The 110,297-nt window shown below is 39.1% G+C and overlaps 9 protein-coding genes across 13 annotated transcripts; 4 read left to right on the top strand and 5 right to left on the bottom strand.

The window, feature by feature from the left end:
- Positions 1–3,977: 3,977 nt before the first annotated feature.
- LOC121654916 lies at positions 3,978–8,950 on the bottom strand. The gene is made up of 3 exons (XM_042009285.1): positions 8,091–8,950; positions 4,855–5,001; positions 3,978–4,497 (listed from the first exon to the last, which is right to left on the bottom strand). The coding sequence occupies exons 1-3, from the start codon at positions 8,923–8,925 to the stop codon at positions 4,145–4,147; spliced, it is 1,335 nt and encodes a 444-aa protein (XP_041865219.1). The 5' UTR covers positions 8,926–8,950; the 3' UTR covers positions 3,978–4,144.
- A 1,369-nt stretch (positions 8,951–10,319) lies between these two features.
- ccdc61 (coiled-coil domain containing 61) lies at positions 10,320–16,663 on the top strand. 4 transcript variants are annotated; one of them, XR_006013048.1, is made up of 13 exons: positions 10,321–10,585; positions 11,963–12,120; positions 12,226–12,308; positions 12,786–12,946; positions 13,089–13,241; positions 13,325–13,532; positions 13,621–13,721; positions 13,845–14,065; positions 14,144–14,222; positions 14,314–14,511; positions 14,592–14,625; positions 15,270–15,394; positions 15,485–15,560. XR_006013048.1 is itself a non-coding variant. In XM_042009327.1 (13 exons), exons 2-13 carry the CDS (start codon positions 11,973–11,975, stop codon positions 15,577–15,579), a joined length of 1,548 nt encoding a protein of 515 aa, XP_041865261.1. In that variant the 5' UTR covers positions 10,321–10,585; positions 11,963–11,972; the 3' UTR covers positions 15,580–16,663. The 4 variants fall into 4 exon arrangements, 3 of the variants coding, with proteins under 3 accessions (XP_041865263.1, XP_041865261.1, XP_041865262.1); XM_042009327.1 differs by having other exon boundaries at positions 15,328–15,394; positions 15,485–16,663; XM_042009328.1 differs by having other exon boundaries at positions 10,322–10,585; positions 13,621–13,703; positions 15,328–15,394; positions 15,485–16,663.
- A 983-nt stretch (positions 16,664–17,646) lies between these two features.
- Positions 17,647–40,899, bottom strand: LOC121654153 (transcriptional regulator ATRX-like). Its single transcript, XM_042008119.1, has 34 exons — positions 40,748–40,899; positions 39,167–39,273; positions 39,021–39,076; positions 35,605–35,633; positions 35,263–35,384; positions 34,730–34,846; positions 34,412–34,521; positions 33,426–33,493; positions 31,541–33,324; positions 30,819–30,879; positions 26,538–26,692; positions 26,229–26,381; positions 26,045–26,150; positions 24,557–24,647; positions 24,231–24,416; positions 23,904–24,048; positions 23,539–23,648; positions 23,218–23,361; positions 22,964–23,141; positions 22,737–22,874; positions 21,221–21,396; positions 21,004–21,121; positions 20,708–20,838; positions 20,545–20,618; positions 20,107–20,198; positions 19,878–20,034; positions 19,710–19,801; positions 19,527–19,632; positions 19,242–19,419; positions 18,931–19,122; positions 18,690–18,833; positions 18,501–18,572; positions 18,192–18,416; positions 17,647–18,102 (listed from the first exon to the last, which is right to left on the bottom strand). The coding sequence occupies exons 1-34, from the start codon at positions 40,759–40,761 to the stop codon at positions 18,001–18,003; spliced, it is 5,733 nt and encodes a 1,910-aa protein (XP_041864053.1). The 5' UTR covers positions 40,762–40,899; the 3' UTR covers positions 17,647–18,000.
- Positions 40,900–42,205: 1,306 nt separating this feature from the next.
- On the top strand, positions 42,206–58,197 carry pls3 (plastin 3 (T isoform)). Its single transcript, XM_042008521.1, has 16 exons — positions 42,206–42,288; positions 46,968–47,072; positions 47,225–47,376; positions 50,992–51,121; positions 51,296–51,428; positions 52,345–52,426; positions 52,604–52,769; positions 52,876–53,018; positions 53,392–53,487; positions 53,574–53,769; positions 54,072–54,150; positions 54,275–54,392; positions 54,482–54,612; positions 56,667–56,790; positions 56,880–57,004; positions 57,092–58,197. Exons 2-16 carry the CDS (start codon positions 47,012–47,014, stop codon positions 57,222–57,224), a joined length of 1,869 nt encoding a protein of 622 aa, XP_041864455.1. The 5' UTR covers positions 42,206–42,288; positions 46,968–47,011; the 3' UTR covers positions 57,225–58,197.
- Positions 58,198–64,026: 5,829 nt separating this feature from the next.
- On the top strand, positions 64,027–69,169 carry cnga2b (cyclic nucleotide gated channel subunit alpha 2b). The gene is made up of 6 exons (XM_042008790.1): positions 64,027–64,127; positions 64,209–64,319; positions 64,657–64,833; positions 65,169–65,276; positions 65,414–65,520; positions 67,770–69,169. Exons 1-6 carry the CDS (start codon positions 64,027–64,029, stop codon positions 69,167–69,169), a joined length of 2,004 nt encoding a protein of 667 aa, XP_041864724.1.
- A 3,166-nt stretch (positions 69,170–72,335) lies between these two features.
- rraga (Ras-related GTP binding A) lies at positions 72,336–75,658 on the bottom strand. 2 transcript variants are annotated; one of them, XM_042009258.1, is made up of 10 exons: positions 75,553–75,658; positions 75,066–75,171; positions 74,739–74,838; positions 74,587–74,653; positions 74,264–74,486; positions 73,507–73,602; positions 73,301–73,423; positions 73,108–73,199; positions 72,915–73,030; positions 72,336–72,833 (listed from the first exon to the last, which is right to left on the bottom strand). In XM_042009258.1, the coding sequence occupies exons 2-10, from the start codon at positions 75,090–75,092 to the stop codon at positions 72,730–72,732; spliced, it is 948 nt and encodes a 315-aa protein (XP_041865192.1). In that variant the 5' UTR covers positions 75,093–75,171; positions 75,553–75,658; the 3' UTR covers positions 72,336–72,729. The 2 variants fall into 2 exon arrangements, with proteins under 2 accessions (XP_041865192.1, XP_041865191.1); XM_042009257.1 differs by having other exon boundaries at positions 75,466–75,616.
- A 1,325-nt stretch (positions 75,659–76,983) lies between these two features.
- Positions 76,984–80,705, bottom strand: LOC121654523 (charged multivesicular body protein 1b). Its single transcript, XM_042008705.1, has 8 exons — positions 80,518–80,705; positions 78,834–78,931; positions 78,603–78,749; positions 78,433–78,501; positions 78,231–78,338; positions 78,099–78,142; positions 77,874–77,946; positions 76,984–77,669 (listed from the first exon to the last, which is right to left on the bottom strand). Exons 1-8 carry the CDS (start codon positions 80,531–80,533, stop codon positions 77,625–77,627), a joined length of 600 nt encoding a protein of 199 aa, XP_041864639.1. The 5' UTR covers positions 80,534–80,705; the 3' UTR covers positions 76,984–77,624.
- A 277-nt stretch (positions 80,706–80,982) lies between these two features.
- LOC121654522 lies at positions 80,983–85,841 on the top strand. Its single transcript, XM_042008704.1, has 2 exons — positions 80,983–81,373; positions 83,461–85,841. Exon 2 carries the CDS (start codon positions 83,470–83,472, stop codon positions 85,768–85,770), a length of 2,301 nt encoding a protein of 766 aa, XP_041864638.1. The 5' UTR covers positions 80,983–81,373; positions 83,461–83,469; the 3' UTR covers positions 85,771–85,841.
- A 6,538-nt stretch (positions 85,842–92,379) lies between these two features.
- brwd3 (bromodomain and WD repeat domain containing 3) lies at positions 92,380–109,358 on the bottom strand. Its single transcript, XM_042008558.1, has 40 exons — positions 109,248–109,358; positions 109,021–109,079; positions 108,899–108,928; positions 108,658–108,717; positions 107,426–107,576; positions 107,190–107,288; positions 106,906–107,066; positions 106,597–106,818; positions 106,332–106,432; positions 106,169–106,239; positions 105,793–105,893; positions 105,646–105,686; positions 105,458–105,562; positions 105,205–105,355; positions 104,972–105,106; positions 104,750–104,878; positions 104,414–104,639; positions 104,169–104,318; positions 103,503–103,683; positions 102,536–102,629; positions 102,277–102,444; positions 102,056–102,129; positions 101,782–101,977; positions 101,577–101,687; positions 101,382–101,489; positions 100,248–100,372; positions 100,061–100,143; positions 99,865–99,976; positions 99,680–99,741; positions 98,111–98,266; positions 97,900–98,020; positions 97,684–97,809; positions 97,501–97,576; positions 97,365–97,415; positions 97,144–97,278; positions 96,889–97,041; positions 96,617–96,786; positions 96,295–96,383; positions 95,207–95,341; positions 92,380–95,114 (listed from the first exon to the last, which is right to left on the bottom strand). The coding sequence occupies exons 1-40, from the start codon at positions 109,279–109,281 to the stop codon at positions 94,321–94,323; spliced, it is 5,346 nt and encodes a 1,781-aa protein (XP_041864492.1). The 5' UTR covers positions 109,282–109,358; the 3' UTR covers positions 92,380–94,320.
- Positions 109,359–110,297: the final 939 nt, after the last annotated feature.

Genomic DNA, 110,297 nt, shown 5'->3' with positions numbered 1-110,297 from the left:
CTTACAGACACTTCGGCCTCTGCTGTGGAGCTTTGCAGCACCTTCAGGGATACTTTTGGTCTCTTTGTTACCTTTCTGATTACTCCCTTTCTTGCCTGCTCCACAGGCTTTGGTTTGGTTCCCTTTCTTAGCAGGTTTCTTGTGGACTCTTAATCCCTTTTATTTAAAAAAAATAGTAATTTAATGATTTTGCAGCATTCTTTATGAAAAATAACCTTAAGATATCAGCAGGACATTCAGTTCTTTTCATATCCCTAATCAGTCATTTTCCTTAACATTGTTTCCAGTCTGTCTTAAGAGTTCTTTGGTCTTCATGCTTGTTTTGTGGCACAGCAGACTCTGGATGGGCCCTTTCTAAAAAGATGTACATGAACTGAGACACAAATTACACTCAATGGCACTTCTGAAGGAAACTGGCAGCATTATATCTTTATTTAAGCCCACAAAACAAAGACAGAGAAAAGAAAGAACTGTCTTTCAGCTTTTTTTTATTGACACTTTCTTAGAGTTTTCCAAAGCAGTTGTATTATCTTAAATCCACTTCATGTATTTGGGCTACTGGGTATTTTTGTGTCCTAAAACACATCAAAGTTATATTACAGTTTGCAATACAATCAAAGAGCAAAAATGCTTAAGGGATAAATACTTTTTGGAAGGTGCTGTTGATCTGTCACTAACACTATATCGTTACAGTATTATCAAATATCCTTCAACTGGGGTTGTGAGCCAAATTTCCCAAAAAACAATCAGTCATGGAAACTATTCACCAAATAATGTAAATGCATAAAATCAGTTCGTTTCTGCAGTATTGTAACTATCCACATTTTCAGTTTTGTCATTCTTATCTCCTTTTTCAAGTATATTCCCTTCATTCTAACAGTACAACATTGTTAGAAGATGTGGTGCATATACAGGTAACTATGCATGTGGAGGGAGGGCTTGATGATACATTTATAAGGAAACTCATCCAGCTGTTATGGTACACTGTTTAAGACATTTAGTTAAAATCTTTTTTTTTTAAAAAACACATACTAGGCTATTAAACTGGATAATCAGACATATTTACCTCTTGTGTAAGCCAATAAAGCCAAGGGATGAGGTGAGCTACTTGCTTTTTTTCAACACAAGCTGCTGGGCTTGTTCTTGGAAAGTGGGGCATCAGGAACTGCAGCCACCATCTTTTCCAACATGTCATTACCAGACTGAGGCTGTTCTTGAGTTAGCAGCTAATCTTCTGGGTCTGTGTTTTGAAGGACAGATCATTCAGTACTGCATGGTATAATTTTATTGGATTTCTCCCAAAAAAAATACCAGTTTTAAATCTCCTGGTGACAAAAACTGTTTCATTAGAGTAGCTACCCGTCATGCAGACTTTTATTTTGTGGCACTGCTCACCGCTCTTCACCAAAAAATGGGGCAGCTACAAATAGTTGTGTGTTATAAACTTCAATATGAACTCTCCCTAGAGACAAGCAAAAAAAAGAACATACAGGGTAAAAGAAACTGTAGTGTAGATGAACCATGGTTAGATGTAGAGCAAGCACTGTGTGAGGATCTAGTTATCTCTGACCTGCCATTCATCAGCTCAGCCATCAAACCACATAAATGTTTTAAAAGCATTAACATCAGTTCCTCTTTAATGGCTTGGTGGGAATTCCTTAAGAGAGCCAAGTCTTCACTTATTCCATGTAAGCTTACACCCACCTGGAACAACCCTGACATCCTGTAAAAAAGAAAGATGATTAACTTCATTCAATGGAAAAATAAAGGAATAAAACAGAACATAAAATAGAAAATGGAAACTTCTTGTCATTTAGGATTTAGCATTTAGGGTAGGAGGATGGGGGGAATAATAGATGGTGCCCTGGTTCCCCGGGTGTGCGGCTGGAACGTTGGGGTGGGTGCTGGCCCACGCCAGGTGGCTGTTTGGGGTGGCCTGGTCCTCCTGGGCATGGTGGGGGCTCTCTGTCTGGGGGATGGCTGCTTCTGGGCTCTTGGGGCCCTTCGCTCTGGCCGCCCTGGATGGCCAGTGCCTGGCTGGGTCAGAAGCTGCCGATCTTGGCCCACCAGGGCTTGTGCCCCGTGACCGCGGGGGGCTCTAGCTGGTCCCTGTTTAGGGGTAGCAGTTGGTTGTCTGGTTGTTAGGTTGGATTGAAGGGTCGTTGCTTCTTTCTACTGTATCTTTGTCTCCTCTTCCTTTTTTCCACTTTCCTTTTTACTTCTCTCCATTACTGTCCTTTTTTTTCTGTCCCATCCAGTCAGGTCCAGCAAGATTACATAAATTCCATAATTACAAATAAATAAGATAAAACAATATATTTAAACAAATAAAGAAATTTAAAAAATGAGATTATGAAGGGGCCTTGTAGTGGAATTTTTATTATCAAAGATCACACACTAAGTGAGAATCAAACAAAGTATTTGATTAAGAGCTGATCAGCAATGAGAGTCACACAGTCAAACAGCTTTGGCTGAGCGAGTCCGCAGAGATACACATGGGCTTGGTTAATATAGACTCGCATGAAATGATATCATCAAGGTCGTTGAAGCAAATCCTCAGTACACTGTCTTCAGACCCTGCTCGAACTGGTACAAAGTTTCTGAAGAATGTTAACAGCGGTGTGATAAGAATGAAGAGCTCATTACCAAAATATTTTCTGGGTACAGGTCATTCTGCTTAGTGAAAGATAAATCATGGTTTTAATAATACAAAGTGCAAGGTTAGAATAGAATAGAATAGAATAGAAATACTTTATCAATCCCTTCAGAGAGCCCTCAGGGAAATTTGGGATTACATGATTCATCTGAGTATCACACAAATATGTAAAGGTTATGTGTATAATGTATAATTTTGTATAATGTATAATTTTCCCATTACAATCCACCCCTTTGATTAAAATAAAACATATTAATCACACATGAAAGAAAATTTACTCAAACAACACCAAATCACCAGCATCATCACATGGAGATGTATCCGCTGGAACATAATGATGAACATGGAAAGTGAACCTTTGTGGCATGTGGCACCAGTCCACAAACAAAGCAGCTATCATTTGTCAGTTTATGAGCTGACATGTTTGTAACTTGCCACCAAAGATTATCAGTGTGGTCATGATGATCAAGGGTGTGGTCATCTCGGCGGTGCCTCCTTAAGGAGGGTGCTTCTGTCCCCTGCAGTCGTCTTGCGGGTTGGGACGGAGCTGGGGTACGTTGTTTTGGGCGAGGGCCGGTGGGATCCAGGTACCAGAGGAGGAGGGTGATGAGGATGAGGAGGATGGTGCACGCCCATCCCATCACTGCAGCCTGGGTGCACTTCATGTTGCCATGTGGAGGGTAGACTACCTCACACGGGGCTGACCTCAGGGATTGTTCTGCCTTGTGGTTGAGAGGTCAGCTGGAGCTGGGGTTGGTGTACCTTGGAACCTCCTACAGTGGGATGCGTGAATCCACGTGGACCTTTCAGCGACCTTCACTGCTGTGTGAGTGACCAACAGGACCTGGAAGGGACCCAGCCACCTTTTAGACTGCCAGTGCTTTTTCCTTGCCTCCCGGACCAAGACCCAGTCTCCCTGAACCAAGGAGTGGAGCAGATCTGATGCTGGGCGTGGCAGGGCCTCCTTCACCACACTGTGCACCTGTGAGAGAGCTTTGGACAGATTTTGACAATAAGCAAGCATGTTACCTTCACAGTATGTGGTAGACACGGAGAGTCCTGGGGGATCCAGACTAGTGTGAGGAGGTCTGCCAAACAGAATCTCAAATGGGCTGAGGTTCGTTTGGGAACGTTTCCTCATCCTCATGTGCATAAGAACGAGTAGGAGGGCTTTAGGCCAGGACAATCCTGTTTCTCCACAACATTTAGCCAACTTACCTTTCACGTTCTATTGCTCCGCCTGATTGTGGACGATAAGCACAATGAGTCTTAAGTTGGAACCCCAACAGTCCACTTACCTCTTTCAGGGCTGCATTGACAAAGTGTGAACCATTGTCAGACTGGAATTCCCCATCTTGGAATGATTTCAGTCACCAGAGCCTTAGCCACGACTGAACTTGTGGCATGCTTAGCTGGAAAAGCTTCAACCCATTTTGACCACATGTCTACTATGACTAGACAATATTTCTTACCTTCTGCAGGTGTTAACTAAATGAAATCCATCATCACGTGATCAAAAGGCTGATTAGGCGGTGTATGACTAGCTGGAGGGCAGGCAAGAGGGCGGGCTGTATTGTAGCCTGCACAGATCAAACATTTTTTGCAGTAATTTTCAGCCACCACAGTGAAGCCTTTTGTGAACCAAAGAGATGTTATAGAAGATACCATCCCTCCTTTTGACACATGGTCCATCCCATGTGACAACTTAGCAAACCATGGGAAGAAATGACGAGGAAGGCAAGGTTTACCATGAACAGAGCGCCATATACCTGCAGAGTCAGGGGTGCAGGAGTTAGCCTTCCAGATGGAGCGTTCCTCTGGAGTAGAAGAGACTGGATGTCCTGTAGTGAGCAAGGAGGAGAGTGAAGTGTCTTTAGTGTGAGCCTGACACTTCACGACAGCGACCTCTGAAGGAAGAAGAATAGCATCAAGGAGAGCAGCAACCTGTGTGGAGTTCAGAATAGGCTTACCATCAGATTTGAGGAAGTTATGGTGACGCCACAGCGCACCAAAGTCATGAACCACACCAAAAGCGTAACGTGAATCAGTGTACACAGTCAGGGACCTACCCTGTGCGAGTTTACAGGCCTCAGTAAGAGCGACAAGTTCAGCTGTCTGAGCAGAGAAATGTGAAGGAAGAGAGCCAGAGAGGAGAACCTGATGCTCATCACAGACAGCAAAACCTACTCTGTTCTTACCAGAAGAGTCTCTGGAGGAGGAGCCATCACAAAAAAGAACAAGGTCAGAGTTATGAAGAGGCTCATCAGATAAATCTGGTCTTGGAGTGCAGGCTTCAGACAGAACAGTCTCACAGTAATGAGGAACACCATCCTCCGCTGTAGGAAGAAGAGTGGCAGGGTTAAGTGAGGTACAACGTTTCACAGTGATGTTAGGCATGTCAAGAAGAACCGTGGTGTATCGCAGCCATCAAGCTGCAAAATGATGGCTACGGAATGAGGAACAAAAACAGTTAGCTCACTGTAACCCACAATGTCACGCGATGTGAGTACAGCCTTCTCACATGCAGCCACAGATCGCAGACAGCCAGGAAGGCCTGCAGCAACAGAGCTGAGCTTGGAAGAGTAATAGGCCACTGGGCGCTTGTGAGAGCCGTGCTGTTGGAGGAGAACCGAAGACATGAAACCATGTTTTTCATCAACAAACTGAAAGAAAGGTTTGAACGGGTCGGGCAGAGCCAGAGCTGGAGCAGAACACAGTGCTTGTTTCACAGAAAGAAAAGCCTGCTTAGCCTGTGGGGTCCACAGGAAAGGCTCATGGCCAGACAGACCTTTACCATGTATGCAGGCGGCCAGAGGGGCCTCAAGCTCAGAGAAATGAGGGATGAAGGCCCGACAGTACCCTACCATACCAAGAAAGGACATCAGCTGTTTCTTGGTGACAGGTTTTGGTGCTTTCGGATTGGCCTCAATCTGTTTAGGAGCCAGGGCCTTGGTGGTGGCAGAAATGTGATGTCCCAGGAACTGCAGTTTGTGTAAACTGGCTTTATGACCCTCAGAATGAAGATGGAGGAGGAGGGCCAGTGTGGCCTCCTTACACGAGGAGGCAGAGGGACAGCAGAGAAGAAGTTCATTGACGTAACTTAACAAGACCACGCCCTGTGGAAGCTGCAGAGAAGAAAGAGAATCTCTTAGAACCTCATTGCAGATTGTGGGGGACTCACACCAAACCAAAACTGACTGTCTGGATGAACAGGAACTGATGTAAAAGCATTAGCTAGATCTACCACAGAGAAATGTGTAGCAGTTGGAGGAATCTGTGACAAGATGGTGTGGGGGTTGGGCACCGTAGGGGTACTTGGGACAACTGCTTTGTTCACAGCTTGGAGATCTTGGACAAAACGCCAGTCGGGTTTGGTTGGAGGTTCACGTGGGAAAATTGGAGTGCGAATAGGTGAATTTGGACAAGGAACAACAATATCACTCCTAAGATGTGAATTGAAGACAGGTGTAATACCCTCCAAAGCCTCAGGTTTGAGAGGATATTGCTTCTGGCAGGGGCAGTAGTCAGATTTTGGAGTAATAATGACTACTGGGGGCAGTTCTTAACCAGGCCCACATCATGGGGAGAAGTGGCCCACAAATCAGAGGGAACCTGAGAGAGAGCTGGAGGGACAGGTGGCAATGGTGAGTCAGCAGAGAAACATGTCAGAAAGTCATCATCAACTACCAAATGAACACTTTTCTGGCAGTGAATTACAGAGAACATGCTCTGCTTAAACACACCCTGCCTTGGGGAAAACAAAACTGCTGAGTCATGAGTGGATTGCCACTGAGACTCACTGAGAGCAGAAGCTACAAAGGGGCCCAAATCTATCCACTCAGCTGAGGGCGACTTGGAAAGAGACACATGTGGGGATGTGTAAAGTTTAAACAAGTTGGTCAGAGGTTAGTGAAACAGACAAAGCACACATACTTTCATTCCAAAACATACATGTCACAGTCAGTCTGTCAGAGCAGTCCCTAAAAAAGATTTTTTTATACTGCTGGTCAGGACCATCAGGACAGAAGTAGGATGTGCAATATAAATCCCTTTCCCCCATCACATCCGCCCCTGGGGAGACTCTGGCTCTGCAGAGGGACAGCCAATGTGAAGAAAGAGGGGAGCTTCCCATTTTCCACTGATAAGCATAGCAGGGAGCTCTTGGGCTATATTTAACCATCATAAAATCTTTTTCCTCAGAGTCAGAAGATGAATGCCCAGTTTGCACATCAGATCACGGCCCAGTAGATTCACTGGACAAACTTTGGATAAAAGAAAGGAATGTGTAAATGGATGCTCACCTTGTAACGAGCAGGTTAAAGGCACCGTGAATTTTCCTTTATCATGATGGCCTCCGGCAGAAATGGAGATGACAGTCTTACCACTGAATGGTGGAGTGGGATTTAGGGTGTCTGCCTTAAGAACTGAATGGGTTGCACCACTGTCAACCATAAAAGAAACTGGTTGATTTTTCACAGACAATGTAAACAAAGGAAAACGCTTAAAAGCTGTAGCAGTTAAATGAGTGTATGTGTGTGTGTGTGTGTCTCACTTCCCTTAACAGATGCTGCAGCAAAAGCTGTGGTGGGTGGAGGAAAAAGCTCCTCTGGAGTCCTGCCTCCCGGGTCTGCCCCTCAGTCAGCCTGCTGGTTTCCCTGTTGGTGGGTGGGCCCATGACCACGAGGGCAGTCATTTCTCCAATGTCCGTATTGGCCACAGCGATGACACGCCCCATCCCGTTGTTGGCTGCCGCCTCTCCCTAGTCTTCCTCTGCCTCTTCCTCTGCCCCTCCCATCTCTGTTGAATTGTGGTTGATTCTGGGAGGTGAACAGAGTCAGAGCTGTTGACATCTGTCTGTCTTTCTTGGATTCAGCTTTTCTCTTGTTCCCATCCACAACATCTTGTGCGTGTTTGGCCTGTCGTTGGAGCGCAGCCAATCTGGTCTCGTATCTCATCCCCACATACTGTCTTTTCACCACCTCCAACATATCTCTGTTCATCCCCTCAATGATTGTCTGACAGAGAAGGCGTTCCCATGGCCCTGGAGCATTCCCCAGGTCTCCTGTAGGGCACTCCAAGCCTGAATGTCTGGTGAAAACAGTCTCACAGCGGTGCAGGAAAGCCTCCATGCGCTCATCTGGGCCCTGTACCAGATTTCTCAGGGCAGCCAGACTCCCTCGATTAGGGAACTCAGTCTTTATGCCATTGCAGAGTGTGGTGATGGCATCTCTGTAGGCTCGATTTGTGTCATGATCCCAGTCTGGATTTTTTAGGCCGGTGTTATCAGGGGGAAGGTGGGGACGGACCTTAGCCAGATCACTGGCAGTGAGCACTTTAGCAAGAATTTTTCTCACTTCAAGTCCAGTGGGACGGTGTTCACGACAGAAAGCTCTCCATTCCTCGCTAGCTTTCTCACCATCTTCAGGGGGGTCAGGAAGATTTTTGGCATGTTCCATGATTTCAGAGGGGGACCAAGGGCGGTAAACCAGTATGGGGCTGGTGGGTCCTGATACTTCCACCATGGGGGCAGTATTTTGTCCCAAAAATAGGCCCTTCACAGTCTGCCAAAGTCTGTAGAGTGGGGAAGTTGATGACACCTCCGGTCCATAGGTCTTCCCGGACTTGGTGTGTGGAGGACTGGCCATGTCTGCTGATGGTCTTTCAGTTCCCCCTGTAGCCTGGCCATGGGTGGAGTCAGCAGGACCCGATGTCTCATCCCTCTGTCTGTCCTCTGAACGATGCTGCTCCTGCTGCTGAGGCTGCTGCTGTAACGCCGGGGGGCAGGAGTCCAGATCTGGATCCACCTTCAGCACCTGTAATCGTCCCTGCAGTGAACGATATGGAGAGGGTCGTGAATGCCCTGAATGATTATATGGTGGAGGTGCACAAAGCAGGGATGCATTATCCCTCCTGTTTCCTATATCTCCAGTCATATCTAATCCTCCACCCATTTCTTTTGTGTTTGCTTTTCTGTCTCTACATTCACTCTCATTTTTCCACATTTTAATACATTTCTTATGCAGTTCCCACTTTTCCACATCTACTGCCTTAATTTTCTTTTTTTTCTTTTTCTCATCCCAGTCCTTCTGCGCTGCCTCATTCAACTTATCTAATTCTTTTTTACTCAAACTCCCGTTCTCTGGAAAGCCATATTTCTCTGTCCAGTAAGTCATGCAGTCCGTGCAGTCAGGTCCATATTTCTTTTTCATATCTCTTAAAATTGGGGAGTCCCATTCACCCTCCTTCTCCTTACCAGCTGTGTTTCCCATTATGCAACTAGGACGTCTCCTGATGGTTTTTCTAACTTCGAGTAGCCCACACTCAGGCACAAAAATTACTAAAAAGCTTCTTGTTTCCACCGAAGTTTTCACTTCAGTGCCGGACTAACCTACCCTACCTCAGTAGAATAGTGACCTACCCTGCTTTCACAGAATAGTGAAAACCTATCCTGTCTTCACAAGATAGTGGGATTCCTACCCTATTTTTATAGGATAGTGAGAAAAGGGTGGTAAATGGGAGTCCGATATGAAAACTTCTCACCGTGTGTGATTCGGGTGCTGCTCCACACGCAGACTTCGTTCTGGATATCAGTGGTGCCTGAACGGAGTCCCTCCGCCGTCCCCTGAAGGTTAAGGCTGACCCAGGGGCTGAAGTATCCTTCAGGATGATCAATCACGGGTTCTGGTCCTCCGGTCAGTCACTCAAGATATCCTGCCAGACAACGTCAAGATTTGTAGTGGAATTTTTATTATCAAAGATCACACACTAAGTGAGAATCAAACAAAGTATTTGATTAAGAGCTGATCAGCAATGAGAGTCACACAGTCAAACAGCTTTGGCTGAGCGAGTCCGCAGAGATACACATGGGCTTGGTTAATATAGACTCGCATGAAATGATATCATCAAGGTCGTTGAAGCAAATCCTCAGTACACTGTCTTCAGACCCTGCTCGAACTGGTACAAAGTTTCTGAAGAATGTTAACAGCGGTGTGATAAGAATGAGCTCATTACTAAAATATTTTCTGGGTACAGGTCGTTCTGCTTAGTGAAAGATAAATCATGGTTTTAATAATGCAAAGTGCAAGGTTTCACTATTCATCTGAGTATCACACAAATATGTAAAGGTTATGTGTATAATGTATAATTTTCCCATTACAGCCTTATACCCAAAAAGCTCCTCTTGGCAAAGCAAATTTGTTCGACACACCACAGCAGCCAGACCATCATTCTGTTTGCTACAATGCTGACAGGACAAGTTAAAATAGAAAAAAGAAACTGTGTTAAATAAATACAGAGAGGTACACTCTATAGTAGCACGATAAAAATCAACTGAGACCACAAAAACAACATTAATTATGAGAAATTATTAATTATATGAACCCAAAGACCCAACACAGCTGTCAGGGTTATTCTACAGGCCTGGCCAAATAAAATTCTAAGATTTGTTTTCATTGAAATGAAGTTGAGATTCATCCAGATAACATCGAAACAGTCCAACAAAGTCTACAATGAAACAAATAATATATAACAAATATAGCAAACAAATTATATATTTGTCTTAATGTTTACACTGAGGCCACCCTGAGGAAACTCCATCATGTATTGGTGTTGTGATGGTAGTGTCAGTTCAGGACCTTTGGAGGGCAGCGATCCGCCTGAGAGCCATCGAGCCGCCGTCAAACTGAGACAGAGGAAGAGCTGCAGCGGCAGACCCAAATGAAGAAGAAGAATTTAACGGTTCCCGGTTGTTGAACCGCTCCAGTCTCAACGGTGCCGGTGTTTTACAAATAGTTTGGGACTCAAGAGCATCACCAGTCAGTAGACTAGCTTCTTCATGTAATCTACTCTGCCAACTGCCTGCGATGTTTATCCACCAAGAAGCTATGTGTTGACAGCTAACCACATTCAGGTCCATCACTGCAACTAAAGGTAAAGTTAACATAGGTTTGTTTAGGGTTTTCCCCTCACAGAATAGCGTAACACGGCTTAAGAAACAAATAGCTTCTTTAGCTAGTGTGAGTCATTTGAAATAACTTGCGCTAACGACTGTATGCTAGCTAACCGTAGCTAACGTTGGTCAGTTAACGTAGCGAATATGGTAACTCGCTAGATGATCTTTTAACAGAGACTCTGAAAATAAACGCATTATAAGCTGCTTTTATCTGTTCATTAGTCTGTCTTAAAAAACATTGTTTCTATTTAATAAACAGCTTACGTTTTAATCAAATGGAAGGGTAAAATTGCAGCAAAAGATAGGTTTACACAGATTTTAAGTCACCATCACTGCACGAGAGAAAGTGAAGTCAGAGTTAAAATTACCAGCGTTTTAACCCAGTACTGGAGACACAGTTAAAACTTGCTTCTTAAAGCGTTTCTTTGCAAATGTTTAAACCATTCACAAGTCCTTTATCTATATCACTTATTAAATGTAACTTTTTACTGAGTAAAAACTGAAACACTTTGAAATTGACCATGTCGGCTAGCGCCCCTTGCGGTGTATTTGGATAATAACAGATTGTGGGAAGTGAGGCGAAGCAAAATTAAAGATGCATAAAAGTAGTGGATAAGATTAAAATGATCATTTCAGTGCACGTTGCAGTTAGCCTAAACCAGAGAGACAGTTTACGTATATATATATATATATATATATATATATATACACATATATTTTCTATAGTAGTTGGGTTTTGATCCTGTCATGCATATTTGCACAAAACTGCATGAATATATATAGATAGCACCTTTTTCTTTTTTTTTCTTTTTTAAAAAAGGTAACACTAACTCAGTCTGCTCTTAAATTTCCCCGGACACTGTTTCTATCTTTTTATACATTTGTTCAATTTGCACATAGAGCTAATTGGCCAATTACATGGCAGTAACTCCAGATGATTTAGACATATAGACACGGTCAACACGACTTATTGAAGTTCAAACTGTGCATCAGGATAGGGAAGAAAGGGGAGTTAAAGGGCTTTGAACATGGCATGGTTGTTGGTGCCAGACAGGCTAGTCTGAGTGTTTGAGGATCTACTGGGATATTCATGCACAACCATTCTAAGGTTTACAGAGAATGGTCAGAGAAAAGACAATATTCAGTGAGCAACATTTGATTGGAATAAAATTCCTTGTTTATGTCAAAAGTCACCTGCTGTATTTGACATACATTAATATACATTAAACATTACAATTTCCCTCTGGGTTAAAGAACTTTATACTTCATAAGTGTTACACAAAAGCATTAAAACTAAAATTCAGCTGTGTTTTTAGCACTTAATTCAGTAGAAGTGTCTCATTTATCCTACTCAGGCCCAGAGCAATGGAAGAGGGCTCTGAGGTAATGGAGGATATTGTGTTTCGAGGAGTGGAGTTTTCTGTGAAGATAGAGCTGGACAAGCACATGCTGATAGTGGAGATCTCAGACTCATTGACAGCCGATCAGTGGCGGGGCGAATTTGATCCAGCATGTAAGTGGTGTATATAAATCTGAAAATAAATGTTACCTCAGCAGGCACAGATTGGCTCTGTTGTGTTTTTTAATTACTATTTGTTTTGTTTTTTTTTTGTTTCAGATATTGAAGATCTCACTCGCAAAACTGGCAACTTCAAGCAGTTCCCAATTTTCTGTAGCATGTTGGAATCGGCTGTTAGAAAGGTAGTGTGATATTTCACAAATATGCACTGAAATAAAAATTTAGAGGTAGGATAATTGTGCACAAAGTCAACAAGAAAATCTGAACAGACATATTTGCTTGAGGCTGTGTGAGCTGAGGAGGAGACTCAGTCATTCCAGTTCAGTGTTTCCACTTGAGTGAAAAATGCAGAGTTATCCTGAGTTGTCTTATTCTTGGTTGCCTTGTAATTCTTGTATATGCACAGGGGCCAAAAGGACAGGGCCAGGAAGGAAATGTTGTTTCGTTTTTTGTTTTTTTGTTTTGTTTTTCCCTATAAAGTTAAAGATGAAAACATCTGTTCTGTCTGTTGAGGCATTTGGTACTAAAGTTATATATCTATGAATCCAAAAGGCCACTGTTAACATAATATTTTCATACTTTTAAATGAAGTTGATTGCCTTAAAAACGTTGCCATGTTCATCCTAATATTGCATATCTAACTAGACTTTTCTCCACAGACAAGTGATTCTGTTACGCTTGACCTCTTGACATACGCTGACCTAGAGCTGCTTCGCAACAGAAAAGCAGGAGTGGTCAGCCGTCCTCGTAGCTATCAGCAGTCATCTGCACTCACTGCCAAAAGATATCTCATCCTCATATATACTGTGGAGTTTGACAGGTTTGTATTTATCTGCTGTAAAGTTCATGTTTATCTGGATGACCAGTTTATGGCTTCTTTGGGCATATATTTAATTTCTAAGGATTACATTATTGTCTCTTGTAAAAGTTGTTTTGATTAGCTGACTGTTTTGTATGTTTAGGATACACTACCCTTTACCACTGCCATATGTGGGAAAGCCTGACCCAGCTACCCTGCAGAAAGAGATCAGAGCCCTCAGGGCTGAGCTCAGTGGTCTCACCTCTCATGGAGGTAACCAGTCTGCAGATGTAGAAATACAGCGGTTACGAGCAGAGTAGGTTGCATTTAATTTCTCTTACTGTGACTATGATGAAAGGATTTGGGGCATTCTTTTGATAGTAGTCACTTATTTTAAAGGCTGGCTGCTGTGAAAGAAGAAAAGGAAGCCATGGCCAAGACTTTGGAGCGATTGCAGGTTAGTGGAAGTGGCTCAATGCCCAACAGAGAGGACTGGAGGATCAAAGATGTGGTGAGGACACTGGAGGAGCAGCTTGTCAAGGAAAGAGCCAAAAGTCAACGGTCAACAAGCAAGAAGTGCCAGGAGCAGCGACTCCTAGTAGAGCAGGTAAAAGTACTCTGGAAAACATTTCTGTTCCCTTTCTTGCTCAGCAGGTTTTAACCTCTTCTGGTTTTTTTTTTTCTTTCCTGTCTAGCTGGAGGAGTTGAGAGCATCAGAGTGTGCTCTTCGTATTCGTGTCAAAAGTCTCACCAATGAACTGGCGTTACTACGGAGAGGGTTAGACAATCTCAGCGTGTACTATGTCTTTACTTTCTCTCTTTAAATCATTCATTCATTTACCTCAATTGTACCCTGAACAGTTGACATGTGGCTGTTATTCCCACACTGAGCCCATATGCTCTTTTGGTGTATCTGCAGCAGAGTGACTCCTGTCCCTCATCACATAAGCTCCCGAGTTGATGGGGAAATCTATCGCTCTGTTTCACGTGAGAGAAGATCTGGCTACGGGACTGCAAGGGCTCGCTCAGGGTCTAGAGAGCGGACAGAAGAGAGAGGGCATAGGTCAGTGGAAAGGGGAAGGAGAGCGGACTCTTCAGGACCACATGCTCGCATACCCAGGCTGTCACCTTCCCCCACAGGTACTAATTTTGCTCAAGATAATTGCTAAATGTTAAGTATGTGTTACAATCTCAGTGTTCACACCGACTGTCTTATAGGGTCCCGAGTGCCTCGCTTTGACCCAACTGCTTACATCCAAGACAGGCAGCGCAGGCAGCGAGAGGCAGATCTCAAAAAGTTGGCTCCCATTATTTTTTCTACTAATAGCGCACAAGTATTTATTTTAAGCTGCTTAATTCAACACCCTTTACCCTGATTTCTGTGTCAGACAGAGAAAGGTGCGAAGGGACATACTGGCATCACCCATCATCCCTGAGAGGGGTCGCTCTCGTTCCAGAGAGGCCTATCCACAGGTGGCCCGGTCTGGTAGCAGAGGCAGGAGTCTGTCTATAGAGCGCAGAGGCAGCAGGAACTCCTCTGAGAGCTCATTAGTGGATATGGATGAAATGGCCAAAACTCTGTATAGGTAAGGGAATTCATCTGGTTAGGTTATGTGAAGAATCTTGTCTTTGTCATAACTTTTATAGTTCATTTTTCTTTGTGCAGAGGAAGAAAACAGACTTATAATGGACCTAGTGTGGTGAGTATTTATGTTTTCATCGTTTATTTATTAACTCTTTCCATGTAAATAAATATGGAACAACAAGAACCAACAATGTGCAACTGACTCCGGGTTTGTCCACTTTCTATGCTAACATGTATCCATGGCGATCGCTAGAGGGCAGTTCTGAACACTGTCAGGGATGGATTGAGGATGCTTTCAGGACACATTTATTGAAACTGGTTTTGCAGTCTGAAAACAAGGAACAGCTGCTGACTAATTTTAATTATGTGAGCAATATGTAAGAGTATACTGAAGATATTATTGTCTGGGCTAAAAGTTTTACTGAGCTGGATCACTGGGACCTAGGTCAATTTTAAAAAAAAAAATCAGATTTTTGTCAGGAATTAGAGATTGTACTGGTACAAGGAGGTTTATATGTGAGTAATATACAAACAATAAATACAGTGCAGAAAAAGAAGTTTAAAGTATCCTATAAGTCTATATTTCTGCCTACTCCATTTCAAATATGTGAAGAGAAGGAAATGGCAAGATGTAAATGTCAGAGCATGTTTGAAATAAAAAAAAATCTAAATATGGACTACCACAACAGTTACATACAGTACTGCCCCATATTTGTCATCTTTCTATATTTTTTTATTTTTCAATTGTGGTTTTGACAGTAAGAAAATTAAGAATACTGCTGGCTTTATACTTACGTATACAAATAATCTGTTCAAGTCTAGAGGAGGCCTTCTCAGCAGAAAGCCATTATGCAGTACTCCAACTCACAGAATTAAAGACAGAGGTAACTTATTAATATCTTGTAACATTTTTATTTTAAATAAAGACAAATCTGGCCACCACACAACTAACTTTTCATGTTCACATACCACAGAGAGCTCTATAGACACAGGCGCTGAGCTGTCAGAGATTGATGTCAGGCTGCAGGCACTTCAGGAATACATGAGGAACTTGGACACAGGACACTAACCTGCAGCTCACGCTCACACCTGGACATGTTACCTAACACCTGCTTCGCATGGACGCAGTTGGAGGACACCTGTGTGCAGACTGAGGAGCACATCCTAAGCCAAACATGAGCTAAAGGTTTATCAGATCATGTGTTCAAGTAAGAGACTTTAAGTCACCGTGGGGGCTCAGATCTCCAGGGCTGCAGGGCACTGCAGCCGTCACTGTGAAGGTCATTGGACTACTTGTGGAGTCTGTTTTTTTTTTTTTTTTTTATACCCTAACTTTTTATCAATTAACTTAAATATAATTAAGTGGCTTCATTCTTTTAACTCAGGCCAATTATTGCACATATCTGCGTAAATTTGGCCATACTGTGAATGCTAAATATTTTATTCTCAATCATATAATCTTTCCTTTCTCTCAAATTTAAAGATCTTGAAAAGATCTTCCTTGCTGACAATACTTAGACTGCATATCTATGTTAACTTCTGGAAACACTGTGTAGGCTGTCACTCAGTGATTATTATCTGTTATCCGATCTTTTAAAAAGTCTTATCTTTACAGATCCCAGGATGTTATACAACTTGGAATGAATATAACTGCATGATAATGAATCCATATTTACTTTAGGCTATTAAACCTTTGATGGACTCTCACCCAGTGCATGCAGGGAAGCTCCCCATCTCCTGTCTCTTTGGAAGAAGTAAACCAGTAGTTAAGATTCCTTTTTGCATTTATGTCACCAGAAGTTCAACTGCTGTTCCTGCCAAAGCTAAATTTTCAATCTTTTTTATTTTTTCCTTAAGTTTAAACATTATCAATGCATTTTAACCATTTTGGTTGATCTACATGTGCATTAAAATGAACCATTTTTTAATATCCTTTTGACACGGCTCCAAACTTTGTGTAAGGAACTAATTCCTTTTTAGAAAAAATAACTTGCAGCACTGTGGATCTTGGTATATGTGACTTAAATCCTTCATGACCACTGCTGACTGTTTCATGATAAAAAGCCAAATTTTTATGAATCTGTTTTGTGTGTACTGACTGTTACTGTCATTTTCCTGTCTGCCTTTTATACCGTCTAAAATACAGTTTATAGGAAACATTTCCTGTGAGTGATTTTCTTCATGCACTGCTCTCACTTGTACCGCTGATGAAGACCCTGAGGGGAAACCTTAAGGATTTTCTAGCACTGCAGCTGGTGTAGTTTTCCTAATTAACTAATTAAGCTGAGGGTATAGTGTCTTTGTGTTTGGGAAACCACACTATCTAAACAGCTGCTGTGTTCCTAGTGGGATACTCATGAGGGAATCACTAACCTTCTGGTGATTTAGACCATGAAGGGCTGCAGCACATTAACCAACAGCCCAAGTACAGAAGCCTTTGTCTAATATTTTTCAAATTAATTTACAAAAAACATTAAATTTCAGAGAAAAATATTCTTGAGAATATTCTTGTAGAATGTGCAGGCATAGATGAAAATAATAAGCCTGTCTTATCTTCTTTCTACATTGTAAATGTGTTTACACTTTCACTACAACATCATTCCTGCCAAGCCATGCTTCCACTTTCCCCACAATACTTTGTCTACTCAGATTTCAATTTAAAGGTGCAATTTGTTACAAAATCCAAGGTCAGTGGTATAGAAATTTAATGTAATTAGAACTGTTTCTATTTGTATCTAATCATTTTATCATGTTTAATTCTCTTAGAATGAGTCATTTATATCTATTTGCACCACCATCTTTACTATGGTGTCTTTGAATGGACAAACTGTGTGAAGTGAGAACCCTGTGAATTTTACAACTGCAGTACCAGCTTTGTTTAATAGCTAGAGCACCACTTTTGATTAGTAACAACTTATTCTGTACCAAACAGTACCAAAGGTTACTGCTGAACCTGAGGCCACTGGATCCATTAGCAGGTGAAAACATTTGTCTGCAAGAAATTTAGCCGCTGACTACAAGCGTCCAGCCGTGCTCATTTCTGTGCCCACCATTACCAGTAGATGTCAGTAATTATTACACTGTACCTTAAGGCATGACCCTCCTAGGCAAAAAGTAAAATAACCATTTTTTTTAATTAGTTGGTTTATTTAGAAAAAAAGCCATATAAAATGTTAATACAAAAACATTTAAGATTTTTTAGGCATCTATAGATTACTTTCAGGGTAACAAGCAGCAATTACAAAAGTAGTTTTTCAAACAGCCAGTACATTTCCTACGTCGGTAAAAGTGCACAGCAATAATACACTAAACTAAAAGTTGGAAACACCATGATAACTTGCTGCTGTGATGTACTAAAGCTGTAAAGGTTAAACTGACTCTTTTTATGTCATGGAAACATTCAGAGATTATTAAAGCCGCTGTAACATGCTACAATGAAATGAAAATGATTAAATAACATGACAGAGCAAAGACATCACTACTCTTCACGCTAAGGCAGGGATGTCTGTCCCGGCTGGGTTACAGTTGTCACGGCTGTGTGGATCCCTTGATTTCGTCGACTGTTCAGTATGTCCTCAATTCTGAACGTCAGCTACAGGGGGGACACAACTGATAAGTAAACTATTCACACAAATATCTACAGACAAATATACGCACACACATTTATATCTATAAACTTACTGATCGTTGCTGTGCAAGAGCATCTCGATAAAAGGCTTGTGTAATTTCCTGCCTTTTGTCATCATATTCTTTCCAGGCCCTTGCTTTAAAATCAACCTCAGCCTTCTGCAAGACGGGATACTGCTGCCTCAGCCATAACTTGTAGTCCTCGATCGTGTGAGACCTCATCTTCTGCAACGCAAGGAAGGTCATCGATACGTTTGCTCTGCTTTTGTTGAGCAGCTCCTGCAAAGAAAGATGTACATTTTTAAATGTGATCCAAACATCACCAGTAAATCAAAGAAAAGATTTAATAAATCCTTTTTATACCAGTAGCTGCTCATTGGTCTTCTGGTGCAACATGTCCTGGCTAGAGCTGACTGGGTGGGTGGCTTTGTTTGACTGGGAAAAAACAAAAATATTTTAAGTGCAAATATTATAATGCAAACTAGCTGCACTCTTGATGACAAGCTTACACTAAAGACATCTCTGCTCGTTATAATTAATGTGTATCTTCACCTCGGCTTCGTACTCGGCCCACGCATCTTTGCGTTCTGCCTCACTGAGCTCCTCCTCTTGTTTGTGGTCCAGCAGGGATTCGTGCTCGTGGTAAGACACTATCTGATCTTTGCAGGTTTCTAACAGCTGTGCCAGGAAAGTATCCTGAGAAACATACACAAAGTTATTAAATGTGGCAAATTCTTATATTTCTGGGGCCTTGAACTAGACACTTTAATTTTAAAAAAAAGTTGGAATTTACCTTAGGTATAAGAGAGAGGGGTCTCTTGCTTTTCTTAGAGTTTGGGTCATCAAGCAGGTCTGGCTCAAATGTGTAGAGCTCAGTCAGTTCAAAAAGAGTGAAATGCCTCTCAATCTGCTGCTGATCAACAACTCGGTATGAAAGAGACTGCTTGGTCACCTGCCGATCATAGATCTTCTCCTCCATGGTGCCCTGGAGATGAAAAGTAAGTAAAGTTATTCATGCACAAATGAGCGATCACATTTGACTTCCAAAGTAAAGACATGTCTTCTAATATTTATCATTTAAAGGCTGAAGGCTTTTTTGTTCACCTGAGCCAAGAAGCGGTAAATAAACACGTGCTTGAGCTGACCGAAGCGGTACACTCTGTAAATGCTCTGTATGTCATAAGAGGGATTCCATGAGGCATCAAAGATGATGACTCTGTTAGCAGCCACAAGGTTGATGCCGAGCGATCCCGCTCTCGTTGAGATGAGAAACAATCGGCCGCTAAAAACAAAAAGCGGGAAAATAAAATTAGAAGACATTTAACAGTCGGACGTTTTGCCCACGTGTTACTCAAGTGTTTTCAGTGTGAAAGATGTGACAGAGCGCACCGGGTGTTGTGGGGATTACTGAATTCATCGGTCCATTTCTTCCTCAGCAGAGCACTGGTGGAACCGTCAAGACGATAATAATCTACATTTTTAATCCAGCTTCCCACTGTTAGAACAAAACGGTTTAAAAATCAAAAGCAGTGCTACTAAGAAAATATCTTTTTTTTCATGGCCAAAAAATACCTTTGACTGATGATGGTTCTCTGGCACGGTGAGAGGCCTCAAGGAACGCCTCAATTAGGTCCAACGAGATCAAAGACTGACTGAACACAAGCCTAAAAATGAAAAAATACATCTTGTAATGACATCCAGACAAACACTTAACACTGTGTATAACTTAAAGAAACATACACTTTATCATCCAGGTCTTCTGCCAGTTTGAGGATCTCAAACAAGAGCACCATCTTCCCAGAGTGCTCCTGGATTTTGGCATCTCTCTCAGAGAGCAGATTCTTGTACCAGCAATCATTTGGACTTTGAGGCTTCAAGCTGCAGTCTGCTTTCTCTCCTAGGAAAACATACAATGTTAATAAGCTACAGAACTGGAGCAATATTGACATAAACAGTTGTACAGAAATACCTTCTATTACTGAGGCATCTTTGGAAGCATCATGAATCATTGTACTGTTTGTGATGTCGTTTGCTTCCATTTCTTGAGCTTCTTCTAGTCCACTGTAGCAGCAAAAATAAATGATAAAAAACACTGTTGTTTATGTAAAATAGAGAAATTACAAAGTAGCCCAAAAAAAAAAATAATTACATACATATTTGTTTTTACATCTCATAAATGAGTTAATGGACTTTTTGCTTCCAATTTAAAGAATAAGAATTAAATAAATAAATTACTTTAAATAAGTATATATGCTTAGATTACTCCTGTTTTCTTGTCTCAGCAATAATTCTACAATTAGCCTTTATTCAACAGATTCAGAGACATTCAAAGCCACTAAAATATGAGTATTATTACAGCCAGTAGAAGTGCTAATAACACAGAGCAAAAGAAAGGACAATAATTTACCTCTCAGCCATGATAGTTTCTACATGTCTCAACTGACCCACTCCCTTCAGCTGATTCCTTTTATCAGAAAGTTTCTGACAAAATAAAAACACAGCTGTTAATTAAGATGTTTGATCACCCAAATTAGAAATGTGCTCAATATGCATGAGTATGATTTTAGTACCTTGTTTTCTTTGCTGACTTGACTGAGATGAAGGCACCATGGATGAGTCCAAATTCGACCAAGTATCTGAAAGTCTTTGAACAGGTTTGCTCCCAGCCTATGCTTTGTTTTGTTGGTCACGGCGCTCTCATCTGGAAAAAAAAACAACAAAACACAGGCGCATGTGTGGTTAAACATCTGGGAGATCTTTGAAGAAAGAGTAGGCAAAAGACATTAACACGGTTACTGTAAAACCCTTCGCTCTTGGATAGCTCAGCTCTACCTCGCCAGACATTTAGACAAAAACTGGTTCTTACTTGTGACATGGTCGAGGTAATAGCGATATAACTTGTACTGAAGTGGAGAAATCCTCACAGCCAGCACATACTCGTGCTTGGGGGGCAGAAATTGGGTCAGCTCTGAGTAATCTCTTCTCTGGGAATAAGATGAACAAAGTGAAGAAAGTGGGATATAAAAAGGACTCAGATAGCAAACTACTGGCTAGAATTTCTCTTTTTTTTTTCTTCTTCAAACCTGCACACATCCAGACAACATTTCATGAAGCACATGTGCTCGCTTCTTCATGATCCTGACATCTCTTGGGGTAGAGTCAGCACATTGGCCGTTCTGTATGGGGTTGATGAAGCGGTTTCGGAATTCACTCAGAGAGCCCAGAAGATTCTTCTTGATAAAACTGACCATGCAGTGGTCTGTGGGAACAAAACAAGCTCTATTAATATGAGAACACTGTAATCTGTCATATCACTACGCCCAGACTTAAGTCAGCTCACTTAGTCCTAAAAGTTCAATTTTGGTTTATCATTAATCATTATCAATATGCAGATATATTCTTAAAGTCAGCTTCGTGGTTCATAAATGATTCTCTCAATAGCCCCATTCACTTTTTCCTGAAAAGTACAAACATTACAGCAAGTAACAAATACAAAATGAGATTATAATAATAATCAGAATCAACGTGTTTTAAACAACGTATCTCTGATGTCCACACATTTAAAGGGTGGCCTGGACGATACTCTCTAGTCCTACATCCATGTAGGTCATGGCTATCCAGTGTTGGTCCTTGAGTGCTGCTGTTCTGCAGGTTTTAGATGTTTCCCTGCTGCAACAAACTTGATTCAAATAAACTGATTCTCCAACAGCTTGTTGTCATATTCTGCAAAAGCCTCCTGATGTACTATTCACTTGAATCAGTTGTGTTCAAGCAGGGAAACGTCTATAACAGTGGTGGAGAATCTTGGTCCTCCAGAGCCACACTCCTGCAGGTTTTAGATGTTTCCCTGCTCCAGCACACCTGATTCAATTTAATGAATCACTGTGAAAAACCTGTTGGAGCTGTTAAGCTGTTGGATCCATTTGATCTAAATCAGGTGGTGACGTTTTTATTATTATAATACTCTAATGACGAATGAGGTCAATTTCCTCACTCGCAGAATGTGCTGACTGATGGTGGCAAAGTTTGTCAGATCATGCTGTGTTAATGTTTGTGTTGATGACTTTTTGAAGATTTTCTGAGATTTTTATCAAGCTGTTTTCAAGGTTGTGCTGCTTGAGAGATTCATCCTCAAACACTGGACGTTGTTCCACATTTGTTATGATGAGTATCCACGGCAACGGAAAAGTTGTTTACCAGCTGGATCAACTGATTGAGCTCTCCAAAAGAATAAACAGTAAAATAACAAAAAGGACAGGAGAGAGGAGAAAATTCAAACAATTTCTCTCTTTTGTTCTCATGGGAAATGTGAGGTTGTGAGTTAAAAAAATGGACAGAATGCTAACAATGACACGGAAGAAATATAGAAGGTGGTGTAGATCTTCATTATCATTCATATTTTTATTCATTTTTTCTTTAAGTGCATCTTTAATTTCTTTCTCTATTTTATTACCTATATTATTATCTCTTCAATGACCCTGGGTCAACGTATTACAAACACACAATGTCACATTTAAATTTTTTTTTTAATGTCCTATGTCTTTAGATTTGTTTTTTCATGTCCTGTCTTTGTCCTAAATCCTGTTTTTTAAAACTTACACTCAACAAGGTTGTTTTGAAGTGGTGTGCCAGTTAGAACCACTCTTCTTTGGGTCTTGATGGCATTCATTGCTTTGGAGATATTGGAGCCTTCATTGCGGAGGATGTGGCCTTCATCACAAACCACAAAATCTGGACCTGAAAAGAACAAAAATAAACATTTTAATGAGCAACTGAATGACATATAAGATATTATAATAAGGTCATGCTTTTGAACGTTTCTGAACCTGGATCGACTAACGCGCTCTTCAACTCCTTCTTCCACTCCTCGTTGCTGATTTTATGTCCTAGAGACAGGATGCGGTACATTTCATACCCCATTATCATAACACCTCCATCCTTCTGCCATCTCTGCAGGGCTATGAGGCGTTCAAAGACTTGTTTTTTTGTAGCCAGTTCTGTAACCTGGAACACATTTTTATGTTTAATCTATTACATGTGGACAATACACTGAGACATTTTGAATTAAGTATTTTCATACCTTAATTTTAGCTTCCCCCAAGTTGACTTGCCATTTCTTAAACTCACTGACCCAGTTGAGGATGGTATTAAGTGGACAAACAACCAAAGCTGTTCTGAATTTTAGGTTTGGTGAGAGCAGCACAGTGTTAAGGAGCGCCACCATCTTTAAAAAGAAAAAAAAAACTGAGTATGAGAGCATGAATCGAGCAGAAAATAACACTGAGTTCAGGACTTAGGGACTTTTTGCAAGTGGCAATAATAACTGTAAAACATTGGCATTTATATGCCTGGGATGAGCCCAAAGAAATAAGAATACTGGAAGTAAACGCATTTTTATCACCTGCAGAGTCTTCCCCAGACCCATACAGTGTGCCAGTATACAGCCTGATCCAGGAGAAGAGTTGGCCTTCTTCACAGACTCACAACAACTGTCCCACATAAACTGGACACCTAAAGAAAGCAAAAAGAATACTATAAGAAAAAATCTGCAGGTCTTTCATGAAGTTTCTTAAGACATAATTAATTATGTGTAATAAAAATAAATTCTTTGTGCATTTGAATGCATCTGAAACTATTACACAAGATGAAACAAGTCACATCTAAGTGTATCAGTGCAACCAGCAACTGTTTTCACTAAGCCTGTATTGTTTATAGAAACAAAACAACGTCCTCCTCAGTGTAACTGACAGGAGGACACAAACTAACCGTCCACTTGGTGAGGCTTCAGTCTTGTAACCAGGTTACTGTGCACCTGAACGAGAGGCTCCTTAGTCTCTTCATTTTGATCCAAGACCAGCTTGGTTGTGATGGGACACATCACTTGAGACAGCTCATCTGGTATTTCAATGATCTAAAAAACATTGGAAAGTTTGTCTTTTTCTTGCTTGGAAAAAAGACAACAATATTTCCAGAAAAGAATAAAGCCTGTAACAGAACTGCAACACAGTTTACAGTCATTTATATATAGCATCTCATGGTTAGCGTTGGATCACTGCAAAGGTAACGTGAGGTTTGATGGGACGTTTGCTGTACCTCTCTCCTGTCCTCCATCTGTTGCTCCCTGTCTGCCAAACGTTTGCGTCTCTCCTCCTCCATCCTAAGGGCTTCTTGAGTCTCAGCACAGAGGTTCACATCATCAATGATTTTGCGGATCTTTTTGCGCCCTTTAGGGGTGCCTTTACTTTCACTGGTCCCTTCATTTGCACCCTCTTGATCACTCTGCCAAATTTAGAAAAGCCCATAAAGTAAAAAGACAAATAGATACAGAAGAATATGTTTTCCAGACTCAAGTTTCTTGTATCACAGATGAGTAGAAACACATAAAAAAAAATGGATGGAGATATAAGATCAGCTGCTACCTTATCGCTGCTGGAGTCAGATAACCAAATGCAGGGCACTTGTTTCTTCAGTTCATAAGTTAAATTAGTTTCTTCTTCGTTTGTGTCCAATCTGATGATGAAAAAAGAAAAAAGGAGACTGTACTAAAGTATTTACTGTACATACCAACTGTTTAAAGATGTGCATAAATCATTTTAAAGGTATGACACAAATTTTCCCACTGCAGGATTAATACTTTTTAGTCTTTTTTTAATTTCTTTTTGTCTTTATATATACAATTTGTCTTTTTATTCTCACATCAAACAGGTCTCCAGAGTGACATACTTTCTTCTCTAACATGATCAAAATTTGGAGCATCCTTTACTCAAGTATAATTTACAAACTGGTCCAAACATTTATCACATCAAGGCTGGACTACTTCCGTTCCATGTTGACTAAGTGTTCAAATCACTCCTTTAAAACCTTGTACTTTTAACTGAAAACACCAGAACCAGAGTATTGATGGGTATGGATAAGAGAGATCAGGTTTTTTTGATTTAAAGATCCAATAAGCTGCCTATAAATTTAGAAGTGAATTTAAAATCCTTCTAATTTCATACAAAGAATTAAATAGTCCAGCTTGGTAATATGTAAAATATCTTACAGTCACTACAAACCACAGGACGTCTTGGCTCTCAGTCTCACTGGTTCAGTTTTTTATTATAGAATTAAAATAGAAGGCCTTACTGGTTGAAGTAGCACCTGTGGGTATAAAACGCTTCTTTCTATTTGGCTCATTGATCTTTTGTATTTTGCTTTGATGTTTTTTTGTTTTTTTTTTTTATTTTCATTATTTTTTGTGATAATTGTATTTTTAACCCTCTTTATTTGCTTTTTGCTGTTCTTATTTATCCTTATGATCAAGTTTTTTAATTTAAATCTATATATCTTTGCTCTGTTAAGTGCTTTGGTTAGTATGTATGCTTTAAAATGGCCTTTTAAATAAAGTTGAGTTAAAACATACATCTCTGAATGACCTTTTCTTGAATTTAGTCATCTTTCTGTGCAGTACTTGTTTAATATGATCTATCATGTAAATTTTGAACTCATTTTTACTTTTTCCAGTTGCTTACGTTAGCATTTCCTTGCAGTTTGCAAAACTTGATCTTTTATATTTCTTTGCTTGTGTCTTTATAACCTTGTCCTTTGTTCTTTAAAGCACTTTGTGTTGCACTTCTGCTTGAAAAGTGATATACTGGATATAAACAAAGCTGAATTTAAACAATCTGAACCATTACAAATAAATAGCATCTTCAGCTTGAGCTGTGTTTAAATGACCTTGGCTCCTGATGACAGAAACTTTAGCAAAGGTAGACTATAAATACCTGTACAATCTAAACATACATGGAGTGGCTTCAACCCGAGACCTCCAGCAGCATGTGCAAGCATACACTCGGGTCTTAGTGGGTCAAAAGGTAATAAGAGGAGTAATGTGGCTCCTACATAAGGTTCATATGCTTTCAATGTACCTGTCAAGATCATCTTCATCAGCCTCATCCTCTGTCTGACTGAGCTCCACGCTCATCCCCGTATCTTCATGTGAGTCACTAGTGTTATCAGTGATTTCACTATCAGCTTGACAGAAAACAAAATCATACATTAGGGTGGAGTTCATGTCCCCTTTTCAGGTTTTAATGTCACAGGTGCGCTTACAGTTAAGGCGTTTTCTCCTGGCTCTTCTCTTGCTCTCCTCCTTTCCTATTTCACTCTCAGCCTTTTCACCTGATGTTCCTTCATCTAAAGTGAGTTTGTGTCGGAGAAGATGGTGCCTGGACTTGGGGTCATCAGATATGGTGTCAGAGGATTCTAAAGCCAAAGAGAAGCAGCAGAGAAGTATACTATAAACATTTCCCCTCTACAAAATCCAAACTCACACAACAGCCACCTGCCACTCAGAAGGCTTTGTACTAAATGTGTAAAATTTTTTATTTTTGAGTAACAGCACACAAGAGAATGACTTACCATTTGAATTCGTCCCATTCTCCTGATTGCCTTGTTTGGCTTCGTTGTTATCCTCTGACTCAGAGTCATCCTCCTGCGTCTCCTCATCCGAAGAAATATCATCAGCCGAGGAGTAGTCAGCTTTAATTTGGGCCAATAGCATTTTCTTAGCGATTCTTTCAAAAGTAGAAAAGAAGGGAAAAGCACCTGAAGTTCATTTATTGATCAATAACAAGATCTTATGCTGAATATTTTGCTAGATATCAAAAAGTTAATACAACTACATCATTACACATCGGTCAGGTGCAAGTTAACAGTGTAAAGAAAAAAAAAAACTAACTGTAGATTGATTTGCATATGTTTAGTGTTGTAGCATTTGTCACTTCGAAATATTAAGATAAATATGTAAACTCACAAAGCCAGCTTTAGTAACTGCTACTGCACTGGTAGCAGTACATACTAGCAGTACATGCATAAATTATAAAAATGAGACAGAGACGTTCTTAAAAGTAAGAATTTATTACAACAAATGAGTATTGTCCACAGAAAAAAAAACAAACAAATAAAAAAGCTTATTCTTCTTTGGGAAACAGGGGGCAATGGTTCTTTGTCCTTTTAATGCTTTTTTCTTTGTATAATACAAGTTTTTTTGTTTTAGTGTTAATTTTTGCCTGTATTTGTTTTCCCATGTGAAAATCAAAATCAGCAGCATCTTAGCTTACAATCTTTTGAGCTAAGCATATGGTAACAAACATTATATATATATATATATATATATATATATATATATATATATATATATATATATATATATATATATATATATATATATATACATACACACACACACGCATACGTACATTACATATGACAATAATAACATGCTGCCCAAAAACAGTAGAAATTCTTCATACAAGTATTTACTTAAAATGACTTAAATTCTTTCAACTGCAGTGGAGAATAACATTAAAAAATAATTAGAAATTAAGAAAAAATGTTACAGTTTCACAATAAATATGACTTTACAAATGTAAAAAGCTTAAAGGTACAGTGTGTAAAGATGGGTATAGAAATGAGCGGAAAGTGGTCACCAGCAGCCAAAATTCTTGCAGACAAATATGTTTTCATCTGCAAGTAGATCCGGTGGTCTGAGGAGCAGCAATGACAGCACTACAGATAACTACTTCAAAATGTTATACATGTGTACTGTCTTCTTCAGTGTGCCTTTTAAAGCATTACTTATTTCAAACAGCACGATAGCACTTATCAAACAAAGCCGGTATTGCAATTTTTAAACTCAGAGGGTTCAAGAGTTGTTTGTCCATTCAGAGACACCATTGTAAAAATAGTGGCACAAATATGGCCGCTTCCATGCACATGGACCCACAGAAAATAGATATAAATGGCTCGTTTTAAGAGAATGAAAACATAGCAGTTATTTTAGTAAAGTGATTAGATACCAATAAAAAAAACAGCTTTTAATTACGTATTACATTTTTCATTGTCATTGAGCTTTGATTTTTTTACACACTGCACCTTTAAGGTTTTAATACCATAGGGTGTTTTTTTATTAGTCAAAAATATGTACAATTAGTAAAAAATATGCACATGTAATCTCTCATATCTGAGAGAACAGCACGTCACAACATGGATCTGACAAGCACAGGTCTCATCGCGATCTGAAAACGGGTTATTAATGCAGTTCTATGGACATTACTGCCATTTTCACAGATTTGAAGTCCAGTTTGTTGTAAAAGATGTATTACAGTAGGGCAAGGACAGGCGCTGGGAGGCGTTTTGATTTGTTTCAACTTAGAAAAATAGATGCAACAGGAAGGGCAAACACTAAAGAAAGTAAACACACATGACTCTGGCATGATTACCACCGATTATCACAAGCTGTGATACTGAAAGAATATAAACGTCATTTTCAGGTTTTAGCCCATTTACCACTGAGCAATGAAAACAATGAAAACTTTACATTTCTGCTGACCATTTTTTCTCAACATGTGCACTACCACTACAGCTAAAACATACGAAAGGAGAGAAAAAAAACTACAAGTGCTGATGGGAGCCTAAAATATCCAAGATTAAGCGTTTGTTGCCTAATAGCACTGCTTTCACGGTTGTGTTGTCAGAAAATCCGACCTGGAAAAAACATGAGAAACAAACATGGATGTCGTTAAAGCATTATGTAAATTTGGTCGCTTGCATTTTAACAGTTGTTTCACAGCCCACTCTCAATTCCCAGATATACAAGGTTGCCGTTCAGTTTTCAAAGCGTTGACCTGGAAAAATTGCTTCCATTTTTATTACTTTACGCCTGTCGCAAGCCAGCTTGTATGATACTGTTGTGCCATCACAGCTTCGGGGTTTAAATTCGCAAGTTTAAAAATGATATAAAAAATATTATCATTAGTTTAAATGGTCAGCAGTAATGTATAGTCTGTGTAAAGAAAGTGGGGCAAAACATGAAAAACACTGGTATGGTTTCACTGAACCACAAGTTCACAGGATATGTTTCGCTTAAGGTAAGAGTTGACTAAATGAATAAATGTAAATCAAAGCGTCCAAATTATCTTGATATACAAAGACATTGTCTCTAGACAGTAGCTCTCAGAGCACACATGCACTAGTGCAACCGGACAGTCTCTAAAAGTAAATCCATTCATAGGTTGTAACTGCACCAACAACTGCAGCCTTCCCAGGCTGAGTGGACAAACTGCCCACGTGGACACATAAGTAAACAACTGGCTGGTTTTCTTTTTTTTTTACTAGGGAAAAACAGAAATACTATAAAGAATAATTTCTGAAGACACAAACAGTTTTCTTTATGGCTTAAAGGTTGTTTTTGACATTTTGCATGGAGAGGTCTGTGCAGGTTAAAATTTATCGCACTAAGCCCTTTATTATACGTTCATTTTTGTTACTTAAGGCCCAAGTAATAACGTAGATCACCTCCACCGTTTTATGGTGTCAGACACTTAAATACATCAACTACAGGCTGCTTGAATGGCTGGATATTTCAAGAAATATAGGAGTTGGACACATGAAAGAAGATCTGTGAAAACATCACAGAGGAGCAAAGGGAACAGAAACTTCATAAACGACAACTAAGCACTCTATGGACACTAACACTGCACGACCCAAAACTAGTGCTGCATGTCTGTAGGGGGGCATTTCCCTTTTAGCTTTTATATTGCCATTATGTTCAAATATACTTTATCAATCAATATTACAATAATATCAATAAAACTTACATAAAGACCTAATCAGAAGAATACTTAGAATGGAGCAGCATCTGGATTTAGTTCTTCTATCTGAGGCTTCGCACCTTCACAACTGGCTGTTAACTTTGTAGTTCACCAACAAAAAGGGAGAATTCTAAAAGCAATTGTAATGTTGAGTAAAATAAATCTAAAGTGCATTAACGGAGCCATGTACTTTGTTTGATATTTTATTAAATAAATTAAAAAAAAACATCAATCCTTTGCCATCTTATTAACATTAGGGCAAAATTCAACTATCATACCAGAAGTGTGACACATAAAAAAGGTGAAGCATAAGATTTTCACATGTCTACAACTTTTCAAGCTTAACTGTCCTTCTGTAAAACACAAATACTGATTTCCATAAATGATCATTTATAAACTGAAGACCAAATTACCTCAAATTTGTCTTTTGTTTTCTAATCTAAATGTGCAGGCAGGTTTCAAACTTTATACTTCACCTGTAAATAAAAGATACTCCCATAACTTAAGTTAAGCTTAATGGTGGGAAAAAAAAAAAAGGTCTTGGGTGTATTCTGTAAAACACAGAACAATTTACCTTCTACATATTAGAGAAGATTCACAGGAAACAAACCTGTGCTGCATTAAAAGATAAAACTGTAAGGCAAAGTACGTTTCATTCATTGTTCAAGTTTATGCTTTAGGGCAGAATTTTCTCCAAGGTCTCCTATTATGATTCAGCCAAGTATTACAGAACACACAGTCTTAAGGATTTAGGACCTATAGCATTTACATTGTATATTTCATAAATAACACAGCCAAGCTGGGTATTTGGCTCATCAGTCACAAAGCTGCTGTACGCAAAGTTTAGCCTGACTGACTGTGTATTTAAAATGTGTATTTGACTCTTGGGGCTCTGCAGCTACGTTTTGGTCTCGTCTGAAAAGACCGCAAATGAGTTCTAATAACACACGTTTTGCGAGATTTTACACACAGTTTAGGATTTGAAGTTGCATCCTTTCTTCTACGCCTATGGAGTACAAACTCTACATCCGGGCTTTTTGATCCGTACCTATTTTCTGGATCATCATCTTCTTCAGCTGCCCACGAGGGCCCAGACTGCTCATCATCTCCTACAAAAAAAAAAAAAACATATCAATTAAAAAGGCACTTCTTTAAAACTAGTAATTACTGCTGCTTTAGCTAAATCTATCCACCATGTAAAGGACTTTTCTGTGGATGAAAGGTGCATCAGAGCACTGAGATCCATACAACCTTTTGACAAGCATTTTGACTTTTCAAAGAGTCATCAGAGACAGAATTGTCTAATTAGGCCTAAGTGAGGCATTTTGGATTGTCACACATCTATACATTTCTATTTTTTTCTGCTTCTGATAATTTAATCTTGAAAAGAGAACTTGCCAACAAGCACTTAGGCAGACAATAGGCAGCTTTATGTCTACTAGCTTTCCAAAACTAATAAAGCAGGGGTGTTCAGATCCGGTCTTCGAGGGCCAACGTTCTGCAGGTTTTAGAGGTTTTCATGCTCCAATACAGTAGCTTCAAATTAAATGGCTCTCATCAACAGCTTGTTGCCATGTTCTGCCCAAGCATGTTGACCCATCAATCTGATGGTGCAGCAGGAAACATCCAAGACCTGCAGGACAGCGGCCCTCAACGAGGATTGACTTTGGACACCCCTGTAATGATGGATGTAAGTGATTTACCTCTAATCATCACTGAGAAGACATACTGTACTTCAGGATTGGTTATTCAGAATGATGTGAGACTCACCTGATGATTGGTGGAAAGCTGCTACTCCAAGTGAGGCCACATCTTCTGTGATTGGTTTCATCTTCTGATCACTTCCATCACTTGCAGAGTCATCATCTTGATCATCATCACTTAATGAGGATGATTCAGAGGCATCCTGGTGAGACTTTGTTGTGGACTTCCTAGCTTGCATTCTTCTCTGCTTACCAGCCACACCCTCCTCTTCTCTTTTGACAAGGTGTGGCTTCCCGATGGACCGCACTGTGTGTAAGTGTTGTATTTTCTGCTCAGAGTCTTGATCCTCACTAGAGGAGTCTGTTCCACTTTCCTGTCGAGCTTTGACTCCTCTGTTGCTTGATTCGGATTCAGAGGAGCGGTCCAGCATCTTGCGTTTTCGCCGCATCTTCTCTGGTGACATCGGGCTGTTCTTAGTGAGCCAAAAAAGACATTTCTTAGCCACCTTGTTTGTTGACGCCTTATCCCCTTCATCATCACTCTGAGGTTCATCTGAGCTTTGTGTCAAAGCTGCTCGCTCAAGCAGAGCAGCGGGGACTTCATCGGAGTCAGAGTCATCTCTTGCTCTGCTCAAACTTTGTTCTTCGGTGTTTGTGACTGGCACATCGTTGGGGGTCTCCTCAGGGTCAGAGTCACTATCACTATCTCCTGCTGAAAGAGACGTTTTGGTTTTAACATCACTTGGTCTACGCAGAGGAGTTGTCTTCACACGAGGAGACCGTCTGGTACCTTTTCCCTCTGGTAAGAGAGGACCACTAGAGTTGTCATTGCTCATCTCACTGTCAGCTTTAACACACACATCACTCCGTTCTTCATCCTCTGATACATGTTTTTCCTTTGACTTCTTCTCCTTCTCCTGGACACCCTCTTCAGTCTTTTGGACTTCAGGTGAAGGCTCATGCTCCATGGCTACTGGTGTGAGTTTTACTACCAATTTTTTACTCATCTCAACCTGACTTTCAGAAGGCTTCAGGTTCATATTCCCTGTTCTCTGTTGAGCTCCATGTGAATCTGAATCCATGTCCTGCCCAGAGCAGTCATGCTGGCCTCTCCGTTCTGAGTATCCCTTGGAATCAGAATCATTATCTTCAAAGTGCTCAGCTGCCTGTTTCTGCAAGTCATCCAAACACCTTGCATCAGAGATATCCAGCTCAATCTCTGCGTCTGTTAGAAGACTATCAAAGTCACTGTTGAGGATCTTTTCCCAGTTGTTCGACAGATCCACATCACTGAATTCTTCCTTAAGGCTATCCTCAAATGCTGCAAGAGATTTCCGTAAGCCTTTAACTACACCCAAAAAAGAGTTCAGATACAACACGCGAACACTAGGCGTCTGTTTGTTTGTTGTGACACCATGAATAAAATTGATAAACGTTTGGTTTAGGGCATTTGTTGAGTCCACTAAATGTTTGGCCTTTTTGGTAATGTCCTTGGAAACTCGCAGAGTATTGTAGTTAAAGACCACATTCCCATCCATACCACTGTGATCCCATTTATCCGAAGGAATGTTCTGTGGCGAATGTGGCAACATGTGGTACAGTTCAGATTTCCCTGGCTCTACCCGATTCTTCCTCCTCTGTTGGTGCCACAGACGCTCTATGTTCTCAAGGACACTGTTGCACGCCACCACCAAGTCAAAAAGAGGCTCAGGGCTGCACACGTAGCAGTACCATTTGCTCTCCAAAATCCCAGACAGCTCTTTCCTTCCCAGATTTCTTAGAATACATTTCTTGCAGAAAGCATTGCTACAGAAGTCGCAACAGATTAAGTTGCCTCCTTCAGCACACCACCTGCAAGAGGAAAAAATGAGAGGTGGTAAATAGAGGACACAGTATGTTTTAAAATAAAAACTTTTGGATTTTATCTTAAATAGTTAACAAAAAAATCATGCCTGCACTGCTCATCCATCCCATCTCCATCCTTGCTGATATCATCACTTGAGTAATATTTGTAGCAAGCCTGTTAAAACAAGGAGAACATAAAGAATCATGAAAAAGTTGGCACAAATAACAATTCCCAGTTACACAGAAATTCAACCTTTGGCAAAAACTTTGTAAAAGTGCCATACAATTCTGTTTTTCAGAGGTATAAAATACACTTGCGTTCAGATTCGTATTGCTGCAGCACTTCTCCACTTCACTTAAAACATTGATTTCAATATAGTGACACCACAAACAACAGTCGTCCTGGCCTGCTTTCCATTTATCTGGCAGCATCTAAACATGTCAACGTCATATATAAATAAGTGTACTGATGCTTTTCAGAAAACTACTGCATAGGCTCAGTCTTTCTAGGTTTAACATTTATGTGTCATTTTCAATACACTGCACTCACACGTAGTAGTGAGTCTGATTTTCACATATGATCAAATTCTCATTTTAACAAATAACAGAATTTTAAAGTATATTAACAAAAGAAAATCAATAAAACATAACAATAAATGCTGGAAAAATTCATGAAATGTGTTATATTGCCTCTTCAAAGCCAAGATGAATAAAAATCACTCTTTACAGTAGTTGTTTTTTCAGTCAGAATTAGTTTAGTAGCTCCATCCACGTGAAAATAAAATAAAAAATTAGCAATTGAATATGTGTGTAATCTGACTGTTACAGATGTGTAAAATGTTAAATATTTTTGTAGTTATGTTAAATTAGGCATTCAACACTGAAAACTACACATTAAAAGGATGAGAGGGTGCAGGAATAAATGCAACTAAATACATGGAAGTGGATGACACAGGGTTTGCCATTTAGATTATTTTATTAAAAACAAAAAGAAAAAAATGGTCTACTAAAAGCTGTCTCCTCTACTAAACTACTGAAATAGTTTAGTAGAGGATTTGATATTCGTTTCTTTTGTGTCAATACTCAGACTCACCTTGCAAATGAGCACTTTAAGAACTGGATGTCGATACAGGGAATCTTTCCGGTAGTGGTTAACTTGCCGGCCACATGCGGTGCAGCACACAATTGCCACATGTTCGCCTCCTGGGAAACAAAACTACACTGTTAGTAACAACGTTACAAACATGAATCTCTGCACAACGTAATGTGCACTTCCATTCTGTTTTAAGAAGTGGATTATTTTTCAATCACAGCAGATGAGTAAATTATTATTTTTTCATGAATTGTTAAAGTGATCACTGGTAACGTAAACTGCTGTATAATATAAAATTTAATTTCTTTGGTGACTGACCTCCACGTCTCTTTGAAAACTCTTTCCGCAGTACGTTGGGTTTCCGGCTGCGAAACTCCGGACCTCTGAAATCATCTCTGCCATTGTCAACCGGTTCAGGTCTGACCAGCACCGTGCCTGTGCAAAAACAACAGCAAAAAAATTAAATCCAAGATATAAAATCTTAATTATTTGATATATAATGTAAAATTATAGCCATACACGGAGGAACACCTAAATACTTTATATGTATACCAGATATTTAAGTATGGAATACCAGATTCAAAATGACTAAGCTGTGTCAATCTCAAAGAAGTGTCTAGTTTTAAAATTAAACAGAAGAACATTAAGCTACTTCTGGAACTAAAGACAACTGCAAAGACAAGTACAAATATATTTGGTCTAAGGTTAGGTCCAAAACTTTGTACAACATGGTACTGAAATATTTCAGACACCAGTCAACTGCCAATATTTTATCAAAATAAGTCCTGAAAAGCTTAACATGCTCATGATGGATGTTTGCAAGACAGCAGCGGAGGACTTCTAATACTTACCTTTAGGCAATCTAGTGACATCAAGATGGCCGTTTGCACTGATGGGTAAATCCAGGTCCTCACTTGCATTTGAGTCGCCAGATTCATCCAGTCCAGAGTGTTTTATGACAACTAAAGGTTTCCTGTTATATCAGTGAGTTTAAAAACAAACATAAGTCAGAAAGATCTGCAACTTTTATGGCAGGATGGCAACATACTTGAAAAGTGCAATAAAAGGAAGGATGACAACAAACTTTACTATGAGTGGATATACAATAGTTTCAGCAAATTTCAGATCTTGTACTAAAATTTTCAGCTATTCAGGTATCAGATCGGATCTGAAGTTAATGAGAATGAACTTACCTCCTTGAGTATCTAGAATCCAGACCGGCCTGCAAAACAAGACAGTTCATTTATTTCTCAAGGCCAATTCATGCTCTCTGCATCTACAAAGTTTCAGCAGATTTTGTTTAGAAAATATAACATGAAGAAAGACAATGGTGTTTATCAGTCACATAAAATATTCAAAAGTAGACAGGAATATAACTGTCTAGTAATACTGATTAGGAAGGAAGTCTGTCACCATCGACAGCATAAGCGAGGCCTGCTACTTAAAGAATTCTTAATAGAGAAGAATCCACGTGGCCGGAGATGGCAGCAGTACAGCATGTTGCATCCTCTCCCCAACACAACTACAGGTGAAACTCAAAAAATCTGAATATTGTGCAAAACCTTATTTCAGTAATCCAACTTAAAAAGGGAAACTATTATATAGACACATTACATTTAAAGTTAGATATTTCAAGCATTTGTTATAATTTGGATGATTATGGCTTGCAGCTTATAAAAACCCAAAAATCAATATCTGAGAAAATTAGATAACATAAAATACATTTTTAAAAAAAGGATTTTGTAATGTAGAAAAAGAAAAAGAAATGTTTACCATCTGAAGAGGACAGCCATGCATAAGAACTTAGTATTTTGGTTGCATGAATTACTGACTCAATGCAGCGTGGCATGGATGTTATCGGCCTGTGGCACTGCTGTTGTAATGGAAGACAAGGACGCTTCAATAGCGACCTTCAACTCTTCTGCATTGCTCTGTCTCGTGTGTCTCATCTTTCTCTCTACAATGCCCCATAGATTTTCTATGGGGTTCAGGTCAGGAGAGTTTGCTGGCCAATCAAGCACAGTAATCCCTTGGTCATTGAAACAGGTTTTGGTTCTTTTGGCAGTGTGGGCAGGTGTCAAGTCGTACTGGAAACTAAAGTCAGGGTCTCCAAAAAGCTTTTCTGCTGAAGGAAGCATGAAGGGCTCTAAAATCTTCTGGTAAACGGCTGCGTTGGCTCTGGATTTAATAAAGAAAAGTGGACCAACACCAGCAGATGACATTGCTCCCCAAATCAACACAGACTGTGGAAACTTCACACTGCACTCTAAGGCCCTGATCTATTAACGCTTTGCGTGTACTAAAACAGGTGCAGACGGCTTTGCTCCGCTAAAATCGGCCCAAGCTTATCTATCAAAGCCGCAAACATGGAACTGCGTCAGTTATCCTGGCAAAACTGCGCCGCTCTCCACTTTGCGTTTCTGAAGCTACTGCATATGCATTATGGGCGTTCCGGCCAGAAAGTGCACATTAGTGGGAGGAGACTATGCAAATAAATCTGGTTTGCGCAGCAGTGGGATTCATGTAGCCCGCAAATAGTTTGCGGTGTTTATGTTTGCTCTAAAAATAGCGTTTCTGAAAAGCAGGTGCTAATTGGCACAACAGTATACGCGCAATGGCTGCAGTAATAATTTTAAGGAGGAGGCACAGACACCATGAAAGGCGACTAAGATAATGCATTTTTTTCTATTATATTAATATATTTAGAATGCCAGAGAAGAGGATTGTGGAGACGATCCAGCGTTGCAATATTAGAATTGCTGGATAAGTTTAAAGACTTTATCATGCCTGTCTTTTATTATTATTATTATTATTATTATTATTATTATTATTTCTTTATAGCTTTTAAACCTTTATTATTTCTTATTTGTTCCTTGCATGTTTTTATATGTACAATACCTTGGTTCCTAAAGGTTGTTGTTAGTGTGCCTTATAAATAAATTGAACTTGAATATGAAATTGCAGCATTTCTGGTGACATTTAGATTTTTTTCCTCGACTTCCGCAATATTTTTATTTGTCTCCTTTATTTGTCTCAACTTCTATCGGATAAAAGTTAATTTTGCGTTTGCGGTTTCCTTGCTCTCCAGAACCTTACATGACAGAGCAAACAGCGCCGCTAAATCCTCATTTAAATACTGCTGTTTGCTCCGCAAATGATAACAGGAGCAGTCTTAATAGATCAGGCGCTAATCGTAGAAACATAACCAGAGCAAAACTGCGCAGCAAATGTTAAATAGCGCAGCAGTTTTGCCCTCGTCATAACTCAGCCCCTAAGTGTCTTGGATTGTTGCCTTGCCATTCTTCCTCCAGGCTCTGGTACCATGTCTTCCAAATGAGATGCAAAATTTGCTCCTTAACAGACCAGCTCATTTTTTCTTTAGCCCAGGTAGGACGCTTCTGACGTGTTTTGTTCAGGAGCGGCTTGACAAGAGGAATATGGCATTTAAGGTCCATGTCCAGGATCCGTCTGTCTGTGTTAGCGCTCGAAGCACTAACTACAGCCCCAGTCTACTCCTTGTGAAGCTCCCCCACATTTTTGAATGCCGTTTTCCTGATGATCGTCTCCAGGCTGCAGTCATTCCTGATGGTTGTGCACCTTTTTCTTCCACACTTTTCCCTTCCACTCATCTTTTTATTGGTGTGCTTTGTTGCAGCACTTTGAAAACATCCAAGTTCTTTTGCAATTACCTTTTGAGGCTTTCCCTCCCTGTAGAGGACGTCAATGATGGTTATGCGCACAACTGTCAGGTCAGCAACCTTCCCCTACTAATATAGTCTAAGAAACCATTTAAATACTCAGGAGTCCGTAGCTAGTGTTTTGGATTAATTAGCTGATTAGAGTATGGCACTTAGAGGCTACAACATCAAACCTTTTCACACTAGTCTAATTTTCTGAGATTTTGATTTATAGGTTTTCTTAAGCTGTAAGCCATAATCAATTATAACAAATAAATTCTTGAAATATCTCACATGCTTATAATGAGTCTATATATTAGTTTGCACTTTTTATTTGAATTACTGAAATAAATTAAGTTCGAGCAATATTCTAAGTTTTTGAGTTTCACCTGTATCTGGCAATTTGGAAAACGAGTCCTTTTAAGCCAAATTTTATTGCACTTTTGTTCATATAGAGGTACTTTTAATCTAAAAGTTTGCAATACACCAGTCTTAAATCATCGAATTGCGTACGTAGCAATGCTACTAATTGTAATTAACAATTAAAATGTGCCCGGCACTAAGACTTAAGAAACTAAACTATAAAAAATTATACATTTGTGTTTTAGTTTTTGTAGGATTTTTTTGTAAGATATAAGATTAATTTTAAGGTTAATATCTGATTAATTTGGATCTTGCACCTAAATTATATTTGGTACAAGTAATTTTTTGCTGTGTACACCACTGCACCTATATCGAGTCCTGCTATAGAGGACTATGAAATTCAGGTAAGTGCTAAAATGCAGGAGATGGCAACAAACATGTCTTGTGTTTTAACAACATGGGCCACTTAAAAATATGTCTCATGGTGAGATTGTGTCTATTAAGAGCAATTACTGCCAGAAGAGGGAACTATAAATATTTATGTTTATAAAATGTTTCCTGCAAGTTACCTCTGCCACAGAATGGCCTGCTGAATTTCCCCCAGAACAGCTCCTGTTTGTCTGACCTGTAAACAGAAGATCTGTTAAATATTTATTAAGCATATAAATGTAATTTAAAAATTTTTAATTAACCCAATTAGGCTAAAAGTATGTACCATCACCATCCTCACAAGTTGGTGCTCCACTGTTGCCCTCAACATTGGAATGAGCCAAGTACTCGTGAAGCTTGTTGACCAGTACATTCAGCTTGCTGGTAGAGGTGCTACAGTCAACACAAAACAAAATGGTTATATCAAGCAGACAATAACTGGAAACTAGTGTAACTGTATGTAGCTCTTTTCAGCAACCATGACTCAACCTTTGTTGACCAATATTAAATGACAAAGCCGGGCAATGTAGTTTGTTTTGTTTTTTTAAGTAAACCACCTGAAGTCTTAGTATCCTTCAGTTTGGTGTGCATTATTGAATTGGTAAATGTTGCATTCAGTCCATATTTGTCAATTCTGAAGGTTTAAAGTATGCAAACAATCCCTCGACCAGGGCTACTCAGTTTGGTCCTACGTGGGCCACAGTTCTGCAGGTTTTCAATGAGCCCCTGCTCCAACAAACCTGACTTAATTTAAATGGAACCAACACAACGCTGCTGTCGGGCAAAAACCTCCTATGTCCAAGATTCGTGATTTTTGTTTTCCTTCATAAATTACTACTATTGGACACCCTTTATGTCTGTCTGTTGTTTTACAAATATTTAACCAAAGATATATGATTAAAACACAATACAAAGTTTGATGACATTATGTCCAGTTATTACAAAACCATACAGTTTTTTTTTCCCTTCATTTTTTGAAAAATGACATGTTTGGAGATAGGTTTGCGCCCGACAGCAGCGATAAGTTCTGTGTAATGAATCGTTAATTTAAGTGTGGTGTGTTGGAGTAGGGACATGTTGAAAACCTGCAAGACTGCAACCCTCATAGGACCAAAATGGGTAGCCCTGCCCTAGACCAATGAAAAAGTCATTACAGAGAATAAAGATAGAGGCCTATCATTAGTTCCAATACTACTTCTTTCCTCATTGCCAACAAACAGGTACATAATTTACTGGTCAAACTGCATACTAATAATGCAACAATAATAATAATAATAATAATAACAATAATAATAATATAATTAAAAAGCCCTTCAATAGCACAATAGAAAGGTTCCTTCCATACCAACCTAATATCGTGGTGTTATAGAAATATAGATAAATACTTTTGATTATACTACTCAATATTGCGTTGTGTAGACATTGTAGCCATTCATCTAATTAACCAATAATTCTGAAGAGGATATCTTAAGGAAAACATATACAAATAATTCATATTTAAATCATTCTAATATAGCAATCTAATGGCAAAAGATATAATGCTAAACATGAGTACTTAACAAATTTAATGCGGTATATATTATGAATTAAATATGTTACGTGCAGCTCAGCCAAAGTTTAATATATCCATACTTTTTACAGCAACCAGTCGTTCCAGTAGGTTACAGGATATATTTACATATTGTACATGAACCACTATGCAACGTTGTCGCTATAGTTATTATGTAGCTTCGTCAAACTTGCATCGATCATCACGGTCTCCTAATTAGCTTAGCTGTTAGCTGATTTCGCTAGCAAAGCGCTAAGCTAACTTTCCGTTAGACTTGCTGCTAACGTCAGTAAATCGTATTTAATCCACAGCTTTTACCTTAACACGGACATGTCACAAAGCAGGTGAACAACCAAAGACGTTTACGTTTTTAGACTTGCATTATACTTAAATTTTATGGCAAAAAAATATGGCGCTCAATCTCAATGCGCAGAGCAGAAGGAGAAAAAAAACAGAAGTCTTGCTCTGAAGTGTTTAACGCTTAGCCTGTTGGGAATTATCGCCACCTTCTGCCCTGGAGGGTGTATAATACTGTAAATTACATGATGATGCTCATGATAGTGTCTGATTGTCATTGGCCTTAGGCTTTTGAAAACGTCTGTTTGATTTTTTTAAATTTACTAATCAAAAACTATTCCCCCACCTCATACATTTTTATTGTGTGCCAAACTGTTGGCACACAATAAAAATGTTTTGTTCATGTGCACAACCCACATACTCAACTCTGTTGCTCATCCCACAATTGCATTTTCATTACAAATGTGGCATCATTTATATGGGAAACAAACAGACTTTTCAGTGTTAAAAGACTTATTGCCAAGAAGCATTGTTACAATGAAGAAATTATTTATCAAAAACACATTTTCTCACTTTTCATGCCAGGTGTAGGCTGCTGGTTGGTGGATGTGTGGGTGAGGCCAGATTTGTATTACAAAAACTAGTAAAAATCCCATTCGGTGAATAAGGGAGAAGAGCTATATCCATATTCTAAATATGTCCTGTACAATGTTAACATATGAGAGGATTCTTCTTGACAAAAATCTTTAAACTAGTTTTTAGAGTTTTTATACATGCCAGAGCAGGACTTACATGTCACATGCAAAAGTTAACAAGGATTTTCCCCACAATCTCATCCCATCAAATAGCAAAATCCACATTGTTCATGTTCATTCTGGTCAGCCACAATCTGTAAGGTGGTATTTTTTAACTTAATTCTGTTCTGTTGCTGATAGATCATAATGTTGTAATAAGAAACTGCTCATTAAAGTGCTTGATAATGTAGGTGTGTTCTTAATAAGTTATAATGTAATACGTTTCACATTTTTTTTTAAAACAAAAAAAAAAGAATGATAATAATAATCGTGTTGTAATGATATGCTCCATGTTTTTTACAATAAAACTATCACGTTTTAATGTGATATGGTCCAATTCTTTTTCCCCCTTGGGTGGCATCTCTATTGTAAGAAAACATACAAATTGTCTAACTTAGAGTTATTCAGGCAGAGATGGTGTTTTACATACTCAAAGCAGAAAACCCCACAAAACAAATCACTGATTTTGTTCATGATATGCCTTTTATCAGATACTTCTCCTCCATATTTTTTGCATACAAACACAACGTGAAACAGTATACAACAAGTTAAGTGATGCAAATAAAACGGCAGGAATTAACAACATTTAAAAAAAAAAAAAAAAAAGGCATTTTAGTGCTTGGCATTAATAACACTCCATAGCGTCCACGCCTGGTGATGACGTCACCCACAGGGCGGGGCCAACATTCCTGCCGTCTACTTTTGTCTCTACGTGGAGGAGGCAGGACTCCAAACTGGACGCAGTCTGGAATTTCAGGCGCACCGACAGTAAGTACCAATTTCCTGGCAACTTCTTGGCCAAAAACATTTTACAGCTTGAGTTTGTCTCTGCTGCGCTAACTAAAACAAACATCTTGTCCTAATCTTTACTCTCTGTTATAGCCGACATCCTATTTTGAGAGGGGTGGATTCTCAAGAGTAAACAGGGATGGATAGTTTCCTGTCTGTAAAACTTGCATGTCTTTCGCTAGCCGGGTAGCTTTAGCATACATCAAATACTAAAAAAAAATTCTAGAATGCACCCTTTGGTTTATTTATTCGTAACCAGATAACTTTTATAGGACAAAATTCTATAAACAATAAAATAAAATAAGGAACAAGTAGTAAGCAAGAATGATTTGTTTTCAAAAACATTCAAAAGGCATTATTTATGACTTAGGAAACATGTGTTCATAGTTGTGGTTGATTGGGCAGAATATAACAAAGCAGCCCAGGCAGTCTCACCAGAGGAAACCGTTTAGGTGGAGCCTTTACCTTTAGTTTTTATTATTATTATTATTATTATTATTATTTCTTATTTCAGCTTTCCAGTATAAAAAAATATGCTTACTAAAAAAATCTTGTTCTGATGTGGTCTGCTGTATGCTGGTGAATAGTACTCAGAAATGGTCGGTGTAAACTTGTTTACTGCATTGAGTGATAAACCAGATTTTTCCTGGAGTCGTTCTGGGACTAAAGCATACTTGCGTCTGGAGCAAGGTTGAACAGCAAGGCTTTTTGAAACCATTAAAAAAAATCAACATAACTTTAAATTATATCATGACTTGAGACAAGTACTCTGTTATAAATACAGTTAAAGAGGTAGATTTCACATCTTTTAGTCAGCAGGACTTTTGAATGGATTCTATGGATGATTATATATGCTATAACATACTTAATGTATTGTGTCAGAAAGTGTTTATTTTTATCCATTTACTTTGGGGAAATGAAAAAAGCTGCAAGTTATTTTAACTGTTTGTCATTAAAATGGCCTGTGTGGTCTAATTGTCCATGAATGGGCATGTGTGGTATGTATGCTATGCTTCACAATAGCTGATGTAAGATGTAAGTTTCCCATACTCTTGCAGTGGAATGACCTGAGCACCCACTGTAGGCATTTCAAACAGACGTTATGTCTCTGATGTTATCACTGTAAAGACAAACCAGACAATCAGGAAGGAAGATGGTTTGTTTCCACCCTCACTCCAACCTGCTGTGAATGAACAGGTTGTCCCACTTTGTGCATGTCATGATTTAAAACAGGTGACTTTACCTGTTAGGAAACACAGTGAAACAGATCAACTTAACCAAGTTTTTGCTCATTTTTTAGGATAAAGATATTTTATACATATCAGCAGTGTTTATTATTAAGTATAAAAACATTTTTTTTTAACTAAAGCTATACACCCTCCTAATTTTCTGCTTTTGAAGCTGCACATAATGATAGTTACTCTTGAAATGCTAATTTTTTTCTGCACCATTTTATGCCTTCCAAATTTCTGGCATTGAATTTGAACACAGTGGCAAACCAAAGATTCAATAAGTTACTAATATTTTCAGGGTCAGGTCTCACATATTTAACAGCAAATACATGAAGTGTCCTGGCGCTTGCATGTGGCCACAAGAATCTCTTTTGTGCGTTGCCCTACACTTTGTTGTGCTGTCTGATTATGCTGTATTTAGGGGATAATGTTTTACAAAGCTTTTGTTGAGTAATGGCAAACATTTGAGGGAGTGGCCTCTTGCCAGGGGCAGAAACAAGCCAACCCAACTGATTCACCAACACGTCTGTAACCTGTCTGACATTCTTAAGTGGTGGTTAGTATGGATTTATGTGTTGACACGTTTACTGGCACAGGGCGTTATCATCTGCCTCGTACTTTCATTTCAAAACATATATATTCAAGTAAGAAAGTAAAATGATTAGCTTGACAGTTAGGAAACCTAACAAGAAACAGTGTCATTGGAATATTTCCATGATAATTCACCATATATGTTTGCTTTGTATGTTGTATAATACTCCTAAACCTAGCCTTGGTTGTTGTGCTTGCAGCTGCATATGCTGTCACAGTTGTGTAAACTGTACACAGTATTTGTTTTCGTCACCTCCTCCTTACCTGTCAGTGTGCCTGTGCTTATCTTGACTGCCCAAAAAGGAAATAAACGGCTTGTGTTGCAGACCGTTTGGCGCTAGTGACTCATTTTACTTAAAATCTGCAGCCGATTGCGACCCAGTAAAATGTCCGTGTTCTTGCAGACTGTGTTGGGTGTGTACATATGAACTTGACCACACATGGGAAGGGTGCCCACTCTATTTGTGTGCCTCACATTTCCCATGTAACTGGATGAAACACAGGCGGGGTGGGGTGCGTCGGCCCTTCACATTTAACTCAGCCATCTGGGACCAGCCCTCTGCTTTTAATTGGCTCCATTGAATCCATCAAAGGCGATTGTAAACGGCATTGATGTGCTGTTTTTAACTCAACAATTAAAGCTGCTGCTTGGAGTCACAGCCATGTTTATGGATGATAGAGTTGTAAAGTAAGCTGGGGAACTTCTGAAATGTAACACAAATTATCTTCAAGAGAAGAGAAAGCAGTTGCTAGAAACATGTGATCTGAATGACTGAAAACAAGTGGATATATCGTCTTTTCCTAACTCATAATCTTACAATTTGGGCATCCTATTCTCGATATTTTTGTGTCTGTAAATTGGCACAGTGTCATCCTGCTCTAGTGAACTTGTTTTGTACCCAAGCATCGATGTTTTAATAATGCACTTGAAGCCTAACAGAGGTATTGACATGCTTTTAGGTAATCCATTTAGGAGGATGACGTTGCGCTTAGTCAGATGAGTTTTTTTATTCCTCCAACTGAACACAACGTGCAGCTGTCAGAGACAGCAACTGTGTAGAGCTTGACACTCCTAACTTTTTCTCCAGCGTAACCCGGGATTTATTGCTGTGGTGTGTGAGGGTTGATTACAATCCCCCTATTCTTCTGTTCCACCACCGACACGGCTCACATTTGTCTGCTGCCATCTGTGCCTTTGCTCCATGTACTTAACCCCTCTTCTGTTTCCACACTGCCTTCGTTCAGGGTGTGACTAGGGCTGGCAAGTGAGGTAATGTTTGTCGGCCCTTATTGTAGCTGGGCCGACTTCAGCAGCCACATTTCACATCCTTTAGGAGAAAAGTTAAAAATAGCAGCGCTGGAATCATCATTTTCCGAATCGTTTAGTCAGGAGTTTGGTCTGGTCCGATTTAGTGTCGCTATGTAAAGGAAAAACACTGTGTTCCCTCTGATTCATGGTGAGGCATTGGAAGTTATCTCTGTTCATGTTTTTTTGCTGATAAAGTTGCTAATCTCTTGTTGTGTTACATAAAATGAGTTTGAACTTTGATGGGAGACTGATTTGGTTATTCAGGGAAATGTATTTTTTCAGTTCATCCCATTGCTTTGTCTGTAAGAATAGCTTTAAAGGAAATGAGTCACGACTCAAACACCACGTGTACTGTTGAATCATCTTATTCAGCTACTACTAACTGTTTCATTCATTACTGAGGGTACTCGGCTACTGGACTTTGTTCATTGTCTTCTTAGATGCTTGTGATTTGACCTTTGCAACTAAGAGAAAAAGTTTGGGAATATTGTCTCTAATGTCAAATATGGTTATTAGCCATATGACTAAGTTGAAGTTTGACTGTTCCCAAATATTTTAATATTATTATTATTAGATCCAGACATTGGTGCAGAATTTTCTAATAAAAAATCTGTACTTTAAATTGGGTAAGTAAGACTTTTCATTCTGGAAAAATCCTCATAAATCTCACTTTGTTTCTGAGCCCTTATGTGGGAGAGGAATGCCATCATACCAGTTTATCCTTGCAGAGCGAGGAAGCACACCCTGCTAACCTCTCTGTAAGTGAAGCCCGATCTGCCCAGGCCTCATGCATTCCTCCAACACTACAGAACGGGAAGGAGAATTCCTTATTTTCAGTGATTTCCAGACGCTTGCTTTGCCTCAGAGGAGTTTAAGAACACAGAGGTTTTTGTCTAGCAAAATGCCCAGTTTTGTTGGCCTAAGAATTTGCATGTTTGAGCAAATCTCTTCTGTGGTTACGGATACTTTACTCATGAAAGTCACAAGTTGATGATATGTTGGTTTTAAAAAAAAAGTTATTTCCATGTATTATAGGAAAAAAACTGAATTTATTTAGACTCTCAAATGAAACCGGAAGAAATGTAAAATGATTAGATCCACCTAAAATTGTTAGTAAGCAAATATAAAATCATTCCCAGACTGTTTTGTTCTAAGCACCTCCGGACGCTTTACAACAGAATGGGCCTGTTGCTTTACAATGGAGCTAACAGGAAATTACTTTAAGGGAAAGAAACATGCTTGGAAAAGGAAAAGGGATAAACCGAACAGTTGGGTGGAGCGTTTAGATAATATGGCACTTTTTAAAACTTAAGAGGATCGGAGAGAGTTTAGTCCCACCTGGAGAGGAAAGCTCAGTTCTGTGTATAGATTCGAGTTGTGGCTTTGCACTTCTGCTTGTTTAGGACAGAGGAGGCTGCAGCAGGACCTGAGGTGATGTTTTAGAAGCTGATGAAGATGCAGTTTGTGTAATCTTGTTTTTTTTATTCTGTTTGAAGACTCGGCTCATCACTCTGCTCTCTCCACAGTCACAACTTTCTCTGACTGACCACATCAGGTCAATCATAGAAAAATGACAGGAAAAATAACAAAAGAGGAGGAGGAGGAGATGAGAGAAATTTTTGGGAAAATTGGTGAGTAAAAGACATATTAGTATGTTACTGATAAGATAATTTCATCAATATCAGCCATATTTGCAGCTTGTAAAAACTTTGTTTTTAACTACTTCTTTATTTTACGAATCGGGACTTTGTAAAGAAATCTCCCTCTGCTTTTGTTTCTGCAGATCTGGACGGCAACGGATTCATTTCGGATTACGAACTTGGTGAGCTCCTTAAAGAGGCTGGCCACGCCCTCCCCGGATACATGGTCCGAGAGATCCTCCAGAAACTTGATCGCAACAAGGACAATCAGATCAGCTTTGATGAGTTTTTGTCGGTATGTTAAGCAAAGCCCAGTTGATGCCTGACAAGTTTCTACCTTCTCTTCACAGCTTTTCTTATTTTGAGCTAGGCTTTGTGCCCGGCACTGCCTGAAAGCATTTCTGCCATCTCAGTGGAACCTCTATGCAAAACAACCTTCAGCAGCTAGATGACAGAGTTAAAAGGGCTTGACAAACCAAATATGCACACAAAAACTCGCCAACATGCACTGGAATGTGGAAGTGAGGTCAGCAAAGTGATGGGAGTTCCTGTATTTCTTGTCAGGAGTGATGAAGGAGAACTTATTCACATGGTGGCTTTTGGTACAGGCCGGCCTTATGAGTCAAAATCTCAAAATAAGAAGGCCTAACCAATACGGGCCTCAGTTTGGTTCTTATGGTATGAAGGTTGCCTGTTTAAAATGTGTTTTTCCCTTCAATACTGCACAAAAAAACTCAGTTAATGTGCTGAACAAAAAGAGGCTGTACACCACCTGGCATGTGTACAACAACACTTCACATTTTCATCCTCTGTTAAATGTTCGGGAATATCCTCCCTGCAGCCCATTCATACTTTTGAAATACACGAAACAGGTCACGATTGTTCGGTTGATTGTTGTTACATCTGTCACTTGAATTACATAAGATAAACCAGGTGGCATTTGGAAGTATTTGTGGTAAAGAATAATGCTGTACATTGCCTGAATAGCTCATTGTGGTCACACCAACGCCTCTGAGGCTGAGGGCACTGATAACCTCAGCTGCAGGAAGTATCAGACATATTGCCATACAATTCATATTATTTTGTGCATTACTGATAAGAAACATGCAGCACAGTCAGTTAGACATCCATATGGTCCCATTACGTTTTGTTTAGACTGATATAATGTTGGGATGTGACGTTAGTCTGGAGGATAACAGCTGTAATAACTGACTGTTAAGCTTAATGACACACTGGCTCTCAGACTGTAATAATCACATTACATCTGTAGTGGATGCTCAGTCTCACTGCGGTTCGGTTGCTATCATTAGCCCATCAACCTGCTTACCTTGCTTGGTTTATAATCGTGTCTTCTCAGACTTTGACCTGGCAGGTTTTTTTTTCATGTTTTCATGCCAGTGAAGAGAAATTCCAGCAAAGTTGATGTGTCTGCAGAGTGACCTCGGCTACCACGTAGCTACAGGGAGTCCAATAAGTCAACAAGGATAAAAGACGATTCAGGTTTTTGTAAAAAAGTACAAATCTAACTGAAAGCGTGATATCTTTTGATTTAATCAGCTGATTATTATTACTTCTTTTAAGTGAAAGTTTTTAAAAAGAAATGAAGTATAAGCACCAAGAATCATTCCTTGTAGCAAAACTCGTTAATAATAGTTATAATGATCTTGATGTGATTTTTATTAAAATTTTTTTTTTACTTGTTTGATTTACCCAAATAATCAAGTATAACTCAATATGACTTTTATGTGTATAGGTTTATTTTAAGTATTACTGTCGTTTTTGTTGATGCTGCCATAGATGTAACTAAACGACCAGTCGGTTCTTATAGCTGTTACTTTGCTCTGGCAGAATTAATTGACCGCTTCTTCTATTTAAACAAATTCCTGAAAGGCTGGGTTCCTCAGTCATGACCAGTTACCTGAAATGGGGCTAGTTTTAAACTGTATTACTGCATTTTTATGTGTTTGCTCTGAATCACATGTTTCATGATCTGATTGGTTGTAGGTTTGTCCAATCGCATCAAGTGTGTATATTAAATTAATAGATGGACGCAGCTGTAGTTTGGTTCTTTAGAAGCCAAAAGTGATGCGTAAGAGATGGATCTGAGCAAAAATCTGAGCACACTGTGCGTGTCTGATTTATGTGTCAGTCAAGTATAAATCATGATTCATGATGTCAAGTCTCAATGTAGTTTAAACTGCTTAAAGGCAAAATAAGTAGCATTGACACCTAGTGTGTCAAATCAGAACTGCAGTCGAAAGAGAAAAACATGGAGAGTGCCCCCCCGGAGAGTTTTGTGTAGGTTGACGTTTTGTGAGAGGACGGTTCTTTTATACAGTCTATGAAGGATGGAGAACATAGCGCCAGAAAACATCATGATGAGGAGCGGAAATGATTCACACACACAGTAAATTGCTATGCTTTGCAATGCTAGCTGCTAATTTCATGCGCTAATTTACGTTAGCATAAAATAGAGTGTAAACAAAAGCTACATTAATCAAAAGTCTCACTTAATAAATTAATTTGATAGTAATTTAATAAGTTTATAAGGACAAACACAGAATTCACTTGGCCCAAACATTATTACATTTGTTGTTGTAAACTAACAGGCCACCAATTTACTCCACTAATACATCCATACAGTCACACAAATTAATTTAATGAGTGCCGAGAAATAAATTAGACTAAAATCTTTGTAAATCAAGATAAACGTTTCAGTTAATTTAAGCAAAATTCCTGTGCTTACCTGTCTAGGAGAAACTTTGCCAGCTCTGACTTCTCTACCTTGCAAAAGATTTTCCAATATTGATCCTCATTTTATTCCGATTTTGGTCGTTTCCTTTTTTAGCAGGATGCCGAGGCTTTTGGGGTTTTTCTGAAACTATTTCTGGTCCGCTTCTTTTACTAGCTTCCATACCTGCACGCTGATGCTCTTTTGCAGACATAAAATACCAAACGCTGCCTTGTTGTTGTTAGGCAACCGTGGGGAGTTGCATATGATTGGATAAGGAACCAGGAAGTAGGAAAGAGCAACACATTGCACCAAAGTTATTCTGGCACTGAACTCTTATTTTGAAGGAGAAAAACTTGACAAAGACACTGTTGATGTAGGAGACAGATTGTTTATAGGGAAGCTTCCTTTTATCCCTCGCAGCAAATGAGAACATTTTAAATTATTTTTAAGGAAAGCCTTTAATAGTATAAAAATTCTAGCCCAAGTTGTCATGAGTAGGATATGGAAGCCATTATTGCTGTTTATGTAACAGACTTGAAGGATATTCAACTACAGCCAGTTCAATCTGTTGGTGCATTTTTTTTAGATTATTTATATTTTTATCTACAACAGTGACATTTAACTTCATCACTTTTGATTGATGGCCAGTTGTTATTGTGTCCTACTCTGATATCAGCTGTGAATTTGGTTAATTTGTTGTATATGTTGTCAGAAATGGGGTTCTGAGTTTAAAGTAATATCCAAGCAGCTACATGTTGGGAATCTTTAGGGCAGTAAATTGTTTACCCCCACAAAGTGACTTATATTATGTAGTGACAAGTTTAATGAATGAGACTTGTCAATAAAAGGCTGTCTAAGTGTAGTACAGCATGTACAGACTAAAAATGCAACATTTTGCAGTTTGTAATGGTAAAAGTTGCAGAGTTGTTTTATTAACATTGCATCAGATAGAAGTCATGTAGATAAAATATGTCAGTCCGTTCAACAACATTCTTTGTAGATGTTCTGATTAGAGGTATTGTGATTATTTACCTACAACAAAATCACATATCAAATCCTACTCTTCACGTAGCAGATAAAAATATTTCATAATGATTTTATGGGGTTTTTTTGTTTGATTTTTTTTTTTAGGCCAGGTGGTTATGGGTCTTTGAATATTCTTTGGTATTGTTTCAGATTGTCAAGGAGCTGAAGGGCAGTCAAATAGCAAAAACTTTCCGTAAGGCCATCAACAGAAAAGAAGGCATCCTGGCCATTGGAGGGACGTCCGAGCTGTCAAGCGAAGGCACACAACACTCGTACTCTGGTACATGACACTGCCAATGTTTGTTGTAAGCTGTTGACTTTGTACCCTGCAGTTCAGCAACAGATGAAGAAACCCAGGGTGGACAATGTGATCTACTGAAATGAGTCATAATGAGTGATGTTGTGTCATTAAATGGCTGTTTTGCTTTTAACCAATGACTGTGTATCTGTACAGAGGAAGAGCGATACGCTTTTGTGAACTGGATCAACACTGCTTTGGAAAAAGACCCAGATTGCCAACATGTCCTGCCCATGGATCCCAACACAGACTCTCTCTTCACATCTGTGGGAGATGGGATAGTGCTCTGGTGAGAGTTTTACTCCCTCAACATCTGAACTAAAATGATGACTACTAGTATCCCACTGCACTTCTTTAGATTTTTCTTGAATTGTCATTATAATCTAAAAGAGAGGACTTTTAAGTCTTATAACCAAGTTGCAAACACTGTTATGAATGTTATTTATATTGAGCCACATGGCAACTGGGAGCATTATCATACCAGTTTAGACCAACATATGGAGCTCCAAAGAGGCCAAATTATTTGTGCTTGATTTTGCAAGCAAACTGTTAAACTCTTAAAATGCCTTGATTTTGTGAATAGTTTAATATATACCAAACGGGTGCAACCTAACATGTGATCTGTGTATTTTGCTAGTCTGTTCATTAGCACGATAATAAGTCTAGCTAGCCAAAGTTTGTGAAATTTTGATGGAGATGTGGGAAATGAGCCAAAGAAGAGGCTACGAAAATTAGGTGTGGGCCCTAATTAATTTTGTAATTAGGGACACACATAAATATGCTTTTATATTCATCTTGTTGACTGCAGAAATAACTTCAGCTGACAGTAGGTGCTAATATATCTGGTATATCTTTGATTATATATGAAAACTTAGATTACATTCAGTGTTGTTAAGCACCAACCCAACCCTCCTTTTTTTTCTTTAATACAAACAAAATGTTAAATGAAATTTAAATTATTTTCAAACCTCTTAATGATTTTCTATACGGTTTTATTTCAAGCCAGTGTGATGAAGACTTCTTAAAATAATCTAAAACGGTTTAGTTATTTTACATAATCCATATTTTTTTGTTAAAGAAAAAATTAATAAAAATAGCAGTATTTTTTTCCCCCTTGTTAACAAGCCCTGATCATTTGACAGCAACAGATATTTTATAACATACATACTACTTCAAATTAAGGTTAATGTTTTGTTTTTATACAGCAAAATGATCAACCTCTCAGTGCCAGACACCATTGATGAGCGGACCATTAATAAGAAGAAGCTGACGCCATTTACAATACAGGTTTGTCTAAATTAGTTTTTTGGAAATGCCATGTTCATATTATCTATTTTTTTCTGGAGAGGTATTTGATGATATGTTCCGAGCAGGCCACATGGCAACTGGGAGCATTATCATACCGGTTTTAGACCAATATATGGAGCTCCAAAGAGGCCAAATTATTTGTAATTGATTTTACAGGAGAATCTGAACCTGGCTCTGAACTCTGCATCAGCCATCGGTTGCCATGTGGTGAACATTGGCGCTTTAGACCTGAAAGAAGGGAAACCCCATCTGGTGCTCGGGCTGCTTTGGCAGATAATCAAGATCGGTCTTTTTGCTGATATCGAACTCAGCAGAAATGAAGGTATTGAGTTTAGTTGCTATTACATGAACATGTAATTGAGTCCTATCACTAGATCTCGCTGGTTTCTTGTCAAGTAGCTTAACTGACCATGAACACCCCTAAACAGCGCTGGCAGCATTGCTGAGAGACGGGGAAACCCTGGAAGACCTGATGAAGCTGTCACCAGAAGAACTGCTGCTACGCTGGGCAAACTTTCACCTGGAAAATGCTGGCTGGCAGAAGATCAACAACTTCAGCTCGGATATCAAGGTACGTCCTGATGCAGAGTCCAGTTCTTGTTTTAAACACTGCAGTAAAGCTGGAAAACAATCAGAATTTTAAAGAATTTAAACTAATGTTATCGGCCAGATCAACCATGTTTATATAATGTCACAGCATCAGTCAAATATCTGCCCGAACTGCTCCAAAAATAGGAAAGAATGGGTCATGTTTCTAACACAACACTTTCAAATTATTAGTTTAGAGATTCTGTTTAGTTGGCAATGTGCTAATACTACAAGATGTCAGATGTTAGAACCTCTCGTAGAGCTAGCTTTAAAAAATCATTAATTGCTGAGTTGTTATTATTATTAATCCAACAACTGGAAGCTAAATTTATTTATTTTCTTTGTTTAATTCTCAGGACTCGAGGGCCTACTTCCACCTTCTGAATCAAATCTCTCCAAAAGGCACAGAGGAGGATCAGCCACGTATTGACATCAATATGTCAGGTTTCAGTGTGAGTACTCAGCACTCACAGCTGAGCATCTTCATGGCACAGCGCCTCTGACCCGAGCATCTGTGTGTGTGTGTGTGTTTTTTCAGGAGAAGGACGACATGAAGAGAGCAGAAGCCATGCTGCAGCAAGCCGACAGGCTCGGCTGTCGGCAGTTTGTCACCCCAGCTGACGTCATCAGTGGAAATCCCAAACTTAATCTTGCCTTTGTGGCCAATCTGTTTAACAAATATCCGGCGCTGACCAAACCTGAGAATCAGGACATTGACTGGGGGCTGTTGGAGGGTAGAATTTTTATTTTAATCGTTCACATCATGACATTTATAATGTTAACATGGACAAAATTAGTTTCAGGTTGTAGCTGAAGTGAACAGAGTAGTGTGTTATAATTACACATTTCCACACATAACTATTATACCTGCAGGTTTATTGTAGCATAGAAATAATTTCTTTTTCTTTCTTCTTTTTTTTTTTTAATAGAAATCATTTCTAATGTGATCGTGCAGCTTTGGCTCCTACAAGCCAAGGATCATATATTTACGAATATTACTGAATTCCTCTAAATCCCACAATCCTTTGTTGATTAGGTGAGACAAGAGAAGAGAGGACATTTAGAAACTGGATGAACTCTCTTGGCGTGAACCCTCATGTGAATCATCTGTATGGGTATGTACCACTACCAAAACTGGATCACAGCTTGTCTCAAATCACACTGGCATCTCTGAGGTTTTCAGAGCTGCTGGATATGTTGAAATGTTGAAGTCAAGCAAAATGTTCAATATTCTTTTAGAGATCTACAGGATGCCCTGGTCATCCTCCAACTGTATGAGAAGATTAAAGTGCCTGTTGACTGGAACAACAAGGTCAACAAGCCACCTTATCCTAAACTGGGAACCAACATGAAGAAGGTACATTGGTTTTTTTCATTTTTCATTCACAAGAAAAAACATTTTGGATTTAATATGATGGTTTTTTTCTTTCTTTTCCCCTTTCCCAGTTGGAGAATTGTAACTATGCAGTGGAACTGGGCAAATCAGCCAAGTTCTCTCTCGTTGGCATTGGCGGGCAGGACCTGAATGATGGCAACGCTACCCTGACCCTGGCACTGGTGTGGCAGCTGATGAGGAGGTGAAACATCACTACAACATTATTATTTAACCCTCTGATCCATGAATTATTTAAAAAAAATTGCCACATTATTTCAAATACAATATTACTGTATGTAATAATACTTCTACACACATGTACAGTGATGCTTTTCTTTATTTCTAAGCATAAAATGAAGTTTTGATCTATTCTGTAAGAATATTTTTAAATATGTTGTCATATAAATATTCTAAAAAATATAGCAGTATTATTTCTTGTCCTGGTTAATCACAGAGGCAAGCTTGGTAATTACAATGTATGATACATGTGTGTGTATGTGTATACATATATATATATATATAAAGTAGCCAATTTGTAAACATACCATCCTCACCCATTAATATACTAGAAAACAGCATTTAAATAGGTGTCCACTCTAGTGGATATTATGCATCAAAGGCTCAAAGAAAAAATTTAACACATCTCTGAAGTCTGAATACTGACTTTTTAGTCCAGTAGAAATCCTTGCCTAGACAAACTAATAAATATTGTAGTATCATCACAATTAATTAATATTTACAGGAAATCTTTTGTAGCTCAGATCCAGATCTTTAAAACAATCATCAGGAAAAAGCTTTAGGTTAATTATTTCCTGATTTAGGGTACATAGGCATTTCCTTTAGCTGATATCTCATAAAATGTTCCTGTTAACTCACTGCTATTTCTTCTCGGCAATTCATGCAAAGCAGAGGCGACTCAGCCCTGCATCGCTGTGTGCTCACGCACATCAAACTAGCACCATGAAGTCGGCTGAGTGACGACAGCATCGTTGTTTAGTGGAGAGTTCCCATAATGCTAGCTTGATTTGTGTAAGTACACACCAAAAGGTGGGCCTGTTTCAACCTCTGTGACTGCCTCTTGTACCGGCTCAGAGGCACATCAGCAGCAGATCAGCTTAAGCGCATGATGTGATTAGGAACAAAGGCGCATCAGTCCCAGATTGAAAAGGCATATGTAAAAAGGCTCTAAACACAGCTTTTTAATGTGTTTTTCTAAGAGAATAGTAGGTGTTGCTTTTACAAGTTTTAAAGTGTAATCTTGAAACCTGATCTTGTGGAACAGGTTAGGTTTCCTGCATGAGTTGCCATGGCGATAAACCCCAATGAGACATGAACCAGCTTTGTGAACAGAAAACCCCAGAATTGTTCATTCTGCTTTTTAGTGCAGACTCTAGTTAACATGATTGTGAACTGGTATGTTTCTCTTTTTCAGCCTGAGTGTTGGTGATCGTAGTGAGTCAAATACACCAACAGTCTGCCGTCTTGAATACATTTAGATAAATCTGTTCTCTGATTTCAAGATTGTGTAGATTCTCCTCATGTTGTCAAAGTCATAACATAGACCTTGTGTGATCTTTAAAATTTCCTGTAGTTTCAGGCACCAGAGTATTAGTATCAGATACTTTGGATCCTATGAGGCAGGACCTTAGTAGACTACACTTGTTTTTCTAGAACATGCTGCAGACATTTGATCTAAATGAGATCTGCAGAGTTCAGTGGCCAAGACAGCACTTTCAGCGCTCATTGTGGCTGCGTACAGGCTGGGCACATTATCCTCCTGAAAGATACTATTTGCAGCAATGTAGATCGTACATGTCAAAGTAGCATCCACATGAATATGGTTTACCAACAGATATGTAACATTTAAAAACAAGTTTACCAAAGTGCTTTACAATCTATTACAATAAAAATTTCCAGTTAAAAACAATGCAATAAGAAAGATGAAGATAATGTACAAATAACATAGTGGAATATACAAAGATTAAAAAGCAATAACAATTACTGCAGCACAATGCAAATAGCCTATTTATAGGCTTTCCATTGTCCCTCTTTCCATCGATCGATTTTTGGTAACTTTTCATTGAGTGTTTTCTCATAAATCATAACACATTTCCGTTCATTAATTTTGCCAAGGCTGCTTTTTAAAATATTTATTAGGTCACTTTCTTTTAACCTGTCTCGCTCTTGTTTTTGATCTTTGAACTTGATCTTTCTGTTCATGTTCATAATAAACATGCTGTGTCTTCATTCTTTCAGATACACATTGAATGTACTGGAGGACCTGGGTGATGGAGAGAAAGTAAACGATGACATCATTGTGAAATGGGTAAACAAAACTTTGGCAGAAGCTGGAAAATCAACCAAAATCTCAAGTTTTAAGGTAAACCTTTTGGCTTACACTAAAATGGGACAGAGAAGATGTGGTTTATATGGGTGGTCTGTGTATTACATCCTTTGTGTGTCAATCAGGACAAAGAGATCAGCAGCAGTTTGGCGGTTTTGGAACTGATAGACGCCATCCAGCCTGGCAGCATCAGCTATGAGCTTATCAAAACCGGCAGCCTCTCTGAAGTTGACAAGCTGGAGAATGCCAAGTAAGAGAAAGAGAGGCAGCCAACTCCCATTACGTTTGGTGTTTATATGCAAACAGTTTTACATGAGTAATTCTGCATCCTTCCTAGATACGCCGTCTCTATGGCGAGGAAGATCGGCGCTCGTGTCTACGCTCTCCCAGAGGACCTTGTGGAGGTCAAACCCAAAATGGTGATGACAGTCTTTGCCTGTTTGATGGGTCGGGGGATGAAGCGCGCCTAAGCTGGAATCATTGTGACACTTACCCATCCCACAAGGCATCAGCATTTTTAAAGCGCCCCCCCAACTGAAGGAACATTTTTTTTCTCTCATCTTGAATGAGTCAGAATCAAACATTTGCATGTACCCTGCCTTTTTTCATTGACAGAAGTATTTTCTGAAGGATCGCGTATTGTCCTCCTGTTGAAGGTGAGGCTACAATACTAAAATGTTTAGAGATTCATTAACCTCTTACTCTCAATATGGAAAACTCAATAAAAGGAGGCTGTTTTTAAAAGGGAGCATGCATATTTTCAGCTGCAAGGTTGTTTACATATTTTTTTACTGAGACTGATAAGTAAGTTATCGCCTTGACTAAGCAACAGACATTCCTGAATACCATCCTTATGAATATATGCTTGAGAAGGCCAACAATAAAAACATAAGTCCAGAGAGGATGGATGTTTAAGTGCAGTGCACGTTAAAAAAGAAAAAAACCTGAACATCTCTTACTTATTGAAGTAAAAGCATGTCTTAGTAACTGGCACAGTGGATGTCGACATATCTGTATACAGAAGCCATAAAGCGGCCATGTTATGGTGATGATCAGCAAGATGTACCGTCTGTGTTCTTGTGCTCGTCACTTGTTTGTTTCTTGGGATCATTATGTCATGTTCTGTAAATGCTGTTTTAAGGGATGTCTGGTCTGTGTTATATTGGGCCTTTTTTTTCTATGTGTCTGTTATGTTGGATGAGGAGCAGGCTCATTAGACTCTGCTGGCTTCTGCTGTGCCTTCTAGTCTCAAAAACGAGTTTGTATTTCTGCTTTGAGGTTTTCCTTTCTTCTCTCATATTCAACATTACCAAATATAAACAATAATTTCATTCCAGATAGCTCCATGATATTCTTTGACAATGGCCAAATTGTATTTGGTCTCGTGTTCATGTCTACTCGTAAGTGCTTTATATGTAACAATAAATATGACTTTGAAAACAGGATGTTTGGTCTTTGCTGTATTGGAAAAAGCATTTTCCATGGATAAATTTGACCTCATTGTTTTTATTATGTTATTTCTAAAAGGGTGTTTTATTCACAGCATCAGCTGTTTACATGCAAAACACTATTTCTGTAGTAACCTGGATAAGACTAAAAAGTTGCAGCCATGTAAACATCATTTTCTGGCCACCCCAACCTGATTAAGGTCATATTGTGAGTAGGTAATAACAGAATAATTGAAAGCTTTGTGGACAGTCTTGATCTTCTTTCTATTATGTAGACATGTATACATTTTTAATGGAAAGTCACATCTTGTAGGAGTTTCCTCCACATCTTGCAACACACAGAGCTGCTTTATAATGCTTGCTATGGCTCTTTAGAGGCCAGTTCTGCCTATTATGAGCTAATTTGGGTGTTTTTAAAAGCACTAGTTGATTTGCTTAGAATGTGTTGTTTGTATCTCAGATGACCTGAAACAAATGAATACGTTTTGAAACATTTACTGGAATTTGAATATCTGAATGTCACACACCATCATTTTAATACTGTCTCATTTTGATCAAGGTCAGTAGTCAGAACATTGGCACAAACTTAAAGGGTCTTTTCAGTCATGTTATCAGCATAATGATACGATTGGGGGGAAAAAGTTGCATCAGTGATTACCCACACAGCTTTACTACATTCACAAACATGGAAATTCATTCAAAGGAACTGGAATACTTTCTCTGAATTGTTTGAAAGTAGTTTTGAAGTAATATGTGATCATTTGACAAATATTCAGAGTTAGGGAATTCAAGAGGTGCAAAACAACAAAAATGGCAACAGAGAATGCAAAAGCATGTCAGAAAACAACATTTTATGAAGTCCAGAAACACATGGCCAAAATATATTTAGTACAATGTAAAATTCAAGATTCAAGATGTCTATTTGTCTTATCCTCCATTATATGTGTAAAATATGCAGTGAAATGTAAACTGAATCACTACCAGACTGTAATATAAGTGTAAGAATAGCTAAGTAACAAGTAGTAATTATAAAGGATTGAAATAGGAATAAAATAAGAGTAAGGATACTAGCAAAATAGAAACAGATAAGTTCAGAAGAATTTACAGAAATATTTACAGACTGTTCAAAAGTATAGAAATATAGCAAATAAAACTTAAGCTGCATAAATGACATCGTGAAAGTGATAAAACAGTGCATATATATCTAGCATCGCTAAATTTTAAGCTGACTTAAATTTTCTGTCTATGCCTTCCAAGTGAACTGGTGACAGAAAGTTTGGTTTGGTGAATAAAAACTAATATCGCTTCCATTATTAAAGACATCATTAGACGTGGACAAGCAAATCATGGAAATCTACAGGTTTAGAAAGATTTAATATGGTAACAAATTAAGTTTCTTGACTTAAAAGAAAAAGCTACAGAAAAAGAAACGGATAAATTCAATGTGAAAAGAGATGGACGTACCAGAAAAAAGGAGGGATCATTACAGACAGAGAAACTCTAAACTGATGTGTCACTAACAGATGAAACAAAAGAGACGTAAGTCAGTCATATAAATTGCTGCATAACTGAACAAACATGAGGTTTCGGTGAGTGATTATGTCACAGGTTAATAATATCCATTTGTAGCGATACCAAGAGAAAGTACAGCAAAATAATTCATTATTAAATCGTGATTTTAAGATAGCATCTCATTATTTTACCTTGAAAGGATCTTTTTTTCACCACAGTAGCAGAAATGGTTTTCTTAGTTTAGTCCTCTTTAATTTATAAAGCATAAAAACACAACAGCACATGTGTGACACTGACATGCAAACATGGTAATACAGTACAGAAGATCCACATCAATTCAGATTTTAAGCTCTAAATGAAAAAAAAAGAAAAATCAAAATCAGGAAAGTAAAAACTTCCCACAATTAAAAGTGAAAATGCGTCAAACTGTAATATCAATGGAAACACATTTATTTGAATGCAGTACAAATATTTGCTCATCAATAAATTACATAAACACAGATTTAATCTCCACATCACTAGCTGTAAAAAATCTCAATCTAGTCATCAGTATCATAGGATATATCTGAAAACCAGATGTAATGAATAATAATTAGTCATTTATGTATGCATTTATGGGGAAAATAGAGCAAAATATTCTAATGCAATACTCATTTAGATCAAAATGCATCAAATGGGGCCATTAAAGTTTAAAATAATGTGGGGGAGGGAAGCATCAGAAACAACTTTAGTACCACTTTTATGATTCAACTGTTTACCTTGTTTTCCTTTTACTACTTCTCCTTTCTCTTATCTTAGTTCTATTACTGTTGTTCTTCCCTCTTTCTCACCATAAAACCCACACCTGTTCTGCAAAGCACCTGTGAAGAAGACAAATGTTGTGTTTGTGATCTCTTGTTAACAGACACAAATTTCTTCACAGTTGATCAACATCTTCGTACATCAGAGCGCAGCAGTGACAGATTGCAGGTTTCTGTTCACTGGCTTAAATCTGAGTTAGATGTGAAGTCCTCTGGGCCTCACTTTCAGTAAGTACCCTGCTTGTCAAAAGCTCTGATTAAAGCTATAACTGCCAGGCTCTGCTTGGGAGCACCACGATGAGAAGGTTTTCTCTTTTAGCCTTCATCATCTGCACTTTAAAGCTCCATTTCCTTCAGCTAGTGCAACTCAGGTGATACTTTGGATTGAAATCATAAGGATTGCTAGTCAATAGTCAATAAAAGGCAGACTATTCAAAATAGAAAACATTACATGCCACATTAAATATGACCAAATGACACATACAAAGACCAAAAGATGATTAAAGCAATAAAAAAAAGCCAGCTTTATTAAAACAGAATGATTTCTGAAGAAAAGCCTAATCGCTGGTTGAATTGTCAGCATGTTCTCTGCAATTTGTTACTATTCATCAGTAAAGATGTGCAGAGGTAAGTCAATGCCAAGATGTTGTCCCAGAAATCTCCTCTATCTAAAAAGCTGACATCTGGGCTCTTTATCATATGAAGAACAACCCTCCCTCTTATCTCCCAGCCTACCTGCCTCCAGTGTACACTCAGGGGATGAGGAGGGCCATGTGCTCACGTATCTGAGGAGAACACTCTTCAACGCCCACAGAAAATGCAGCAAGATGAAACTTGTGATTGTGTTTTAGGAATCAGTGTTGATTGAAAGAAAGAGGAGCAACAATGGAAAGGAAAGACCAACTCTGGGTGTCCCTTTGTGATGTCATCGTAAAGATTTCATTGCAGTAATTGAAGGAAACTAAAGGTAAGAAGAAAGATGGGTTTATTTTTCCATTCCTTTCTTTTTAAACACAGGTAATAATGAAGCTTGTCCTCTAATTTTTAAATGTCTAACATTTACATTTACAGATATATTAGCTGTTCATAAAAAAGGGGGTTAGTGCTCTGTTACATAATGTATGAATGAATGTGAAGTAATATTTGCAAGTGCAGGAGAAAGAAACAGTTTTATCCTAAATATACAACTTTAATAATCAACTTTGCACAACTATCTCTTTGCAGTTGAGTCATTTTAAGACTGAATGATCACCTTTTAATATGTTTACCGAGCTCCTATAGTGATGTAATGATCCATGCATACACTCATTGCTCTCACTCAGCATCCAGGTTTCCTAAGTGATGCAGCTCCTGAGGGAGAGCAGCTGATTGGCTCACTGAGCTGGAGAGCTTCAGGCGTGTGTTTTCGTTAATGATCCACCAATTAGTCACACGCAGGTAACAGTTGTCTAAACATCTCGTCATCTGTGTGTCCTGCAGGGTGGTAGTGTGGCTGGTTTTTGATAAACGGGAGTTAATTATAGATTTACAATTTTATCATGAATCATTGGAGAGGTGTAATTGATCAAGGCTACATAAAGACCACGCTTGTCAAAGAATTGGCTTCAAAATCCTGCTCTTAGTTTGTAAGCACTGGATACATTCAGTATCTTCTGGTTTGTTATGGACCAACCAGATCCCTCAGGTCATCAGGATCAGGTCTACTTTCTGTTCCCTGAGTCAGAACTAAACGTGGAGAGGCAGCGTTCAGCTTTTATGCTCCTCACATGTGGAACAAACTTCCAGAAAACTGCAGGTCTGCTGAAACTCTCGGCTGTTTCAAATCAAGATTAAATACTTTTCTATTTGCTGCTGCATTTTATCAAAACAACTGTTAATTCTTCACATTGTAACTTTTATTTATTGTATTTTATCTTATTCTATATTAGCTTTTCTGTCTTTATTCAGTTTTTTTTATTTCTTTTTAAATTTTGTTTTTAACATACTTTTTAATTCTACTCTGCACCTTGCTGTAATGCTTTTAATGTTTTATGTGAAGCACTTTGAATTGTCTGGTACATCAAATGTGCTAAACTTGCCTAAATGTTGTATACCTATGGTCAATTTGGCAAAAAAAATAGACAATTATAGTTTTAAACTTATGAAAATGAATCTAAAATAAGTATTTACTAATATCCAGTTGCTTTAGCAAATATATGATTGAAATGCTATTACAAATATATGGAAGCATAGAGCTGCCACCCTAATAAAAATGATGGGAAAGCAGACAGGAACATATTTGTGTTAACAACTTAGTCCCAGTCCCAGCGGTGCATATATCCCATATAATTTTAATTTTAGTTTTAAGAAGACAGCCATAGGCGTAATCACTGGTAGATGTTACTAACCAAAAGCAGCATACACACTCTATGGCAACGCAGACACGTGTGCACTGAGAGTAGGCAGGTGACGCACCGTGTTGCTCATAACTATCCCAAATTCCTGTGTGTACAACAGCACAATCTGCATACAGTACTTTTCATGTTCTTACAATTAAACTTATCATGTTTTAACAGGATACTTTCATGTTTTTACAATAAACTATCATGTTATAAAGTAGAAAGGTCCTTTTTTTTATTTGGGTGACATCTCTACGCTTCTGTACTATTATATTATGTAGTTTATTACTGAAGTGCTGTGCAAAACCCTTAAACTGCATCTCATTCTTTTATGTATTGCCAGGAGAACCAGAAATAGGTGCAGCAACATGCAAACATAAAAGAAAATTAAGTATATAATGTTGAAACAAATTTTGAACAATTCTAATGAACTTAAAAGTGGATATTGAGTTGGATTACCTTTATTCTTCACCAGGGTCTGGACCCTTTTAGACAAGATTTCTTGTTATTTCTTTAAGTGGTCTACAGGTCAAGTTCTCCAGGCTTCTCAAAGGACTTTCCAAAGCTCTGCTTTGGATGTTGGTTAAATTTTTTTTCTGTTTTCAGTCAACTTTCTGGGGAGGAATCATCACTCCATAAAAGACCTACTGTCAGTAGCAGTAAAAAAAAAAGCAGTAAATGACCCTTAAACATCCTGTGCAACTTAAACCCAATTTAAAGATTATAAGACTATGTGGATTCTTGAAAACAAAATATAGATATAGATGAACCGTCCACCACACTAACACACACATGCATAAGAAAAACTATGAATAAAAACTTGATGGGAATTTTTAAAATAAAAATTGAAGTGATGAGGAATAGTCACTTAAATTGCTTAGTGTGTTTTCTAATTGCAATGTGCGCCATGGAAACAACCTTACTGTATGATGGTTAGGGACTGTGGCAGACATTTCCCAGTGGTCCCCTTTCCCCAGACTAAAATTTGATTCATTCCCCATAAACAATTTTCTCTCCTGCAGTGCTGCTGCAGGAGAACATGCCCACCACTCCCAGCCACAACATGGGTTAAAGGTTAAATGGCTGCAGGTCAGAGTATAATATTCTTGCTTGTCCACATTGTCAGATTACAGAATGACAGGCCAGGTGGCAGAAAGAGACCGGTCACCCCACAACTTGTCAGTAAAGACCACCTTGGAGGAGGAGATTGAGAGAGCCGAGAGTATTCTTAGCAGGTAACAAGAGCATCTTGAAGATAACAAAAGTGAAAGCTTAGAATTGTGATGCTCAGGTGGGTTTTTACTTTCCCATCCCAGGGTGCCATCGGTCTGGGATGACACATCCTCAGAGCTACAAAGAGTTGCTGCTCTTGACCCTCATGGAGGCAATTCAAGAAATTCTTTTCAAAGAAGTGGAGTTGTCTCAAGGTAAAACTGTGAGAACTCAGCAATGGTATGTCAGGCTCCTTTAGAATGATTTAAGCAGCTGAGGCATTTTTGAGCTATTATTTTTATAGATCAAATAAGATTGACAACTTATTGTTTAAGTTAAACATGATCTAACTTTTAAAAGCTGATCAAATAGAGGATATTTCTAGCTTTGTTTCCAGGCCATGCGTTTTTTTTCCTTTTAGTTTGCGCTGGATAATCTCAGTATGGCTGCTTCTTGGTGATGCAGATCAATGACAGTTTTTTTCCAGCTGAGATATAATATGAATTTTACACTAATTTGAAAGAGGTTTTATGTTTCTTGTGTGTGTGTCAGGCTTGTGAACCTTATAGTGAGACTGAGAGAGTGGGCCCACAGGAGTCTGCTGGAGGAGGAGGAGCGACCAGACTCTTTCCTGGAGCGCTTTCGTGGCCCTGAGCTGCAAACGGCCCCCAGTCGCAACAGCAATACACAACAAGATGCCAATGGCAACAATGCCAAAGGGATATTTAGGTATTCAGGGCAGCAGTCCTTAAAAATTACCATGGACTTTGACATACGCCAGTACAAGACCTCAATATAAACACTACCTTTGTGACTAAGTACTAATAGGGTCAAGGGTATCTCTATTCCACACTAAATTATAGCAAGTTTATCTTTATGACTTAAATATATCATTAGTTTGGAGACAGCATTAAGTGATTACTGTAATTTATGTGGAACAAAGCCTGAATACAAACAAACAAAAAAAAAAGATATCTATTGCTGTCTACTGCGTTTGCCCGTCTATGCCATAAATTATACTAAAAGTTCTGTTTTGTCTGTTTGCAATCTTCTCATAGTTTCAGGAAAAGGTGGGATTTGTTTGTGGTTTCCCCATCAGATAACGCCTACTACCACTGGTTATTTGTTATCGCCATGGCGGTGCTCTACAACTGGTGCCTTGTTGTTGCAAGGTAATAATAATCCCACAATCTGTCCGGGCTTTACCGCCTCAATAGATGAATGATTAATGTAGTGGGAGACTATACTGTCCACCGTTTTGATTGGGGCACTAAATCATTTTGTTTGTTATTTTCTTTTGAATTCTCAGGGCATGCTTTGACGAGCTACAGGTGAGCAATTACATCTGCTGGCTGGTGCTGGACTATCTCTCTGACACTGTGTACATAATGGACAGTTGTGTTAGACTTCGAACAGGTAAATGCAGCGACGATGCAAAAATTACCATTATTATGATGGCTTGGCTTTATTTGTAAAAAAAGATCTAAATCATGGTTAAAACTGTTATAATTACAATTGTCTCTTTCATCCCATTATCCAATCAATTGGTATTATATCAGAGTGAGATCGCAGACATGATGCCGATTCAACATTTTAAATTGTTAATGGAGTCTAAAGATGCTGACACTATGAAAATGAAAGATGTTCATTGACACTCCAGGCATGTTGCTAGATGTAAACTTGTTGTGTAAGGCTTTTATAGCAGTCATCCTTATTGACTCATATTACAACTTGGGTATCATTTATAGTAGCATGTCAGTAGCCTGTTTTGTCCCATCCAGAAAAAAGTATTTTGACAATTCACCCAACACAGGTGGACTTACATGCAGCCCTATAAAATTTAAAAGAGCAGGCAGTCTGCTGTCTGGGTATAATTCCGTTTGGTTAAAAGTTAGATTAACCCAGGAGAAGACAAAAACATCAGATTTCATCATAATAAAAGGAAAAAATGACCAAATTTGATAAAGAAAAAAGAAGCACAGATGAAATGTAAAAATAAAATCGGTGCTGAGAAGTTGCTGCTGTTCTGACATTTAGTTTCATTCCACCATAAAGTTCTTAATCTACTAGATTATTCATTCTACCATGACAAAGCTAAGCCTAATATTCCTCCTTATATTTCTGTCTGAGACACTAGTCTGTAAAGTTAGCACAAACAGTAGGGAAATTTGTTTTTGCTCAATTATGTCTTTGTTGTAACAATGCAATCTTATTTAGTAGGAGTGCCGGTTTATTTCCTTACATTTTTATGGAAAATGCATCTGTGGGAGGAGCAGCTGGGTTGAGTATGTGGGTTGTACCATTGAAAAATTTGCCAAATCTTCTTTTTCTGCTACTGAGTCTTGTTTTGAGCTTGACAATCAAGCACCTGATTGGTTCCTGAGTGGCAGCACCTTTAAGCATGGACCTTGCCACTGCAGTCAGTTGAATCATAGGGTCAAAGTGTGGAGAAGACACGGAGAAAACTATGCTGATTGCTGCAGGATAACAGCTTTTGTTTGGTGGCAATACGATGAGGTGGAGCTGAATCTCGCTCACTGGAAAAACGTCATCAATGGAGGCCTTCTCAATGCAGAGAGCTATCAAGATGAGATCCGGCAACCAGTGTGTAGCAGCTTTACCACCCTCATGATTACTTGTGGCAACAGCAGTAGCATACAGGTGATGCTTAGACCAGGGCTACTCAGTTTGGTTCCACGAGGGCCGCAGTCCTGCAGGTTTTTATGTTTCCTTGCTCCAACACGCATGACTCAAATTAATGGGTCATTGTGCAGAACTTTGTAGGCTGTTGGATCCATTTGACTTGAGTCAGGTGTTTTGGAGCAGGGGCACATTGAAAACCTGCAGGACTGCAGCTCTCATAGGACTGACTTGAGTAGCCTTAGTTTAGACAATTTATTTTTGTGGTTTAATGTTATATGACAGCCAGCATTAGCTGCCGCTCTGGTTGCTGTTCCTCCTCTTAGTGAGCCTCAGCACATTACTGCAGAGAAAGATGGTGATTACTGATGAGGTGCAGCTGTGCAAGTCTGTCTCACCTGCTGCTGCTCCCTGAACCACAACCTCCCCCAGACAGCTGAGCGAAAACCACACCACCACACTGTGGCAATCCCATACCTCTACAGACTGGAATCAAATTCTTTCCTCCAAGATGACAACCCTCTCTCCCACAAAGCAAGCTTTATCACAGAGAGCGCCTCCAGAATTTGGGAGTGGAGAGGATTAAATGGCCTGCCTGAAGTCCTTCAACACTATTAAAACCTTGTGGGATCAGCTTGTGTGTCCGGTTCATGCAAGAGTGACCAATACAATCATACTGGCTGACTTGACAAATGCTGGTTGAAGGATGGGATGCCATCCCACAGCAGTCTGGAGTTCACCATGAGGAGGCGTCAGGCTGACGTGGCTGTCTATGGTTTTTCCACATGCTTCTGAAGCCTTAACATAGGCCAGTTTTGGACCAAGTTCAAGCCTTAACATGTGGCCAAAATTGCCTAAACGTCTCTACCTTGGGCTCAAGGAGACAGTTTGAAGAACTGCAAGATTCCAGCCTTTCATATCTTTCACAATATCCACCATTTATCTCATATTAACTCATTTACAGAGCTAGAAAACCAAAAATAGAGTTCTGTTTATCTGAATTTGCTTTGTTTCAATTGTCTTAGGTTTCCTGGAACAAGGTCTGCTGGTGAAGGACCATGCCAAGCTAAGAGACAGCTACGTTCGAACAATGCAGTTTAAGCTGGATGTAGTGTCCATCCTGCCCACTGACCTGGCGTACATCTCCACCGGTATCCATACACCACAACTCAGATTTAACCGTCTACTGCGTTTCTCACGCATGTTTGAATTCTTTGACCGAACAGAGACGCGCACCAACTATCCAAACATCTTCCGTATCTCCAACTTGGTGCTGTACATCCTGGTCATTATTCACTGGAACGCCTGCATCTACTATGCTATATCTAAATCTTTGGGATTTGGCTCAGATACATGGGTGTTTCCAAACACCTCCCAACCTGAGTACTCCTCTTTGACTCAGAGTTATTTCTACTGTCTGTACTGGTCAACTCTGATTCTTACTACCATTGGAGAGATGCCTCCACCTGTGCGAGAAGAAGAGTACCTATTTGTGGCCTTTGACTTTCTAGTTGGGGTTTTGATCTTCGCAACTATTGTGGGAAATGTTGGATCCATGATTGCCAACATGAATGCCACCCGTGCTGAGTTTCAAGCTCAAATAGATGCCATAAAGCACTACATGCACTTCCGCAAAGTCAGCAAAGAACTGGAGACACGTGTCATTAAATGGTTTGACTACCTCTGGACCAACAAAAAAGCAGTAGATGAGCAGGAAGTGCTAAAGAACCTGCCAAATAAACTGCGGGCTGAGATTGCTATTAATGTACATCTGGAAACCCTCAAGAAAGTACGCATTTTTCAAGACTGTGAGGCGGGACTGCTAGTGGAGCTTGTCCTCAAACTGCGACCACGGGTCTTTAGTCCAGGAGACTACATCTGCAGGAAAGGAGACATTGGTAAAGAAATGTATATTATTAAAGAGGGGAAGCTGGCCGTAGTGGCCGATGATGGGGTCACACAGTATGCTCTCCTCACTGCTGGTAGCTGCTTTGGGGAAATCAGCATTTTGAATATTAAAGGTAGTAAAATGGGAAATCGTCGGACAGCCAACATTCGCAGCTTGGGTTACTCTGACCTCTTCTGCCTCTCTAAGGATGACTTAATGGAGGCAGTGACAGAGTATCCAAATGCTAAGACAGTGCTAGAAGAGAGGGGCCGGGAGATCCTGAAGAAGGAGGGTCTTCTGGATGAGAATGCAGAGAGTGGTGGGTTGCAGAAAGAGGACACAGAGGAAAAAGTAGAGAGGCTAGAGTCCTCTCTGGACACCCTTCAGACTCGTTTTGCCCGTCTGCTCAGTGAATACAACCACACTCAGCAGAGGGTAAAACAGCGAATGACTCTGTTAGAGCGGCAGCTGAATCAAATGGACTGCGGGGCAGAGACAAATGATGATGTGGATGCAAGTGCAGAGATGGCTGATTAAAGTTACCCAGGGCCTGCTGCCTGTATAGAAGGATCATCACATTAAAATGATGTGCAAACATAGGACAAAGACAGTCCAAGATAAAAGACACAGACTGTTCCACCTTAAAACTTTATGTCCGTATTTCCTGAAATACATTGAACCAATAAGAGTAAAAGAAAATCTTATTACATCTTCAGTTTTGCTGAGTGTAAAGACATATCTGCATGCCAGTAATTATAAAACAAAGTGGAAAACACTGCTATAGCATCCCATATTTGAGTTCTTGTGTGTGCCAAAAGCAGGGAGTTGACTGTGTTTAAAGGGTGGCTCTAAAATGTCTCCTTTTACTGTAGCTGAAGTCAGTTATATATTAATTATAAAAAAAAATTACATTGAAAATAAACCTGCAAATACTGTTTAAATTACACTTTTAAAATTCAATATAGGGACCTATATTAGACTAAAAGGTGCGCTGAAAATGATGCATGTCACAGTTTTTTAGTTGGCTGTAAACATTGTTTGCTTGCATCAGCAGGGGGATTCAGTTCCCTTTACATGTCATATATTAGACTCTGGTTCTGTACACACCGTCTCCTGCTGCTCCTCCTGGGGGAAAAAGGTCCAAGGAGAGATTGTGGAGGGTGGTTTGTTGATTTCACACACACAATTATTTTCCAGTGTCCTCATTTTCCAAGTTATATATGCATCAAACGCGATGATTATCTACATGTTTTGACTTTGTCTTCCCTAGTCCAGTTTTAGTTTTTTTAATTAAAGAGTTTGAAACAAATCTCCATGGTAGGAACCATCTTTCTCTATTCTAACATTTGAAATGTTGTATGTGCTATTTCAATTAAATATACCTTGCATTCTGTTCTGACTTATATTTTACAACACCCCCCCCCCATACCTGTTTTTTATTTATTTATTTATTTTTGGAAACCAGGTTATAAAATTATTAAGCACTTGTACTGAGGAACTCCTGTTTATTTTTGTGCAAATTTATTCTCCAAAGAATAGGCTGGGGATTTTCTAGTTTTTCAGCCTCTGCATTCCAGGATACAACTGAACCACATGAACAGTGTAGATAAGGGCCGCTAGAACAATGCCTCTGCAGTAGAGCTGACTGTAGTAAAGAGGTGGGAGACACCATCTCTTGCAGCCCCTAAAGGGGTGAATGGTAACAAGTGTCACACACACCTACTGCATGTAAAAAGGCTGCGTGATCACATGATAAACAAATGGCAATCAAAGCTTGAAATATTACCTATATCTTGTCTGCAGCACATGAATATAACAGTTATCTAACAGCATAGAATAACAGTCTTGCAACAGATATAACCTTAACAGAAAGGCATGGGCGAAATTTGAGTGAACTGTGAATTTGAACGAAAGGACACAAACGCAAAGACGTATATATATATATATAACAACTAATTTATGCGTTAAAATTTTAAGGCCTTTAACGCATGCGCATGCGCATCACGCATGCGCAGCATCGGTCATTTACAACGGCGAGACAAAAGGTGTCTAGAGGCAAGATGGAAAAAGTGAGTTAACTAGCTCTATGCATGGATTTGGGGGCATCAAATGAGGATGCTTTAACACCCACACTTTACTGGTGAGAGGGTTCAACACCCACACTTGTCCCGCATTAAAAAACGTTCTTGGAAGCGCTAGCTAAAGTTATGTAAGCACCATTTATCAGCCTCCTGTCAATCAGATCCATGTCACTGTCACGGGGATGTCCTCACTAAATCACCGGTGCTCTGCAAATGTTGGAGAGACAGGTCTGGTCATTTAGGATCCATTAATGTAAGGAGATAAATTATAAGCATGGTTCTGAGATACAAATCAGGAGTGCTCTCCTCTCTAATAAAGTAGTTGGCATGTGGTGCAGGGGCACTGACCAGGAAAAGGGGTGTACAAATGATATATATATATATATGTATATATATTGGATACCTGTCAATCAAAAGAATGCGCCCCTAATTATGCCAAATTTCAAGAGTAAATAACATCCAAGTTAGAAAAAAATTCACCCCCCTCACAGTTGTCATGAAGGTAAACTTGACGTATTAATCCTAAAATGGATTTTTGTACCAGGCTTTAAACATGTTGCAGACTGCAATTTTTTTGCACTTCCGCATAGGCTTCACATTTTACAGGCGGAGGTTGCCGCTTGAGTGAAACATTAAGTTTTGATCAGATTTTCAGGAAATCTTAACAGTTATGAATATTTTCTTTCAGATTCCAGTTTGACTGCATCTGTTAAATATTATTTGCAATGTAATGAATAAAGGTACAGTGTGAGAATTACTGACATCTAGTGGTAAAGATTACCATAACAGTTACTGCAAACGCCAAGCATATTTGCAAATGGACGGTGGCTGTCAGCAGCCAAAACTCTTCTACTGTCAGGTGTGACTGCTGAATCTAGAGACAAGTGTTGAATACATTATCTTCAACAAGCATTCCCATTAAAGGCCGTCATCAACAGCTGGTGGTTGTGCAGTTGTCATACAAATGACTGTCAACATGCAAGCATTATGATTTCATCTTAAGAACTTAAAAGAATTTATCTTCTGCATTAGCCAGGATCCAGAGACCAGGACTAACTAACCACACTTTATAAAGGCTCTCAGTCAAAGTCTCATTTGAACTTTCCTGTGAGCTCCTCTTTACACTTCAAACCTAAGTGAAAACATGAACTGAGTGACAAACTGACACACACTTAAGGGTGTTTTGTTGCTCTTCTATTGTTAAAAAGGGTACTACATCTGAACACCCTGATCTGATACAAGGGATAAACTGTTGAAATAACATAATAAAGAAGAAGTGCATTTTTCATGAGGTATGCACGTGCTAATTAAACATTAATAGGGCAATTAAAGCTCAAATTACACCCCATGCAGCTGTTCATCATCATGTTAAAGCCAGACATGAACTATTCTAGTAACATGCTGCTCCATCTGCTCATTCACTGCTGTCCACTCACTCAACAGAAGCGACATGTGTCACAAGTGCAGGACAACTGTCGCAGCATCAAGTGAGCCCTGCGTACACTGGCACTACTGTGAATAAAATGACGAAAATGAAGAAACAGAAACACAACACCATGCCTGTTCACAGCGTCGATGTTCATTATGTGTTAAAAGGGAGAATAAAAACACAACACACTTAATTTGCTTTTGAATAGCACTATATTGTTTTACACAGCTTATAAACCGCACTTTAAAAATCATTCAGTGCGCTGCTTATTATGTAGAACTAATAACCCAATAATGTGGGAAATAAAGTGTGACAGCAAAGGCAGCCCCATCTAAAGTAAGCACAACCTTATTTTCTCTCTAATGTGTCAGCCAGGACAAATATTGTAACAGGATGCATCACTCTTCACAATACTTTAGATCGCTGTAGAAATATGATTTCTCCCATAATGACTGTGATTGAATGTGAGGATATTGCAGAAACAGTGTAGGGCTTTTCATATATTATATGAGCTGTGAGACTGCAACGTGCTGTCTGCGCTCTGTGGATTGATTGGCTAAGAGTATCCACTGGGAATAGCGCATAGGCTAACGCATTCGCATGTGCAGGCTGTGCTTTGGTCCATCCACCCGCTCCAACTTCTCAAAGTGTTTCCTAGCATTACGGATATTGATGAGAGTGGCTGCAGATGCTGGAAAAAACAGACATCATCATTATTAATATTATTATTGTAATCATTCAGCTGTGAAGGAGTGCTATCTTCACTACTTACGAATGGAAGGGTCTGACATGATGACCATAACATATGTGTTAGAGGTGAAGACATCAATGAAGGCCGCAAAGTTGGAGTTCCTCACCTCCATGCTCTGGAAAGAGGCTGCTAGTTTACTGGAATAAAACAATAAATACATTCAGCAGATGGTTTGTGGAAAACAACTAATGATTTTTTTTCAGATCTAACTTACCTACAGCTGAGTTTGAACTGTTTGATAATGTTACTGATCTTCTCAAACCTGTGAGCGTCACGCTGCTCTTTGCACTGATAGTGGGAGATCACCTGCATTTACACATCACACAAAAACAACAAAAACAAAGATTTGAAGTCACTAGATCCATATTTTAAGGACCGAATGTGGCAGAGGAAGAGGTGGCTTTTACCAGGAAGGTAGCTCTCTCAAACAGAAGAACTTCATCTGCTTCTATGATCTGTGCAAAATTTCTCAGGTTTGTTTCTAGCTGCTGGACATTTGGGATGAGCTGATACACTATGCTTGACCAGGCCTGTAAAGATATTTTATCATGATTTTTTTCCAACATCAACATGCCAGCTATCATTTTCCAGCACTGCCAGTCAGATTCACAACCTTATACAGGGTTTCATCCCAGATCGATGTCCTGAAACATGTGCAAGCCAAAGGTCTGGACAGTCTTTTCAGATCTTCTTCACGCTCCTTAAAGATCTGTAAAGACAGAAAAGAAGCAGGAAAAGACTTCATAAGTTTTATTAGTTTTCTTTCTCTGTTCACCTGTAACACATGTAAATGTGTCGCAAAGGTCAGCAGAGAAAAACATGCATACATTTCTAGCAGGTCATCAGACGTGATTTCTGTCCGATTTTTTTTTTTTTTTTTTGGTGAAGATACTGCCTAATTTCCCTATCGTCACCTTTCCCATCCACATCTTGACCATTTCTCATTTTTTAAAGTTGAAACCTTAAGTCTGCATATTCTTTTTAATCAAATAAAGCGGCACTTAATTGCAACTTTAAACTGATTTGGTACAAATCACTCAGATTAAATGAACTCTTGCCATATCACACATTTACACAAACACACACAAACAAAAAAAAAACCCCAGGAGCTGAAATTGATTGAACAGCCTTGTGTTACCATATAAACACAAATTTGGAACATTAATTATACATCACAAAATTGGAACAGCATGATTTGAAGTTACTGGTTGAGATAAAGATGGGAATGCTGGATGTTTGTACTCTGAACTGGTCCTGGTGACATAACAGTGTAAGCCATTTTATAACAACTCACCTAATGAGTTCTTTTCAGACACCCCAATTTTATTTAAGATGGACACAATGTGATAAATATATCACTTAACACTCACCAAATCTCTCTGGTCTTCCTGAACCAGGTCCATTTTGTGCACAAGACAGAACACTTTGGCATCGGGGGAGTTCTGCAGGATGGCTTCCAGACATGACTGGTAATAGTGCATGTCTTTTTCCAGTTCACGGCTCTCAACGTCAAATACATAAATAAGAACCTCAACATTTCTGAAAATGTTGTCCCTTTGGCTGGTGAAGTAATTCTCCATGAAGGTGTCCTGTCTAGTTAAATAAAAAGCAGAGTATTGATGAACATAAAAGGTCTGTCAAAGATGGTGCATAAACAAAAAAAAAGTGAATGATGATAAAAAATTAGCTTTACCCTCCACAGTCCCAAAGGTTTAGAACCAGATTGCCAAGAAACCGAACATGGGAGTGTTCCACATCAACTACATTGAACAGAGAGTGAGAACATTTTAGATGCATTCAAGGAAACACTGAGTTTTAATAATTCAACTTCATGTTCATGCTTACTTGTAGCTCCAAGGCGACGTGTGTCTCGAGCAATGTAATTGGCAAAGATAATAGATCTCATGCTGGTCTTTCCAGACCCACTTTTCCCCATCAATAGCACCTAAAAGAAAACAAATAAGTAAGTAGATTATGCAATCAATAGCTGTTTCATTGTTCTGTTTGATCATTTATTTCCACCTTTTTTATTTTATTGTACAACACTTTGGTCAGCTAATATGATGTTTAAATTAAGTAGTAGTACATTTTGGTTGACCCACCAACTCAAAAATCTAACTATACTTCACTGCAGTGATGCAACTGGTAATCAGTGGTTGTTTGTTGCTTTACCTTTTTCTTCATGGCTGTGCTCGACATCCCCCTCAGCAGAGACGATGCTGAATATTTCTCTGGGCAGCAGATCAGATAACTTCGGTCTGTGTCTGCTGCAGCTCTCCTGCGGAATAGTTTCACCTAGCTGTTAACTTAGCTCTACTGAAAAAACAATCCAATGTAATTGTGGTGGATATGATTAAACTGTTAAATTACGAACAACTCAAATATATTTAGCCAGTAAAATCTTACCACACAGAGAAGAGTACACAAACCACTTACTAAGTTTACTTAAACTCTGTTTTTCTGCTTCGGGTAAACAGTTTAGCTAATGCTAGCCAAGCTAAAAGGATTAGCTTGGCCCAACTAAACGGGTAAACTGTCTAAGTTTAAAAATTGTACCGGATTAATTACTTACCCCCCAAAGGGTCGAACGTTTACTTATATTCAGTCAACTTTATATAAACGTTTTAATTTGCTTTTGATAATAGAGCTGTACACATACTTGAAAGCAGACAGTGAAGTGAAGATCAGCTGCTTCCTGTTTACGCGAAAAGTCACATGATGATCACGAGGACCTTAATCCCCGAGTTTTGCCTCACAGACGCGTTTTGCTTATTCGCTTTATTGCTACACAAAAATAAACAGAATACAACGTAGTTCTCACCTATACGGACACAATCATCGTATATTTATATTTAGGTGTAGGCCGATCAAATTATACATTGACTTCAAGAGTTTAGATTTCAAAAGGGCGTCGCAATAGTGTGTGCTGCATTAAATTCAAGCCTAATAAGACAGTACAGAGGGAAAATCACCAGACTATATTGTAAACTATTCTCATTAACGCAAAACATTACTTTTCTTAAACAAACCTAAAGGTTTTCACTATATAGTTTCAATATTCCTGTATATGGTACCAGTTTGTGTTTATATTGTCGGAAAAAACATTAACCTTATATTCAAACTGACATTTTATTAAAAATCAGTCTGTTTTTATTATGAGTTATTAATGTTAATTATTTAAAAAACAGTTATCTGAACGATTTTTGATTATAATAATCACAATATGAACCTATGAGTTGAATATACACACTACAGTTCTTTTGTAACACGAGGTGGTTGTTCCAAACAATGGCCGCTAGAGGGAAGTAAAGGTTATCTGACACAAAAATTGCCTCAATTTGAATCCACTGTTATTCATTATGGTAAATATGAAAAAACGTGAATAGAAATGAAGAGATTAAAAATAGTGCTACTGTTAAAACCAGCCATCCACGAAGACGGTTATGGATTTTAATGTGTATTTTTTCCACTGAAGAATGAAGACTTGTAGAAACTATTGTTACCATTTCATGACAATGAATAGAAATTAAGGCATGTCTACATTTATGACGCAGTATGGTGTTTCACTTGTCAAGAAAGAGATGAGTAAAATATTAAAACACACCTATAATCTAAACTCTTCACTAGGGCTTTTACTATGTCATGCACACACAAAGACTATTCCACACCGATATGATTTCCCATCCAAATATACCGATGTAACTAGATGATTGTTTACAGTGCGGCTGAATATTAGAGTAACTTCCTTTAGGGAGGGGGCTGTGACCTCCAGTAACAACAAAGGAAAAGAGTTGAGAGGTACATACTTTCTATAAATTGTAGTCCTGTGTTTTTATTGTATTGTTAGACTGCTTTGTGTTCATTCAGAGAACCTGATATACTTAGCTGGTATTTATTTTCCACAAACAGTGGCACCTTTATAAAGATGATTGAGACAATTCATCACTTTAAGCTCTTATAGACAGGTCGATAAAGCAATTAATGTCACCCACCCAAACAAAAACAGTGACTTTGCTGTGCAATTAATTTTTAAAACAAGCATGAATTACTGAAAACCAAATACTTGTTCTAATGAAAAAGAGAAGAAATATAAGTATTATAAAATTTTATTGTTTACTTGCAGTTTAATGTCCAACCAGTAACCTATTCCCAAATGAGTGAAAATCCTGAAGGTGATAAAAAAGCTAGCCGCCCACCACCCTCTTATAATATCGATCACAAATAAAATATAATAAATCAACACAAGCAGTCGGTCCACCAATAAGAAAGGAGATCTTGAACAGCCAAAGAGAAAATGCATAAATGTTGCCTACAATCATGCAGACACGTATGGAAAAAAACTATAATTGTTCAAAACCTCGAGTTTCTTCACCTGAACTGTACAGGGTAATAACTTATGTTAATTATTTATTAATCTTATAAGTTTACAAACCTGACGCTGATGTTAAATCATAAGCTTTTTTTGTGGTAGATATGTAGATACATTTTCCACAACCATCAAATCCTTTCCTTTATAAAATATTTCCAATGAAAATGTTTAATTGCTGTGATGCTATTTTAAACATAAAGCCAACAACCGCCATTACCTGCAAGGAAAAACATCATCTATACAGTTCAAAAGAGACATAAGACATACAAAGGAGAAAAAAAGACATTATGTAAATAAAGAGGGAGAAATAGTAAGGTAGTGTAGAGGTGTTGTAAAACTCTGCACTCCGCTGCAGTCATCCTTCACATCTGATCTCTGAGTTTGGCGAGCCTTTGAGACAGTTCATCCTTTGAGCATGAAAGAGAGACAAAAACATCAGTGAGGAAAATAAAGATAAGAGAAAACTCAGGGTAAATATTTCTTAAATTATACTTCATTACAAGACTTTTGGTTTCTTTTTGTTTAGTCTCTGAAAGAAACACTTGGTACTAACCTATTAAAAGCAGCATGCTTGTGGGAGTAACAAAAATATGACTAAAAAGCAAGAGTACCTGTTCTGAAGAGGCCACGCTGGTACCCACTGATCCTGTCTGTCCTTGAGGAAGCTCCATGTTCAGGTCCAAACTACATAAAACACACATAATATTTTAAATCTTGTACTTGTCTTTAAAAAGCTGTCCAAAATATTATCAGCATTCACAGCCTGAATACAAATTAATTTATGTGATTTAATTTGTTCAATAAACAAGTAACAGGCCAGAAATGTAAATGCTTACCCAGCTTCATCAGCCATTTCATGCATCAATGATTCCACTTGATTCTGAAACACACATCACACATTATGTTTATACATAAAGTCTTTAAAAGGTGCTGCCGTCAGCTAGAAAAAGGGAAGCAGAAAAACACACCTGGGGTGTTGTGAGAGTTGTCGTGCTGCTCATGGTGTCCTCCATCTGGGCTGTCTGAACATCCAGAGTCTCAAACTGATGTTCAAATTTGTCCATGAGAGCTGAGATCTAAAAAAAAAAAGGATTAAAGTGTTGTTTGATCATTTAAGTTAGGTTAATTGTTATTTAACTAAGAAGGTCTTTCACATGTGAGGTATTCTACCTTTTCAAGATTCATACTCTTCAGAGTGGCATCCATGCCTTTCACCACTCCAGCCATAGATTTTGTGACCTGCACGACAAATCAGCACACCAGTGATAAGAAAGCTGTTGCAGGATAGGAACGTCAGTCTTCAGCCTCTGACTGAGGTCGTGAGCCAGTATGGTGCACACCTGATTCATGGTGACTGCCGTCTGGACCCTCGCTGCTACTGCATCTACCCGAGCACTCATCCTCAGGAAGTTCACAGACTGGTTCTTCTGTCTTATGGCATTCTCTGCGTGGATCCTCGCTACCTCCATATTCCCCTTCTGGATGGCCTAGAGATGACAAAATATTTCAGTAAATTCTTAAGTGCAACATTAAGTGCTGGCTTTCTGAGTGGATTCACAGGAGGAAATTACCTTCTTGACTTTGGCCTTTTCTAATTTTTCTTCTTTGTCACATTTCTTTGAATTTCTTTGGAGTTCTTTGGCGGCAAATTTTAAATTAAAGAGATTCTCTGAGATATTAAGTTAAAGAAGAATAAACACAAGCAGCATTATTTTCTGGTTCTGGTTGTCGACTTATGTCTGGGTAGCTGGGGAGAAATACTGTATGACAACATGGTTGTGTACTGTTGTGCTGATATATCATCTCCGTTTATTTAACAGTGAAGATAAAAAAAAATTAAAATGAGTTTACTCTATTGGTTATATGCCATTAAAGTACATCACACCATTGATTTGCACAACAACAATTCTCAGCCTTGCATTAAAAACCCAAATATATTTTAAAAATGAGCTGTACAGATTTAAAAACAGGAAAAGTATTGCTATCAGATCAATACCTTACATGGAAATATATGTCTTTTTTTCATGTTCTTATTTATATACTTCAACAACAAAAATACACACAAAAATTGTTTAACTTAATTGAACACATATTCAGCCTTGTGCGATTGTCTTTCTTTGCTTAGGGACATCTACTGTGCATCCTGTCTACTGAGCATTCATTTAAAAATAAAAATGTAATGACACAAATTAAAAAACTCCACAGATAATATAAAGCATGAAAGATTCAGACAAGTGTGCCTCACCAAAACTGAAGAACACTTGAAAGAAGAGAAAGACGATGTACATAAAGCCGGGGGCTTTTCTGGGCCCAGACACTGCATCTAGAATATCTGATTCATCCGTGTACCTGCTGATTTAAAGCAGAACCAAATGCCTACCTATTATGGATATATTTACATTAATTTATTCACTGGCTGATATGCGACAAAGGGTGAAACAGATTTTAAGTTATTGTCAATTTCATACTTTGTTCACAAGAGCACACTCATAAACTTGATTTTTCACCTGAAATATGTTTTACATTCTATGATGGTTTTTATATTTATTTTACTTGTTTGACTATTTAAAAATGAGATAAAACTATATACAGTCATATTAGTACACATATATAAACAACACAATTTCTGTAGCCCATTTAAACACATTTTAAAACACATACATACATTCAGAACTAGCCTCATGAATGTATACTGTAGTTTACATTTGATTCATATGTCAGTTACTTTACTATTTAAAATTAGTCGATGTCTGTAGTTTTGACTTAGTAGCTTTAAATACATGTTATGTAACAGGTATTTTTGGCGTTCCCCACTATTTTGCATATGTTTATGTAGCTACTACCTGAGAAACAATACTGGGACTGTGTACAACAAACGGTAACCAAATTTGATAACTTGAACACTTCGCGTCTTTATTGTATTTTTTATGTAAGTCTTTGCTAACACCTCAGTTTCACGGTTCAGTAGTAAATTACCGGGTGTCGCTTGTTTTTCCCAGCTATTTGGAGGCTTCCGCGGCCTTCAGCGCAGCCATGTTGCGTTTAACGACGCCTGGATTGAGTCGGAAATGTTTGAAGTTATTCCGTAAAACGTCATATTAGCCTTGAGTCTATATATGATAAATATAAGCATATTTTAGATATCTGTCACACACAAATCATATTGGTATCGACTGAAAGACGCTACCATGGATTGCTCGCCCTATTAGCCCATGTATGACTGTTACTATTATGTCCCCTCTTTTCAAAGGATACTTTCCATGCTCGGCATCTTGAAGCAGCCCTTCAAAAACTCGACACGTCCCCAGTTAAGTCTTCGAAAGCAGTTAGGAAAAACCTTGTAAAATAAAAGTAAAGTTGTCAGTGAAAGTTTAGCCCTTCGGCTTTCGGTCTTCGCCTTCTTCCGCACTTCCTTGATGTCTTACCAAAATATCAACTACGTCACCATCACGTGGTGTCGGTATTCCATTCAAACGTCACGAGCGAGCTGTCTCCGCCTTCTTTCTAAATGTGAATGAAAAGACTGAAAAAAACTAACGTTAAAACACAACACTGTCAATGTTTCCGCGTGAAAACACCGAATTGACGCAGACGGTGTGAATACAGTTTGATAAAAGTGGATGTGACGTTGTGTAGCTGGAGTGGTGGGCGGTGAAACCGGTTGATTGATGATTAGATTTACGGTGTGGATCACGGCGGGGGGAGAGAGGATGACTCACTCCGTCTGATGTGATGTTCACCCCGCAACAGCTCGGCAGTGCGGTGGCACGCCGGTTCTTCAGCCTGACATATCGGTGTGCTCCACCAATAGAAAGGCAAACTTTGCCAGACTGTACAGCTGCCTTTTGGGTGGCTCCACGGTGCGTGGCTGGTTTCAAACTTGAGTGGTTATCACTTGTCAGTTGAAGAGAGACCGAGCGTCGTGATTTACCGTAAATTTTGTGACGCCTGATTACCATGGAAACAGTGCTCTTGCGCTAAGAGGAAACTATCCGTGTTAACTTCAGCATCAACCTTTCCAACAGAGTCGGAAAAACCTGTTGGATACCCCAATATATATTTATATTTTTTTCTGCTGTTTTGTCTCTATCCTGGCTTTACTTTTCACCAGGTGAGTTTTTAAAATTGTGCGGCTGTTGTGTGTGAAGGTGGCAAACGCAGTTAATGCCTCTGTTTATATGTTTTCTTTCAGCATTTTTCTGTTTTGTTTTTACCAAATATCCTGTTATTTTATAGTGACTGCCAACTTGAGCTTTAGGTTTACCTAGTAAAAGGAAATTTAAAATTGGAAAATTATTAACAAATAACAGACAAAGTAAAAGGTACAAAAGTGGCCTCTGGAAAAAAATAGAGATCAAAATAGCGTCCAACAGTATGTGTATATCCAGTCACGACTTTATATATTTTCAATAATATAGTCTGCAATGCCACAATCCATTAACCAGATTGCCTGACTGGACATTTTCTGGCTTTCATAGTCCCAATGCCACGTCCAGTGGTGCATTTTGTGTTGTTTTTGCGCACATGATGGAAAAAATCCAAGACAGCCAACGAGTGATGTTTTTTCAGCGGCTGTATGACTCATATAGTCTTATCTATAAAGAAGCCAAGTGGCAGAGGAGCAGTCCTGCTGCAGGACCGAGCTGATGTAACCCATGAGATTCACTAGAGGCTGCTGTGGGCCATGCTTCCTTGTGCCCCCGATTTGCTGCCACTGACCGACAACATTTGCACGGACGACCACCAAATACTGACACATAAAATACAAGGACTGCTGATGCAAAGAAGACTCCTCACGTATAGTGCACTGACAAAATGGTCAGATACTGTTTGCAGTTTCGTACAGGACACAATAATAATAATAAAAAAAACAAAAAAAAAAACAATGCTTTCATTTAATAAAAAAAGAAAAAGAAATAAATTAAATATGTAGTCATAAGTATTCCTTGTTGTGAAGCTTTGGTTAAAATGGGTATATTTTACGTAAATGCAGAAGTATATTTTTCTAAAATAGTAGAAAGAAAATGAAAATGATTAAACATTGTATGTATACAAATTATGCATATGTTTCATTTAGTTACAATTTTAAGACCAGCGTACTGTACATCAAATATCAGGCTTTAAGAATTTGAATTAATTTAGCTCAAACATTAAATTTAATAAACATTTGCATGATTTTTAACAAATCTTACAAGGATTAGTACATTAAAGCAGTGTAACTAATGGCAAAACAGGAATTAGTTCCATTTACTTATTTATATTCTGCATATGCACAGTTAAACACATACATCTAAGCCCTTCTCTGTGCTATTTGTGATCACAGATAGAGATTAGACATTGCCTCTGTCCTGAGTGAGTCAGCGTACATGAATGTTGACGCATGTTTTTTTTCTTGTTACTTATCCCCCCTTTTACCTTAAATGTAAGAGTTTTTCCAAATTCTTACATATAGCAAAATTAGAGGACCAGAAATATCAGTATAGCTAATTAAGATTTAATATAATTCAGTTCAATTGATAACCACAGCACTCAGTGTTGTTTCTCCAGATAGCTTACAAAGGTAAAATATGAGAAGAACAGTCCAAATTGTCTCTCATAGAGCTCTCAGCCACTTTCCCCTGCAGCTGTCACCAGGTCAATCACAGACTGTTGAGTCACTGACTACTAGCTAATGGGCAAGTGACCGTGGGACAAATTCAACTTAGCAAGAACTTATTATCAATCTTGTATGATCAAAGATAGAGACAGCTGATGATTCCCGGTCATAAGAAAATAAAGTAATGTTTTAATAGACTGTGTACTGTAATTCTCAACTATTATGTTTCTTTGTGGCTTGAAAATGTATATAACTTAAGTTTAAAAACTAGCTAATTAACAATTTGTGCATAAAGCAGTTGTAGAGGAATTAAGATGAGCGCTTTCTGAAGGAAAAAGCTTCAATTATTTGATTGCATTTGAGGCGTTTCAGAAACGGGGGAAAGAGTTGAGTTTACATGGGTGAAAACTTTCAAGTTGGGAAAATTATTAAAAAGAGAGAGATGTTCATTCCCATTATACAGACATGAAAGGATAATGTACAGTGGGAAGGGCTATTCTGGGGCCTACAGGCAAGGTTAGAGGCATAGTAGCTGGCTTCTTCATAGTGACAACCTTTAATTAGCCATCATGTGATGCAAATGTCAGACCTCTGTTTCACAGGTGAGGGCTATGGAGCTTCAAACTGAGAAGAGGTTCTACAACTTGACCCTTGAACAAGTCCAGGCTCTCGACAAAATCTTGACCGAAGTTATCCCAATCCACGGACGAGGAAATTTTCCTACTCTGCAGGTGAGGGCAAAAGACATTATTCGTGTGGTGAAGGATCGGCTGGTAGAAAGAGACATCCAGGTCAAAGATATACGCCTCAATGGAGCCACTGCCAGTCATATTCTGGTGAGGGATAACGGCCTAGGCTACAGAGATTTAGACATCATTTTTGGAGTAGAGTTGCCCAGGCAAGAGGACTTTCAGGTGATTAAGGAGGTGGTGCTGGGCAGCCTACGAGACCTCCTTCCATGTGGGGTTAACAGACGGAAGATCACTTGTCTTACAATGAAGGAAGCTTATGTGCAAAAGATGGTGAAAGTGTTTAATGAGCATGACAGATGGAGCCTCATCTTGCTTTCTAACAACAGAGCTAAAACAGTGGGGCTCAGATTTGTAAGTTCCCTTCGAAGACAGTTTGAGTTCAGCGTGGACTCTTTCCAGATAATACTAGATCGTATGCTGGAGTCTTACTGGGAGACTGAAAAGAAAAAAGGAGTGTTAGCATTGAAAGCTGGGAATTTCTCTAAAAGAGACAACAAGGAGGATAACAACGGGCAAGAACAACCAAACAAACCTCAAGATGTTGAAGAAGATACTGAGAAAGATTCAGCTATGGCAACCGGAGCAGAAGTTCCATCTCAGGATGAAACTGTTTCTGTGCTCGAGAAAGAGCTTCCGCGTGAAGAAGTTGAACACGAAGATGGAAAGCATAAAGCGCTGCAGGTGTTAGAACCTGGAGAAATGACCTTACAGCAGGAGGAAGAGCGTGGCTCTGAAGATGTTCACCCAGAGGATGACATCTCAGAGGTGTTTAAGCTGAGTGAAGAAAGTGGAGAAGAAAAAGAACAATTTCACAGTGATTTTGCTTCACTAGCACCTCCAAAACCTTTATTTCCAGGCGCAGGAGATCCATGCACAACACAGTTATGTTTAAACCAAGAAAGTAATGAAGAACTATCTGAGTCTCAGGTTTCCCAGCCTATCTCTGTAACAAATACTGAACAGTCGGCTTCAAAAGTAATACCTCGTTGCGAGGAGAGTATAGGGTTAGAAGTAGACACAATAACATACAGGACTGACAAGACCCCGACCCTGCAAGATTCACATCTTGAATTCTCCTTTCCTCCTCCAGCTAAAAAAACTTGCAGCACTTCACAAGACATTGTACCGGACTATTGTCCTTCACCAAAATTACAGAGAAAAATGTCTCGGAAGTTGATCAGCAAGCCTGAAAAATGGTCTCTGCTGACTGATTTATCAGATCTTACAACACAGCTATTTCCACCCATAGAAATACCAAAGCCTCTTCAGCGGAAACCTTCCCTGCTGGATGGCAGTCAAATTCATGGTTCAGATGTGCCGTGTTCCAAGTCAGAGAACTTTGAGGGAGTAGATGCCTCTACAGTTCCCACATACATTCCAGTCAGTACACCTCAGGAAGCAGCAGGTTCTTGTGAAACTGTAGAACAAACTGTTAAACCAAAACACTCAAAGAAGCCTCCTGATTCAGAGGCTCAAAGCCTCACATGTGGAACAAACACAGCTTCACAAACTCAGGTAGATGATCACAGACCTGAGATGCCAAACACTGTCTCAAGCTCATGGATCGGGGCTGCAAGGGAGCCCATCATTACTGTTGAGGCTGAGTGCATGTATGGAGATTTTGAGCAGGCGATAGACCACCTTCGCCACCGCCTCATTGCCACCCACAACCCAGAGGAGATCAGAGGAGGTGGCCTGCTAAAATACAGCGACCTGCTGGTGAGGAACTTCAGGCCAGCCTGTGAGACAGAGATCAAGTCCTTGGAGCGGTACATGTGCTCCCGTTTCTTCATAGACTTTCCTGATGTAAGTGAGCAGCAACGGAAGATTGAGGCTTACTTGCAGTGCCATTTCCTTGGTAACGAGGAGACAAGCAAGTACGACTATTTGATGACCCTTCGGCGTGTGATAGATGAAAGCACGGTGTGTTTGATGGGACATGAGAGGAGACAGACGCTCAATATGATCACAGTCCTGGCTTTGAGGGTGCTGGGCGAGCAGAATGCCATCCCAAACACGGCCAATGTTACCTGCTTCTATCAGCCAGCTCCGTACATGACTGAGCCAATTTACAACAGCTTCTACATCACTCAGGCTCAGCCCCAGCTCGTCTACCACCCCTACCCTCTGCATGTCCACATGCAGACTGGCCTGGTGTAGCTACAGTGACATGCCTACATGGAGGCATGCAGGCTGCTCTTTCGCATAGTGCTCTGAAAGCAGAGGCACAAATGCAAGTTTTAGCAACAACAGGCAACCACGGGTGCAGTGTTGTTTAATGTTTTAAAATCCCTCCTGCTTGTAACGTGAAGGTCAGAACTGAAGGGGTCTGGAGGCAAAGCATGCACCCTTTGAAGATGAACATTTGGAAAAGGAAAAAACAGAGCAGAGAGCTTGTTGAGAAGAGTTAGTCAATGTTGAGGGACTGTGCATGGCTGTTTTTGATTCAGTTTTGGTGGGCTCTGTAATGACCCCCCTCCTGTGTTGAGGGAAATGTTGTGATAAATCTCTATGGCTAGACAAAAAACGTCTATAACATATAAAATGTAATCTGTCAAACACATGTTGGCTACAAACAAATGAGTTTAAGTTTGAGTCATGATTAATCCTGCAGGGGTTAAAACCCCTGAACTGTTTTGTGAATCATTCATCTCTGTGGAGTAAAATTCATATGTGGTTATATCTGTGTATTCGATGTATAGAAGTAGGACACGGTTTACTTCAGGTAAAAGTTAGAGAAATTTGGTACTTCTATTATGTTGTAGTTTGTATACTTGTGTTTGCAACCACCTCTGTTCAAAGGTTTCAAGTTATCAGGGACTGTATAAAAATTATTGGGCAGATGAAAAGAGAATTTTTGGAAAATGCATATGCATTGCTCCTTCTGAGGTAATGAATGCACAAAAATAGTAATTCTGTTTGTCATGCATACACTAAAGAAAATATTGATACTATAAACATAAATACTATATTGTACATATACCCTGAAACTTAAATAAATGCAACATTTTCTTCACAAAACAAGGAATAATTGGAGTTAAAGTTTAGGCTATTCAAATTTTTGTCATTATGAAATTAATCCTCTAAGGCTGGGTTCAGGCTTCACTACACTGATAGAAAAATAAGCTAAGCTTAATGATATTGGCTGTCTGGACCATAAATTAATATTCCACTGCAGGAATTCATGAGTAGTTTTAGAGTGACCATCACCTTTGCTCATGGTCAAACACAAGAAGGTTACATGTAGGATTTGTGGTTCATTTGGTCCTGGTGGAACCATTTTTTTAAGAAAGAGAACAACTTACTTTCTTGGGTAGATTCTTCAGAGCAGCCCTAAAGGGCATCCTGGGCAAGACTTAATGCAGATTACTCACACTAGTTAAAAAGCCCACAAACCTCTGCTGATATCTGGTGTTTGATTACAATCTGAAAATGTTTCAGTCCTGCATCAACTGACTGCAGAGGTCACAGGTTTTTATGGGTTCCAGTTCCACCTGGCATCAATGGAAAAATAATATCTGGATCCACAGGCTAATCTTCCCTGAGGTTGTTAGTCAGGCTACAAAAATGGGCATAGCTTCATTTAATTTTACAGAAACACACATTTACCAACCATAATATCTCACACAGAGGTTCTGAAACAGTGGTCCAGTACAATCTGTATAATATATTACAATGCCATTCCACCATGTTGTTGCTTACAAGCCTGGGAATTAGCCTATTCTGGTATCAGTTTCCTGTCAAACAAAACATTAAGTACAGAGGTTATGCCAAGTTGTATTTCTGACATAAAATTTAATATGAAACCTCCCCAGCTACATTCTCATATTCAATATATCTGATCTACACATAAAAAGTGGTGATACTTGCAGTAATGAACTGGTTATTAGCACTTCTGTCGGTCCCTGTCTCATTAATCAGTGACAGACATTGTAGTGTCCAATATCAGTCAGTGAATGTCTTGTTTTGATGTTTGCCTGCAAAAAATGTTGTTCAATACTTTAAAAAAAATCAAGGTGCACTGCTATAAAAAACTAGCATGCTCAGTGAGCACAGAAAGAGCAAATGCTATTGGTTTTCTGCTTGAAACAGGAGCATGGTTATCATGTCCAACTCTGTCTGTAGAGCACAATTTGTGTTTCTGTAGTGAAGAAGCCCCCTATAACTAATGAAAGCTGATACTAAATCATTAATAGCTCTCAAAGTCCAGACAAGAAGACTAACTCCTGTTTGTCTATGATTTTGACCAGTAGGTACCCAAAATTGTATTCCACACACAACATACTGGAGATAAATAAACACAGATATTAAAGATAGGCACTGGATGTTAACTAGAAGGTTATTTTGTAGTATTTCATGTCTTGACCAAATCGTAGCACAAACGTCTGACTCTGTACTCCTGTAAAACAACACAGTGATGGTCTCATCAGATGAAAATATTGTCTTGACTGAACTCTGCCTTAAAGGTCAGCTGATCATCATTATGGCTAGGTTATCCATCAGACTTAATTGGTTAAAAGAAAAAGCACCACAAGTTAAACCAGATTTTAAGACAATTTTCTGGCAGATCATGGTTTGTTCTGAGGTTTAGAGAGAAAAGAAAAAGACAAAAATGTTTAAGCTCAGACAGAAAAAAAAGCTGTTCATAAAGTATAATATTGTTAAAACAAATTAAAAAACAAAACAACCAAAAAAAACTGATGGAAAAATGTGCTTCCATTGCCTTTTCTATTTAACCGAATATTAAATGTGATGATGAATTTATATAGAGCTGTTAATATTACACAGTAGATAGAAATGAACTATCTTCCCTCTTTTCTCACCTGATCATTTTCCTACAGTCCCTAAGAATTTCAAATAAGACCCTCATTGTGATCAGTGGCAGATGTTGAGTTGTGCTTTTGTGCTGTATTGATTTTGACAAAGTTTAAAATAATCAACTTGGAACTATGACTGTATATCATCGGTGACCCGTCACTGAAAATCACAGGGATTTGCCTCCTTAAACAAAGCTTTGGATGTGTTGTTTTTAATTTTAGAGAAACATTTTGATTTCTTTGCCAAAAAAATGCAAAAGAGCATGTTAAATCCTTTTTGTGTGTTGTCAACAGCCTGAACTGACTGTGTTTGCTTGACATAGTGACGGCTGTTTGTTGTGTAGGACGAAGGGTCAATGTTCTGTTGAGGTTCTGCCTGCTATTGTGTACAAAAATACTCCTGCTCATTTAAATTGTTTAACTAGTCTACAATGCAGCCAGCAGGTATTGCACTCTGTCCTTGTGTGTATGTTCATTGTATATATATATATATATATATATATATATATATATATATATTAAAAGAAAGCAACATTTAAAGCACATGTTTAGGTGTGTTTAATGTGAACTGTTCACACTGAGCCCGAAGCACAATTTAATGCACTTAGATATTGTCAAATAATCAAAGTGTGTGACGTGTTTGTGATTCTCTGACTACAGATGAAAATACTGTGTGCAGTTGTCCCCTGTGTAGTTAAATAGTGGTTGTGGAAATCTTTAGGGTTTTTGTGTATTGTGAAGGAAATGTTTTGCCAGTACACGATTACCAATTTCCCTCTTTTATCTGGTTGCTCACATTGTTGTTATTGTTATAATAAATGTAACACAACTAGTTGTTGTGTGGCAGTTGTTGGCCAATGAGAAAATTGTTGTGTCATGTATGTGATCTTATAATGGAGTCATCATGATGTGCCTATGTTCTGTGGCAAGATGAGCATGAACAGTATAAATAAAGAAAGAAGCCGGGCTCTTCCTTTTCCAGTTTGTCAAAATCAATGGAGCAGCATGTGTGTGTGTCTTTAGTGTGTAAATGCTCATATTACTCTGCTGGCCTGTCCTTTTCATGTCACTTCCAACATGAGTCTTGTTTTTATTTTAATTAAGTTGCAAGGGCTGTCATTTGAGTATTTATCTTTCAAGTTGCAGCATTCATCCATCACACCGTTGGTGCTACTTTGTGCAAGTTTAAGTTTTACTACATTATATCTTTAGATAAAATGCAGATTCAAGGTACCATGTCAATGTCAATGTCAAATTTATTTATATAGCACCTTTAAAAACAACAACAGTTGACCAAAGTGCTTCACAGTAGCATCGGCAGTCATAAAATAGCTAATAAAATAAAATAAAAAACAAAACAAAAACAAAACAAACAAAAAAACAACAACAACAACAAAAAAACAAAAACAAACATAAAACACAGAAGAGTTAAGATTACTAAAAACTATTTAATGTCTCACATTTGGTCAGCGGAAGAGCAGAGAGAATAGATGCGTTTTTAACAGATATTTTAAAGGTTGTAGCTCTGAGCGGTGTGTCAGACAGGTGTGTGCAACATAAAATGGGAAGTTATTCCACAGTCCATGGTAATATCACTGACATGTAAAGCACACAAAGGAGCCTTATTTTATTTCAGACATGAAAACTTGAGCAGGTCTTAAAGGTGTGGTGTGCAATAAAATCAAAGGTCAGTGACAGAAAAATGTAATATATCATTAAAAACTGTTTCTATTGGTTCTTATTTCTTTACTTACATAGCTGTTATGTTTTTATTCACTTAGAAATTACCCATTTATATCTACTTGCTGTGAGTCCACATACATGGAAGCTGCCATATTTGTACTAATTTAACTGTGGTGTCACTGAATGGACAAAAAACTCAGTAGGTGTGTCCCAATCCAGTGTCCGCACACTTCGGAGTGTGCAGACTACGTAGGCTACAGTGTCTTCTATAGTCTGCACACTTCGAAGTCTGCTTAACATTCGAGAAATGGGACAGCCTACCTAGCCCACGAGAATTTCCCATAGCAGCAACATAGGACGTTGAATCACTTAAACCTCTGAAATAACTGTTAGCATATCATAGGACGTTTCAGTGAAAGTTAACACCGACCGAGTAATAATGTTAAAAAAACTGACGGGCTATTGTTTTCCAGCCGGTAGACACTTCATTAACCCCTTAAAAATCCACAAATATCAAATATTAGAGAATTTTAATGCCACCATTTAATAAACATGTTTTTAATGTACTTGGTTTTGTCACATTTCTACTAAAGTGTAGTAAAACAAAAGCACACAAAAAAAACTTACTCTTCTGAGCTTCTGAGTTGCTCTTTTGCCACCGTCTTGTGCGCAATGAATTCAGGGAGAAAAGAGGCCGCGAAGGACGAATCACCAGCAGCCTTCGTTTGAGGCCAAACGAGTGCAGATTTGTAGGGTGGATTCGGAGGCTCCTCCAAATTGGGACAGTGCTTGGCGCACCACGATGACATATGTAGCCGACGAATCTGCATTTTGAAGTGTGCAGACCCTGAACTGGGATACAGCTTATGGAATTTATGTAGATTTACTCAATGATGCACCCCCTATAAACTAATTTGGCATCCATCTTGCACCTTACCTGTACTGTGAGCTCTCTCCAGCCAGTAAAAGACAGTCTTATCATGATTCTCATCTTATTATTTGTTCTGTTCATTTCTTTTTCTCTGATGTCTTATTGCATTTCTTTGCTGAATCAGCCATTGCCTGTATGTTTATATCTGTTTTCTAGCGTGTAAAGCGAAACTCTGCAATGTCACACAACATCCTGGATGAAAAAGCTGTATATTGCGGTTTCTCAGCCTTGTGAAGCTGCACTGCAGCGATGGCTCCAGAAATGCACATAATAGATGTTTCTGTGCCATCCTAGAAGTCCAGAATGCAGTTCTCAGAGTTTTAAGGTTGGAAAGTTACATAATGTGTCTTTAAAATGCAGCTGGAAGAAAACAGTACACATGTACATAATTTTGAAGAGGTTACCTGTTGTGCAGTCATCGCTGCACCTCTGATTAAAACATTTTTATATCAGGAAGAATTTTGGTCACTGACATCCACCATCCATTCACAACTTTGCTGCCATTTGAAATCATTTCTATGCCCATTTTATCCCTAGATGTCAGTAATTCTTACACACTGTACCTTTAAGTCTACAGGTTTGATCTCCATCATCAACCTGCTCATCCTCATTGATTCTGGCATAGCCCATACTTCCTGTCCCAACACACATTTAAAACTCCTAAAATGTGGCACAAAACAATATTTAAAGAGTCTTCAAGGGAATAATAATGGTTAGTCCCCCTTTATTTAAAAATTATTTGCATGAGAGTATAGCTCTGATTAGACATGGGCCTATTTTGAGTCTTTTAAGAGTTAATAGTTGTGCTTATACATTTGCACTGGTACATTAGTCAATTATTCACACCAGCATTTATGTTTAGTTGCATTGGTATATTCTGAGTATTTCAATGCACCAACTCAGATGATGAACATTAGACACTGCTGTGGAAACTCAGGCCTGTTATCAACATTGAAAGATGAGAGTAAACTTTACTTTGCCTTCTTTATCATCCAAAAGTCAACCTTTCTTCATACGATCTTCCAGCATCTCTGCAGTTTCTAGGTGTGGTGGAGGGCAGTGCGTCATCACTCAACCTTGTTTGTTCCTCGTCTGACTCACATCCAAGCTTTCAATGCATTACTGCTGTTGCAAATGGTGCATTTGTGTTTTTGACTGCCTACCACAGAAAACGGACAGCCCCAGTATTCTTAAACTCTTTGGTTCACCTTCACGACCTGTCATAAAGATGGAAGATGACTGTCACAGTGCTGGTGAACAGGAGCCTAAGCTTGTGCTGGCTTACACAGAAATCCTGTAAAATTAAATAAAACAAGTTGTGGTTATTAAAAAAAAAAAGAAATTCAAATTTTTATTTGGAAAAAAAAAACCCAAACACATACAATAAAAACATTTTGTATAAAAATCTTGTAAGCTTTTCCCATCTACTGTAGAAAGCTGTACTTATCTAAGCAGATCCTTTGAGGCAAGACTAAGCATGAAAATGAAAATAAGATTAATCATCTCAATGCTATCATAGTTTTCTCAAAACACCAGTTAATGCTGCTGCTGACACCCTACATGTTGATGCTGATTTGTGAGAACCTGACACAGACTAAACTGTGAAATAAACTCCCTTATGTTACTTATCACACAGAGGGATGAGGAGGTGGTGTGTGTGGACTCAAGCACCTGGTGCTAAAACGACAACGTGAGTCATCAACTCTGGTCATCTCCTGCACGGATTCTGCCTCAAATGGTTTTAGCACAATGTTTGCACGACAGCACAAGATTTTATGTAAACATTATCTGTGCAACATTAAAGAAAAAGAAAAAAAAAAGCACTCTCTGCATGGGAGACACCTTGTGTGATTTCATATCCATAAAGACGAAAATATGACAACATGGTCACAGGTAATGGAAATATATGGAAAAAAAAAGAAAAAAGAAAAAGATGAGTGGGGATAAAAACAGCCTCATGGGTGCAGTCGATCTACCCAGTGTTAGAAACACATCAGTTCATAAGCGCACAGACAAGGAAGCGGCACATTTTCTTCTTTTTCATTATGCATAATGAAAAGCACAAATCATATGAGACCCTCACCTTATTCATACACATCTTGAAATAGAAGAGTAATATGCAATCTCACTATTCTAACTTTTTTTTAAACCTCAAAGTGTGCTCACCTGGCACATTTTGAAACCCCACTCAAAAATCGTGAGGTTTTATCTTATACCACTATCATCTTTATTATTCAGCTGCCACATAGAGTAGACAAATGTGCAAATATCTCCTTTTCCTTATCACTATTAACATTCAAAATAAAGTAAAAAAACAAAAAAAACAATGGAAAAATAAATACTTCTATGGAAGAGTTATATGAAGACCCTTTTGCTTTCGCATGTGCCGCATGAAGGAGTCAAGGAAGCAACTATGAACGGATGTCAGGGAGTACAATACTACACATACCACGAGGATGCAGTGGTTATTCACCCAGAAAACAAAATAGAAATCACTTTTACCCTTAACTACAAAAAGGAAAGCACCCAATTTCACCTAAAAATAGATCTGAAGGCTTTAAAAAAAAAAAAAAAAAAAAGGAAAAGGGAAAAGCATTTAACATTCATAGACAAAGGACATCAAGCAGGATATTACTAATGTACTGTATTCTACTGACTTTCACCCAGTATTGCTAATCCCCAGACAACACTACACATCAGTTTTTTAATACTTGTGAGATAACAGCAAAATATCCAAAAGAATTTGACAAGCGATAATGCGTGTATCTCACAGTGGTTGCGACTGAACAAGCAACCACTAAAGTCTAAATTTCATTTGATTTTAGAAAAAAAATATCCTTAAAAAAGGGGATAAATATGAGCACCAATTTTTGGCATCTGTGCATCCTTCTTTGGTGATCAGTATGTGAAGTTTTAGGAGGGGAAGAGGGGTACATGTAGTGTTTCAGCAGTAGATGTAAAACGTTCAGGATGAGGAGAGCAGTGTCAGGTCAAAAAAAGGCTCCTCCAATGAGTAGTAAGGCCGAGGTGAGTTAGTCTAATTGGAAAGGGTCTGTGCTGAACAGTAGCTTTGTCGGCCAGGAAAAAAAAATCCAAGGCAACAGTTCATGAGCACCAGCTATCAGTTTGAGTTTTATAAGCAGTCTTGGGTAAAGAAAATCATATATATTTATTCCATTATATACACACTTATACAAAAAGAAAGAAAAAAAAATCCCTGATGTATTATTCGTGTTTAAAGTTTTTTTTTTTTTTTTTATTGAGGTTTGAAAGGGGGTGTCAGTGACTCCAGCCCATAAGGTGGCTGACACGGGCTTTTTCTGTCATACGGCGTACCCGTCCTGAGCGGGACATGCCCAAGTTGAGAGGGTCCTCCTTCGATCCATGGCCATCATCCTCTGAATCGTCCTGGTAAACAACTGTTCTGCGGCCCTGGTTACGCGTGTTGACCCGTCCAGATTTACTCTGGTTCCCTCTTAGACTTCTAGCTGCTGCTCTCTGAGCCTCAGAATTTTCATCCTCCTCCCCCTCTTCCTCTTCCTCCTCCTCCTCTTCAGGTTCCTCCTCCTCTTCAGGTTCTTCCTCCTCCTCAGACTCCTCTTCATCCACCTCGTCCTTTACATGTCTTATATCAACTGGTTGCTGTGGGCTTTCCTCCTCCTCCTCCTCCTCTTCCTCCTCCTCTTCCTCTCCCTCTTCATCATCATCCTCCTCCTCCTCGTTCACCACCGGAGGTTGTACTCGTGCTCGTTTAGGTCTCTGCTCCGTGTCCTCCCCTCCTTTGTGTCTCCTTTTCCCTGAGGCCGCCACCTTTCCCTTCGCTGACAGATGCACCGACAAGCAGGGGGCTTTGCTGTAGTCGTGATCTCCTCCTCCATCTGCGTATTTCTCAGCATCAGAATCAGAGCTGTTCTCGCTGTCGGATGAGGAGGAGGATGAAGATGAAGAACTTGAGGATGACTCTGACGAAGAGCTGTTGGAGCTAGATGCCTCCGCGTCATTGTCGGACTGCAGCCTTTCTTGCCCTTGACGCCGTCTTGACCCATTATTTATTTGCAAGTTACGCCGGTTCCCTGGTACAACAGGAAAAGGACGATGGTTTAACTTCACCGTCACACCAACAGCGAACACGCTGAGACTTCTTTGAATGTTATTCTTGTCATACCTGACTTCTTCACTGGAGTTGCTTGGCTGCGGGTCACTCGATGTGGCCCTTGATTACTGCTCTCCACGCTTGTCCCTGAACTTGGAGAAGAAGGCTGACTGTCCTCTTCCTCTGCTACACTGCTGCTTTGCTGAGCTAAAGCATCAATACAATAATTACCAACCACAACTGGAATCTCAATAAAATACAAAAATAAACACATCAGTTTAAAGAAGAACTTCTTGGTCCATCAGATAAATATAAGACAAATAATGCTAAGGGTCCAAAGCTGTGGTTAAAGCTCAGTGTAGCTGTTCAAGACAATGCTTCTAGGCTGAATTTTTAGAAGGATGTTGAACTGCATTCACAATCTTTTGAGAAGCTTATGTAAAACAAAATACAGCTGAGTCTGATAGAGCTAATCAGCTTTACAAACACTAGATCCTAAACTAGGCCATCAACTAGAAATCAAGATTTGGATATATTCAGACCACTATAGAACATTTTAAAAGCATTTTAAAAAACTCCAAAAAAAGTTGGGACACTTTGGAAAATAATAGAAAAAGAATGCAACCATTTGAATGGTGAAATGGAGACTTTTTACTATTTCATCACAAATATGATATTTCATCAATTATGAGGTGTGTCTTTTTATTTTTTGTTAGATTTTTTTATCTGTGTATTCAATAGAACTTTGTGTTGCCTTGTGCATGAAAAGTGCTCTATAAATAAAATTGGATTTGATTTGAAATATCAGCTCATTTTCAACTTGAGCAGCAACACAATCTCAAAAAAGCTGGAACAGGGGCAACAAAAGATGAAAAAAGTAACTTGCACAAGTCAAAAATAACTGGAGGAGCATTTCACAGCTAATGATGTTAAATGGGAACAGGTAGATGGTGTCTTCAGTGTCCCAACTTTCATGAAACTGAAGATGAAAAACAATTATTCTCCTAATTGCATTTTAATCAGATCAGATCACATTTTACTAACTTCTAACAAATGTGTTACAAGCTGATTAAAAGGCTTTTTTTATTATTTGTTTTTGTATAGCTTAAAAAAAATGAGCTCATGTATGTAACACAATGCATCCCAGTACTGGATCATACCTTGATACGGTCTCTGAGAACGCCTCCTAGTTGAGGTTTGGGAGTTTTTTGGTTCCGACACCTTTCCTGACTTGTACTTGCCTTTACGACTGGAAATGTGCAGAAAACACAAATGATTTAGCAGAAAAAAGCAACATTTTGTAACTACTAACTACACACTTTAGCATTATTCAACTTTTAGCAGCTTAAATGAAACAAAGTCTTTTAGAACAGGGATGGAAATCACATAAAAGAGGAATGCATATTTTCAGTAAATCTAAAACTGTTTAGCTCAGCAGAAGCTGCAGACAGTCTGCAGAGGTTAATGAATGAAGCTCAGTACCTGGGGGATGGACTGTTAGGTGCGGAGCTGCCTCCATTGTGCAATCTGTTTCTATAGCTGAACCTCTGACGAGCCCGACGTTCGTTCTGAATAGCAGACTTGTAGTCAGAGATGATGGAGATGATGTGTTTTTCAAAGAAGGCCGACAAGCTTAGGGTCAAAGTATAGATCTAGACATGAAAGAAAGTCACAATGAAAACACTCTACTAGTACAGATTTGACTTATTCAACAGAGTAATTGCCTTTTCCCCCCTCTCAGGGATGGTTTTCACCTGAGATTTCTTGTTAGGCGTGTAAGCTTTAGAGTTGCTGAAAATGAGACGGACATCTTTGGCAAACTCCATTGGATTTTCATAGTTTCCTGCCACCAGGGTCTCTGACACTGTACCTAGATCCATTGGAGTGTCGATGATGTCCCGGTAGTCCTGAGAGAAAACAATAAAGAGTATAAATGTCCACATGAATGGCTTTGAATGGGATGCTTTTACAGTGGCCTTATATCAGCTGGGGATTTCAAATTGATTTACTGGATATTCAAAGAGATCCACAGGCTGTCTGAATGGTGCTGAATCTGGAGAGGTCAACATCCGACGCAGCAGCTCTCGACATTGACTTCGCCATGCTTTTGCATCCAAAAGCACACCTCGCTTCCCTGTGGCTCCCTAACACAGAGAGAATTCAGTTCACTGACACTGGAGCTACTGCTGGTAAACGTAGACATCCTGCTACAGTCTAAGATCTCTCTTACCCGATGCCCTGTAGATGTCCCCGGGGTGTCAGAGTCCACATCCAAGTCAATCTGCAAAGGAGCATACAAACGTAAAGCACAAACAAACAAACAAACAAACAAAAAAGTTCCTCTTTACTAAACTCAGCAGTCTCACCTCTGCTTCTCCTTCACTGCTGACCTCAGACTTCAGTTTGTGATACAGGTCCAAGATATCTGTACAGCTCTGGTCTCTGATGGAGAAAGCGAGCCAAGGAGTCAGAAAAAGTGTGCGACAATACAGTGTTAAAGTAACAGTCAGGTGACTGTAATATCAGCAATATATAATGAACTTTCATACCCAATGTAGTGGAGCAGAACATCCGTAACCACCTTAGCAGCTGCTACAATTGGGCTCTGGGGTTCATTGAAAGTGCGTGCATTGTGCTCAATGTAACGCACCTCCCACATTAATGCAGAGATCCGCCTGCAGCAGAGAAAAATAGCTGGGAATTTAGAGAGGAATCCGCATCAGAGGAAAATGTGACACTGTGCAAACTTATGTAAAATGCTTCACCTGTAAAAGCGATTCTCCAGTCGTTTGCGGATAGTGCTGAGGTCAGTAGGGTAAGCCACCACAGTGCAGTACAGGGGGTAGTCCCGCAAGTTTACAGGTGACGCAAATGCCTTGGCTACATCTTTAGACAAATACATATAAGATCAGATACGGCGTAAATAAACAAGGTCAGAGGTTTTCTGTAACAAGCTGTATCTCTTTGGTGGCCTACCTAGTGTGAGAAGCTGCTCGATGCCATGGATGACTCTCTCACAGTCTTCGTCTCGCGTGTGAGCCCCCCATTCTCCTTCCTGAGGCCTGTAGAGAAGAGCTTTAAGCTCCTCCTCTGCCACCTCCACACCATCACCAACCTGTTCTGGCAAAGCAGCTAAATAAACAAGAACATGTGTTAGAAGCAGAGTAGGAAAACAAATCAAACTCATACTGCTACAATTCTAATATGTCTTGACAAAAGGTTTCTCATGTTCAATGACTATTACAGATTCAGGATTCAGATCCGATCAAGTTTACTTTACTAAACATCACAATGTGTACTGCTGAAAAACGAAACTCAAAATTACCAATTTTGCTGAAAAATATCAAACATAATGTAATAAAACCCAAAATGCTACTGCTGCCACTAAAACTGAAAGAAAGAATTAATCTACGCTAAAAGTAGATAACCTGCTGCATTTTAATTGAATGACTGAGTTGCATGAAAATGACACTTAAGAAACATTAAGTGAAGTACTGAATATTTGATTATGTACAAGGAGTTTTCTGAATATTTTCCATTTACATATAAAAATGATTCCCTCTAATAACACCACAGAAGTGACCAGGAGATCATATATTTTACTTTTTGTTGAGTCTAACCCCAAATCACAACATTCACTGCCATTAACTGTATTTTAAAATAAATAAACTTTGCACAAAATGTAAGAAAATTTGTGCTTGATCGAGTATTTCTCCCCTTTAATAAAACCAGGAGGTGTTGTATAAGACATTGTTTGTTTGATTGGTACTCTGTCAACAACAAACAACTTGTAAGTTGTTCTGTGGAATGAGCAACACAGCTAAATGTGTTGGCAGTGCCCCCCAAAAATGTGCCAAAATCCCCTATAATGTTCTCTTATAGGTGTTTACTCTTGATTTGAGCTTCAAGTGCTGCCAGGTGACTGGCTCTTGATAAACAGAAATAAGATTCTGGAGCCAATAGGGAATATCTCCAGAATCTGGGACCTAACTATCCTGCACAGCACCAGGATCTTCACAGAGTATCTCCAGAATTTGGGAGTGGAGAGGATGGGGTGACCTGATCTGTCCAGAGCTTAACCCAAATGAACACTTGTGGGATCAGTTTAGGTGTGCTGCATGCGCCAGAGTGACCAACACAGCCGTACTGGTTGACCATCAATGAATCCTGGTTGAGGAATGGGATGTCATCCTTCAATTAAAATGTGACTTTGATATTGGGAAGGCTGACATGTCACATCTGGGTTGTTATAAAAATGATATGTTGACTGTAAGTGAGTTAACCCCAAAGATTTAAAAGAAAATGGTCAAAATATACTTAGAAATTTATCCAACCTCTATGTGGTTATGGCAGTTTGTCTTGAAAATGCTCATATCATAGGCAGATGGTTAACAGTTTATACAGAATGAAAAACCGAATGACAACACAAGAAAATGAAAAGAAACCAACAAAAAAAAAGTGGAAACATTATTGAAAAAGAGGAAGGCCTAATGTTCCCAAAAAGCCGTCAACTTCAAAGAAACACTGCATATTAACACAGCTGACCTTCCTCTGGAATAGGTTCCATGTCCCAGGGACTCATTTTTTCCCGCTCCCCATTATCCCACCTAAAGAAACAGAAACATACATCTAGTTTAACATCAACATAAGGAACAAGGTACCGACAGACACCCATGATCCATTATTTTTGGACTTGAGAAGTCCTCCCCCAGCTGCAGACTTAAACATACTTTACGGCATAGCACTGGAACAGGCTATCGGGATACTCTGGCTGCAGGGGCTCCTGATCTTCCACAAATCCGAACCACCAGGCGTCATCAATGATGCTGCGGAACCTCATACCTACAGAGAAGAAAAAAACATTGGTGAAAGAGAGTCCACAACAAAAAACATTTCACTTCAAAAGCCTGCTGGGGACCAACTAACCTGGCTGCCAGTTGTGCTCTTTAGCTTCGTTGTAAAACTGCTGCAGCACAAGAAAATCTATGACGTCGGGCATGTCATGATACCTGATGGGGAACATAGAAAAAAAAAAAGTGGAGAAACATGTGCTTAGATTTGCTGAGAATTTCAGTTATTTATTATGTTGCATGTTCTGAAAATGAATGCTCACTTTAAGGAGAAAGACTCATTGGTCATCTTCCCTGAGACTGGGTCCAAGAAAGCCAGCTTTAGGCAGCAGAGGGTGGGTGGTCCCACTTCATATTTAATCCCAATCACCTTCACAGATTCTTGGTCCTGAAGGAATAGAAAAATGAATCTTTGTTGAACCATTTATGTTAATAGCTCATTTGAAACTACATGCAGTTAAAAACAATAAACTGGGCATTTTGTGCATTGCCAATTGAATTTGGGTTAAACTTCCTGCTCTTTAAAGACCCATTCAGTAACTTTTCGACCTTAAAACTCCTCATTCCGAACTCGTTTGATGGCGCAGTGACATCTATTATGTGCATTCCTGAAGCCATCGCTGCCCAGCAGCGTCCTGAGGCTGAAAAAAAACCCCACTAAGCAACTTTTTCATCCGGGACGCTGCGTAACTTTGCTGATGAGTTTCACTTTGCACATGTGTCACAAGCTAGAAAGCAGATGTAAACATATCAGCTGTTTTAAACGCCCACCGTGGCTGATTCAGCAGAGAAATGTTAGAAGACGTTATCGGAGGAAGAGAGGAAACAAAACAGAGTCAGAGACAGAGAGAGAGAGATTTAGACAAGAGTAGACATAAGTGTTTTTTACTGTCTGGAGTGATTTTAGAGTACAGGTAGGATGCAAGATGGATGCTGAATTAGCCGTTGATATGGGCATCTTTAATAATGCTGCTCTACAAGTTGTTTATATATATACAATCATGGTTACATTGTGGGAAACGCAGCAAAAGCTGCCACTATTTGCTTTGGCCAATTGCAAAGTGCACATGAATACTGAAGTTAGCTGTCTCAGAAAGTTACAAAAACTGGTTGCTGACTCTTGAAATATGCTCTACTGCAGGGGTGGCCAACGTCAGTCTTTAAGAGCCACAATCCTGCAGGTTTTCCATGCATCCCTGCAACAACACACCTGACTCAAATTAAATGGATCCAACAGCCTATAAGGATTTGCACAATGACTCATTAGTTTGAGTCAGGTGTGTTGGTGCAGGGATGCATGGAAAACCTGCAGGATTGTGGCTCTCGAGGACCGACGTTGGCCACCCCTGCTCTACTGGAACATATTAGGACTGGGAGATAGAGCCAGCCTTCCTCACCCTGAGATTAAGTCTGTTCCACGGCTGCTTCTGAGGGTTGATGCTGTAGGCCTTGGCCCTGCGAACAGCCCGCACGTAGGCCTGATGGCCCTGCTTGAAGTAAATGAGCTGGAGGGGGGAAAGAGCCATGATATAAAATATATTTAATGCAACATATTTGATGTTTTTGTTCAATATTAGAGTTTCAGCTCTTACTTCATCTCCCATTTGTGGAACAAAAGGAGAGCGGTGTGGAATGGTCTCCATTATCCATGAGGGTGGAAGCCACTCGTCTGCATTAAGTTCAGCCAGAGAGGACGTGGGTTTCTGAGTATAAAGTTCATTAGAAGTTAAGATACAGAATTTCTATTGCAGTGTGACAGTCTCACTTACTTCAGCAGCAGCTGATGTTAACTCTGACCTGTTTGGGCTCTTTAGGCTTCTTTTTCTTTTTCTCATTTTCCTTCTTCTTTTCCTCCTTGGCCTCATCACCACCCTCTTCCTCCTCAGAGCTGCTGTAATCTGGGGGCTGTACAGGCCTCCTGGATGGTCGCTTTGGTGGCTGCAGGTTGATTCCTGCATCAGCTGTCCAATCAGAATATTCACTAGACGAGTCGCTGCAAATCAAAGGCGAGTGTCATTAGGTGGTCAAGCAGAATTACATTTAAGAGCATTGCCCAATCAAACATAATTACCTGGAGCTGCTCTCACTCTGCCACTGAGCTTCACCATCAGAGGAGACTCCAGACTGCTCCCCATGCTCTGCTGCCTGTCAGTGCAAACAGATTTCAGAATTATTAGTAAGAGAACTAATCTCTAGTTAATTTTTTTTTACCATGTCCAACACTACTGTTCATGCATCAAAAATGGCAGGTGTTGGGGTATGTGCAATTAGAATTACAATGATGGACCATACATCTCCACTGTCTGAGTCTATCTGGCTCCCAGAGTTACGATGGTTGCTGGGATTTCGAGTCCTGGTTCCAGGACGGCGGACTTGAGCTGAGCGGGTCTGATAGGCGTGGCGCTGCTGCTTCTTCTTGGTCGGCCGAAGGGAGCGCAGTCGAGAAGCCAAAGGATCAATCTACAGAGCGGGAAAGGTAGAAACACAAGAATGATTCCCCTTTTAAAGCTTTTCTGACGTGTGAAACAACCAACTTGGTAAAGTGGTGTACCTTAGTTGGGCAGGTTATAGGTTTCTTCCTCCTCTCCGCATTGTAAAGAAAACATTCCATGTCGCTTTTGGCTTGTCTGCACTCCTCCCAAACTCTATAAAAATAATCATATTAAAAACAATTACTAAAATGTAGGGGAGAAAAAAAAAATTAACTTGTTTGCTTAAAGGAAACATACTTGTGAAATAATGTTTTTGTGCTCGAGCATATTTTTAGGGGTCTGAAATCATAACAATTCAAAAACTCAGCCAAAAACAACAAAAATAACAACCTGGGATTCTGTTTTGTGCCCCTCTGAGCTGAAAATGTGTCACTTCCTCCCTCCGATTCTCCACCTAACTTTAACTTCATATGATGTTGCATTTGCTGTGCTTCCCAAGAGGGATATTAAACCTCTTGTGGTGTAACTTTTTGCTTCACCAATAACATTACGTTTCCTTACGTTTTTTTGAGGCATGGAGCAACAAAGAAGTCCAGCGTTTATGAAGCTAAATTGTGAGTTTTCGAATGGTGTTATTAACTGACCAGCAGCCGTTAAGCTCCAAAATGAGTGTTTGTAACAAGACTTTTCACTCAAAGTGGGATTGGTAGCCTATCGACTGTTTATGGCTGAACTGTAGAAAAAATAAATGTATTTGAGAACAAAAGAAAAAGCCAGTAAAATTATTTTCTATCATTTAGGCGTGTGGTCTGAGTTCTCAGGTGATTTAGTGTATGATCTCTCATGCCACAATAAAATGATACCGGTGTTACCAAGAGATAAAGTACGCAAAAGAGGGAGACCCTGACGGCAAGAGGGGAGAAGTCATGTCCAAAAAATTATTTGTTTGAACAGAGGTATAAATTAAAAGAAGCAGGAGTTGCTGTGATGTCCCTCTGCGTTATGTCACAGATATTTCATTCTGACCCCAGAAAATTATGTTAGCACTGCTCTTAAGAATAATGCAATTCCCTCCAGTCACCTCACCTGAACGTCCCTTGTGGCACTTCAGTAACGACCACTCTGCGACTCCAGGCCAGCAGGTCCCTTGCGGTGGCCACTTGACTACGAAGGGAATTATGTTGCATTTGCCACACTCCATCCACCTGCCCACTTCTACGGGCTTCGACAGCTGGAGAGGAAGGCACTACCTCTGCTTCATCAGCAGCTAAAGATGAGAATTTATTTGGATTTCATGACTATTCAGTATGTCATTTAGAAAATATGAATTCAACAGGTCTGAAATAACAAAAATGTATTTTTAAAAAATTAACATGCTGAGACTTTTCCATGAATCTCAAAGGTGTAATAAAACTTGCACTAATAAATAACTTGCCTATCATATATTTTACTATACCTTTATATGCTGTTTTATATTACCAAGTACTCTGACATATGCATTTAATTTTTCTATTGTAAAGTGTGCACTGCATGTTGTTTTGTTGATCTGCCATGGGACTACAGATGAAAATTAGCTCATTTGCCAACTCTGGCACATTACATTAATGTACATTGTCCTTTTTAAATTGAATAAATAAAGTGTTTGTGCATAAAAAAACATATATATATATATATATATATATATATATATATATATATATATATATATATGTATATATAAAACATAAAAAAAAATCTGACATAAAAACATACCCTCTTCCCCCGCTTCCCTGTCTGCCTGTTGTTCTGCATTCTGACGCTCATCCTGCTCATTCTGCAGCTGCCTGATGAGATTGTCCAATAAGCTTTCACCATTTTCTGCCGTCTGCTGGCCAAGTACCTGCTCAACCAGCTCGCCATCACCTTAGAAAAAGAAAAATATATGACCAACATGGAGTCAGTCACATCTCATAAGTTGTGACATTGTGAAAGATTTGTGTAATGAGTGGACTTTTTACTGTTAGCCATGTATCCTAGCTGAGGTATTAGCTGGTCCTCTTTGCAGTTCTCCCTTCCTGGAACCAAGCGCTGGTAGTGAGAAGGATGAGGATTCCCATCAACGTCCACCAGGAAGGGTGGAGGCATGAGGTGAGGAGCCTGTTGTGTCTGTTCATCCAGAACGTAGTTATTAGAGTCACGAATAAGAGGTCTGTAGTCTGTGTGGAAGAACATCTGGTCAGGAATCTGGGGGAGATCAAGAGAAGACATGTTGGCAAACTTGTTCTTTAAAAGAAGGAAGAAATGACAGATTATTATGGGAAAATACATTGTAGCTTGCAGCGACGTGCTGTTACCTTCTCATATGGTCTGCTACAGCCAAAGCCAAAGATGAGCAAATGGCCGTGCGAGTCAGTGCAGGCAAAATGCTGCCCATCGGCTGAGAACTTGCAGTCAAAAATAGCACCATGGCCTTGGCCTTCAATCTAGAAATAAAATTTCAAAACTCATTTCAATGCTAGTGAACAATAAAAGGAGACAGCTACACTTGTGTGCGATTGTCTTTGCTCATTACTTACCATGTTGAAGAAGTTGCGGATCTTCACTCCTTTGTTTAAGTCCCAGATGTTAATGTTGCCATCGTGGCCGGCAGATAACATGATGCGGGGGTCAAAAGGGTGGGCCTCCAGCACAAACAGCTCGTCATCGTGCCCCTAGAACAGAGATCGGCCATTTATTCACAGAGGTAAGCCAAAGCATGAAGGTTCCTCAGGATGGGGAAAAATAGATAAAGAAATAGAGAGCCACTCACAGACAAAACATGCAGCAGCTGTCCAGATGTTGCACTCCACACTTTGATCAAGTAGTTTGACACTGCTGTGATGACAGAGCTATCCGTCCGATCCCAAGCTACCATGGTCACCACCAGCTTGGTCTTATCATCCCCATTGGCAACTGTGCTTCTACAGGGAAATATTGTGGAAGACATAAAGTATTAAAGAGAGAAAGAGAAAGAGCAATAAAAGAGCACTATGAGATCTTGTTGTGGAATAATTTGCTCTTACCCAGGCAGCCTTGCAGCCATGTCCAAAGTAATGCTCTTCCACTCCTGTTGCTGGTAGTGCCAGATCCTGGCTGTGCCATCACGGCTGCCACTCACAAACCTTAGGCTAGACACACACATACATTTAATTATTGGAGGCTTGTAACTACAAAATATGGCAATATGGCTTAAAGTCCATGCAGATCTCACCTGTCGCTGTTATTGCTAAACTGGACAACCACAACTTTATCCTTAAAAACACACACACACAAAAAGTAGACAAGAATTAATATTCATACTCAGGCACTGTAAATTAAGCTCCTAAAAAATGCAAACATTAAAGCAAGCATTTCATACCGTGTGAGCATCCATCTCAGAGACCTTCATTGGAGTTTCAGCACCAAGGTAGTAGACCCTGACCATATGATCTGTACCACCAGTAGCCATAAACATGCCACCTGTTAGAGAAAGAGACCGTTAATCAGGTGGCTGATTCATTTTTTGTCTTTATAAGATAATCAGTGCAGATTATAATGTGTTAGCAGCCTTTTTATTTAAGTCAGTGACAGATGCTCTGAAAGAAAAGTCTTTATCTGATTATTTGCAACCTGGATTTCTTCTGGTTACACAGAGTGCAGTTGGAGATTGGATGATGTTGGTTTGGTCAGCGAATCAGTATAGGAAAAATACATCTGACTCATGAAATATGACCAGACATGTGAATACCGCTTACCACTACTGAAGGAAGAAGTGGACACTTGGACTCCTGGCCGTGACCTTTCCACAAACTTGACTGGTTGATCACTACATGAAAAAAAAGTGTGTGAATAAGTATGGTCATTAACAAGAAAAAAAGCTTTTAAAAAAAGGCTTGCATTAGGTGGGTTTGTACTTACTTAAATTTCATGCTGAGTGAGTGCCACTTCCAGAAACAAACCATACCATCAGCACCTGTTGAGGCAAGGTATCGCGTTGTCCCTTTGGCTGCTGGGCAAAACTATGAGGAGAGAGAAAAAGACAAAGTGAGACCATTACGTTTTAAAACCGGAAATAAGCTGAATAACTCAAGTATTTCAAATGTTTTGAGAAAGTCTTCTAAAACCTTTCCAACCTCAAAGATTAGTGCAACACCTGATGCTTTTCCTTTTTAAAGTCTATCACCTGTATGGATGTGATGGAGGCAGCATGGGCCTGCAGAACAATGATGGGTGCACAGGTGCGCAGGCACCACACTCTGATTATTTTGTCACAGCTTGCCGAGGCAATGAGGCTATTCTCGTAGTTAACAGCCATGTCACAGATCTCTGCTGAGTGGCCTCGAAGTGTTGCCAGGAGCCGGCCGTCATCTGTGGCCCAGATTTTCACTAGACAGTCATCAGAGCCCTAAAAGAAAACACACAAACCATGGGCAAATAAATGGAATAATTTTCAAATAAATACATTTCCAATAACCACCAAATCATCACTCACTGTAAAGATCCGTCGGCCAGTGCGGTCAAAAGCAACACAGTAGACCGAGGAAAGGTGGCCAAGGATACGTTTGTGTATCTTCATGTGTTGGTAGGTGGAAGACGGCAGAACATGGCCAAAACGGGCCGTGCCTGTGGTCTGGCGAGCACCCATGATGGACACTTAATATAAGGATGAGTGAAAAGGATTAATAGAGACAACAGACTGCACTAAAGATCTGCGTACTTAGTAACAGGCAGAAATGATCTATCTATACAAGATTACTGAAAACGTTACACACACACCAATATTTGGAGCATTTCCATTGATGACTGGAGGTTCTGGTGGACGGCCTCTGTGGAGAGCAGCAACAGCTGAGCCACTGCATACTTTGTGGCTACAACCTAAGTTACACATACAAAGAGATAAAAGTTATTTGAAATCAGATCAATGTCCACACAAATACAATAAATACAACAATAGTGGTCTGGGGTCAAGCACGTATAGAAAAAACCTAAACAGATGGGAATGAAATGCTCACTTTTGGTTGTACGAAGCAATGACTGTCTTCCAAGCCCCAGGAGCGACTGGACTCCAGGAACACTAGGTGGGATCTCCTTCTCTATCAGCGGACCTATCCGGTGGCAAATCTGGAGCAGATAGTCTGCAGGAATGTGCTGGTTCAAAATCACCTGTAAAAGTTTATGACAAATACTATTAAGCAATAAAACAAATAAATACAGCCTTTAAAGTGGGTGTCCTCTGTGTTAATTTTCCTTGATTAAGAATCTTTAATGTGCTGCATTTAAGGTGCTTTTCAGCTGCACTATTTGGGCAGCAGATTTGCAAAGCCCAACCAATAACAGTGTTACTGTGGGGCTCAAAAGAAAAATGTAGTGATTAGTTCAAATGGAGGTTTCCCTGCCCTCTGCCAAAAGCAGCAAAGCCCAAGCAACACAAATATAGATGCTCACTCAGCATAACAGACTTTCACTTAATATTACACAATGCAGCTCCATCATGTGTGGGTGTGACAGTAAATAAGTTGTGCATTTTTTAATTAACTGATTTGTTCTGGAGCTGGTGCACCTTATCTATTACTTTCACATTTTCTAGCTTGCCTGAACACAGCTGCTGCTGCCCAAATATTATCAAACAGCAAAAAGAAAGTCCACATTTGTGGACAGTTGTACAGTTTCATTTTATTTCTTTTTTTTATCTTTTCGTGCTGTTGGTGTGTTTTTGAGCCACAGAAATATAAACACAATGTAACAACCAGAAGGCAATGAAATTAATAAATTAGTTATTTTTCCTTGTCAACTCTTTAATAATAATCTTCAGTGTTTTGTGAAGCGTTAAGGAGGGAGAGAGGAAAGGAGGCGGAGCAAAAAGCTCATACCCAATCAAATGAGCTTGTTACGACTCTTTCGGTTCGCTCGTAGATGCAACTGTGATTTGATTGGCTTGGAAACAAGATTGACAGCTCTCTGAAACTGGTTCAGCCTATCACTAGCTGCCCGTGTCGCTATTCTACCAGCATACTAGCCCACACAATAGCAGAGCCTGTATCTAGTTATTTATCAGCAGGCCCGTACGAAAATCGATGTTTTAAATATTCTTATAAACAAAAACACATTTCTGCCCCCATTAATTTGATTGGTGTATTTACTCACAAAACAGACATCCGCTGATATATGCTAATCAATTAAAAATAAAAACAAAACATATAAGGCTTCGTTTGATTGAAATTCTAATAAAAAAAATCCCACTTACCCAGTCTTGGAAGGTCCGTTTGTATTTTTCCCCGTCCCAACTCCATCGTTGAGGGACCAACTAAAGTTAAAAACAACCCATTAGAGAACACAAAGCTACCAGCTTCGACTCGGCAGAGGAACGCGCTCCTTTATTCAACGCCGTTCAAAAATACAAAAATGATGCCCTCAAAACGATTAGATGGGCAACACTGCGGACAGCACACATGAGAATGAACACAGAAAGGTCCATCATAACTTACCTCATACTCTTCCAGCTCCTCAATCAGAATCTAACAACAGACACATAGTTAGCCTCAGATGCTAGTAAGGCTGCTTATTTAGATCAGTTATTGCAAACATACATATAATTTTAGGATGTTACCTGTGCTGTTTTTTTACAAGGTCCAGACTGCAGAAATCTAGCAATGAGGTAATATAGTTCTGTAAAGAAAGAATTAATTATAAGCTTGGCATCAGGTAGTGTCACCGAGCTAACGGTAGCTAGCTTTCGGCTGCACTCGGTTGGCTAGCTCACCAGCTGATACACAACTGGAAACTCTGTAAATGTTAAATGTTTTGTCATGAATCAAAGGGATGCCCAACACTCACCAGCCTCGGTTTGTGAACACTGTTCTTTTGCCATCACTTAATTGGACAGGCGACATGAAGTCAAACTAATGTTTTAGCTTGCTCGTTAGCAGCCGGCTAGCTAACAGTAGCTAGATGTGTGTAGCTAAAACAGGCTAGTGAATGGCCTCCTCCTTTCTCAAGTTGGTCCTAGACCACCTGAAGCTTTGTATTAGCGCCCTCTTGTGAACCCGAACGATAATAAAGCTTTTGTTTTCGTTATAGAAAATTAGACTAAAATGGCAAATTATTTACAAAAACAAATCCAAAAGTCTCACGGAGAGGTTTTTAATAATAACATTCTAATAACAATATTCAGAATATTCCATAGTACAAAACATTCTTCATATCCTGTTTGATATTCAGGACAGTATTTCCAGACATTTCCTCTTAAGATGGCATCTGGATTTGATTTTGAGAGAGGCCTGCTTGACCTTAATCGTAAATTGGTAACAGGGAAAGGGTGCAAATTTGTGGTGGTGTCTTTTTGTGATATTTGTACAAACATGGACTCTGAAAAAAGGAAAGAAAACAAACAACAACAACAACAAAAAAAAAAAACCTACATTTCATGTCAAGCTAAAAGTCCAAGTCAAACACCAGAATATGCTACATTAATTTGCTCAATTATAGATGCTACTTTATATATTAATGCAGATAGGATGAGTCAACAATTTAAATGACCCCCATCAAAGTATGCTACTTTATATTGTATATTTGTGCATATATATTAATGCACGTAGGATATCTCGACAGAATAAATGACCCCATCAAAGTATACTACCTTATGTTTCTGCAGGTAGGACTATTCCACATTGTAGATTAATGGATGCAGATATTCACACATTATATAATAATGATGGGGGTTAGGGTTAGGGGGATAATGTGATCATTCCTCCCAGCAGCCATTGTCCTCTGGAACAAAGCACTATTTTCTTTTAATTATTATTATTGTATTTATTTAAACAAAACAGCAATAAAACTACTACTAAATAGTCATTTTCCCCACATAAATAAGGATTTTTAAATTAA

Source organism: Melanotaenia boesemani, chromosome 15, assembly GCF_017639745.1.
Source record: "Melanotaenia boesemani isolate fMelBoe1 chromosome 15, fMelBoe1.pri, whole genome shotgun sequence".
Lineage (NCBI taxonomy): Eukaryota > Metazoa > Chordata > Actinopteri > Atheriniformes > Melanotaeniidae > Melanotaenia > Melanotaenia boesemani.
Note: the sequence above shows the minus strand (reverse complement) of the source record. Positions and strands in the feature narration are given on the sequence as shown.

What these genes read in the sequence shown, in the direction of transcription:
- LOC121654153 (XM_042008119.1), bottom strand. An exon ending in GAGCGCGTTAGTCGATCCAG is followed by an intron (nt 22,875 to 22,963) that starts GTTCAGAAACGT and finishes TGTTCTTTTCAG; the next exon opens with GTCCAGATTTTGTGGTTTGT. An exon ending in TGTTGTCTGGATGTGTGCAG is followed by an intron (nt 21,122 to 21,220) that starts GTTTGAAGAAGA and finishes TCTTATTCCCAG; the next exon opens with AGAAGAGATTACTCAGAGCT.
- pls3 (XM_042008521.1), top strand. Translation starts at nt 47,012, where the DNA reads ATGACAGGAAAAATAACAAAAGAGGAGGAGGAGGAGATGAGAGAAATT. An exon ending in TGACTGGGGGCTGTTGGAGG is followed by an intron (nt 53,770 to 54,071) that starts GTAGAATTTTTA and finishes TTTGTTGATTAG; the next exon opens with GTGAGACAAGAGAAGAGAGG. An exon ending in CATGTGAATCATCTGTATGG is followed by an intron (nt 54,151 to 54,274) that starts GTATGTACCACT and finishes ATATTCTTTTAG; the next exon opens with AGATCTACAGGATGCCCTGG.
- rraga (XM_042009258.1), bottom strand. Translation starts at nt 75,092, where the DNA reads ATGTCGAGCACAGCCATGAAGAAAAAG. An exon ending in ACGTCGCCTTGGAGCTACAA is followed by an intron (nt 74,654 to 74,738) that starts GTAAGCATGAAC and finishes TGTTCAATGTAG; the next exon opens with TTGATGTGGAACACTCCCAT. An exon ending in TTGAGAGAGCTACCTTCCTG is followed by an intron (nt 73,200 to 73,300) that starts GTAAAAGCCACC and finishes GTGTAAATGCAG; the next exon opens with GTGATCTCCCACTATCAGTG.
- cnga2b (XM_042008790.1), top strand. Translation starts at nt 64,027, where the DNA reads ATGACAGGCCAGGTGGCAGAAAGAGACCGGTCACCCCACAACTTGTCA. An exon ending in AATGCCAAAGGGATATTTAG is followed by an intron (nt 64,834 to 65,168) that starts GTATTCAGGGCA and finishes TCATAGTTTCAG; the next exon opens with GAAAAGGTGGGATTTGTTTG. An exon ending in TTGTGTTAGACTTCGAACAG is followed by an intron (nt 65,521 to 67,769) that starts GTAAATGCAGCG and finishes CAATTGTCTTAG; the next exon opens with GTTTCCTGGAACAAGGTCTG.
- brwd3 (XM_042008558.1), bottom strand. Translation starts at nt 109,281, where the DNA reads ATGGCAAAAGAACAGTGTTCACAAACCGAGGCTG. An exon ending in TCCGCAACTTCTTCAACATG is followed by an intron (nt 104,879 to 104,971) that starts GTAAGTAATGAG and finishes TTTTATTTCTAG; the next exon opens with ATTGAAGGCCAAGGCCATGG. An exon ending in GTAGCAGACCATATGAGAAG is followed by an intron (nt 104,640 to 104,749) that starts GTAACAGCACGT and finishes GATCTCCCCCAG; the next exon opens with ATTCCTGACCAGATGTTCTT.
- ccdc61 (XM_042009327.1), top strand. Translation starts at nt 11,973, where the DNA reads ATGGAAGAGGGCTCTGAGGTAATGGAGGATATTGTGTTTCGAGGAGTG. An exon ending in TGGAATCGGCTGTTAGAAAG is followed by an intron (nt 12,309 to 12,785) that starts GTAGTGTGATAT and finishes TTTTCTCCACAG; the next exon opens with ACAAGTGATTCTGTTACGCT. An exon ending in ATACAGCGGTTACGAGCAGA is followed by an intron (nt 13,242 to 13,324) that starts GTAGGTTGCATT and finishes CTTATTTTAAAG; the next exon opens with GCTGGCTGCTGTGAAAGAAG.
- LOC121654523 (XM_042008705.1), bottom strand. An exon ending in AAAAGGCCAAAGTCAAGAAG is followed by an intron (nt 78,750 to 78,833) that starts GTAATTTCCTCC and finishes TGTCATCTCTAG; the next exon opens with GCCATCCAGAAGGGGAATAT. An exon ending in GAAATGGCTGATGAAGCTGG is followed by an intron (nt 77,947 to 78,098) that starts GTAAGCATTTAC and finishes TGTTTTATGTAG; the next exon opens with TTTGGACCTGAACATGGAGC.
- LOC121654522 (XM_042008704.1), top strand. Translation starts at nt 83,470, where the DNA reads ATGGAGCTTCAAACTGAGAAGAGGTTCTACAACTTGACCCTTGAACAA.
- LOC121654916 (XM_042009285.1), bottom strand. Translation starts at nt 8,925, where the DNA reads ATGGGAAACACAGCTGGTAAGGAGAAGGAGGGTGAATGGGACTCCCCA. An exon ending in GGAACATGCCAAAAATCTTC is followed by an intron (nt 5,002 to 8,090) that starts CTGACCCCCCTG and finishes CTGCCACTCTTC; the next exon opens with TTCCTACAGCGGAGGATGGT. An exon ending in CTCCTCCAGAGACTCTTCTG is followed by an intron (nt 4,498 to 4,854) that starts GTAAGAACAGAG and finishes TGCTCACTACAG; the next exon opens with GACATCCAGTCTCTTCTACT.